This window comes from Fringilla coelebs (genome assembly GCF_963513975.1).
Source record: "Fringilla coelebs genome assembly, chromosome: 4".
NCBI classification, from domain to species: domain Eukaryota; kingdom Metazoa; phylum Chordata; class Aves; order Passeriformes; family Fringillidae; genus Fringilla; species Fringilla coelebs.
The window spans coordinates 29,580,393-29,700,535 of record NC_140032.1 but is presented as its reverse complement, the minus strand read 5'-3'; the positions used below and the strand labels follow the sequence as shown (position 1 = coordinate 29,700,535).

General features: G+C 36.9%; 2 protein-coding genes across 5 annotated transcripts; one reads left to right on the top strand and one right to left on the bottom strand.

Moving 5' to 3' along the window:
* Positions 1 to 3,638: 3,638 nt before the first annotated feature.
* MICU3 (mitochondrial calcium uptake family member 3) lies at positions 3,639 to 54,202 on the bottom strand (the record flags this gene model as incomplete). Of its 4 annotated transcripts, none has more annotated exons than XM_084204860.1 (15): positions 3,639 to 5,794; positions 11,049 to 11,123; positions 13,774 to 13,931; positions 14,909 to 15,017; positions 19,005 to 19,176; positions 19,502 to 19,602; positions 24,705 to 24,800; positions 27,142 to 27,180; positions 28,515 to 28,586; positions 32,175 to 32,257; positions 33,560 to 33,607; positions 37,016 to 37,094; positions 37,893 to 37,924; positions 41,516 to 41,669; positions 53,912 to 54,202. In XM_084204860.1, the coding sequence occupies 14 exons, from the start codon at positions 54,200 to 54,202 to the stop codon at positions 11,055 to 11,057; spliced, it is 1,503 nt and encodes a 500-aa protein (XP_084060986.1). In that variant the 3' UTR covers positions 3,639 to 5,794; positions 11,049 to 11,054. The 4 variants fall into 4 exon arrangements, with proteins under 4 accessions (XP_084060986.1, XP_084060989.1, XP_084060987.1 ...); XM_084204863.1 differs by having other exon boundaries at positions 53,908 to 54,043; XM_084204861.1 differs by lacking the exon at positions 24,705 to 24,800.
* A 5,531-nt stretch (positions 54,203 to 59,733) lies between these two features.
* On the top strand, positions 59,734 to 63,102 carry FGF20 (fibroblast growth factor 20; the record flags this gene model as incomplete). The annotated part of the gene is made up of 3 exons (XM_084205228.1): positions 59,734 to 60,028; positions 62,230 to 62,333; positions 62,857 to 63,102. The coding sequence occupies 3 exons, from the start codon at positions 59,734 to 59,736 to the stop codon at positions 63,100 to 63,102; spliced, it is 645 nt and encodes a 214-aa protein (XP_084061354.1).
* Between the last annotated feature and the right edge of the window lie 57,041 nt (positions 63,103 to 120,143).

The following is a 120,143-nucleotide window of genomic DNA, read 5'->3' as shown; positions in this document are numbered from 1 at the left end:
TTTCAGATGGCCCTGCCCAGATCCTAGACCTTCTTACCTGCTGCATGGTCCCACATCACCAGCTGTGCAGCTTGGTGCTCACTGCATTCTGAAACGAGCATCCTCCCTCTCCACCTACCCTTGCCAAGTACTCTGGCTGACCAGGGCTGTCCCTGTTGTCATCTCTGTGAGTGTTGTCTGGGTACATTGGCACATCTCTGTGTTTGGCTTCCTCCCTTTGTCATTCCAGCTGGGTTCAGGTACAGAATGAAGAGTGAAAACTCTGCCTCTTTCTGAGGAAGGCATCTTGACACGCTTAGCATGCAGTCCTAATTAAAAACTACTCCTTTGCAATTCAACTGCTCCTCTCTGTAAGCAATCTGATATGATGGAATACTTCCTCCCCCACCAGGTCCCATGTATTCAGTGGAGGGGGAGGAAGAGTAGGACAGGAAAACACATATTTACTCCTACACAAGTGCAATACACAGAGCAGCAGCTAGAAGCAGGAATACACACAGACTGACAGGCACACAGCATTCACTGAGTGAACCAGCAGCCCTGCAGGGATGCTCCTGGCCCTCCTGACAGGGACTGTGCTGCTTGCATCTCTCCAGAATGTTTGGGTGTGGGACCACACTTACCACACACAGGAAAAGAAATCTCTGCAACATTTCTAGCAAAAGATATCACCAGGAAAATGTATCTTGTATCTCAGCTGGAGTCAAGGACCATCTGTGTATCGTTGGTAGCTCCTGGCTACATGAAAACAAGCAGTTAAGCAGCGTCCCCAGTCTTAGACTAGCTGTCAAATGTATTTTAATTGAAGGGCTGGCCCAGATGTGTTCAACTTCTTGCTGGCCCTCTCAGCCTGGCTTGGTACTTAATTATTTGCAACTGTTTTCATACCCAAACCTCTGTTGTTGTATGATTTTTTTTTCTTTTTTTTTTGTGGCAATTTTCCTTGTTCTCCACAAGAGAGGCACGTTTAGCTCCTTTCCAATTCCGTCTTTAGATTTCTTGATTTCTACCTCTGTATTGATACAATACTGTATTTGTCAGAGTCTGCCTTCAGAGAAGTTTTTTCAAGTCCTATATTATCCACCCACTCTTCTGTCACTTTCAGTGGTAATTTTTTCATTGCATGGTTTTATTTTTTTTCCCTGATGCATTCATCTGGGAATTTTCATTCCCTTGCTGCTTTTCCTTTTGTCACTTAAGGTGGGAAACACGGGAAAAAGCTAAACCAGCTCCAATCAGTGCTAGTTCTCGTGCAATGGAGATCTGTACAGTGCCCTAAAGCAGGTCTCTGCTTAGGCAAAAGTCAAAACTCCTGCAGTAGAAAACCCTTCAAGAAATATGTGAGAAACCTTATCCTACACTGTGTGCACACTTCCAGTGCTTTCTGCCCTATGCAGCAGAAGTTATGTGATTTAATGCTTGACACCAAAAGCAGACATCTAAATTTAAAATTACCACTCTGATAACATCCTTTTTCATTTTTTTCCCCCCTTCTTCCCGACAGGGTGGTTTAAAACTTACTTTTACAGCTTATGGCCTGAAGTGCCTTGACAGATTTGAGCCACTCCGTGCCTTGGTCATACATCTAGGTTTGTTGCCCAGGGATGAAATACCTGCCTATGTTGGTGCTTTTTGTTGCTGGGGATCCTCAGAGTATGTCTGCACAAAATGCAGCAACAGCCACATCTTCTTTCTTTCCACTTCCCATGGAAATGTTTTTCCTGTCAGACTGCAAGGCAGTTGTGGTAGTTTGTCCACTGTCTTCATGAAATGATACAAAAAAGGCTGCGAGGGTCACAGCACAGAGAAAGTAAATGCTTCAGCAGCCTCTTACAGAATCTGCCTGGAACAGCAGGCACTTCTGGTTTCCAGTCTTCTCTCCTTGTGGTGGGTTTTGTCACACAGTTTCCAAGTGCAAGGACATTTTTTTGTAAAGCCGAGGTAACTAGCTTCAGACTCAGTATTTTATTGCAGAGAATAGAATACCTGAAAGTTTATTTGTACAGGGTCATAGTCTTTTGAATCAAGGTTATAGCTTCTGAATCAGAGTTAGAATTAAAAAAACCCAGAAGTAATCAATTGCTTTTTCTATGAATATTTGTATGTACAAAATTATGTATTTTAATAAAAAAATTTCAAGTGGGTACTAATATTTTCATAGAATGCTACTAGCTAATTGTAATGTTCATCTGTGGGAGGAATTTGTAAGTCAAACTAGTGGTGAAAATTAACATTACCCATTCAAGATTAAAGCACACCCTCGTATTAAATTGTAAGTGTAAGAAAATAAATGCAATATATCTAAGGGCACTATCTGCTGACAGCTTCAGGGTGCCAAATGCTTTCATGGATTCTCAGATACAGGGAAGAATACTGTGCATTCAGACCTCACACATATTAAAAATATTCATATAAGTTTTGGCTTGTTTTTAAGGGGAATTCAAACGTGGTATTGCTACAAATTAGTTCCAGATCCATTTTTGAATAGTGATTTTTTGGTCTGATTCTTTTCCTTCTGCAAGAATGAGTCTCAAGTTCTTTTCCTAGACACTGTCTTGACTATATCCTCAGTGGGACAAGAGGGCAAGACATATCATTAGGTAATTACCATCATATCACACAACGGTGCATCAAACTGAAAAATTTCTTTATCATTTTTCCCCACTTTACTTCAATGCATTTGTATCCTGATATTTAGGTGGAAGAGATCAAATAACTACAGAAACCAGGCAGTGTGACTAACAAAATGCTGAGTTATTGTTCAATACTTTGGTTTTTTTCCCTTCAGGCTGATAATGTTCTATGTCATACAAAGTGAGAATCCACAGTGGAAGGAGTCTGTATCCACTTACTGCTAAAATGTGCAAGGAGGGAGACTGCCACTGGGATCTTAAAGACCAGCAGATTATCAGGGAGCAGCCTACACTGTAGGATATTCTGCCAGGGGAGCTAGGGGTTCACCACAGCTCAGGCAAAAGCTGGTTAGTAGCACAAGGCTACCCAAAGCTGAGGTTGCTAGTTCTCATTTATCCGAGCTGGTCTGGGCACTGTGGCCAGTTCCTAAGCATCCTCTGAATATTAACTTGCATTATTACAGTTTTCTCAACTTACAGAGGAGAACCAGAGCTGCTTTTAAACAAAGCCTTAATTTACACAACTTTTCACACAATTCAGTTGCAGCATGCACATCTTCTGTGCTGCCAGGAATTTTGCAGATTTTTAATAAGGTTTTCTTGAGCCCAGTGACTGTTGCTTATCCGAGGGGTGCCTCTACAGCAGATGGCATATGCCATTACTGTGCCTTGCTTTCACCTGTCCTTGCATTTTCAGGTCTTCTAGGCAGAATTCTGTGGCTGAAAAGCGAAGCTATCTAAAGAGATGACTAAAAGAAGAAAACAAGTCTTTTTTTTTGTCATGGCAAGATTCTCTAATTCAAAGTGCTTACACATTCATCATGTTACCAAAAAAACCCCAGATTATTATGACAAAAGAATTTGAATTATATACACTGCAAAGAAAATTAGTTTCAAGTGCATTTATTTTGAAATAAACAAGAATATTATATGTATATATTCATATTTATATTAAATAATTTTATTAAACATGAAGAAAAAATAGTCTTAAAAACTAATCTGACACTTTCACATTCTATTTAATATTAAGTAACTATAGATAAGAAATATATAGAAAAATGCAAAAATTGCTTCAAGCCAGCCATAAAAGCAAAGTGCACTATTGCCTGGGGCAGTGGAGCAGCAAAATGATGATGGTACAGCTGCTTCCTCCAAGGGGAGGTCACTGTGAGTGGCAGTCATGAATGAAAAGGAAGGATGAGAACACATTCAGTGACTCCCAATGTTTTCTTCTTTCTTCTTTGTCCTTTGCCACTGAAGTAGCAAACTGGGTTTTGCATATGCTGACAAGAAGCAGTGCGACACTTCTGCGTACCGAGACAATACATTGAATACAGCTGATTCCCTAAATGATCACACAGGGACTGCAGCTTACCTCTGCTCTGCTGTGTCAATTCAAGAACCTTTTTCTCAATTTGTTTGATTTATTTCTTGCTGTCAATAGCTTAAGGACACCAAGGTGGAAATTTTGAATTTATTTATCATTAAATATTAACTGAAGTATCATCCTTTGATAGTTTCCTGAACTGGCCTGGGTTTTGCGTTTTATTTTTTTTTTTTTTCAGATAAAAGCTACACTTACCACATTTTTTTTTCAACAATTCTCAGTGTGGAATTTCTTAAAAAAAGATTCCTTCTCATTTTGTTTTGGTTTTTCTACCAGAAATATATGTTACTATAAATTAAGCATTTCAAAACTGAAGTGCACTGTTACACAGACACCATACATCTATTCACATGACATTTAAGATGGTAACTGAGCAACATGTGCACTGAATAAAATTGTAAAAAGTTTTATTTCATGATTTGGAGTAGTAAGATATCTAAAAGCATTATTTTAGTTCTGGTTTGATTGTCTGATTCCCAAATATTTCTGCTTCTGATGACAATTTATTGACATTACTTCAAGTGTGTGCGTATTCAGCTGAAATTATTTCATGGCATGGTCTTTTCCGAAACTGACACAGATTTATTCAATATCCAGTAAATCTTTTCAAGAAGGGTGTAAAAAATATTTGTTTTTGTTTGTGTGGATTTAATTCCTACTACCTAACAATAATGTTAATAGGGAGTAAGGAAATATGCTGCTGCTGAATAGCAAACAAGTAATATTCAAATAATATTACTTAGCGTTGTTCTGTACTGTGCATGCATTCATGTTTTGTTTTGTTTTTTGTTTGACACAAACACAAGCTATTTATCTAGTTTTCAGATATGGCATTCCAGAGTAGCAACTTAGACAACTATAATTTCTATTCAGTGCCACTTCATATAAAAGTGCACTATTCACAAGAAACACATGAATTTGTACTCTACCAGAAACATATCAGTGTATGGCAATAAAATTTATAACAAATATTACAAAGTGTGTGCTACATGAATTTGAACGTTTTGACTTGTCTTTGACACACTGCTTGCAAGACATCTTAAAATCTGTACTATTTTTTAAAGGATAAATTCATAAACATAATTATAAGACTTGGAGAATCTGAACATTGTAGTTCATACAGTACTTTTCCTAGGTAAATACCTATCATTCACATTATAACCGTAACAGCTTTACTCCTTGTAAAATAACAGCCTCTAAGACTTTAATTTGTCCATTCAACTCATGTGTAATTGTTATGCTACTTAAGGTAGTCTCATTTTCAGTTTAGCACAAACTTTTAATAGTGCTTATCTGAAAGTGAATTCACAGTCTAAGCTGATGCAGGCAGTTTCTCTTCACTGCCAAACATCTTCCTGCCCAGGTGTAAGACTTATTTTTGTTTCCTTTTAAATCACAAATTTATCTCAAAATAATAAAAAATAATATTCATACAAAAGAAGGCTTCTCCCACCCACATGGCATAGTTAGTTCATCAATTAAATAAAATACATACTGAAAAGTAGTTTTAAGAGTTGATGATCACTACACTAAGTGGAAAAGAAGTTCTGTGTTTTCTACTGCAGCTGGAAGATTCACCATTCACCTGGGTTAGTTTGTTCTTCATTAAGAATTCATGGGAATAAGTAATTTTAGCCAGTGCAGATAATCCTGCTTTCTTCCTTTATCTCAGCATATCTCGTCTCCGAAATTGCTTCCATAGATCTCTGAGATGCTCACTGGTTACAGTCATCACACAAGAGTAATATTCCTTCCAACCATACTTCGGAGTCTCCTGTGACAAGTGAAAAACATACAATTGGAAAAAAGATACCATTCACAAAATTAATTAATTCTACCTTAAATTTTATTCAGACTAATAGATACTAGATAGATGTTTTAATATTAAAATAGTGAGAGATCAAATTTACATCTGTAAAATGAGAATTATAAATCTGTACATAGGTTAAGTATTCAATAGGCATCCTCACCTCACAGCACACAATTAGCATTCAACAAATAGCCTATTTGTATTAAAAGATGCAAGAAAATATTTCCTCTTTATTCAGGTATGCCCAGATCCCTCTCTAGTTTCGTTCCTTGCTTCTTTGTATTGACACTGTACTAAAAAATTCACCTATGACACCAAACAAAAAGCACAGAAAATTATTGATGTTCATTAAACTGAGGCACTAAAAGCCAAATACCAGATGGGCAGATGACATGAAAACTTCTAGATATTAGATTAACTTAATCCTAAATTTTAGTTCTGCAACATGAACAGTTATCCATTGAATGGAGAGGAAAACTGGCCAAGGGCTGGTCTGGGAGATTCACTGCTCTGTGCTCTATGCTCTCTCTATCACTGGATCTCATTATTTCTTCCACTGTTCCTAACTCCACAAGTCTATTTTCACACTAAGTGTAAAACAGAGATAGAGAGATACTAAGAATTAGAGCAACTGGAGAAACAAACCACTTTCCTCCTAGTTTATATGCTGAGCATATGCCACGTGGTGTGTGGGGTCAGTTGGGGTCACTTGTCCTGGCTGTGTCCCCTCCCAGCTCCTTGTGCACACCCAGCCTCCTTGCAGGTGGGGTGGGGTGAGGAGCTGAGAAGTCCTTGACTCTGTGTAACCACTGCTCATAGCAACCAGGACATCAGCGTGTCATCAAGAGTATTCTCATCCTGTATTTAAAACACAGCACTGTAGCAGATGCTAGGAAGAAAATTAACTCTTAGCTAAAACCAGGGCACATGGTGAGACTGTCCAATACCTTGTTTTGGTTGAACTGAGTGAAGATGTTAAAGAAATTGCCACACTGCAGTGCATTAAAATCCATTGGACACTGAAGCTTACATCTGTTTATTCTTATTCCTCATCTTGATTAGTTAAAAAGCACAGAAGTTTATAAATAAATTGTAGATATTCAGCACACAATTTAATCCACAGTAGTATATGCTGATGTTAAATGAAATATTGGAAACCATACTTACATGAATGCATCATTTAGCTGATGTTTATAGTCAATCTCATGAAAAAATGCATAACTTGCAAATTGCAGTGCATTATTTAACAAAAACATATTCATTTTATTAACCTGTACTTTAAGATATGCATTTATTTTTTATTTTATGAAACAAGTTCATGAAAGTCATTAAAAGAAATGCTGAAATACACTGACTGTTCATCTACTTATTTCTAATGTATGCACTGTTGTTGTATCTACTCTCAGTGTACCAAATCCCCAGAAGGAACAGCTTGTCCACATATTCTGCAATGCTTTCGTGTTTCACTGGAACATTCTGGAACATTCTCCTCCCACTGTATCCAGGTACATTTTTAAGCTTCTTGGCAGGTTTAGGATCAAAAGCCCAAGTTCTGCAATTTCCAATTACTTTTGTAAGATAACCCAGGAAGGTGTGCCTAATCACACACTTCTCAGCTCTCTGCTTTACAGAAGAGCTAAGCAAAAGTCTCTACAAAAAGTAAGCAACAGCCTCTTTCATTTTTTTAAAGCTGTCTTTTACACTAGATGTATTCAATTGCTGTGTGCTAGGAAAGTATAGAAATAAAAAACTTTAAAGATTAGCTACATGAAAAATTTAATTTCACTTGACAGGATGAAGTGTTTACAGAAGAAAGCAATTTATAGTTGAAATGGCTAGAAACGAGGTTCTGAATCCATGCTTCAGTTTTTAATATCTTTTTCAAAATAAATATCCTTCCTCACTCAGTCTCAAGGTATATTTTCAGCTATTAACCATTCCCTCCTAAAAGCTTGTAATCAGAAATCTTGAAAACCCACAATATTCAGAACATCTAGAAATCAACTATTTCAATTAAAAAGATCTTAAGATTCTCAGAAAATTACTAGTACATAGAAATTAACTTCTAGATTTACATTTGTGATGTAATAATTACTTTCATTACTTCAGTAGTCAATAAAATCACAGTTCTGGCCTAAGTATCCATTACAGTTACTGAGCATATGAATAGTTAAGCAAGCATTACTTTAGAAGAACTTGAATCCCTTCATAAGTTGGTCCCTAGCATCCCTTTTTGAAAATTAACTTAGAAAGGGCTTTGTCAGGATTTTCCTAGATAATCCTTGCACAAGGCATTCAAAGCAGAGCTCTCCTCTGTGCTCTGTCAGGCAGTTCTCTACAAAGGTGTTTGTTCAGCTCTCCCTGCAGTGTATGCAAAGGAGTAGTACCTGCAAAGCTGAGTCAGGCTGTGTGCCCTGCAGGGACCACACACAGCTTGTACAGATGCTCCCCAAGGAGAAATCTGCATTATTTATTATAAGGGTACAACATTCTTTGCACTGTGGAGTAACGGCATTAGTGCATTTTAGACATATGTGATGTACAGCACAATGTGCTGTTTATTGCTTGTCAGAGTGCAGATTCACAGTGGGGTACAATCTATGGTAAGCCTGCCAAGTATCTTAATCTCCTTCACCAGAGTTCTACATTTACCATAGAAAAGCACAGTGTTTCAAAGCACAATGAACTGTACATTTATATTTGGAAAAAAAGTAAAATTAATAGTAGCATGCACCTAACTGTGCATACTACTGCACCTGTGGGATGTAGTTGCAGCTGATTTTTGTATTTTATGTACATTTATGTGCTTCTTTGGACATCAGACTGAAATTTAATTACCTATTGAAATGGTTCAATTTCAAATCTCCAATTATTCAATTTTTATCATCTTTTCAAGTTATAAACTAAATGGAAAATAATGATTTTTAGAATTCTGCAAAATCCACTTTCACTCCACAATGTATGGCAAAGACAGAACTCTCTGTTCCTCTCCACAGTACTTTTGCCAAATCACTTCACAAGCCTCGGCTAAAGGTTACATTTCCATTAGTAAAAGTTTACAACAAATCTGAAGAAATATTGTGAGTTCTGCAATGTTTTGCACAAAAAGGAACTCAACAGCCAATAGCTGGCTACATCACTGTAATGCCTGGGCTTGATCTCAGAGGTCTTTTCTGACCTTAACAATTCTGTGATTCTGACTCGTGATAAGAGACAAGAAGCAGTTGCTCAAGTGAAGAGCAGCAGCAAGCTTAAGTGTCAGAAGGGAAGAGAGAATTGTATATATCCAAGGCTTACACTGTATTCTTCAGTGCACAGGCAACAGGTGTTTGATACAGACCTACTACTCAAGCTAGCTTGGATACAATACGAATTTTTGTTACATCCAGGAGCTCCAGGTGGGAAGAAGAGCAGGGTAAATAACTAGAGGCTTCTGCATTAACTCAGTGAGGTTGACTGTAGCCAAGTCCATCCTCTGAAAACTAACCTGGTTTCTTCTGTCACCAAATGGGTAGTGTAGATGTACTATAATTCAATTTTTTTTTGAAAATGACTTTATACAGAATGAGCAACATATCTCCCTTTATAAATCTCCATGGTACATTTTTTTCTAGTTTACATCATCTCAGCATATGAAGTAATTAATTTAGTGCCTGAATTTAGATCAGACAAGGTGTTGATGTATGTGTACTTGATGCTTTTACAAGCCTGTCCTGTCAACAAAATAATTTTATTAGATTTGTTGATTAGATAGTGGATTCCTTTGTGTCACTGCATTTTCTTCCACTTGGTCACAAACCCTTCACTGAAATTATCATGAAGCATCATGACTGTGTAGCATTTTGCCAATTTCCTGTAAGAGCTGTTCCACATCTTGAAAAGTTTACAGTTTAAATAATACTTTACATGAAACTACAACATGGGTTTTGACAAAAAGACAAAGTACTCCTAATAACTGTTTTTAAAAACACATGAGAAAAGAAGAAAGAAATCTTTGAAAGTCAAAAGTTTCAAGTATATAAAGTTACGTAAGATTAAACTAAAGCCATGGCTTCCTCTCATGTGACTAGTGACTTGGATTACTGAAATATGAAATTTAAAAAAGTTTAAACTACTTTATTAGTCATTTACATTTCCCATTAGTAATGTGGAGAAACCAGATGCCCTGTTAAGATCAAATTTCCTCTTCTGTCCCTCACATAGTAGTACAACGCTTCAGTATTAGGGTACAGTATTGAACAAAAAGCCTCAGCTTAATATTGTGCCTCAGAATTAAAGCCAGCAGGGGAATGACAGTCAAACCCTCCTGTCTCAGGAGGATGAGTTGTGCTGGACTCCTCACAGGGTCACTCAGAGCAGACCACTGGCCATGGGGCCTTGCTTGTCATGATTTACATCTCTTTGCTCCTCCCCTTTGTAAAAAAAAAACAAAACATCTGGGAGCCAACAGCCTTCAGAGCAACTCCTGCAAAGTCTTTACATGGAAACAGAAAAACCTTTTAAATTGCAAAGGAACAAACTCTTCCTTAACTCTTCCTTTATGGAAGAAGAGAAATGTCTACTAGTGCAGTGTCTATGTCCCCTGTGTGACAAGCAGTTTCACAACACGGCTACAGCATATGCACACCCCAGGTTTGACCCTGAAATCTGAAGTATACAATTGAACTGTACAAATGGACTTTCATGTAGTGGATGTGTGAAAAGGGCCATGGTGATTATGTGTGGACACAATGCTAATTTTTCAAAATTGCTGGTACAGCATTAATTGAGGCAAAAAGACATGATTGCTTTCAAGAATGTAGCAGTATAAATCACAGTAGAATCAAGTCACTAAGAGTCAGAAAAATCTGCCTCTACAATCTTCCTTGGTAAATACTTATTAGCCATAGGTACCTGAGAAATTACTTAAAAAGAAATAATGGGACAGACAGAAAACAGCAACAGAAACTAAGAAAAAAATACTTTTCCTAATTTCAAACACATACAAAACCACAGCTGGCTCACAGAACAGTGACAGTGTGAGTCAGTCATTACCAACTCCAGGATAAAATTCTATTGCTTCAGTCAAAAACACAACATGATGCCTTGAGCTACTACATTGCTTGCAGCCATATAACCTATTCCTGAGTTTTGGAACAGGAAACAAAGCAGTGACAGTTCAACATTCAGCCATTCCTGCAGGCATGCCAGCACACTCAGACTGGTGGCTAACACATACCGTCATTTATCTGCTATAGAGCTCCTTCCTCACGCAGGATTTGAAAGTAGTATACCTCTGTATAGGTTTGTAGCCCTGTGGAGCAGAAGATGGAGAAGTGTGCAGATGCAGACAACACGTGAAGGCAGCCAGGGGTAAGCATAGGACAACGGTATCATGAAAATACAAAAAAATGGCTTTAATTGACAAATAGCTAGGAGATACAGTATGTGTTATGCAAAATGTTTATCATTTAGTCATTGATTTCCAAGTCTTCTGGTTTAAAAATGGAATTTTTAAAGGAAAGAGAATCTTCCTATATATTTTTAAATTTGAAAAAGAAAGGGAAATAATTATTTTAACTAAACAGTAAGCAAAAAAAAAAGCTTTTCGTGTTTGAACATTTTTAATAAGTTTATGGCAATACTCTGACTGACCACTTGATGGCAGCTTAACATATGAGTTTGCATCCAACTACAAAAAAACAAAGTTTCAGGTTGTGCTACAAAATTGCAGAAAAAGAGAAGTTTCATTTGGTAAAGTCTTCAAGACATTTACTTTTCCAAAATCGTAGCTAAAGGTTGTTCTAAAATGAACATTTATTGTGTCCCTATAAAAGGTAGTACCTGACCCTCCTGAAGTTTTTAAGCTTTTAAATAGGACAAACCTGCTACATACTGACTGATGTTTCAGAACTGCATTTTCATTGAATTTGTGTGACTCTTTGCTCTTAAATAGGTTCACTTTAGTCTGACTATATAATCATAAAATGCCCTTTCCTAAAATACAGTAAAAAATCCTGTAATGGCCTTAAGATTCAGGGCAAACATAGTTAGTGAAACAACTTTTAAAAAGGTAGAATTGCTAAGTACAAGATGTTAATTGTAAAATTGTACTTTAAATCACAGGCCTAACTGAAACTGTTATTTTGGGATATGGATTCAAAACACATTTATTGATAAAGAAAATGTTAGTAATTTGTTAGTTTTTAGCACAAGACAACATTTGAGCCCTCCACATTGTAGGAGCAAGAGGGCAAAGTTTTACTTGTTTTGGACACATTAAATACTCTGCAACTTTTAACATACAAACAATAGGAAGCCATTAATGACACTTTCCACCAATTTTTTCTGGGAAAAAGGTTCTTAGGCATTTTCTACCTTTTATTCTAAACCAAAACTGAAATGGGTGGGGGGTGTTTATTAAGGCAAAATCTTAGCAGAATTTTTTTTTATGAAGGCAAATTTTTGCAGAATTTTTATTATTATCTACTCTTGGAAAAAATTGGTTTGTGTGACACTTTATGAAAACTTACTGGAAATTGTAATTCTTCAGTTTACAACTGTAATGGCCTTGGAATATTACCAATTAGTGAAGGGATTGCATTTAACTGAATTACAGGACCAAATCACAATTGTCTCCCAATCCAGCAGATGGCTAATATTAAACTTAAATTAGAATTATAATTTATGAAAGACTGTGTTATTCTTCTGAATATTGGCTATTCTTTGTAGTTCTTTTACAGTCAACTGGAATATTTTATAGTGGTTCAGGGAAAAGCAAGATACATACATAAGACTGAATAGTGCTTATGTTGATATAGATTCTTAAAATTATATGTGATTTCTGTCATGCATTTTGTGAAATAGGAACATGTAATAAATACAAGAATTACTTAGTAAGCAGACTGTTTGCTGGTTAAATTAACATACATCGCACATTTACAATTAGTAAACAATTAAAACATATAGCTGAACAACTTGAAACAACTGTGAAACAATCATCATTACCACACCATAATAAAAGGAATTGAGGACCAACAAGGAAATAAGTTTGTTACAAATACACGGGTTGTTATCCACATTTTATGTTTGATCATAATATTACAGAAATAACAAGTAAACTATTAGACTCAACACCACAAAAAGTTCTAAAATTAAATTTAGAAAGCTAACTAAAATTAACTAAAATTACAGAAATAACATATTGAAATGTGACCTTAGGAATCATAATACAATTTAAGATTTATGTGTAAGCAATAAAGTAATAAGGTTGTTAGTTAGAACACCACTTTACATTTAGTTTAAAATGTTAACACCTGTCATAAGAAGAAAAAAAAATGACTGCAAGTAATTCCCTGCCCTCTAGCTTATTATAATTGAATATTAGATTCAGGGTTTCATTATTAAAATCAGCTCTGCACTAGAACACAGCATTGTTCAGCGCCACTCACTAATTTTTATTTGAAAATTAAAGCTACCTTTTAAAGCTACAGTCATTATGAGCACTTGGTATTTTATATAATGTTTTAGAAGAGTTGACCTTTAACTAAACTTCTTGAGCTCGAGAGAGACAAATTCTCTTTTCTCTGCATGCAGTACAGACATAATTGCTGCCATTGTTAAAATTCTCAATGCTAATCTATTAATCCCACAATACAGAAGAAATGACAGTATACAGGGGATTTCACATCTCCTGTTGGTTTGCACATTATGAAGCTACACCATCTTCTCTAAATATTGCTTTCTAACAAATAAACACCAAAGAAGAATTTAAGAAGGATTTTATCTTACAGATTGCTTCAGTATTTCTATAAATGTATAAATGTATGTCTTAAAATATATGTCATAAATGTATGTCTTTAAACATATGCACCGCTGGTTTGAAATCTACAGTTGCTACAGATTCTAAAGGAGTGGTAAGTAGCAAAGTCCACTGAGATAACTATAAAAATTAGAATCCTTACCCTAAACCCTCGATTGAGTCTGTCCTTCATAATGCCAATAAATTCTTTATAACTCAACTGGTCATCTCTGTCGACATCAAAAATCTTGAACACTGTGTTCACCAAATGTGGTGAGAGCTTCACACCTGTGGCTACATACACAGCACGCTTGAATTCATCTGCATAAGGAGAACACCAGGAAAAAAATTAAAAAGGTGAATTTAAGGGTACTTTGTGAACAGCATATTATGAAATATAACTAAATTTTTAACTCAAGTTTTCACATTTAAATACTCAAAAATATGAAAAAGTGGAAATGAGGACTGAATTTCACAGTACTAAACCAAGTTCTTAACTGATATAAAATGACACTGCTTAATTGGTGCCAATTATTTTACAAAAAAGATAACAGTACATATACTGTACTATGGGCAATAACAAAGTTAGAAAATCATATTATAATTAAACCTATGCTACACATATGGCATTTACTTATTTGACACAAAACAGAACCCAAGAAATAGAGCACAGAGAAAATGATACGATCCCTTGGTAAGGCCACATGAGGTAGGACCACACTGGTGTTATGGGGTCAGACTCATGAAGAGGCTACTTGAGGAGAGCACACAAGTCTGACCACTTTGCATATTGCTCACCTTGTGTTCCCCAGGCACCACAACTGTTTTATTAGGGATTTTAGTAGGTACATACATGCCTGGTTCTTTTAAGTACCCACTTACTGATTTGTTAAAAATCTGTCTGACCTCTCTTTGGACCTTCTGACACTGTTTTCTTCTACAGCCTTCGTAGAAGGCCAAATTTCAGATGCTCACTGCGTAAAGAAATGCTTATGTTTACTTTAATCTGATCTCTCACTTTAATCTGATCTCTCACTGGTGTCATCAAGTGCCTCTTAACTCTTGTATTGCAGGATTTGATGGACAGTTATTCTGCATTCAGCTTGTCCACCACTTATATGACTTTACAGGATATCTCTTATGATATGACCAAGCCTTTTTCTCTCAAAGCTGGAGTGCTTGAATTTTTAGCCTTTTACTGGAAACATTAAAACTACAAACTAGGAAATTAAAAAAAAAAAAATTGTCAATGTTCTATATGGGTATCAATGGATTTTTATAAAAACAGAGATACTTACCTTGACCTATGGAACGACTTGCAAAATTATACATTTGCATTGCAATTGTAAAGTCTTCTAGATTGTTCAAGAATTGAAAAAATGATCTAAATTCTTCAAATGTGATACCCTAGAAACCAGGAGAACAATATGCACTGTAAGAATTATCAGTAGTAATAACAACTGAATAAACAAACCTTGCAATTATATATGTCAACTTCATTTAACAACAGATACCACACCCATTTAAAAAAATGTATTTTTAGTAAAAGTCAATGAAGTAGAGAACTGGAGTTTCTTGAGGAATGCAGTATGTCTTTTCTCTCTGTGACTGCAGCAAGGCAGCAATTCTCACCAGAGCAGTCTAAATACTGTTCCATTGCTGAGAGAAATTTTTAAGAATTCCAGGATTATTACAATATGATAGTCAATACTGAGAAAAAAATTCTAGCTTTGGATGAACATTGGAGTATGTTTACTACTGAAAACCACTATTATATATATGTAAGTGTATGTGCTCATATAGATACATTGAGTGGATTAATAAATATATGTTATGATCTACCTTAAGCCAGTACTTGAGAGTGAAATTTTCATATATCCAGATTTAGACACCCAAGTCTCTTCATCTGAGGGTTTGCAAGTACTGCAGGACTCGTCCAGCTTTTAAAAAATCAATTGCATTTTGACCAGACTTTAGACTATCTTCTGTAAAATTTCACTGAAAGTGTTCTTGTCAAAAGAGTTTTATCTTCATTCCTTGTAATATTTGTTCTGCTCTTTTCTCATCTTATTTAGAGATCCAACCAACTGATAAACTATCTCTAAATTAATTCTGAAAGAGACCTGAAAATGAGACTTTGAACTAAGCCAGGACCATTGCCTATATCAAATTCCCACTGGTCTCAGCCATCTTGAACATGGAATGGCATTCTGTGTCAGACCTTGATCTCCTTGGACTCCTTTAACTATAATTCCTGGCTAGTTTTCCATTTGCTTTTATTATTTTATCCTATTTCAGTACTTGTCTCTGAAAATATACTTGAAGGCAATAGTAAGACCTGTGAGCCTTTATGTTCAAACTAAAACATTGATCTATATCTCTGCTCAAACATATCCATAGTCTTTATAGTAGGTGGAACACAGGAAACATGCAAATGTAGGTTTGTGCCAGAAGATGGCAGAGGTTGGATGCTAACCCACAGTAAACAGCAAGGACTGTAGAAAATGTGGAGAGCAGCATAATATTGTTATAATAGAAGAATTTCATAGGCCTCCACACACTTGAGAAGTAAACCCCTGCTTAAGTGATCGTACCTAACCACTAGCTAAGATTTATAAACTCTTTGGAGAGCTTGGCCCACCTCCATCACGAGTTGCTTTTTTCAACAAGCAGATCCTTCACAATTAGAGGAAACCCTCATATACACAAGTAGAACTACCACCTTATTTAAATTTTTATATTAAAAACTGAATTTAGTATTATCAATACTTTTTGTTTCATTACATTTGACACTATTAGTTTATGTGTCCAAGTTCTAGTTCTTGCATTATGTTTAGCCTGAAAGCTCTATGGGACTGGAATAACTCTGCCATGCATTTGAAATTCTCAGATCATTTCTCAGTCAGGAGCCTCAAGTACTATGGCAAAACAGCAATCGTAGAGAACATCCACTCAAGTCTTCAGTTGACATTTTTAGGTTCACAGATCCTTAATGTGCACCAATTTGTCTGTAAAAATTCTGAGTGCAAAAAATAAGTGTAAGAGGTCAGGCTACTGCAAAAATCTTGTTTGTGTGCATGACTTTTGCTTTTCCTAATAAACTCCTCTTTCTCATCCCTCAGTTTTCTGGCTTTTACCCTTTCAATTCTCCCCCTGATCCTGCTGGTGGGGGAGTGAGCAAATAACTGCATGGGGCTTGGTCAATGGCTGAGATTAAACCATGACAAAAAAAGGATGTTAACTTTTTCATTTAGATGGACAGATTTTATTTTACTACAGCAAAGAAAACTCAGATTAATGTACCAATGCTGCTAAAAATGCACAGACTTTCTTCAGGAGCTGATATCCGTAGTAATTCATGATGCCAGCTTACATGAATCACTGCTTGGCATCTAGTTAGTAAAAGGAGGAAGACATCCTGTGAGCAGGCAGCATGCCAGCTGAACATTTTAACATGATTAAAATATGACAAAAGATCATCAGGCTGCTTTAGGGGCTTCTTCGTACAGTGCCATGAAAGGTTAACACTGCCAACTGTGAGAGTATGGGCATATTACTTTACACACTCGACTAACTTTGCTTCTGAATGGAACCCTCTGGTTAGTATTAGTATTGCAGCATATCACTGTCATGAAATAAAGAGCAAATTCTATAATTTTCAAATTATAGTGTTATGACAAGAGCAAAAAAAAATGTGACAACATTTGAACAACATATGAACCCCACCTCCATGGCAGTAAGAGTCAAAGTCCTATTCTTAAAAGCCTGAGGCCAGCATAAGAGACAGCACATTTACCAAGCCAAGGATACAAAGTTATGAAAAACAGGGATGGCTTGTTTCCCTTAATGGAGGTATAGCATTATGACATACCTCAAATACCCAAATATATGGCACCCGTCCAGTGCCAGATCACAGCACAAAAACAAACTTGTAACTGAGTGAAAAAGCTTTCTACATGGAGGTTTTCCTTAACTGTTGGTCTCACCAGAGACCAAGAAGAGGAAAGTACAGGAGAATACTTGCTATGACATTGAAAGACTGCTACCTTGTGTTCAAAAGAAAGTGCCTGTATATTTACTTAACTTCACCTTTGACATTCAAAGTATTTCTCTATAACTACAACTGTCATTATTTTTCAGTTTACCGAGTGATACTTACATTATTGTTTTTATACAAGACCCAAAGTGAGTGTTTTTTTGTTTTTTTTTCCCTTAGATTTCCATCTGGAACCATGCAGTTATAGCAGTTCTGTTGCACTGTCTTGGCTCTGAATATTGAAAGCACAGACCTTTTACAGCAGTTTGATCTGAGCACCTCAGTGCCTAGACCAGGAACTTGGAAAGGGTGACTGAGCAGGAACTCTGATCCCAATCTTACCACGTCACCTGACACCTAAACTGGTCAAAAGAGACTGCCCTGCTTTCCCAGCTATATTTAACACTCAGTGGCCCTAACTGCTGTACAAGCACAGGAAGAATCAGATAATCCAGATATCTGAACTGAAAACTGTTGATTTTTGGAGTGTGCTTCTATCAGGTCAGTTGACTGATCTTACTTATTGTGATGACTGAAATTAAAATGTCATTCCTCAAATAAAAACAGAACCTAAAGAAACTGTTCAAACTGATTTATTACTTTTCTTTGCAAGCTCTGCTGTCAATGCTATTAAAAGATATAGCTATTGAAAGAGTTAGATTTCTAGGACAGATTAATCTGATCTTCTTCTGTAAACACAAACAGAAGTATATCCAAAACATCTCTTGTTTGGAGGGCTACTTTTAACATTATCCTATAGATTATCACCGATGCATAGTTGCTACTACATTTCTCTCAAGATACGTTTTGACAATGTATTTGTTGTTAAACAAATTAAGGACTATCTACCTCCTGACCTTTACTTTTATATTATCATTTCTGTCTCTTCAGTCATTAAAAAACCCACACACCCAACAATAATTACAAGCAATTCATTAATAAGACTATAAAACAGTAAGATAAAATGTGATGTTATTTCTGAGGAGATGCTACTCCAGTGGCAGTGGAAGGAAGGAAGGAGAGAAAGAAGAAGAGAAGGAGAGAAAGTGAGGGTTTTTTGATAATTCATTGCTAGAAAATTTTTATTTTTAATGTCTTATGGTTTTTGCAATTTAACCTGTTCTATCTATCTGTTATGTTCTAGCTAAACTTCAACAATACTACTAGCTATATCCTATGGAATATAATTCTATGCTATTTACTCTTCTACATTTTATTCAGCAAGTAATCTGAAAAACCAGGCATGCAGTTTATGATCAAAATAAAATCCTGGTGCTAAGTAATTCAGTCCAACAAAGCTATGTTTTCATGTTATTGATGCTGGGACTGCGTGCTGTGGCCCACTGCTAAGCAATTACCTTTTCTTCAGGAATACTGCCACGCATGTTTTCCAGGTAACTTGATGTATTTTCCACATTTGTATACCTCAAGAGAATATGAGCAAAATCTTCCTCACTGATGGTGTTCATCCCATTAGAGTAGGAAAGGAATTCTATCTCTAGAACCTCAGTTTGCAGGTTATCCATAAATCTAAAGCACAAACAAAACATGAAGAAATTGTCATACTTTATATTTCTACTGTTTGTGTCCTTAAATAAGGACAGGGCTGGGGTATAACCTTTCCACCCCAAACGAACTAAAATTTGCAGCAGCATTGGAGGAGGAGTTTTTATTATTGGGCCACTTATTGTTATATTTTGCTCTTTGTGTATATAACACACACAAAAGGAACACAATCCATACAAACATACCTACACAAGCTATGGGTATAGTAATATAGTACATATTAATTAGAACAACTATACAAATATTTTTGCAAGATTTTTTGCAAGGATTTAATGAAGTTGAGACTCACCTATAAAAATCTTCAAAGTTCAGTTCTGCTTTTCCTTTCTTGCCAAAAAAGTGTACAAGCAGTGTAGTATCTGACAGTGAACTTGTAATATCATCAGCACGCTTAAATATTAGAATAAAAAAAAAATTAAAGGCCATGATTGGATCAGATAAAGAAGTATAATCTGAGAATACCTATCATCATAAGAGACTTATCTTTTAAAAGAGTTTGTATTTCACAGTCTTCATAAAGTCTTTAAGAAGATTTTAATATTGCAATCCATTACATTAATTTTGCCATGCAATTTTCACACTAAATAGCAGTAGCTGTTAATTGCGTTTAGTAGAAAGCAGTTAAACTAACACAACAATGTAATGGTAGCTGCAATGAAGGGGGAGAAGGTATGAGAAATAAAATCAGAAACTTGTGAGGAAAAAAAAATCTCATCAGTTAAAGTAAACCATAAAATGTAACTCCCTTTGTACACAATCTTTCTTCCCTTCTACTATAAAACTACAAAGAAATTAGAGTAGTTCATATACTCTTATTCCATATTTCAAAAGTAAGTATGTAGTTGTGTTCCACAATCACATCAGTTAGGTGCACTTTACATGATCCTTTTCACTAAGTTGCAGATAGCTACGTCTTGAATGTTATTGCCCAAACACATTTAAAGCACCATAATTGGAAAATATTTTGAAATAACGAAGCAATATTTGGATTACTTCTCTTAAGACTGTTCCTCATGTATCGGATTGTGGTCTCTGTGCAGGACTGGAATCTCTGAATATGCAGTAATACTTTTTCCTTAATAAATAACTAAGGTTTTGAAAGCCAGAATTAGAAGTGAAAGCCAACTAATTTTCACCATTTGTAATAGGAAAAGTTGTAAAGAGGAATCCAAACAGAAGTAACTGTCATCTGTGTATAGTGATTGCACAATATTCCACTTTTTTTACTACTTCACTACTTCACTACTTTCACTACTTCATTATACCTATTGTATCTATGCATTGATTTTACTTCTTTAAAAAAGAAGCTCTTGATACACTGAAGAGCTGAAGAATAATTCAGTAATATAAGGCTCTTAAATAAGCCACAGTGGCCCAACATGATACTGTCCTCCTGGCACTAACATGCTTCTGCCAACATTAGACATTTAAAAAGTAATGTATTTAGTCTCCTTACTGCACCTGCTTATGGATTACCTCCTGTCCAAGCTCTCATTTTTCTTACAAAGACAAGAATTTCTGAAAAGCACAGAGTAGGAGAGCAGTCTCTGCCCTTCCTAGGCAAGCTACCACCCATTAGGACTGAGCCACCCACATTAGGACTCTAGTGTTACAGTACAAAACAAGGCAGGGTACAGAAACCTAGCAAATATTTGGGAGCTGTAACAGTAACAATTTATCACTGTAACAATACATTATAAACCTGCGGGATGTAACATAGGTACAGAAAACTGTTTATACAGCTCTATAAAAATCTATATGTATAAAACTGCAAGCCACACTCAGGAGTCCTTAAAGTCTGACTCTATTTCTTCACTGAAGGGGCTATAAATTTGTAACAGACAAAGAAACTCTAAGTGAAGAAACCAGGAAAAAATTTTGAACAATATGCAATAGTTCAACATCATGATAAACCATGTACCATGAAAAAGCACTTCACATCTACATTCTCTAAAATGCACTATATTATTTTCAAATTTACATACTGATTTGTAAAAAACATAAGGTGCAATATTCATTAAGAGTATTTATGTATCAACAACAAGGGAAAACACAAGGCAGTAACAACACAAATCCCTTTCAACATCCAATCTAAAGAAATGAGAGAGACTTTTCTGTTCTTTAGTATAATCAGTTTAGGATTCTCAAGATTGCATTTCATGTACTCTAGCTTCCTCTTTATTCTCATATCCTTCTCCAGGGAGAAATAAGATGACATAGTGTATATAGAGGTAGAGATATTTCATGCCCTTCAATTAAGACAGCTCTGCTCTTCAAGTGAGCAAACTAATTCAGAAAAGTAATCACTATTTGTCTTTTAATATTGTTACCCTCCACTACAGGACACAATATACTGAAATGCAGATACCCTGATTTCTTATGTCTTTTAAGCAATTAAATCCCTGAGCACATTCAAACAATTTCCCTCAAGTACACTGAAAAGATATCAAATGTTAAATTGCAGCCTTTCATCTTGCAAAAACATTTCAAAACCTTAGACTTAGGTTGCATTCACCCATATCTAAAGAACCATTTAAAAAACCCTACAATCTCTAAGTCTTTTCACAATTCCCACTTGGTTGGCCTCACTAAATGAAAAAACCCCAAACAAAAACCTCACTGCAGAAACTCAACCCAATATGCTTCTCTGAAAACCAGCAGGCAACTGAAAACGATTCCTGTGCTCCTTCTGCACTGATAGCATTAAATAAATTCTCTTTTATATGGTAAAGAATAAAACCAGAAGCTTTAATAATTTAAATCCATTATTTATTTTTCATGATAAAATTAATTTTATTTATTTTAGATCACTGAAAATTAAATTGCCTCACCTGTTTCCATGTATACAAATACGAGCCTCAATTTTGATCAAATATATTTTGCAGTCATTTAAATGAGAATAAGATCCTTCTCATTTCTCTTTACCTTTACAATAACTGGAATACAAATGCAGGTAAAGAGACAAACCGAAGACAAGTGTTTCAATCACTTGATTGACTTGCTGCATAATGGCAATATTTTTTTATTTCCATTTTCTAGCCTGAAGTGCATAAAGTCTATTTATTTTGTATTCTGCAAAATTAGTTTCAAGTTCTTGATTAAGAAGGGTTGGTTAAAAGTAGGTAATGCTTATAGGCATTGATTCCACTTTTACCAACATATTCCAGTCATAAAGTATGTATATTACGATTTGATTAATAAGAGCTTTCTTACTGAAAACTCTTGATTTTTCCAACACTGATAACTAACCTAATGGTTTCCAATTTCACTTAGTAATTTAAGAATAAACCCCAAAACTGAATTTTGTGATAACTGCAATATTCCAACAGGATGGTGGAATTGCTAAATCACTAAGTACAGAAACAGCATTATACACTGTCCTAGAAAAAACTAGTTGTGATAAATAACTTTACTCTCCAAAGAGACCTTTTGATTCCCATAGCAACAAACCTTATTTACACTCCTTTTTGACTTACATATAGCCTTCTCAAAAGCCTTTGAAACAACACAGACCCCAGTGTCACCTTGCTTCATGCCACTTTCTCACTACAAATAGCTATATTATTCAGATGCAAGAGTACCTGGGAGAGATAAGAATATGGATGAAAGCCAGCTGGCCCAAACCGAGCAAGATAAAGATAATTACAGTGAGAAGTGGGAAATTGTCAGTGAAGAAAATGTAGAACATGATTTTTCTTCATAAAATGATTTACAAGTGAGCAGACAGGCTTTTTATACACTTTACAGAGAATTTCTATCACTACTAAGTATAGCTGCTATTAAGCTTCAATAACAGTATAGTTACGGATATTAGTCTGAGGCATCAGATATGAAAAAACCCCTCTCTCTTCAAATTAAACGTGTGTAGAGATTACCAAACTTAAGTCCATCTTTACTTGGGACTGAGTTCATGCCAGCTAACTGTACATTAAGATGACATTTCATTCAGAAAACTCAATGACCCAAGCTTCTTGAATTATCAGTGAATTTAGAAACCTTCTCTCCCCTCTAGGTTTCCTTATCTGACTAGACAAGAGCACTGACATTCTGGATTTTAAAATTTGGTGTAATAAATTAGGATTAATGACTGGATTAACAATTCAGAAGCTCATGAGCATAGAAGCAAGGGAAGATAGGCTGGGTCTACTGCTTTACTGAAGATTACTAAGTATATGTTATTACTATGGATATTGCTATAAATATTGTTGTAAAACTCAATTCTGTAACACTACATTTTGTTTTGTTGAAGGTCAAATGAACACAAGCTGAGAGAAATACAGAAAAGGTTTATTTGATACCTAGGAAATGTAGGCTCTTCCTTAAAAGAAAAATCAAATACCTTATTTTGTTTGGCCCATAATTAAAATTCAAATAAATTTAAACAGAGTGCTATGACTGCATTTATAAACACAACCATGAGTATGAAGATTGACACTAAAGAAGAAAAAGCCCTATGAAAATTAATGAACAGCAGACTGATATAAAGGGACTATGAGTAAATTAAGCCTGGAAATTAGAAATAAGTCCATTGAAGTCCTCAAGTTATTCAATTGCTTCTGCAGAGGAACAGCAGGGACAAAACACTAATTACTTTCAATGTGAAGCACACATTGCATCCAAACCAAGGAAAAAGACTGTTTTACTTTACTCTAGAGGTCACTTTCAGTTTCTTGTTCTTTTCTCATTATGATCCTGCTTAGGAAACATGGAACTCTGAGACCAGAGTCAGTGGGGAGTTGTTGTAGGTTCTCAATGCCACTACCAGCAGAGCCATTACTCTCACTGTGTGGGCACAGAAAAGCATAACTTATCTAGTCTTCTGACTTTCTGAAATGATAAATACAAAGAAATATCTTACTCACTTATCTAGAAGCAGATAATGAAACAAGAATTAATAGAATTTAAAGCATTATGAAGATTAATTTGACGGCTCAGAGGTACTTCTAGGCCTCCATAATGATTGTGTAATATTACAAAAGATGGACCAATGCTTTGGTTACCTTAAAACACTCCTGGTTTTCTTCAACAATTAAAACAATTTTTGCATTATACTTCTTGTGAAGATTGGTTCTAATAATATACATAAAAAGCACATTAAGGACATAAAGATTAAAAGCTTAAAGGGCTACAACTCTCAGTAAAGTTGTCATTTTACTGGACCACACCTAAATGACAAAGGTTTCCTGAATTACTTCTCTAACTGCAAACTGCCATAACTATTAGTGTTAGAAAATGCTTCTGAAGGACTGAAGAAGACTTCATCTTCCAACTCTTTCAAAAGGTAACTTTGCTTCTTCTTGGAAATGGCAACCTTCAATTATCACATTGCAGAGAACCAAATGCATTTGATCTGAGAACTCTGAGATTTAAAACAAAAAAGTAATTAAAAGGAAAAGAAGAAACAGGGTGCATAATGTAAGAAAGCAATGAGAACAGAAAAAATAAAACAGCAGTCTGTTTATGGAGCAAAGACCAGAGAGGTTGTTTTATACCTCCGCAAGGTCTGAAAAGAGTGCTTGGCTTGTGCTACGTCTCAAAGTATCCCAATAGCTTCTGGGGACAAGGTCCTCTCCTTCTGTTTTAAGAACCTGCAGTTTCAAGAAGCACAATTGTTTGAAAAACAAAAAACAATGGAACAACCATTTACAAACTTTAAAGTATTTTCTAACTGATCTTCAAAAGCAAGGCTTGGTTCTCTTGCTTCTAAACAGTGACATTTTTACCAGTTACATGATACTTTGTAAATGAAAGGAACGCTGGTCTATTACAGCTATTTCCCTAATGCTCTTGGCTGCGCCAGAAGTATCACCAGACTCCATCTTCCCAAACACAATAAATTCAAGAAAGCAGAAGTGAAAACATTTACTAAAAGTGCATATCAAAATGGCCACTTAAACTCAGCATTTTGCCATTGGTTTTTTCTATCAATTCTGTTTTTCCAGAAAATATTAATTCATATATTTATAAAATCATTTTTCATTGGTAAAATAAAAACATCACCATATAACTAGTTATATAAAATAATTTCATCTAATATATATGATGACATCATTGCACCAACAAAAAAAGGCAAAAAACAAGCCTAGTAAGTTCATCTTCAACTGTTAACATACTTATCAGGAAAACACTATACACATCTGATGATCAAACTTACTTTGTCACCTTGTCATGAGAATGAACACCACATTCTTTTATGCATACAATTCTAGAATTATCTATTTTAAGTATTCACTGAATTTGTTCTCTTACTGGAGTTACTTTAGTCAATTGAATTAGTACTTCTGGCTGTGCACATTTCATTTCCATTACATGCATCACATCACAGTTATCATGTTCTGGTTGGCATTTGGCCAGTGAAAGCACTCATGCAGTACATGCCAAAGCAGTCTCAGACACAAATGCAGTATGCACCAGAACATGACTTCAAAGAATTAACCTATGCAAATGAAAATACTGAAATATTTAACTCATTTAAAACATCACCATATGCTTTTTATGGCCTATGGACCTCAACACATTTTTAAAAAATTGAACTGATTTGTTAGATGAAGCGAGGAGAAGGGCCTCATTGCAGGAGGCAGCACATTGGACTATCCCAGACATTTTAGGGTTGCATCTCCTTGGAACCTGGGTATCTTCAGCTCCTGAGGACATCAAGGGAAACAAAAGACTGCTACACCTCTTGTTTCAGCAGGAGAAATAGACCCCAAAATTTCTATTTTTGGAGATGAGGGATTTACTGAATTGCTATACACCTGGGTCTCCTTTCCATGGAGATCTCCATTCAGATAGTAGGAAGGCAAAAAATATGGCACACACCTGGGCAAGTGCTTGGACACGGCTGCAGTCCAGAATGAGATGTTCTTACTGCAGCTGAAAACTACGTAAGTAGAATATCTAACTAGTTTGGTTTCAGTTTGAAACAGGAGGAAGCATGGGAATACGGCAATCACTGTCCAGCAAGCTTTGCTACAGTAAAGCCTGATCTGAAATCTATTGAATGATAAGGCCTTGCATATTCTACTTCATTTTTCTTGCATCATTGCAGTATGCACATCATGTCAACTGCACATTTTAATTCATCCTGCATAATTCTTCAATTGTAGGTGCCAACTTCACAAGAAATAAATCTGTGAATAATTATATAACGAAACAAATTTTAAAATTGGAATTTCACTAGTCATCTAATTCTCCTGAATCCTATCCCCACACTTGGAATATCACAATAATGCCACAACAAGATGAATTCTGCTCTTTAAACACAAAATCCATCTGTTTTTTAAAAACTGTTTTACTTCTGCATGATCCAGAAATTAATTAGGCCATGATGAAGACACTGAAAACCTCAGAAGATCTCTTTCTGCTTCTCTTTTTCAGCCCTCAAAAACTATTGTAAAGGAGTTTACTGTCACCTAAGTAATACAGGGAATATTTTCTGTAAAATCCTTTCCTAGTTCAGCACTGGAAGTTCTAATGTATTTGTTCGGTAGGTGAAGCATAAAAATAGGAAAGCTCTCTTCAGGTTTCTTTTTGGGGGGTAACAAAGAGGTGAAGGATTCAATTGACTAATTATACACACTATACACAAGGAAAGAAAGAAATGGATGAAATGACTCATGCAGGATGACTTAATTTCACACATTAATTAAAAATATGTCTACAGTTTATTGAAATGTATTTTGTACTTTCCCTTAAAAATACTGTTTCCTCCATTTCATATAAATATAGAGCAACCTCTCCTCCTGATATGCTGGCATGTTCAGCATGCACGCAACAATCTTCTATGTAAGTCAAGATTCCTCACATTTTTACTGATTAGCAGAAATAATTTACTTGATGAAAAAGATAAATACAATAGATTTTCTTATAGCACATTATTTCACCTCACTGGTGAAGACTGCATCAATTGAAAATAATTAGAGTACATACACTGTTAGTAGGAGTATGATATCCATAAAGTTGAAGACGCTGACATACAGCAAAAATGGGCCAAGCCAAGTATCACATGTCAGAATGAAGACAAAAGAAGAGGGAAAAAAGACAACAGAATAGGTTAAGACAAGCAAATCTTTACTTTATATATATTATTATTTTTGTTTATTTGTTTTCAAAATGAAGAAAAAAAAATGGTTTATTTTCAGTCTTACTCATCCAATTTTCAAAAGAGAAGTACAGGTTTTTAGAGATTACTCTCAGGAGTTATGCGCCATTCTGCCATCTTTACGTTCTCCAAAAGCTCTTCCTTCAGGTATAAGTTTCCTTTGTTCAAAATAAACAGTCTCTGAGAGATTCAACAACAGACCTACAGTTTTGAAAAGCTGAGCAGGATAGGTCTCTCTGGGTGGGAAGAAAAAAATCCTTTTCTTCTCAGGGAAGGTTTAAAAAGTAGTAATTTTTGAAAATCATACTTCCTGTGGTTTCAGGGACAAAGAAGCGAGACTGAGCGTTGATGTTGGCAAAAGTATAATGGACACTGAGAAGCTCTATGAAGCTGATATGTCAAAATGTTTCTTATAACAAAGAATTTTTTCCAAAAATATGCAAACTGCAAATGAACATAGGTTTTTTTTTTTTTTCTGCTCTCTGTTTGGCAGAGATTTGTCCCTGAGATTTACTTTTCCAACAGTAAAAGAAGTACCTGGTATTGCTGCCATCCAACAGACAAACCACCACAGACTCATTTATTTATGACTTACCTTTTATTTATTTGCATTAAATGCAAATTTGACATTATGTGAGGACCAAATATCCCACAAAAATCTATTCAGATTAATATATTTGCATTGGTCATAAGAATTATTTAGTAAGAATATAAATTTGAATATAAAACCTAAATTCAGTTGTAACATTTCATAATCTGTTTTAAAACTGCTGTGTGGTTAACAAGCACCAGGATCAGAAGGTCTACATGAACAGCTTTAGTTAGTTCTAAAGCAAGTGTGTAACTTGGTCTTCCCACTGAGCTCTCTCCCTGTTAAGAGACAGTAACACTGGCTCATTCCTATTCACTTTTCCCTAGATTTCTAAACTCCAAATGGAATCAATTCTACTGTCATAACATCTACTACAGTATTTAAACACTATTTTTTCCTTCATATAAACCACTTACTCTTTTTTTCCAGTAACTGCAGTTTAGGCTAAATACTGCTTTTTTCTACATGTGAAGTTATGCCTATTCTTCTAACAATATGAATTTAGTGTTTAAAAACAGTGATCAACGAAAAATATACACACATAATTTTGTACTACATAAAAAAAACCCCAAACAAACTATCAGATGCAACTTTTCTGATTTTACTTACCAGCATTGCACGTTTTTCTTCATCTCCTCTTTTTTCTCTCTTCTCATTTTTTTTCCTGAAGATCTCTTGGAGCTAAAAACCAAACCATTTTGTTCACATTTAGTGTTCAGCCTGTATTCATATACATAACAACATCATAAGGAACATTACAAACACTATTAAAATGCAGTTCTTTACTGTGATATCAGAGTTTCAATGATGCTTTATTGTTCATACTCATGCCTTCATGTTCCTTCTGTGACTTAAACCATCACACAGAAAGGGAAAAAGGAAATATTTTTTTCCACAAAGTAAGGGTAACAATTCTACTTGGGAGCACAATACCAAGAATGTCCTATTTAGCCAATCTAGCCAATATAAAAAGGGGAAGTTCCACCCTTTCCACTACCTCCAGGCACATCCTTTCGTGTCAGGTTCTAATTAGTGTCTCTGTGGTTATGTAGTCAGCTGGATCAATCTTTTTTTCACATTAGTTTCCAACCTGATCAGTTCTTACTCCTGCTGGCACAAGGGAGGGGTAGAAACACCTGGTGGGGGTGAAACATTCCCCTTCAGCAGCAACAAACTACTACTCAAGAGTAATTTATCAAGTACCCTTTCTTTTCAAGTCTGTTCAAAGAATACCTTCAGGTCCTGTAAAATACCCCTTTCACAACTATCTCAACATGAAGAGCTTTAAACATTACTTCTGAGAAAACCTCAAATACAAGATTTCAAACATACAGATTCTTAAGCATATTTATTTTTGTAAAATCTTCAGAGTAAGAACTGGATTGTACTTATCTTTCTCTGCAAGAATCTGTTTTATTTAGGTATTTTTATTTATAGTAATATCAATTAATGTTCCCAAACCATTAGAAAAAGGTCTCACAGTGTTTAGCAATAGAAGAAAGTATTAACTATGACACCATCTAGGTCTCTACTGGACCTTTAGCTTTTATAAAAACTGCATGTGAAAATATCATACTGTCTGATGTAGCATTTGTTATCCTCTAAGTGGGCTGGAAAAGGAATAAACCCTGATCTGAGAAACTTGCCCAACCTAGAATATAGGTATTTTCAGAACCAAACACCTTGGCATACAGACACAATTGTGGCAGTCCTTTCAAAGGAGCAATTTTACCTACCAGAAGTCTGGTAAAACCTGATAATGTAATGGCATGTACAGAGAGCTCCACAGGGATTGGAATGTGAAACATAATGTGTGTGTGATAAATTTTGCAAGAAATTTTTCCAAACTAAATTTCAGAATATCTTTTTTTTAGAGAAGACAGATGACTAAGACAAAGGAATCAGTAAGACTTACTGCAGGGGTATGACAACACTGAAATGAAAGAATTCAATGTTTAGTGATTAAGTAGCAAACACTACATTTCTAAACAAAACTAATTTATAAATAGCATTTTATGAATTTCCAAAATTGACTACTGAGTTCTGGAATTTTCTATCAGGCAAATACAGACCAGAACATTTTGTGTATCACAATACCTATTTTTGAATATGGCACATATTTACAGACCTTGGTAAAGTTTTTCAAAATTTTTTTGCAAACCTACAGGCACAAGTTACTGTAACTTAGGCCAACAAGGAAAGAGTCTTGATAGGATAGGGTACCACAAAGTTTGCAACCCAGAACAATGCCAAGAAAAAAGTTAAATGAACAGAGAGAAACAGAAAGAAAATCCTTTGTGAAAAGTGAAGTGACAAGCCATCAAGCAGGAGAGAAGAGTGGCAGTAATTGAAAAACCAAAAAAGATCAGTAAAAAGCAAGGCATCCTTGGATGTATTTCCCCTGCCACTGAGGCAAAAGAAGAAGGATTCTGTTGCATGCATTATTAAAGCCCTTGCTAAACTTCTGGAAATGGATCTTTTGTTCAGAAAGAGTGCTATAGGATACCAGTGACTGAAAAAAAGTGAATGCAAAAAGGGTCTAGGAGTACTTTCATAGGAACATTGTTTGAAACAGGATAATGAGATTGACTGCTGAAGGCAGCAAAATCAAGATCTCCAGTAACAAGGCAACATAATCCTTCTGTTCCCTGACCTCACCCCTATGACATAAGCAAAGAGGAAAGCACAAACACCATGAAATTAGTTTACAAAAACAATACAGCTGTTATCAGAAAAAGAAGGCCTTTTTCAACTCTTCACTGTTTCGTCAAGAATCACATAACACGTGATCCCTAAACAAAGCTCTTCAAAGTCTCTTTATTTGTAAAACTGAATAGCATTTATTGCCATTTTTGCAATAGCTGCCTGTAATTGATGGAAAAATATTTTGCAAATGTTGGGGTAGCTCAAATGACAACTTTTGAACACTCTCCTTTCAGGCACACAGGACATGATACATCCTATTCAAGCAAGTTGAGTAAAGATGCCAAATGTATGTAGTGGGGCCAGTTCTATCATAGCTGCAGTATCACTGAATCAAATTCTATTTTCATATATACTTTCATTACACAAAAATCTACCTACCTAGCTATTTTAGTCTTTTTCACTTCAGATCTCACATTCTGACTTAAGGGTTCTAATTTTTGAAAGATCACTGACACCTACTGAAGCAGAATTGCTCTCAAGTTCGATCTATACAAATTTGTTAAATACAATAATCCCCTTCAATAGGTAGGGGATAGTATACCTAATGTTTCAAAATTCTACTTTCTTTCTTTCTTTCTTTTATCCACCAAATCTGCTAACAGAAATACAGAGAAACTTTAGTCATGGATCATGACAGAGAACAAATACCTAGCAGGATGTGAAGAGGACTATAAAGGCATAGTTAGAAAGAAAGATGTAATATCCATAGTTAAATATTGCCCTTGTTTACCACTTTACATGCTTATTTTATCTCATTTTTAGCAACAGTTTCTGAAAGACAAAGCCTCTTGCTTCAATTTCCTCCTTTTTCTTTCAGAACAAACTCTGCTTAAATAATTAATAAGATGGATTTACAGAACTGCTTTTTTAAAGCCTTAAAGCTCTAATTTGAAAAATAGTGTCATTCAAATTAGTAATGTAACAAAACCCTGGATGCAACCAAACTACTGCCAAGTTCTAGGTATCATGCCATCTGTTCCAAAGCATTCAGGTCAAAGTCAGTTTCCCCTGTAGGAATATTCCCTGTAAAAAGAAATCACTGAACCCAAGCTTAACAAACTGCTTCAGCATATGGATTTATGGGCTAAATTAGATATATGTACAGTATGTTTTATTTCATTACAGATCTTGTCCACAACAGATGATAGTGTCGCATTAGGTCAGTCAGTATGTTTGGGTCACTTGCGGTTATCAGCAGAATGAATGGCAAAGTGAGGTGATCTCCCAGCAAAAGATTCTTTTACAAGTCCTTTCATCATTAGAGCAATTAAATAACTCTGCTAACCATTAAAACATTTCTATTACTTTAATAGCCTGTAAATACAGCAGCAATTTAAAAATCCAGAATACAAACTAGAATTAAGCTTCAAAAATAATTATTTACAAGACTCCTGTGCACTCTAAGAAGGAGCTTCTATTTTCAGTCTACATTATAATAACTCTTTATACTAATCATGCAAATAAACAACTACATTCAGTGAAGAATAGTAGATAATATCCTCATGACTACTGACATCATCACATTAGTTTCAAGATTTCATCAAAAACTGCAAATATACATACCACTAAGAATTCCTTTTTGTCCACCATTTCATTGCCATCAGTATCGAACATGTTGAAAGCAATTCGAAAACCTGCATGTGGCTCTGCCAAAAAAATGCCAAACATTCAATTATTTATTTCCTTGGAAAGAAAGTAAGTATAATACTGTATGAAATCTGGTGTCCCCTTATGAAAGCCAGAACCTCAACTAATTTAAATAAGGAGGTTTGTGCACATACTAAATGCAAATCATAACATCTGTAAAACCCATGTTATTCAAACAGAAGACACGCTCACAAAAGTAGAAATAGAACATGAAATATTCAAGAATAATAAAAAAGAGTGTTAGTTCATGGATAGACTCCATTTTATATTACAAACATAAATATGTACAAAATAAATTTTCTGTGAAAACACAGTGTTCTAACAGACACTTTAAAAGATTTTGAAAAAAAGGTACAGGACACAACTTCTGGTCAAAGTAAATGTTATGCTGAAAGACACTCAACATTTTCTTGTTTACATGCTTAGAGCCATTGAAATTTGAGATCAGGTTAGAACTTATTTCTGAAACATGGCAACTTTGAAGGTAACTGCAAGTAAAACCTTTAGGCAACATTTTGGGGATACCCACTGATTTGCAACATGAATCAATTATGGCCAAAAGTTAATTCGGATAACAAAGAAATGATGGAAGAATCATTGATGCCATAGTGGGAGATACTAAGGGTTCAGGGTCAAGCTCCAGCTCTGATTCATATTAGGAATCCAGTTCATGTCCAAAATAACCCCACTAATGAATCCAATAGAAATTATTTAATTACATGTAAGTGAAAGACAAGTAAAATTCTTTGCTTCTTCCAAGAAAACATCTGTTAAAATATTAAAAAAAAAAAAACTGTATCAGGTTTAGTTTAGGTTATTTTACTTCAATTTTATGGGAGATAAAATAATAAGTTTTCAATTTTGTTACTGTTTCTGACATCAATACTTTATATTTTACCACTGACTCTTTGATTTTGCCCATTATGCATTAATTGATGACACAATGATGTGTATCGTTCTGTTCTCCCTGTATTTATTCAGTATCCCTTAGGAACTTCAGCAAATTTAGCTACAAATTTTGTAGGAATTTCAAAAAAGAAAATAAATTTAAGCTCTTAACAGGGATTTAGATAGAGTGTATGGCAGAGGTTCATCAACAGCCACTAAAAGGCATTCTGGATAATAATTCATTTAAATAAAGCATAACACAAGATTCCAGAAGGGCCAAAGAGGTTCAGAGGGACATAGTGATGTATGGTGTTATTTTTCTATATGCAGGGATGGGGAGTGTAATTTAACACACAACAACACATTCAGAGCTTTGAAATTGTAAGGAATTTTTTCTCTCCAAAAATACTTACTTGTTAAAATACATAAGAGAAATAAATATTCTGTGTAAGATATCACACCTGAAGACAAAAAAAAAAAAAAAAAAAAAAAGAGGCCATGTTAGTTTCATCTTGTCTTCACATCCTAAACCTGAAAACATAAAATCTATACATAAGGAGAATTTTTGTACATGTGCATATGCATATTCATACTTGTATGCATGTAACTAGTTTTGGTCAGTAAGTTATTGGTCTACAATATTCATCTATGGCTTGGGGTTTTTTGTTTGGGTTTGTATCTTAGGGGAAGAGTACATTAAACATGGCAAGTAAATTGACATTCAGTGGAGCATGGCTCATTAAAAAGAATCTGGGATAGACTCTAAAAAGCTAATATAAATGATTTATTCAGTTTTCTTTCCAAAAACCCCACCAGTAATTCATGATAGTACTCTTTAACAGTATGAAAACATTTACTTTGAGAAAATTCTCAACATGCTTCCTCCTGATCACACCATTTGAATACTGTTCTTGACTTTATTAAGTGCGTACATCTGCTGTATTAACTGAAAACTTGATCTCATAGTTTTTTCTTTTTGCAGGATTACAAAAGGGAACTGCACTGTGGAATGGCACTCCCTTTTCTCTTCAGAAGTGATTAAGGCAAAATTTAAATTAGAGCTGAAGTCAATACCCAAATAGTATGTCTTGTACCATAAGCTGTACTTGTGCCTTTCTAGCTCTGGAGTAAGGGGTACAGAGATAACCTTGCAGAATGTCCAGAGCAGCAATGAAGAGAAGCATCTCATAGTTCAACAAGAAAACAACAGCTTGCAGCTCTCCCAAAAGCCCTTAGCTCCAATGACCTTTGAGGCTGAACTAGGGAAACTTGTTCCTGATTTCTAGCAAACTGGTTTTGTCTGTCCTCCAAAATCAGAAGTGTTAAGTCAGTCCACAATCTTAGATTATTTCAAAAGAGTGAAAAAAGAAGTATTTAGATGCCTGAGAGTAAAGATATCTATCAGCTAGGATTTTCAAAAGTTGCTGGCTGTCTCCTTGATTTCAGTCCAAGTCAGGTGCAAAAGTTTTTCCAAAAACAGCCACATCTTTGGATTTTAAAAGATATTTAAAATCTGACTTAACTGAAAATGTGACAAACTAGGTAAGCAATCGTCTGAATATTTTTGGACTGAAATACCTGTACAATTAAAACTAAAAACAATGTATCATTCATCTGGATTTTACTTCCATTATACTTACATCCCATCTTTTGATCCAAGAGCAAATTTAAGTCTTCAGAACCAGTATTTTATTACTGCTAGTAGATCTAGTTAGGAAAACAACTATGATTTTTTTAATACCACCTACTCTTTTCCTCAATTTACACATTATTGAAGATTAGCAATGATTAAATACAGGCATTTAAGTAACACATGCTCTCTGCTTTATCTTCTTGATTTTATACAGCAGCTTGCAAAAATTAAGTTTTCAAAGGCCTGTTTGAATCTGTTTGGACAAGCACTTATCAAGAAATCAGATACCTCAAAGGTTCTCATTCACTGATGGAAAAGATTCTTTAATAGCCAGTCAATAAATGTAAATATATTTTTTTTTGATTTTTGATGGCACCTTCTTTGCTGTAAAACAGGAAGAAAGTGCAATTGTCAAGTAGTTCATCACAGGTATGAAGAAAGCAATAGAAACAGCCCTGAAAGCCTTCCCTCCTTTTGTTTGTACTGGCATATTGTAGCTGCAGACAGATAGTTCTGGTTGATTGCTCTGAGTGTTATGGGAGAGAGGCTATGAAATGATGATTGAAGGGAAAGAAAAACTTACACTAGGATCAGAAAGAAGGATGGCACTCAAGGGAAAAACATAATAAAAACTTAAGGTCAGTGGGCATAAATCAGAGTGCCTCAGCTGAATTACATAAATCCATGGCAAAATAAGTGGACATGGGCTTTTGCTAATTGCTTTGTATGTGCATGTTTTAAAAAAAAAATGTTAAGAAACAAAAAAGTAAAGCCTACATTATAACTAGGGAGAGACCTGAATTCTATTTCCATTTCTTTAACCAATTTACACTATCAGTCATAAGACCCAACATATTTTCTTATATTTTTTATAAAACTGGGCAATAGAACTCACTTTTTCATAAAACATGCTGAAAAGATATCCAAATACTAAAGTCTAATACTAATTTTATCATCTTATTTCGACAGTTGGAGTCCTATCAATTCCATCAACTTCAGAAGAGCTCCACTGGCAGAAAACTGGAATAAGATACTGTTGAATCAAGACTACTCATGTTGCAGACATTTTATTACAGACTTAATAAGCAACATCTAGATACATTTTTAACTGATAATGTACTGACAGATTCTGAGGTTGAATTTTTATGCAATTAATATTTCAAAAGTCAGCTGTATACTGCAATTAATATATTTATGCAATTAATATTTCAAAACTCAACTACATAGAAAGCAGCCTAGAGCAAAGAAGTACACTGAAATACAATGCAAAGATGTGCCAGTTTCTGCCTCTCTGTAGTGCTGGCTGTAGACTCAGGAAAAAAGAGTGCCTTCATGCACTAGAGAGCCTCCTTTGAGAGTATGTCCACACTACTTACTCCTTGAATAAATTTGAGCTGCATATGAATTATATTAACCAATTACATGCATAAATTTGATTGGAATTCTGTTGCTGTGTGCTTATTTTAAACACCCATAAAGTGTCCTTCTTTTATAACAAGTACTTGGGTCTGCTTTTGAAAATATTTCAAATGCACCACCACACCTTTGCCACACTGAATGTAAGCAAAGAAATATGTGGATTATTTATTATAAATAGCTTTTAAATGTCTGTAAAGCCATCATATTTTTACTTCCCTGTGTTTTATGTTGTGAAGTGATAGAGCTTATTAAGAAAGAAAAAAATACAACCGAGGAGACCGAGAGTGACTCTTGGCTCTTCACTTGCCAATAGTGTGAGTTTCAAAAGCTATCAAAGCCCTCATCTGCAGAGTTTAAAGGAATATGTAACATTTCTGAAACTGTCTCTTTGTGTTGTGTACAAAAAGCTTTACCAGTGATATAAGATAGCACTACTGTCTTCAGAAATAATCACATTATTGAACCTATTGAAAAGAAGCAAAGAGATACTGTTTCTTTACTGGAATATTCTGTCTATAGTCCACAGATCATTCATGGCAACAAACTGAACCTGAAATATTTAAACATCAGCTTAACAAACTCTGAGTCCCCAGCTTAACAAACTCTGAGTCCCCAGTCACTTAAAGAGGGTAGTTGAAAGACAGCATCATTAAAACACTGTAGAGATTACATGGAACTTTTCCATTTTCTAAAATGTAGAAAGCAACAGCAAGCACTTTTTTTATTTTTGAAAATGTGACTCAGATTTAAGTATATCATCACAAAAAAGTTAATAGAATGATAATTTGGTTCACAAAAATAAATTCTCCTCAATCACCTTTCTCATTAAGATTACGGAAAAGTTTGGATGATCCTTTCCAAACCGGTGGTGTCTCCATAAGGATCTGATTCAGTTCCTAAAAAATAAGGTTTAAAAAATTTAAAAGCATATATTTCAGTATTTAATGAAGTGCCTAATAGATTATGATTAAATTCTAGGATATCAATATAAAAGACAAGGAACTGCATGCAAATCTACCAGTTAATTGAACTTCAGTTACCACAATGATTTTGGAAGTACTCAAGCGCTCCATAAATTTTTGCACACATAATTATTGCAAGAATCATCTGCATGAATACTAAATGTTTGCTAGCTGGAGAGAGACATGCAATGTATTTGTGGCTGAAATAACTCACCAGTGCTCATACTGACTGAAGCCAAGGATAAGTCTCCCTGGATTTCAGTAAGGTTTTCATACAAAATCCAAGCAGCTATTCTTTTAAACATTCAACCTGAACTAAAGCGAACTTCACCCATGAATATAAATGTACTTTACTTAAAATACAGGGAAACAGAGAGGGGCCTTTTGCACTTATACAAATGAAAAAAAAAAAAAAAAAAGAGGCACTTGAACACCACAAAAGGGAGAAAGTGGCATAAATATTTCAGGCAGTTTTGGATACACCTATTACACCTAGACACTAAGAAATGCAGTCAGATATAGACAGGGGGAGAAACGGACAGATGCTTGAGAAAGTCAGTAAATTCAACAACACAGGCACCGCAGCTAAAATATCTTAAATTCTGGATTCAGCTGAGTCTGAAGTGACAAAAATGAAGAAATTAAACTTTCCTGTGCCTCTACATTTACATCAAAAACAAAATCAACTACCAAAATGTATGGTTATAAGACCACATAGGAATTATTGCTCACCTGCTTTGAAAGGGATCGCCATTTTTTAGCATCTGCAAAAAAAGGAGTTGTTATGAATGTACAGGAATTTAATTATGCCAATGTGGTGTCATAAAAATTGGGCTACATCTATACTATGTTTTCTATACAAAGAATTATTTGCCTTACTTCATGAGTGCAATTGTCTTTATGTTATTAAAAAAGCCTTTAACTTAATACATACCTAAAGTCCTAACTTTAAAGAACCAATTCAGATATAGTTTTTAATCCAACTCTGCTTCAAAGACCTTCAACCTCCAAAATACATCCTTAAAACATTTAACAGGAAACAGAAGGCATTCATGCTAACCCCTGGTAACAATATTCTGAAATGACTATTTAGTAGCAGTAATATTAAAATTCAAATTGTAAGGAGACCTGGATTATGACCATTGCTTCATGGACCACTCATACTTTTCAAAGCAAATACAGAAAAAAGCTCTTGAAACTACACCAAGTGCTAAGACACCCTTCATCCCTTCCTACTGACTCAGATTCCTTTTCCAGCCTCTGTCAGGCTCAATTCTTTGGTAGCTGTAATCGAACAAGAGCTGTCCATAACCATCCAAGAATTCAAAACTCGAGGTTCATCACCACCTTCTCAGGACAAATATTTGTACAGATTCAATATTATGATAAGGCATTGTGAAAATTAGAATTCACAAAGGTCCAGAAAGTAGCATTTTATGTGGTCAAATCCATAACAAATTTTTGGTGGGAAAGGCTTCTTTTTGTGGAGCAAAAGACACTTTGTTATTAGAAATCCTTTTCTCATAATGAACTTCATGCTCCATTAAATAATTAAAACAATACACAAACTACCCACTATGGTCTTTCATCAATTCATGGTTAGAAATTGACTGAAATTTTAATTTTACATCTTGGTAAAGGTTTACACCAAGGCAGTTGACAAATCCCACTCTAACTATGGTGAAGTTATATCATGCAACATCGTAACATGAGCTAACAGATTTTCATAAGCTTTTCAATTTAATTTTTTAAATAAAATCACCTAAAACAATCTCATTTGCCATATAAATTGGGGTATGTTTATGCCTACCATAAAAAATCTGGAGAATAAATATACCTAATAATCAATCAGATAGTTTCCCAATCTCACATGTTACATACATATTTTCTTCCTAGGCAAGTCAGTGAAGATTTATGTGTCTATATATGTATGTATTTCTTACAGCTCAGTATTAAGCTAAATTTACTACAGTTAGCACAAAGGGGAAAAATATATTTCTTCTTCTCTTAATTTGCTTTCTCAATATATAAATATATATTCAGATTATAAAAATGTATCAATAATGACTCTTAAAAATAATGTATGCTCTCAAATGAAAGCCTGCACCATAAAGGCAGAAACAAATTAATTACACCCTTTATTTTATATATTTTTTTGTAATAAATGCCTGGAGTAAAAAGTTACATTTTATAAAGGAAAACATACTCTTACCGTATTAGTTAGTGTTTAATCAAAAAAGGAAGTGAACACCCTCTTGACTTTTGTAGGGTTTACATGATTTCCAAAGTAAATCAATCACAATAGACGCATTCACTCCATCACAAATATCATTCAGGCCTAATTTTATTAGCTTTTCTATAAAGCAGACATAAAGAGCTTCTATTATTATACTTCAAAGGGCATTTTTGCTTTTTGACAAAACTCAAGACTTTTGTAGTCTTCATCCATAAAAACCCCAGTATAGATTCTTTTTTTATTATGCAAAATATAGATAGTCTAGTATGTCAGCCAGAATGGACCCAACTATAAACAACTTGCAAGTAATTTATAAAACTACCCTAAAAATAAAAAATAAAATGTTTAGAATGCATTATTAGAAAAAAATCCTTCCTTAAACGTACTACTTTCAACAGAGCAAGACAGAAAATTGACTTGCCCAAGAAGACAAATGGTACTTTGGCAATGCTGCAGTACAAAGTTAAAATTACCATAGTTAGAGATGAGAAGTTGGATGTGGCAATCTGTGGGTCATCTATTTCAGCTATTACATCCTATTTATCAGCCTTCTGTCTCAATTTCCCAGACAACATGACCTTCACTAGAATGAAATGATCCACTTCAACTTAATTGTAATCCTTTAAAATAGTTATGTCAGCCATGTAAGTCTCTGATACCATGAAACCTAAAAGACATCCAGGTTAGTTTTGCTTTTGGTCTCAGAGGTGAACTGGATGAACAGAAAGGATTTTGATAGAAACAAGGTTTGCTACACTGAATTCAGAAGGGTGCCTGACTGTTCAACTCCAGATCTGTTCTCCTTTTCCATGAGATAACCAGAATGTCCTTATGAGCTTAATGATTTTTGGGTTGGTTTTGTTTTTAAAGTCTAAATACTTCCATTGAGAGGAGGAAGCAGAAAATTGATCAGCATGGAAAAATCTTAATAGCAAACCATACATATAGTGTGGTCTAGCCAATCAAAGTGTCATAGAACAGAGTCAAACCAAAATGTTTTAATGATGTCCAGTATATACAGCACAAATGTTTCATGACCATACACAGTGAAACCCAACTCCACACTAACAAAAAAGGGAAGAATTGAGGTTCTGAGCAGGGGAAATAGATAAAAAGTGCTGATGTGTATTTGTATTAACTTGTGTGATAAGCAATCTGCTTCCTCTCTTTTAACTGCAAAGCAAAAAAAAAAAAAAATTGCTTTCTGGTAAGAGTTTCAAAGTTTTTCAGGTTTTCACCATCTAAGCTCTATCTTCTGTCTTCGTTGTTACAATGAGATTATATCTTTATTCAAAAGTTACAGAAGTTTTGATCACTGATGTGCCATGAATTCTTTCCTCTTGTTTCATTACTGTTAACAGAACAAAAGGGAAAAATCCAACATCTGCACAGAATTTTAAGAAAACTTAAGGTGGGTGATTATACATGTCACACCTGAGCAAAGATATTCCCATTCTCCAGAAGTTCTGTACTGCTACCAATGCACTGCAAGCCTGAGGGCCAGGAAATCAAACTAGAGCAGAAAGGGATCACCTTACTATTTAGTCTCTCTTTGATAATTAAAGCAAAGATTTTACAATAAATGACCTAAAGTTGATAGTTAATTTTTCATTAATTAACACATAGTACTAACACTGGCAATGTTTGAGTCTAGAAAGTTGATTCCCTGGGGGACTAAAACTCTGACTCAAAGCACATTATTTAGAAAGCCATGATATTGTTATGTTGTAGCTTATCTTTAGTCTTTTAGAGAATGTGTATGGTTGCCTGCTTACAGAGAAACTACACAAAACAGGAAGCAAGAGTTGTACAGCAATACAGGCCCGCTCAGAAAGAAACTGCGTCAATGCAAATGGCACAAATTAACTCGCCATCTTTCATGACCATTGATCTGTTTGCAACCTTTAAGACAAGAATGTTTAACTAGCATACAGATGTTTACAATCTAGTAACAATCAGAATACTGTTTGTATGCATTTGGACACAATTAAAATTCTGAAGATGCAGTACCTTTTTCCTACAATCAGAAACAGAAGCAGGAATCAAAAGCAAATGGGAAAATAACATGCACCACAGACATTTTCCCTAGCAGTTTTAGCATTATAAAGCTCCTGCTTACGTTTGGGTTCATCACTGGTAACAGCCTGGATAAAGTCACGTGGAGTCATGTACAGCTGTCCTTCAAATTCCAGACTGGCAAAGCTACGAAACCGTTGCTCCCGCGGAGTTGCATAAAGGTGTAAATCTTCGAGGTCTGGTCTGTTGTCTGTAACCTTCAAAGACAGAAGGACACAGTTTCAATCTACGAAAAAGGTTCTGATTTACAATTGCCACATTCACCATAACTGTAACTGTAAAAGTGATAATTCATAAAGTCAAACATATCCAAGTATTTTTCTATGGTAAGAGCTGAAACTACAATTGGGATTTCACTGCTATCATTTCCAGTCTTCTACAATTTTAGCAATCTTTGTGTATTGAAATTGGTGGTACTACCCAACCTCAGAAGAAAAAAATTAAAGAGAATTTCAGCTCCTGAATCATAGAAGAAAGGGAACTTTAACTCAAGGAAATCATTGTAACTTCAGCAGGCAGACTTCAAACAACTCTGCCAAAACTATTTCAGTTTTCTGATAGTTCCAGAAGGGAACAGAGTAATACTTTTTCTATATTGATTCTTAATAGAGAGGGCAGCTGTTGAGAGTAATAGGCCTCCATAATATACTCCAGTGTAAAGCTACCATATCTGTGGGAACTGAAGAAGAGAAGAGCATAATTATAATTCCAGAGTTACAAAAGTTACAGAAGTATAATATAGCATTAGGTTCAATATCACAAGAGTCTATGTCAGGAGTTTCCCATTTAGCTGATTTAAATGTAAACTTGGTAGTACAAAACTGTAAATGCTCTAAATTCTCAAATCTTTCGGTGGCACTGCCAAACCTTTAACAGAAAATTTGCTACTGCTATCTGAAAACTCTTTTTAGACCATAATGAGGCAAGCTCCTCTGTGGAATCATTATCTTGAAGAAAATGTAAGTATCAACATTTTTTCAGAGATGAAGAAACTAAACCCAAACTGATTCCTATAATGAAAAGCAATCATATAGGTAACTTCTCCCATTATGTTGAAATAGGAATGCTGTGTCTTATCAATGAAATCTCCCAACTTCCTCATTATTCCTGTCATTTAGTACAGTATTCCTAAAATTCTCCTAATATTCCTAAAATTGTGTGTAAGGAACACACAATTTAACTAATATTATGTTTTAACAACTAAGAAAACAGACAAATGCACTTTATTTTTCAGAGAGGCATCTAAATCCAAAGATGTCTAGAGTGGCTGTCCACTAAGAGATAACTGTCCTCAAACAGAAACACAAATTGGTTTTCCAAAACCCTTTTAAGAAAAGATTACAGATTTCAGCAATTAGAAGCAAAGACCCATTTATACTGAGTAGTCAAAGATCTAAGCTCACTTTTCTTCAGCTTTTCAAACAATATCCTTATAAAAACAAAACATTGGTGAGACTACTGCACCTCAGTTGTAATTAGGAGATTAAATTAGATTTGTAGAAGAGAAACATCAAAAATTAATGCATCTAGAATAGGTCAAACACTTTCTATTTGGAAAAATAAAAAGATGTTTTATAGGGGAGTCTTACTACTTAATACCTTATCTAGGACAAGAGCCTTCCATAAGGACAAGAGACTATTGACTGTGTATTTCTCTTTCTGGACTGTCTCTAGTTCTTTTGAAATCATTGCTCCATGTGTGCATGTGTGAAAATGTTTTGTTGCAACAGATGAACCTGTCATAGAAAGTAAGATTAAGAGAGAGGTCGATACAATAATTTAATTTTCAGTAGACTGCTCTACAAATATACTGCACTCCTGCCTGAGAAGCAACTCTAAACCCAGGCTTCATGTTTTTTATAATTTTCAAATGATTACCAAATTAAATATGGGGAGAAAAAAACAGTTTAATAGCCAGATCTACAAAGTCAGTTTAAAATGACAGAAAGAAGCAGAATTCTTTTCTAACGTACCCACATGCAAGACAAAATATTTCTGTCCTATCTCACTGTTTGAATATTTTGTTCTTTTTGATGCTTCAGCAGTCCAGTGGCATTTGAGCTATGCAGTCATGTGGGAAATACACAAGTCAGTTGTTTTGATAGAACTTGTAGTGACACAACTGATTATCCCTGTATCTGAAGTTTAATAATCTATCTTTTTTTGGGAAATGTATGTTATTTTATCACTATTAGAAACATGAATACAGGCAGGTTGTAAACATGAGTAATAAAGCAATATTTCTGCAAGGTCAATTTTCAGAAAAGAAAAAGCTTCCAGGCTATATTACACACACTGTATGTATAATAAATTGTAATCAGTCATAATCATACACAATTACAGAAATCCCTAGAGAATGTAACTCTCAAATATCATTTTCATTTTGATCACTGTCAGTATTTAGAGAGCATGTTGAGATTCTTTGCTCTCAAGAAATTCTCACTGTCTCAGGTACTACTGCTTAATATTTCGCTTGAGACGCTCAGAAAAATATTTGCTAAATTCTCAGACGCATATTTCAATATTATCTTAAGGACTCTATGCTACTACAAGTATAAAATAACGTGCTGCAAACATGGAATTTTAAAGACATGCTTAAAATTTATGCATGTCAGTACTCAGGTCTGCAAAGCCTTAATTTCTGCCTCATTTTTTTGTCAGTTTCCCTCTGACTATATAACAATGCCAATATTTCATGCTCTGGCTCAAAATCATGGTAACCTGATATGAATGCTGCCTGCCCCCACAAAGAGGAGTACCTCCCTAAAGGCCCAATACCTGCATGACCTTGCTCTGGTGCTTTATGTTCACTTTTCCAAGCACCAAACTGGATAAGGGAACTGCTCTGACTGAGAACTTTTCTACTGGTGGTGTTATTTTTATGCCAGATAGATGCCAGAGTCTACCCCATGAATACAGTTATTTGTTTCAAAACCTAGGCCACAGGAGCTTACAGATAATGAAAAAAGAAAACACCACCTGTTCCAGCAGCAAGCTCCATCTACTTCAAGTGAGGGAAAATGGTGGGCTTAAGCATTATTTTATTCCAAGGAGTAAAAAGACCACTTTATTTTGAACTTAGTGGTTTTATCTGAAAGAATCAAAACAACTTATTTCAGCTATTGATCCAGCATGAATTTTAATAAACATAAACAAGGCTTAATACGTATTGGATCACTGGTCCGTACACTAAATGCCCAAATAAAAGCAAAGTTTGGCTACAGAAGACTCCAGGCACATAATCAGCAAACTGACAAATAAAATTTTCTTTGGAAATAATATTCTTTTTTATCCAAATTTGTTTTCAGAGCTTTATTGCTTCTATTATGCTTAATAATTTCTGTATCATACAGAACATTTTTTTCTTGTATAAAAGCTGTAATTACTGGGAAGTAACAAATATTCTCATTAAAAACCAGGACATTCTAAAGTATTACCTCAATCAGCACTTCTTCAGGCATTCATTTAAGAAATTGACCTCAACACATAACAATGAAGCATTTTCTTATTTCCCCAACATTTGCAAATGATAATGCAGTGAGCCAAGTGTGAAAATCTTAGTGACACCAACAATTGCTCTTGATTGATTTATTTCATTATTTCACATTTATGCCCATTTTGGACAATCTTACTGTAGCAATGGACACAATGGGCACACCTCCAGTGAGGACAGGCTGAGAGAGTTGGAATTGTTCAGACTGAAAGAAGTCAGGGAGCCTTTAGAGCATCCTACCAGACCTACAGAGGGTCTGCAAGAGAGCTGGAGAGGGACTCTACATGGGCAGGTAGAGATGGGACAAGGGAGAACAGCTTTATACTGAGAGAGGGTCGAATAAGATTAGATCCTAGGAAGATATTCTGCACTGAGAAGAAAAGAATGGTGGTCAGACTCTGGCACAGGTTGCCCAGGGAAGCTGGGGATGCCCTGGAAGTGTTCCAGGCCAGGCTGGACAGGGCTCTGAGCAACCAGGTCTAATGGAAACTGTCCCTGTCCAAGGAAGGGGGGTTGGGAACTAGATGATCTTTAAGGTCCTTTCCAATCCATTCTATAATTCTGTGAACAAGACACAGAAAGTTGGTGTTGAATACCTCAGGGAAGGTACTGCTGGTGAAGGAATGAACAACATTTAAGTTTCTGATTTCTATTTAAAGTTTCAAAAGCTTATCCAGACTAAATCTCTCTGTGATTAGTAAGTATTTTCAAAAACTTGAATGAAAGCACATATCTCTGACAAATGAAGGTCGATTTTTTTATGCTCCAAGTTTGCTAATCCTCTTGGCAATCATGCCTACTAATTACTATGATCTTGTATCATGTTATAATTCTCTGTCTTTTAAAAAACAGACCTGCCCATTTCCATCACACAGAAAGTCACAAATCTCCTAACAGCAGTTTTACCTTAATTATAGGCATAGCTGCTTACGTGCATATGTACACTGACCTGCTAAAACCAAGAATCTACCTGGTACACAAATTTTCCATCCTTTTAACTTCACAGCTCGACAAGTAAACAAAAAGAGGCAAGATTGAAACTTATAAGAACTCATGAACGATACATCATCTTTTCCCTATTCTCAAAAAATTTTAAGTGTTAACAGCTGTGAAGAAACAAATGATTGTTATCATCCTTCTGTCCTTCCTTCCTCAAACTCTGGTGTGTTGTTGCTCCACATTTTACCCCATCATCCTGTGCCATACTCTTGCAGAAGGACTGCAGAGAGAATACAGCATCTGTTCTGGGTATTTAAATCAGCTGAAGAGAAAAAATTATTTTGTCCTATATTCCTGCTGATCCCTAACAGAGAATTGTGTATACACAACCCTAATTCCCCCATGGAGGATATTTCAGTGCCCTTTCTAAAATGGATTTAAGAGGTTCAACAATTATATACAAACCACACTTGGACAAAGGAAACAGAGGGAAACATTTTTTATTGAAACAAGGTAAGTAAAAATTAAATGGAAGTCCAAGTAGTTATTTGGAAGGATACTTCTCTGAAGGGAGAGTATCATTCTTCAATTGGGTATGCTGTCATTTTCAATCTTACATATATTACGAGTATTTTTCAATATTACAAATAGCCTAAAATATCTGGGAAAGGTCTCAAAAGTTTCAAATTTATTATGAAAACAAAAATATGATGATAATGCTTTCTCACTACCATGTTTTAATGATATAATACTAAATTAATTAATATAATTACTAAAAACTATTTTCTGCAAGTACTGTATTTAAAGAGGGCCACCTAAAGCTCTACTTGTAATAATACCACCACATGTGTCACAAAGCAGCAGTCCTTTAGATGAGGGTTTTTGACATATTTAAGTCAATCAAATTTGAAAGCATTCCTTACAGAACCTCTTCAGAGTGACACTTTGCAGTATTTTCTCCCTCGATTCACAGCAAAAACTTGAAGAAAATCTAGACTTTTTAGCAAGCAAATTCATTGTTCAAAACCCATTCCCATTTTGGGTTCATCTTTCATGTGCTGTGTCTATCAATAGGGAAAAGTCAAAATGCCCTGAAAATCTGGTGTTCTCACCAAAGGTCTCCATGTACTCCCTGAAGTTCCTTGAAGCACAGCTAATCTATTTCTGGTCCCATGTGCCATGTTCATTTACTGGCTGTGTTACCTCGGAAACATTTCCTTTTAGAAACTGGTATAACATGAATTAACTGGTATGGCCTTCCAGTGAAACCCAGGCAATAACTTTACACTGTCAGAACACAATGCAAGGCCTAGCACAGGGAACACTGTGACACTGAAATAGCTAAAACTTTGCAGTAGTTATGACAGTGAATTACCTGAAAATATAAAAAAATGGCAATAATAGGGCCTAAATTCACTGGGAGTAAAGTGCAGAAGATAAAGCAGTATCTGATTACTCTTTTTTATTAAAAAACACAAAAGAAATGTTCTTTGTCAAGTGTGAGTCTTGTGTAACATTAGGTCAGTAATAAGTAAGTTTTATTCTGTGACAAAATATCTAGTTTTCTCATAGAGGTAAGCTTAAATGCCAGATACAGGCTTTTTGGAAATTAAAAATTTTGTAAATTAAAAATTTGATGCCTAGAAGCTCTGCAGAAGCAATCTATAAGAATCCATTGCTGAAACCCAGAGTAATCCTCCAATTACCAGATTCTGAGAATATCCACAAAAAATGAAAAATGTTTTACAGAACAAATAGTTAAAAATATACTGTACGCGCATGTGAGACAAAAAACTCCAACAGTATCACATAAAATCTCACAACTTTATTCCAAGTCAAATCAGTGTTCTCTTGCTTTTTCCAACTGAGATAAAGGAGAGTCTATTTTAGCTAAAGAAGCCAACGTTTACTACTAAAGATACATTTTGCTTGCAGTCAAAAATATGTTTGCTACAGTAGTTTAATTTATTTCAAGTGAGTAGCTTTCTTTGAATTTTTTGTTTGCAAAGTAATCTGTCTTCCATCAATGAGAATCTGCGCAAATTATTAAAATAAAAAGGTTTTCAAAGCAACGCTGTTCCTAACTTCCTTCGTTTATATTTGACTTCAGGCTTATTTAATATGCTCCCATGTAGATAAAAGTAGCACAATTCTGTTTTCATGCTGGGTGGCCAAAAGGTTAACTGTCAGGTTCCCGGTGTGGGAAAATCCCAAAGCAGACAAAATTGTTTTGATGCTTACTGAAGTTGTATTTCTAGCAGACTACTTAGATGTAGTACAGCCAACAATTCTGTTAGTTGATCCTGCTTCACTCAGATAAGGACTTTATTATATTAAAGTATTTACAAGCATAGGAAGCTGGAATGCATTTAAAATGCTGTAAAAAGGGCCACGTTCAGATAGAACTCTGGCACAGGAAATCCTTGGGGTAACAATGTAACTGATATATCAGTTCTTCTTGCATTCGTTTCACAGGGGACCCACTTCACCTAGAGCAGTACTTCAAGAAGCCTTAGTCAGTATGTACATCCAGCCCCATATGTTCATATGTTTCACTGCATCCAAGACCAAAACACACTAGTAGCTGGATCTGTCCATGCCAAACATGCAGCATCCTTTTTTAACATCATGAGGAACACATAAATAAAGTAAAAGGTAAACCCTTCCTTGTCCTTCAGCATGGCTCTCACCACAGCTGGCAAGCAGTATCCTTCTCAGGATTATGCTGTTCAGGAACTTCAGATGGGATCAGCCAAAGACCAAACCATCTTCATATATTTGGCAACCGCCCTATGGCATGAAATGCACAATACTTTTGAAATAGCATTTGCTGCAAGAGGCATTTGGAAAAGTGATGCTTACGCATCTTTTGGAACAGCATCCTCTCTGAGCAGGCAGGAGGGTCTTCTCACTAGGGGAGCTTCCCTTACTTTTTGGAGGTAAAGGCTTGTTTTTCATTTCACAGAGATGGAAGTACATGAGGTAATGCACTTAGAAATGTGCTGCTATGAAAACACTCGACCCTTTGATTATTTTCAGCAAGTGGGAGTTTGACAGTACTGCTGAGATACTAGGGGAAAACCCTTTGGAAACACCCAAGGTATATAGCTTTCCTCTCCTGGAAATTAATGTGCCTTCAAGAAATATGAAGTATGCAGTCTCTGTCTGTCTCTCCCTGCCCTTCTTTAGATTCCTAAATCATCTCTGAAGGAAGTGATTCACAGACCATATCCCCAAAAAATAAGTAGAGGCCTGGAGTTCACTACCTTTACATGATGACAACACGATTACATAGAAGGCTCTTAGGGGGACAAAGATGCATCACTGGTATTTCCAAGACCATTTTAGTAAGCTTTGATAATGACACTGAACTTCTGGAAGTAAGGAACTAGAAGACAAATATTAATTCCTCCACTGTCACTCTGTCAACACAACAGTTCTTTCAAACAGGTTCTTGCTCTGTATAACCATCTCCTAAACTTTAAAGGACCTGTCTGCTAGCAGAGCTCTCCCAGTCTTCACCAAAACCTTCAGACACAAAACTAGGAGCTCTGAGTGAAGAATTTTACTTTGGTTCTGAAATGTTCTGTGGCAACACCCCTGGAATTAAAACTGACAGTTTATTAGAGGGTCCAAGACTTCACTCCAAGTAATATATAATGCCCTCGGGTCCAGACTTATTCTCAGAAAGCACCTGGGAAAAGGTAATCATGTAGGGAGCTTGGCTTTGTGCTGCTTCTTCAACAAATCTTACTTTCCACCAGAACACCTCAAATGTTATGCTTGGTCAAGCAAACATACTTTTGCAGTGATCCTATGATCTTTGTCTGATCAAATAGTCTGCCACACCACAGAGCCCATGCTGGTGACACATTTCAAAGCTTACCTGACTTTTGGAAAACAGCATTTTCTCACTTATCTTTACATAAACTCACAAATCTTTTGCTCATCAGGTTTCATACTTCTAGAATTTTTTAGAACACAGAGACAGATAGGCAGGTCATTTTGACACTTTTGACATTGTTTTGCTACAAGTCTCAAATACATTTTTTTTCCAGTTAGTCTCAAATGATGTACCTAATTTTTGAACTGGTTAAAAAGGTTCCACATCAACATCTGTGTAATCATCACTATTAGTCCTGGAATCTAAGACCCCTTTTAAAATTTCCTGGGTCATAAATCCTAGAAGACAGTAGTAGGACAAAGCAACCAACTATCAAGATATTTATTATACCTTTATATGCTTAAATATTCTGTCACTACTGCCAAGCACTATTTCAACTCAGTGACAGAATCTGAAGAAAAGTCAGCTGTAGGGATAGTAACTGGGACTAGCACAACTCTCAAAATACTTTCACAGGCCATATGAACATTATATGGAAGCAGGTGGCCTGGCAGAAAAGACAGCTGTTCTTTGAGAGTCAATATGTAAATTAAGCTAACCCCTATTTTTTAGTGTTTGGGAGTATCAGGAAACTATTCTGCTGTCCACTGGCGCTGCCTGGATGAAATAAAAAGGCCACTTATTACACTTTTACAAAAATTCCTCTGAGGAAGTAAAAAAGATATATGGGAGTTCAATAGCAGGCATACTGATTTTGGCTGGGATAGTTAACTTCCTTTACAGCAGTCGGTAGGGTGCTATGTTCTGGATTTGTGACCAAAAGTGTGGATAACGGAGATGCTTCAGCTGTTGCTGAGCAGGGCTGGCACAGTGTCATGGCTTATCCTGCTTCTCACATTGTCCCACCACTGAGTCATCTGGAGGTGCACAAGAAGCTGGGAGGGGGACATAGATGGGACAGCTGACCCCAACTTACCAAAGGGAGATTTCATACCATACAATAATTGTGCTTGCTAATAAAAGCTTTAGGGAAGACAGAGGAAATGGACACACACATTCAGTGCATTTGTCTTCCCAGGTCTCCATTACCTGTAATGGAGCCTTGTTTGCCTGGGGACGGCTGAACACCTGCCTGCCCACAAGAGCAGTGAATCAATTCCTTGTTTTGCTTTATTTGCATGGCTTATTTTCCTTTGCTTGTGTGGCCTTTACTCTGCTTGTTAACCTGTCTCTATCTCAACCCACAAGTTTTCTCACTTTTACACTTCCAAGTCTCTTTCCCATTCCACTGCTAGAAGATGAGGGAGTGGCTGTGCGGTACCATGTGGTGCCTGCTGGCCAAGGTTAACCACAGCGCTACAGGTGAGACAGCTGTAACTACCCTGGGTATCTGAGTACCTTACACTGTGATACTGACTTCAGTTTATAACTGTGTTAACCTTTAAAAATGAAATTATAGATCTTCAATTAATGTTTCAGAACTGATTTTTTAAAAAAAAATTAACAGAAAATCTATGGCAGGACATAGATTTCCTCACCAGAACATTTACAAAAATTTTAAGACTCTCTGTCAAGAGAGTTTATACAAATCCATATATTACAGCTGTCTTAAAGAATTTCAGGTTTGGCAAGGGCTGGTCCCTTTACTATCAGCACTGGGGTCTCTTTTAGTGGTTATTCTGTCTCCCCGGGGTGATGCAAGAAACATTTTGACCAGCTGCTGTAGATCTCTATACCAACACGTTGACACCACTTCCTGCTTCCAGTCATCTAAGTAAACAGCATTTGGGAAAAGCATGCTGCTAGAGGAATGATAAAGGAAGAAACATGCAAATGGAAATATTAGTATGAAGTAGAAGAGTGTGGCTTGGATGGAGGGAGGAAAAAGAAAAGCCGATGCATGATTTGCTTTGGTAGAATGAGAGGCAGCCTGAGATTGGAAATGAAATGGGGAACTGGGGAAATTTTAGAAATTAGAAAACCCCAGAAAGCAGTGCCAGACTTTATGCATCAGGAATAAAGAAAGAACCAAAAGCAGCTGGAGAGGATTCCAAGATACTTGAGCCTCATCATTCTTTCCTGGTCAGTACCTGATAAAGCTAGAAAAATATCCTAGCAAAACATGCATCACAGTTCCATGAAACTCATCTATGCAGAAGCTGCAGGTTATCATTCTCCAACGATTACCCTAAACACACTCAACAGTAGATCCAAGAGCTCCAACCTTAATCCTAGGAAGACTGACACCTTTATGACTTTTCATGACAGAATTTTCTACTTTCAAAGTTATCAGACTTTTTAAACTCTTACACACCAATAAAGTTGAAAGCTCAGCACTCAAAATCAGGAATAAAAACGTTACTGCCCTTCAGACAACATTAATTCAGCCTTCTAACAGAGGATGCTACAATATAATACTATTGCAGAATACCATGAAGACCTCTCAATGAAATTTGAACACAATATTCGCATCCGTTTTTCCATCTCTGGAGATGTTTTAGAAGTCTGTATTGAAAGAGTTGGTGCTCATCATAGGTCTAGAGGGAAATTATAAATGGATAACAGATAGGGCTCATGTTCAAACTACTCATGGTCTTTCCCTGTCTAGATTAACTTTCAAACTATGGTCTTTCCCCACAAGCCATTCTGTGGAACAAGAGTGAATTAATAAAAAAGCACAGGAACCCACAACCAAAAATTTCACAGCTATTTGATCCTCATTTTTAGGGGGCTTCAATTGAAAGGATATTTTTTCAGGAATCCTGAGTACATAGGCATGCAATTGGAAATCAATTCGACCAATCATTCAAAAATAAAAACCTGCAACATAAAACTAATATTCTCAGATGTCAGTGTGGATTTAGTCCACAGAATCTGAGTGGACATATTTCAAGTTAGTCTTTCAGATTTTCTGCTATGCAAACAGAATACCAAGTTAATTAAGAGCCCTTTGCCATACAGGAGCAAAGTGCTTCAAGACAGTTACTGCCCATACCTATGCATACCTATTTAAAAAAAAAATAGGTATACATAGGTATAATATTTTCTAATTATTTTTTAGTTTTACTTTAATTAAAATATAAACTTAGATCTTAATTTTCAACCTCAGTGCTTTTATAGTGATGTGTATGAAAATTCATAACCATACATACAAGTAAATTCACTGACTTTCAAAGGTACAGCAGCAATACTATCTTTTAAAGAAAGCTGACTATTAAGACTGGCTAAGTAAAACAATGCAAAGTTCTTTAAAATCAAAACACTATGAAAAACTGAAACAGTTTGTCTTCAGTCCTCTGTGCCACAGTAATACACTCCAGACACAACATCATGAATAATCAAAAATATTAGATTCAATTTCCCTTCATCAAGGATGCCCCCAACAGAATCTGCCTTTGAACTAACAATGCAGGGCAAAAGGGTGAACAACACTCATACCTAGGCAGATCCTGTTCTCACAGACAGTATATAATAAACTCAGCATAGAGAAAGCAGGCCATTTGCACCACTGACTTCCAGACTTGGCAGATGCCACTCTGACAAACTGCCTAATCACAGCTCTTGACATTTTAAATGAAAAAAACCCCAACCCTATGATTACCATATATTACATAGGCTGCGGTGCAGGAGTTCATCCTTATCACAGGAAACTTCACTTTCCAGGTGAACGTCACCTCTTTCTTGTTACCCCTGGTTACTCAACCGGTGTTTTCGCTGAATTAATCGAACTGAACCGTTATTTGTCACAATGCTGCCACTTCTTAGGAAGTTCAGTGTAAACCTTTCACTCTACAGGAAATTTTGTATTAGAAAGGTAACTGTCCTAAGTACAAATCGAAACTCAGGGTTTGCGCTGCCAGGAGCTGTTCCATTTGCAAACCAGCGTTTTCTACTAAAGAAAGACTCGACTAGGACAGCACCGGAGGCGAAACGCAGGGTTCCCGCTGCGAGGCGCAGCCAAGGCGCGCCAGTGCCCGCGGCCGCGCTCCGCGGACAGCCCGTCTCTCCCGATGGCTGACAGCTCCTGCTGGGGCCCTGCCTCGCCTCCCGGCCCGGGGCTGGCCCCACGCAGGGTCACCTCTGCGCCACAGCCCGGGGAGCGCCCTCCCGGAGAGCGGCCCCGGCAGAGCCGGCTCCCCGCCAAGGGGCGCGCACACACCTACCGTCACCGTCTCCTTGGCAGCGGCCGCCACGGGGATGCGGAGCAGCGCCCGGGCCCCGCCCGGCTCGGCGGCTGCCGGCTCCCGGGAGGGCTCCCGCCGCCGCTCGGACAGCCGGTACCCCGCGAACCCGGCGAAAGCCGCCCCCGCCGCCGCCCAGCCCAGCTCCCGCCGCCACCGCCGCGGCCCGGCCGCCCCGGCCCCGCCGCCGCCCCACAGCCGCCGGGCCGGCGGAGCGCCGGGCGCGGGCCCCAGGCGGCGGCGCCAGCGCAGCAGGGAGCGCAGGGCGGCCATAGCCCCGCTCCGCCCCAGCGCCCGGCGCACCGAGCCCCCGGTGCCGGCAGAAGCCTCGCGAGAAGCGGGGAAGGGGGTGGGGAACCGAGCGGGCCCTGCAGTCCCCGCCCCGCGCCGCCGCCGGGCTGCCCGCCGGCGCTGCTCCGCGCTCCCGGGACCGGCGGCGGCAGGCAGCGGGACGGGCTGTGCAGAGGCGGGGCGCGGCCAAGTCAGCGGAGATACGAGGTGGCCAGAGCCGACACGGGGATCCGGAACGGAGCTGGACCCGCGCGGTGTGAGCCGAAGTGCCGGGGCGGGGTGATGCGGGGGAACTGCCGTGAGCGCGGCAGAACCGTGCGTGCGCCTCGCTGCCTTCTGCGCGCACAGTGCGGGCCGCCTGTGCTCAGCATCGTGCCCCCGAGACTCACCGCGTTACTCCGCTGCCTTGCTCCCGGGACGCGATGCGTCCTTGCCATGTCACCAGCCTCTCCTCTGATAAATATTCTCGGCGACAGGTGGCTTCCTTAGTATAACCAAGAACTCGTTGAAGACCAGTTGTGAAAGTTGAGCATGGTCTTTTGTCCCTGCTTGGTATTGATGGGCAATAAATCTTGTCAGGTATTTCATGTTAGGGCATTCTTCCGTGGTACAACCTGCATCACAACCTTCATTAACCTGAAACTTTATGAACTGCACACAAACATTTCAAGACAGCACACCTTATGATTTTTTTTTTTTTTTTGCAATGGTACAGTCTGAGTCTTCTTCTTTACATAAGTGTATTTTGACCAAGTTTCAGCCACTCATCCTTTCTTCCCCTCCCCCCCCCCCCCCCCCCCCAAATCTCGAGTGACTTTTTATATTATTATGAAAAAGATTTTGAAAAATACACAAAGGATATCTTGATACCTTTTAAGACACTCATGCGTTTTCAGTTACATTCAGCGGTTATGATATGTGTCAAGGAGTAAGTGTGGCCATCTTTGTCAACTGACAGTGTGTCAGATCATGCTTCTGCAAGCATGGCCAAGGTTGAGTTTTCTCAGAGCAATGGCTGGAAAGACAAGTATCTGGGCTGAATGATGGATTTACTCCATTTCTTTCAAAATTTTAAAATACTGTAAGACAATTCATTCATCAAGTAATTCCCTTGCCTTCATTATTCCCAACACTCAAAAACTATTTTTGGGGTTTTTTTAATAATCTACTGCTTTATTTTATAAATACTTTATATGTATGACTCCCAGGCAAAATCCTTGTCTGCAAGTCTGAGTCACATCTCTGTGCTAATGACTAAAGGCCAGTATGGAGACCAGCATTTAGGAGTCAAGTCAATTATAATTTCTGATGCTTAGCATGACTGGAACACAAGTACTTTTCTTGCAAGTACATGACTAAGCATCCAGTCTGGAAAATTTTGTAGAATGTGGCTCTTGGATCTTATCAGTTCTAGCTGCCTCATTAGGAGACATCATTCACCAATACAATTACCTTTTTCAAATAGTCTACCTTTTTGGTTTGACTGGAAGAGAAACCACTTTTGGTCAGTTTGATGTCCCAAAGTAAACCTGTCAAGAGCTCATCAGTCACCTAAACTGTAGTCATGAACCATGAGTTATCTCCCTGTTCACACTGTTTCCCTGAAATTAATTAGCCCCATTTTGCTGACTTTTCAATAACACCTTTAGGCTAAAATTTCTTTCACTTCAAAAATTCAATTCATATCTGCAACTGCTGACACCCAGGTAATTTTAGGTAGAACTCCCTTGGTGAAGTGTTTGCTTAAGAACAAGAGGAAAATTTATTTGTGCATCAAGTCTAAAAACATACACTGTCTGAACATCTTGTATGCAGAGATTCAGAAAGCATGTCATTTAAATAAATTAAGGTTGTTTTAATCCAATGATTCACTTACAGGACTAATAAAAAAGCTGCCAAATGAGGCATTTGAATTTTGATATATGGAAACAGTCTATTCTCACTGGATGTAGCCATGTAAATGTGTGCTCATTGCAATAGCTTCTATGTTCCATTCTGCATATACAGGGGTTATTCATGTGTGTCCACAAAAACATGGACAGTAAGATCATGAATCTTAAAAAGGTCTATGAATTTTTGTCTTCAATTAAAGAAATAAAACAAAGCATGAAGGTGTAATAACTTCCTTCTCACAGGAAAAAAAAATCCTTGTTGCTTTTTCCTCATCTGCATTTTTTAAATAGTTAAATATCAATATAATAAATGCGTACATACCTGCTACTGTATCTGTTCAGAAGAGAAAGATTTCAATGTTTTTAAAATCTGCATGTATTGCATTTTAAAGGTCATCAGATTATGGTCTAATTTGTACATGGAGTCTTGGAAGAGTTCTGTTCTTCATAGTGAATTCTGCACAAAAATACATCTTTTTCACTCTGACTTGCAGTGCTTAGAAAGGCACTCATTGTAACTTGTGCATGTTCTGCTCACCTTCCTGAAAGCAGAGAGCCATATTTTTGTGTCCACATCTGGGAAGAATTTGAAACTATCCATGATACATAGATATCTTCAGCTGGACATATCCCTTTGGTGCTACTCCATGGTTTTTGTTCCACCAAATGTTTGCTTTCTCATCTATTCATGAACCCTCCCTTTCCAACATTTTATTATATCATTAAAAATTTATGGCTGGCGCAGAACTGTTGTGAGGGGGTTCTAAAATTAATAAAGGTACAATAAATTGTAGGACCTAAAGTTTTATAGCTAACAGGAGTTTTATAGATATGCAGATCTATCTGTCTCTCCATATATGTACTATCTATGAAAAATTTCAGTCATTACATTCTCCACTTCTTTGGTAGCCACTAGGTTTTGCTTATGACAACATGCTATTCTTAGGCAATATACAGTAATTGTATTGTCTGTAGAAGTCCTAACTCCTTGCTATGGAAATAAAAACTTGACCACATATGTATTTGTTCAATGACACTGAGAGTGCCGTCTCTAGGAAGTATATGTAGAGTCGATTAGATTGCACTGTATACTTTAAGTTGAATTATGTACTCTTGTAAAAAAACTCTTCAAAATTATTTAACTTCCCATGGTATAGTTTCAGAAGGTGCAAAAAAAAAAATCTTTAGCGTTATCTTTTCCTGTCACATGGCTAGTGCAAACACACACACAAAAAATCTTATCTTTTTGTTTCTTTTCTGGTACTTTATAAAACAGCATAACCGGTTTAGTTCCCAGACATTAAAGAGTCCACTCAGAAAAGATCAGTGTTATGTATTCCGCTCTACTTTAAGTGTTTCCATTATATAACAGGAAAGATTTAGCCATAAGGGTCTTTCAGTGTGTGATTGCTGAAGACTTTTTTTTGTTCAAAATAACCCCAACCCTTCTCTACTGGAGACAGTGAACGTTATCTGAATCGAAGACCCCTCTACTGTTTGTAGGAGTCAAGGGTACTGCTTGGACCCAGGAACAGTATCTGTATGGGAGCATCTTTAGGCTTAGAACAAGATAGCTCCTCCATTTAACTGTACCATCCTGGTGCATGTCCTGCAACTCAACAGCTGTGATGAACAGTTTGATCTTGACCTGCCAGTCATGTCAATAAAAATACTTGATGTTTGTTTCAAACGTTTTTGGTGTATTTGAGTAATCAGTGAACAGGCTATTTGAGAAATAGGTGCCATATAGATTATTCAACTTTGATCTATTTCTTTGATTTAGCACTACAATTAAGTAGATTTGCTTCAAAGAGAAAGCTCATTGGTTGATGTTTTACACTGATGTGATAATGTTTACACAGATGTGCTTTGAAATCTTGATTATGGTGGATTTTTGGGTCCCACCACATGACAGGCTCCTGTTATCTGAAAGGTAAAATAATATAACATCTATCTGTAACTGCCTTCAGAACAGGTCTGCCTGTGCTCTCCTCTGAGGTGATTTATCTGATCATTGTATTTAGCATTAATTTTTTCAGTTTTAAATCCCTTCACAGTAAATCACTTGCTTTAAAGCAGCCTTTTTATAATTCAGGTGCACACAGGGGCAGTACTTAGGACTGCAATGATGAAAAGGTGTCACATTACCTGCTTTAAAGCACCTGCCAATTAATTAGCCCTATACTCTCCATAGCAAATAAAGGTAAGCAGTCAAATCCATTTGATCTCTCAGATTTAGACTGTGACTGAAAAGACCATGAAGCAAGACGGGAGAACTAATCTCTCATGATTCTCTGCAACTTTTTTGTTTAAATGAAACCTTAAACCACCAAGTGATTCTCTTGAACTTTTGAAAGAATTAACTATGAAAGATCTTTACATTTTATACTCTAATACCATGTTTTAACATTGGCAAAGAACTGCATATCTTAGATGCTGAGATAGGTCATGTCATTTAAGCCTTAAAATTCATTAGACTTTACAGAAAAGGCAGGAAAGATGGCAAAAGTCAAACTCTTAGATTTAATGCAGCATTGCTTTACCATTGCTGAATATGTTTTCCACCAAAATATATTTTCCTGTGTGAACCATTCTACTCTGGGGATGAAAAAAGTGCATATGCTCCTCTGGAACAGGAAAACAAAGTCCTAAACCGACTTAAAATATTATAGAACTACAACGGGGATCTTTCAGTAGATAATATTGCTAATTTATGATGCTCACAGACCTTGGCTATGGGCCCAATGAAAAACCCCAAAGAAGATGGATTAGATGAGCCACAATCTTTCTTTCTTCTTCTCTGCAAAAGTTTTGAAAATATTTATCCCAAACTATGGGGCTGCCCGTTTATGTTTTTAACACCTCCTGTCAATACCCAAATACGATAGATCAGTTTAGTGTCACATTAATGATAAATGCGAGGGAGAATTTGCAGAGGGGAAAGCACCTCCCTGACTATGCCAATTTCTTTAGAAATTCCCCTCCTTGTAGTTTAAGCGATAAAAGGGAAGCGTAATGCATGTACATTTTATTAGCGTTTTAGAAACAGGGAGTAAAACTGTCAGATCTTCGGGTTTTTTCTTTCATGTGTGTCTGGGCAGGTCTAACCCTCAGGTAACGCCCTTTCTCCTTCTTCCCTCCTGCCTCTCCTTGCACCTGTCCACGTAATGCTCCGGCAGCTCCCGCCCGTCCCCCGCTGCCCGCTCCGCTCCGCGCAGGGGCCGCGCCCGCGCCCCCGCCCCCGCCGCGCGTGTGCGCGCCCGGCAGCGCGCGGGGGGCGCGCCCGGAGCCCCCTCCCCGCCGTCGCCGCAGATCAGAGGAAGGTGCGAGCGGAGGGGGAGCCGGTTTACAATTTCAAACGCGGCCTCCCCGCAGCGGCTTCATTAGCATATGTCAGGGGACCGCCGTATATATATACACACGCGCGAGGCTGATGAGCAGCACCCCGCCGCCTGGCTCGCACCGCCTCGGATCAGCACGGCTCGGCTCCGTTCCGCTCCGCTCGGCCCTGCCGGCTCCCCATGCTTGGGGCTCCGCCGCGCACCCCCACATGCCCGCCGGGAGAGGCCGGCAGCCGCTCTCCGCCGCCGCCGCGCCCTAGCCCGCTCGCCCCGCGCCCGCATGGCTCCGCTGGCCGAGGTGGGCGGCTTCCTGGGCGGCCTGGACGGCCTGGGGCAGCCGGTGGGCGCCCACTTCTTGCTGCCGCCCGCCGGGGAGCGCCCGGCGCTGCTCGGGGACCGCCGCGCCCCGGCCGAGCGGGGGGACCGCCGCGCCCCAGCCGCGGCAGCGGCGGCGGACCTGGCGCACTTGCAGGGCATCCTGCGGCGGCGGCAGCTGTACTGCCGCACCGGCTTCCACCTGCAGATCCTGCCCGACGGCAGCGTGCGCGGCACCCGCCAGGACCACAGCCTCTTCGGTAGGCGGCTGCGGCGCGGCCCCGAGTGTCCGTGTGCGAGTGTGTGTGCGTGCGTGTGTGAGCGCCTCTGTGTGTACCTGGGCGGGAGCAGTCCTGCTCTTGGGAGGGAGATGTGATGCTGCTGATGCCGAGGCAGGTGGATGAGTCCTCAGAACAGAAAGGCTTCACCCTCCGGCGTTTGGCCGTGGGGTCTGCACCAGGGCAGCGTAGTGAGGGAGGGCTGTGCATCCCAGGTGAGGCAGGAGGCAGGCATTGCTCAGCCTGTGCTGAGGGTCTATAAGCACAGGCGTATGCCGGTAGGTTTAGTGGGAATGGTCGGGAGTCAGACTGATTCTTTTTGTATTCACTATTGGTATTGGAGCTTCTTGGGCCTCTGCAAAACAGTACAGGTCACAGACTTGGGCATGCTGATCCGTAGGCTTTGCTTCACAGAAGGACATAAAACTGAAAGCAGAAGAGCCTAAAATGCCTCTTTGATTAAGTGCTTAAAATGCTTCCCAGCCAGCTTTCTCTGACAATAAACCCAAAGGAGGTAAAGACAACCTGTGATATGAGAGTAAATCCTAAATAGTAGTTGTAGAGGCTGGACATCTGAACAAACCTGCTGTTGTCAACTACATGTGAGTTTTGGTGTGTATTGGTTTAGCAGTCGTAAAAAGGTGATTAAAGAGCTTCCTATCATCCTCCCCATAGTCAAAACAATCTGCTGGAATGGCTCTTAATTGCTTTTATAACACATGGATGTTTTAAGAAGTAGAAGAGCAGTAGTGAAACAGACAGTTCTTCTCAGAAGGAAGATTTCCTACAGCGTGTAAACATGAAATAAATGTTTGCTTTAAAGGGAAAATCAAGTTAGCTATAGATCTAACATTTACTGAGCTTTTTAGAATTGTACCACCTTTATTCTACCACTACTCTTGGCAGGTTTGTCTGATGTGGTTTCTTTGTGGGTTGTATCACCTGCTTATTATGCTTTCGGAAAAGAGCGGCTTTGAAAATGATATCAGAAAGACAAAATGCCTCCAAACCTTTTATGGGACTCTGTGCTTTATGAACTGGAAAACAAGGATGATTTATGTGTGATACAGTTTTTAATGCTTACTCTTTGTAAAGAATTTATTTTCTTTGCTGTTTGTTAATAAAACTAAGAAACCTGCTGAAGCTCAATTAAAATTGAAAACATTTTAAATTATTGGTTAGTCCAGATGGCCCATCTGTCTGAGACTGAAAATTGTCCTGAAATCATAAATAGTAAACAGACAAAAAGTGATAATCAGCTGCACTATTTAAAACTACTTACCTTAGATTCAGGGGGTTTTTAAACATTTTGTGGTTTTGCTGCTGAACAGCAATATCTTAGATAGGATTCTGGCACTTCTTTTTGAGGCTTTGTTTATTTTGTTAACAACTTCCAAAAAGCCAGTTCACACATTCCTTTTCTTTCATGTTTTGGATGTGCAGTAATCTGTGCATATCAATTGGTTAAGTATGTTGCAAGTACCTTTGCCAAATTCAGGCTTCAAATAGTACCTCATGTCTCAAATACTTTATTAATACATATTACATTTTTGGGCAAATGTAATATAAATAATGTTATAATCCAAACAGTAGCAAAAAAAGCAGCATATTTTATGTACTTTAAAAGCCTGTACTAAAGACAGCAAGTTGTGTCAAGAGGTGTGGGCCCATATGCTAGATAAGATGTCTGGCAAATACTTTTCTTTTTCTGTGGGTAGATTCTGTTATATAAAATTCCCATCTCTACTTTGATTTCCATTCAAATGACCTAATAATGGATGTGTTTTTTTAAGATAACTCTGTAGAAGTAGTAAAGTATATTTTCAGGTAATTCAAACCGATCTTCCAATATTTGAGTAGGCAGTTTAGCAAATAGTGTACAATCATTAAAGACTCCAACAGCATGGTAGTAATGGCTTTAGTCTCAGTGCTGAATAAAATCCTTTCATATTCAACATTTTGAAAAAGTTTCTTAAATGGTGAAGGGCTCATGTTCCTAGATGAGGCTTCTCAGACTGCTTTCCTGGGAACGTTGTGTACATTTTCACCTCGTATTTGAAATTTCAGAGAAACTAGGCCACATTTACTATAAAAGTGTGTTTTCTACTTGTTTTCAACTGAGTTTTTGGATGCTATGTGTTTTAGGATTGCAAAATTAATTAAAGCAATTTTTTTTTTTCCAGGTATCCTTGAGTTCATCAGTGTGGCAGTGGGACTGGTCAGTATTAGAGGCGTGGACAGTGGCCTTTACCTTGGAATGAATGAGAAGGGAGAACTCTATGGCTCTGTAAGTACCACTTTCATATTGTCATCTAATATTCTTATATTATATTCATACATAAAATATTCTGTTTCTCCACTTCCTTTGGTTGTGGTCATTTCAGTTTAAAATGTGAGAAGTGATGCATACCACAAAGAAATACGTAAATTTGCCCTGCTCTGCTACATTGCTTTTGAGTCCCTCTAGCAGATCTCATTTGGAGAACAGCAGCCAGCCCAAGACAGAACTCTACATAATACAGTTCATTCCAAGATGAATTTAAAGTAAATCATAAATTAGTAATGTTTTCTTACAGTAAATGTTAACTAATTCATTTTTTAAATCTAAAATTGTAGGTGTATAAGTCCAAGTTTCCAAACTCATTGTCAGATCTACATGCTCTTCTTGGGTTTGGTTTGTTGACATTTAAGTGAGCAGTAATGCTACACAAAGCCTAAAGCATTTTGTTTATTTTTATAATATCTTTTTTCATGTCTTCAAATATCTAGTGGCAGCTTAACTTATTTTTCTTTTCTTTTTCTTTCTGTAGGAGAAGCTAACTTCTGAGTGCATATTCAGGGAACAATTTGAGGAAAACTGGTACAACACTTACTCATCCAACGTCTACAAACATGGGGATTCAGGGCGGAGGTACTTTGTAGCACTTAATAAAGATGGTACTCCCAGAGATGGGGCAAGGTCCAAAAGACATCAGAAATTCACACATTTCTTGCCCCGGCCTGTGGATCCTGAAAGAGTTCCAGAACTGTACAAAGATGTGTTAGGATACAGCTGAGGAAAGAGGCAGCTTTGGCAAATATGCAAACTGGAGCTGTTGCCCATGCTTTCGTGGCAATGCCAGCATGAGGAACCTGCAGCGGTCTGGGATGCTGGATGTGAAGAACCCACTTGGTGAAAGGCAGGCCTCTGTTTTCTAACCACTGGATTTAGGAGACAAAGCCTCGAAGATGAATGTGGACCAGCCTCCTCAAGACTTGCTGAATTGTTTGGTAGCCAGTCTCCAGGGGGAAGAGGGACTTCTTAAAGCATAACCAACTCCTGGCAGTTCTGTCTGGATTACCTGTCTGTGGCCTGTAGATTAGCAAGGAACCATCTACGTCATATGGATGAGACAATGCTGGAAGAAATGGCAAGAAATGGACTATAAAATAGTGATAAATCCTGGGAACTGTGTGTGAAGTTTTACAGACTCCACTTTAGTGATGGACGCTAGATGTCAATACACAGTAGTCAAAACTGGAACTTTTCTTCAGGATGGACCTATTTATACATCTCCAGATAGCATATATTTATTTTATATATTTATTTATTGAAGAGTTTATTTTTTACTGGGATATGAAGAAAATACAAGTTCCTAACCCCAATGAGAAATCATTTACAGTGCCAATATTTACTCAGAGTAGTGTCATGATCCAGAAATGACATTATGTTGCAATGCATTCATTCGTGTTTCATTGTTTATCAGTTACAGATACGTTTATATTTTATGTGCGTACCATTACCTTGTAACTGTCCTTATTTGGAAAAGAATGTTTAATTTTTTTTTTACTTATGAGAGTGCCTTACAGATTGTATTAAATTCAAATGCACATTTAAAAAGGGAATTAAAAGTTACTTCACTTTATTTGGTTTACTGTTATTTTTAAACTGCGACTCTCTTAGCGCACTATGTACAACATTTCGTACCTGCAGCAATTGTGAAGTGTTTTATTGTAGTTCCCTTAAAGAAAAACTAACATGAACTCTTGAAATCTTGGTTCAAATCACAGCATGCTTGATGGTTTTTGGCCAAAGGATTCCTAATATCTTTACTAAAACACAAGTAGCTACTCTCTGTAAGATTTTCATGTAGTATTCTCATGATTTATTGTTTCTATCAATATGGTTAAGGGGAAACAAGTTCAGAGTGCAAAGTTTCAGATACTGCTGTATGAAAATCTTCTGAGTGAGAGTTGTTTCTCTACTGAGTACAGGCAAGCTAAGAGGGCAACTTTCTTACCTTAATTCCTCATCTAGGCAATATTTTCAGCATAAGTTGTTCTGTGAAAGCTGTCAGAGCAAAGATGAGCTGTGTCTCTGTTACAGTTATAAAACAGGCAGATCATACTAATTTGATTCAGAACTGTCAGTTATGAAGCACAAGCTCATCTGAATATTAACTGATGGGGAAGTCTGCTCTGCAAGAATACAAAGGGTAATGACAGATTTATGATTTAGACCTAAACCTGCTGAAGCTTGCTGTCACATGATTGCCACCTGCATGGACAAGGCTGGCCCAGGAAAACTGTGGGGAAGGCAGTTCAGGAGAGGGCACCAGAGGTGATCTCATGTTTCAGATGCCAATGCTCCCAATGGGCTTCTGCTCAAGATTACTCATTTGCATTCAGTTTTAGGCAATTGTATATGGTTCAAGTACTTCACATGCATAATTTATATAAAATCAAGGTATCAATGGAAAGCATTTTTCAGTATGTAGCACACTTGCTAGAACCTTCACTGTGCCAGAGCTGCTTCTGCTCTATAGTGATAAGTGGATGAGCATAGGTTGCTGATGGATTGTTGACAAAATCATTTTACTTTCATTTCTTCATAGAAATGAAATGCAGATGCACAGAAGCATGTTTCAGCACTTTGTGCCTAGCAATGTGTAGCTTACTGAGATAAAAGGTTTCATTTAAATTTCCTGAAAATGGGAAGTAGAAGATCTACAGTACACTGAAGACATTGTAGTAAAATAACATTGTAATCCACTCCAGTTTACCATAAAATAATGATTTTGTGGGTGACATTGAGTCCCATTAGTAATAGATCAATAACTGAAGACAAAAGTATATGCTTTAAATAGAAAAATTCTTCCTCTGCATCTTAAAAAGTAGTTTATTTTCCATATAAATAAAGTAATTTATATACTTTAATATTTTTCCATAAAAAAAAGTAATTTATAGTCCATATAAATTTTGTCAAAAAGAAGTAGCTGCTGCTTAGGATAGAATTCCCATGCATTTCTGGCAAACACACTCAGTGTTTAAACCATAGCAGGAAGAATTCTGTCTCTTTGGATTACCAGCTTGCTGTTCATCTTCAAAAGTACATTGAAGAGGTCAAGGGCTGTAATCAACCTTGTTATTATCATTGTGCTTTTTTATTCACAGATATGATACAGCCTGTAACAGTAACTGAGGATACCTCTAAATGGTAAATAATTATCTGAAACTTCTGGATCCAAACACGTATCCAATACCCAAGTGAAGAAGAAGAAGGAGAATAGTGATATGTGCTTGCCCCATTTCCATTTTAGATATATGCAAATAAACCTTGAACAAAATATAGCGGAGCAGGTACAGTGGTGATGAATGACTGTACAAAACCTCCAGAGCACTGAAAAGCTGTCACAGCCTCTTTTTTAGTTCTGATGTATTGCCATTGAAGAAATACATTGAGGTTCCTTGTTTTCCTGTCCATTGTGATCTTCAGATGCAGTTAATTTTTTTCTAGTTTGGTGGATGGTGGATACAAAAGTTACACCTCAAAAGAGCAATTTTTATATGTTATTAAACTAATGGCTTTAATTGTCAGAGGTTGGGGTTTTTTTTGTGTGTGATTTTCACTCCCACTTCAAAAAGCCCAAGAGCATAGAGGGAGGGGTTTGTTCTGTTTCACCAGTAGAATAAATTATCTAGTTTAAGTCTCATTATATTTTAATAACTATATAAATCTGAAAGATGTAGGCTGCTCTGATAATATGAAGGGAGTAATCTGAAGGAGGTGACAATGTTCAAGGTTCAGAGGAAACCTCTGAAGGCAGAGAAAATGCCACATCTTGAAATAAATTCCTGTGTAATTGACTGCTCTATTTTTGCCTTTCTTCATTTATTTTTTTCCCAGGTAAGAAGAATCATTCAAGACAGTTAATTCAGTTTGTGCAGCAGTTGCAGTTCCGCTTTCTGCTTCCCATGGATTCTCCAAAAAGTGTAAAATTTGTCCCTTTGATCTCAGAGCTGGCTTGAAATGGAGTGCTCCATGCCATTTTGTATTTTGGTTTTTGCTGCTCTGTTCTCCAAGTTGTGTCAGAAATAACGCACTGGCCATACAAAAGATTTTCTGAAAGCCAGGAGGAACCTTGACTTCTGAGCACATTTTAAGTGAAATTTTTACTTCTATTAATTTTTGTGCACTTAATCAGAATGCAGAAAATAGAATTCCTAACAGTCTTCTGTGGAAGTTTACAGCCATAATAGTTACCAGATACAGGAGAAGGCAAATTCCTCTGGAAATGGGTTTTTTTTTTAAATAGACAAGCTGATATAATCAGAAAAAGGGGACAGCTAGTCTATAAGGTACATAGTCCTTTCATTGGTCTGAGCCATTTCTGTTTGCATGGAGCAGTTTGATCCTGTCCATATCTTCAAGTTGCTATCACAAGCTTATTGATGTTATCTGTCATACTCAGGTGTGACAGCCAGCTTCACTATCTGAAAATTGCAATCCCTGGTATGGCCATGCACTCTGGTAGCACTTCAGGGTTGGGCAGAATTTACTTTCTGACATGTGAGAGTCATTTAACAAGTACGCTTTCATCATAGCTTTCATTTCCAGCTACCTTCATTTCTTGATGTGCTTTGTTTACTCTTTTCTCATAGGCATCTAATCTAGCTTCAGTAACCTTGTGAAGTTTACCTAAACATAGGCCTTGACCAGCAGCTATAAGAGCAGTGGGTGTAATTTAGTTATTTTCTGCTGCTTATGTAATCTTAATAGTGCCACTGTGCTATGACTCTAGTTACACCACTGCAAATTATGTTTACCATACTACTTTTTCTATGCAGCAAAGAACTAAACAGTGGTAATATTATACACCATAAATTCATCTTTACTATTGCCTTTATGTACTGGACCAAGCCTGTGTCAGATATTGAGAACTTGGTGGTAGGATGCTTAAGTTTTGCTCCTATTGCTCCATACTGCATGGATGGTAAGGATACTGCATGCCATTGGTAAGGAGAACTTTTGGAGATCTTTACTGCATTTTCTCCTTTCACTTTAAATGTGAGAAAAACTATTGACTTCACCACTGTTGCAATCTCTGCAGTTATGTGGTAGTTTCTTTAACAGCACATCCATTTGAAGACTCAAACATTATATCAAAATAACAACAGCTGCGTGAGATAAGACACTACCACCTTGGGAGAGAGTACTTCACTGGAAGGAGAGTAAGACAGACATACATTCTAGGGGTTCTCCTTTATCAATTCTTCTCTAGGCTATTTCCTTTTATGAGGGAAGAAAAGAGAAACAAACATTTCACAATACTGAAAAATATGGTGGTGGAATTCTTCACTTTCTGGATGATTGCATGAATGTACACTTAAGCAGACATTTCTCTTAAAACAATTTCCTTTGCAGTTGTGTGTTCAGCAGCTGTAGTGGAATTGTCGCTTTTACTGTACCTATTGCCAGTGCTTGTCTCAGTACATGGCAATAAATATATTGCTAGAGAGGGAAAGAGAACATTCTGAAGTTGTTATATGCCATTAAATGGTAATCTGGGAAGTTTGGTTTATGGCATTCATTTTGACTCAGTTTTTGATACAAAGCCTTGCATAAGTTTGGACAATCCATCATGATTTTTTTAACATTCAGAGATTCAAGGGCAGAAAACCAGAAAGTTGTAAAAGTTCCTCAGGTGGGGCAAACTTAACCATGACATCTTATCAATAAGTTGTGCACAAATAGGATGAAAAAAAATATCCAAACAGGGAAGAGGTCAAACAGTTACTTCTATTGCCGGTTGGAGAGAGATTAAGTTTCAAACAGAAATTGGTTGGCAGCTTGCCAAAATAGCTGTTTAATCTGCAACGTGATCAGTCACTAGAATCATTCTGGAAGTGCAGGAAAAAGAGAAAACACTGAATTAAAACACTGGTGACAGTAGCTCTCTGTATTTTGAATGTATCCAAAAATGCTGTTCTTATTAGAGCAAGTCTCTTGTAAAGGCGATTTATGGGGAAAGGAGTAAAAGTATTAGAAAGGAAGTTTTTTGACAGTGAGCTTAGTACAACTTTTCCTGTGGTAAGGTCCTGGTTTATATATTTTGTCTGATTACAGCAAAATTGAACTTAAAATATTGCAAACCATGTGTTACTTTCATGGGTATCTTCAAGTCAGGAATGGTATCTGATTTACAAATAGAACCCATTTAAATCACATAAGTCACTTTTGACTCCCAAATGTAAATTTTTTAATATCTCTGTCTATAGTCTATATAGATACATAATATATCTCATATAATATATCACTAGCATATATATGTGAACTTTTCAAATTAGTTTCAAGTGTTTCTGTTGTTCCTGACAATAACAGTCTCAGTGGCTGGTAGAGTGGGTGAAATGTTTGTTTCTTTATTGTTCCTGTGAGATCATCCATCCACCTCCAATTCAAGTGACTATAATAAAGTGCAATAGACATGAGCATGGGTCTCAAGTAGGTTTGCCTTAGGGTGATTTCATCTGTAGGTGGCTGAGATATCAGAAGGTGGTGATAGGCATCTATGCTTACACTGAGGAGTTTTTAGCTGTTGACACCTGTTGTGCTGAAGCCTCTGGAATGAAACATTAACTAATATTAGCTGCAAGTCCTCAATGTCCTGCTCATGTTGGTTTTATGTTTTCTAGTTTGCTGAAGCCAGAAAATATAATTTCCTTTTCTGGTAGAGATATGGATGGAAACTTGTTATAAATATGGAGGTGAAATGATAGACGGAGAATATTCTGAAGACTTTTTTGCAAACTCTAGATGATCTTCACAATTATTAAGTTTTCCTTACTTCTCTGATCAAGTGGGTTATCAAGTCTTGAACTCCAGAAAAACCCTCTCTTTCTTTTTAGCTGGACAAAGACTGTGTTTTCATCTCTTAGATTTAGTACTACTTTGGCCATCTACTCTTTCTGAAAACTAATATAATCCAATGACAGTATGAAAACTCATAGCTGCCTTTTCCTCTTTGTTCTGCCTTTTCCTTTATCTATTTAAACTTGCACCTACCTATTTAAGTCTTTATATTTTAATTTCACACCTATCAGGTGACAAGATGTCTAACTAAACAAATGCTGAAGTCTTATAAGACATATAACTGTGTAATTTGTCAAGAATTTTAACCTGTGCCAGAATGGGCCAGATAAAATTATCTATACCTTTGGTAGCTTTCAACACAAAGATGAGTGCATGATTGTAACCTAATGTGTTCCAGCTTTTATTTAGAGCAGATTTTGATTTTTAAAATGTCAGCTGGTAGCTTTTCCTGTTTAGGAAACTCCTTGTCATGGTTGTACAAAGCTATGCTCTCTTTCTGGCCCTCCAGTCATACTTTCACAGCCATAATTCTTACCTGCTGTGATTTAGTGTAGTGATCTGGATATCTGGGTTTTTTCTTATTTTAGTCTAATTTTTCTTATTGATCTCTTTACAGTTAATCCAAAGGAATCCCTACTCTTACTAGAATGGTATACCTCTTTGTACAAACAAGCAGTAGATTTTTGCTGTGAGAAATTTGCTTTGTCTAAACTTTCCTCAATGATCTAGAATCCAGTACTTAGCAGTCACCAAATGATCAGCAAATGCTCTTAATTCTATGCTGTTATCTTTATGTATAAATTAGAAACTGTGAACACTGAGCTCTGTGTGGCACAGTACCTAGCCACTTGCAATTTTTCTTTTAGGTCATGGTGCCATGTGTACCTTTTTCAAAATCATAAAGCTTCCTGAGGTGTGTGTTGTGCTTGTGAATGCTGAATGCTGTAAGGTGCAGAATGAAGTTGTCTCATATGCTATGAAGTTCTCATCTGATAGACATTTCTCATGGCTGTATTCAAGTACCATTGCAAGCACCACATTATGTTTGATTTATTATGAAAAATTGTGCTCAAGATAGTCACATTTGCATAGTGGTTGTGGTTTTGTGGCTTATAACCTCAGTTAACTTCTCCAGTTGAGTGTAATGAGGAGGTAAATTCTTTTATATAGGAATGTGTCTGCTAATCTTAACTATGTAAAGTGTTCTCCATTCTGTGATGGTGCTGGGGAAACAGCTACAATCAGGAATATGTAGTTGCAAATGTAGTTTTTCTTCATGGCATATACACCTTGAAAAGCTCAAGTTATTTAATTCTAGGTCATTAACAGTGTTTGCCTTAATCTGTTCTATTTGCTCTCACCTTTAGGTCACTCTTTAGGATGCATTTTCTATCCCTGAGCATCTCTGAGAAAGATCTCTTGCAGCTGAGCAAGGCTTTTTCAAAGACTGTCTCAAGTGAGCAAAAATAGAGTGCATCTCATATCCAGGTATTTTATATATATTTTTAATATTTTTACTTTCTACCTTGGGCTATTAGTGCATTCAGGATCAAACCCCAGACCTTTCTTGGCTCTGCAGGGCAGTAGCCCTTGCTACCTTTGCATAGTTAGGCAGCCCCTTGACAGTGTTTCAAACTAAAAGTTGACAGATGATGAATGACACACAGCACTCTCATATGTTTTCATATTTAAAAAAAGGTACTATTGTTTCAAAACAGCAAAATGCTTTTATCTCATGCAAAAACTTCAAAAACTCCATGAAAGTTTTGGTTGCTTAAAAAGTTGGTGAGTGTGCCCATATGTTTTTGTTTGATTCTTTTATGAAGCTGGCCAGTGATGATGAAATTAGCATGTTTTGATCTATATACAAGTTGTTCATAAAAAACTTGAAAGGAGTAGTTAGGAAAATCCAAGTGCTGAAACATTTAAGATATACTTTCTGGTCTCACTTTTGTGTGATTGTCAGCCAGGGACTATCACCATTAAGGTTGCTTGCCAATTGCCTGCCACAGATGCAATATTTATTGCTGCAGTGGGGATTTCCTATCAGAGATCTGAAGACAGACTTTTATACATTGTTTCTCCTAGGTAACTTATTCAAATCAGCAAAAGAAATCTGATAGTAAGATAAAAATAACCAAGAAAAATGTATTTTTGGTTACTGGGCTCATTTGAACTTCATTTTTTTTGTTCAGGTTTTCCTTCACATGGCTGGAAAAAGGTGAAGGAAATTGGCTGATGTTCTGCTTTTCTATACAAAATTCATAACTTTTTAATGATGTTAAAATGAAGGTACTTTACTACTGACTTATGAGGAATAAGATTTGTTTTTTTCATGTTATTAGAAAGTAGATATATACAGTTTTGCAGGAAATTAATCTCTTTTAAGTCTGTTAGAAATATATGGGAATACTCATCTAATCAAATCATAGCTGGCTAACATCTCTGCTTCTCTTTTCCTAAGACAGAAATACACAGTGTTTTAAAGCACTAAGAATGACAGGGTGGGTTAACATGCTGTGAACTATTCCCAGTCCCATGGCCCTCCTATTCACAGAAACTATGCTCTTCAAGCAGTTGCACCCCTCCAAAGCTTGAGCAGTTAGTCATTAATTTTTATTCTGTATACCTCACCTCCTGTTTCCCTTTGTAGGCACATTCACCTCCATGAGCAAATCAGGTCTTCCTGATTTCGCATTTTTACATTTTTTTTAGAAACTACAGCCTTAATTCCTTGTTCAAGCAGCATCTCCTGTTTCATTGGAGAGACCTGGGCTCTTCTGATGAAGGTTATGCTCCTGTTGCTTGTATTGTTTAGTGTTTACTGTCAGAGGCATCTCCCTACGTCAAGGGAAGGCATCCCCTTGCCTCCCAAGGCATGCCAAATCTCTCACCCAGGGGGGCACCTTCACCTGCAGCTCTGACGCTGCTCCTGGGCAGGGAGGTGCAGCTGAGGCAGGTGCAGGAGCAGGACAGGGACACAAAGAGTGCCTGGGCAGGACAGGGACACAAAGAGTGCCTGAGCAGGACAGGGACACAGAGAGTGCCTGAGCATGAGCCCCGTGCTGAGGAGCGAGGACAGCAGAGCCGTGCGTGCAGGGAGCGAGGCAGAGGCAGAGGCAGCCGGAGGTGAAACTGCTGTCCTCCTGTTTAGCCCTTGGTTATAGAGCTGGGAAGCAGGATCAGAAACTGTCTGGTTAGAGAGAACTGACACAGATCTCATTGGCTGCCGATGCTTAAAAGGCAGATGATTTTTCCCTTTGAAGAGCATTCAGTAGAATGTTCACTTTCCATACACTCTGAGCTACAGCACCTGAGGCCTCTTTGTGGTACAGGTTTCCATAGTGCTGTTTTTATTTGCCAGCTAAATAGTGAAAAAGGTGATTGGCAAACATAATAGTGTTTTTCTCTCACCCTACAAACTATATGGGGAACAAGTTTATTTGATAGGGAATGCTGATCAAACTATAACTTTATAGTAATGGTGTTCTTTTGTCAGCAGTGTCTGATTATACAAAAACCTAAAGACTTTGGACTATATATGTACTTCTGGTCAGGCACATTCACTCATAGATAAAACAAACAATAAGAATTATTAATATCTATACTATTTCATGTCTACAATTTACATTTTAAAATTTCCTAAATACCTTTGATGGCTCTGTAGCATATTAAAGTTTTTCTAATATTAAACCCAAAAGTTTCAATAAATTACTATTTTATTTTGAAGCATGACTATATTAGTCAACACAAATGTGAGAATACTCTGTTTCAACTCTGAGTTATTATGTCATTGTGCCCAATGAGAAGAGAAATTTTGCCAGAAGGTATTTCATTAGAAAGGCATGAAAGGACACACTGCAGAGCCATTAGCAAGAGTTTCAGCTTCACCAGGAACTTTAGCCACCTCTGATGCATCATTGCAAACTCACAAAACATGATCTGCAATGTCTTTTTCTTTTCATCATCGTCATCATCATCCTGGCTTTCAGCTTTTAAAGTCCTCAGTTTAAAAGTTATATTTCTGCTATCCAGGTTAAAGATATCATGGTAGAAAAAGTAGAGTTCCTAGCCATGTAGATCAGAAATAACAGGAAAAGATCAAAAAAAAAAAAAAAAGAAATTAATATACTATAATTACTAAGATTGCTATTTTCTTCCTTTACCTGCGTGCTTTCTTTCTATTTTAGTGCACTTACATCCTCTCATCCCATTATGTTTAGTCTTAGTGCTCTCAAAGGGCCAATAATAGTGCCAATTTGCTGCTTTCTAATTTCCTGGAATTGAGTATCTTGCCAATGAAGTGAAGCAGAAAATTAAATTAAGAGAATCCTATATTTTAATGAAGTTTGAAAAGAAAAACAGTGGGCAAAAAATTGTGCCATTTTAAATGCAGAAAAGACCAAGAAGGCACAAAAGAGATATTTTGTGTCTCACAGAAGAGACACGAGCTTGTGGCTCAATCTGTGATATACTGGTGCGCAACACTATTAATTAAAAAGAAAGAAAAAAAAAGGGAAACACGCTAATTTCACACAGGTGGGAAAAACCAATCAGCTCAGATAGGGTGCAAAAATAACGAGTAGCCTGAGGTAGGGCTTTGTAGCACATCTGCTGTAATTCTGTACTGCTCAGAACTCCACCTTTCACAGAAATGCTTTCCCAGCCTTCAGGGTAAATGCCAGTAAAGGACATGGCATTTTGATAGCATGCCTTTCCAGAGGAATAGATGGAATTCTAAAGAACCAGAGATTCTTAAAATGCTTGTCTCATCAGCCATTATTTGAAAAATAGAAATCCCTTAAGGAATATTGTGAGACAAAAGCAGTCCACTTTAGCAGACTGCCTTTGTGTTCTGGGCATGGAAGGACAGCACAACATTAAGGAGGGTGCTGTCTCTTATCAGGCACCTGCAGTATTAGCCCTGTGACCTTGAAAAGTACAATCCAAAGGAACAGAACATCAGTAACCATGTTGGCATCATGTGTGCTGCAAAGAGAGAGAGAGAGAGAGAGAAGTAAACCACATTTTTAAACTGGAAATTATTTTTTCCCAGTTAAAGTGCTGCTACTATCAGAACAACTGATGATAAAGAAATACTGAAGAAGAACCAGTGTAGTTCTTTACTATAATTTTCCTCCAGCAAGACTGAAAGCCTATTGACAGAAATTATAAAGGTATAGATCTGCATGGATGGAATGACTGAAATCCTGAACAGACTTTGTAGGTGGAAATTGAGTTTGTATGTTTTGCTGGTAGAATTTATTCCCAGACAAAACAAAACAAACAACCCCACAGATAAAACCCAAAACAAACAAACAAACAAACAAACCCAACCAAAAAAAACCCCAAAACAACCAAAAAAAGAGAAAAAAAAAGGAAGAAAAAGGGCAGCATTTGGGGCATTTGAGAACAATCTGTATTCTGAAGAGAAGGCTACCTATAGCATGAATAATGTTTTGTTGGTAGTTTTCCTTATGAACAGTGGTATCAGGTTGAATGAGAGGGTTTGTCCATCAATCTCAATACCCTACACAGTGTCCAATGCCAAATGTGAAGGACAGAAAATGAGACCAGGACAAGCATATAATGATATTTTTCCAGTACAATTCTTTCATCCTCCAACTTCTTGCTTTACTTCACTACCAGTCATAGCAAATATTTTGTTGTTATCTTAGATTTCGTGTCCCTTAACACAAAATCTAAGATAACAACAAGATTTTTTTTTCTATTTTGAAATACCTACTTCCTCCTTGAGAGATTTATCAAGGGAGGAAAGAAGTATAAAAAAGTTAGGAAAGAAAAGAAAATCACAGATATGCTTTCAGTTCTATAAAAATAAGATTTTCTCAAAAGTAAGATAGCAAGTCTTTGTTCTATGGATTCAGATTTTAGTGTAGCAAAGGGTCAGCATAGATATCCATGATACAAGAAAAATAATTTACCATTCTTGGCATTGTAAAAGCTCTTTACAGGAATTTATTACAGCAGTTTCAAACTTTTGTTTGGAGCTGATTTGATTCTTAGCTGTTCTAAGGATCACATAAAGATTGTTTAAAATCATAATTCCTCTGATTACACCAATTTCTGAAATATAGGTTTCTTGAATAGATCCTAGGAGTTAAAGATGATGGTAAATAATATCTTATTTATTAAAGGTATAACTTTCTGGCAAGTAGAATATCCTGATTCTGTTAGCAGCCCTTAGCATTTAATTTTAAGATACACTTCCAGATGTAAGACTTGAATATTCCAACTTCTATATACACAGGTATAGTTTATAATGTGAAGTAAGATCAACTGCTTCTCTTGGTGAATATAAAAAAATATGCATAAAAGAATAAAACACTTGTTTTTGAATGTAACACTGCCATCTAATGAAATAACTGTAAATTACATGAAAGTATTTCATGGTTTTGTCACCTGTTTTTGGGGATATAATACAGGATGTAACTTGATTATTAATAACATTTTAATAATAAGAAAACAGAACCCTTATCAGTTAGTTATTTATTAATAAAACCCAATAATGGTTATTCATATTAATAATTAATAGTATTAATAAATATATTTTAAAATTAGAACAAACTGACTATATTTCCAGCATCTGGAAAAAACCCTTATCATACAGATGATATTTAAATAAAACTTTGAACTAAATAAAGACAATGAATCAGGTTTTCTCTGAAGATCAGAAATAAAAACCCCAAATGAATGGGGTTAATTAACCCCAAACTTCCTTTCACGTGTCATAATAGATTTATTTTCTGGGTGATATTCTAAACACAGTATTTACAGTGACAGAAGTTGTTTTTGCCAGCTAGTTCACACAAGGTCTTAAATGAATTTTGGGGATGAAGATGCAGGGAGTAGAGACTCCTGGGCTCTGTTTGCAGATGTGCAGTGTAGTCCTTGGGTGCTCCTGAGCAGTGACTGAGGGAAAATCCTACCCTGCATCTATCTGCATAAAATTACTCAAGCCCAGCAGCACTGCTAGGTGAATGCTGAAGCAGGATGAGGGGATCCCTCTGAGGGTTCATAGTGCTTCATTTTCTGGGGCTGTTGGAGGCCAGCTGGGATCCAGCCCTGTTTGGTCATTCTGGGGGTCTTGGAAAGCTTCTAAGCAGCTCTGGGTGAAGGGCTGAGCATCTCAGCATGGAAAGACTGCTCATGAGTCTGCTCTGCACTGTGCTGTGGACTTAGGGCAAGGGGGCTTTCAGCCTGACTGTAATTTCTGTAATTATCAACTCAGTTAAAAAGAATCCTTTTCTTGCTCCAACCCCAGCGATGGCAATGCTAATCGGAAGCAACCTGGTTAGGTGCCATGTTTGTTTAAAAAAACCCTGGAGACATCAAAACACTTCATTATAGACAAATAAACAACGTTTCTAAGTGTCTGTTAGTTCACTATGGTGTGTTTTACTGCAGAGTGCAACCACCACTATTTATTTTACAGTCTCAGTTGATATTTTGCTAACATGGCCAGGTTATAATATGATCATATAGCGTGAAATTTATTCTAACATAACTATGTCATAATAGTAAAGGCACTTGATATTTCAACAGTGTTTGTGAGGTCATCCTGCAGCTGAAATTTGACAAAGGGACAAAGGCAGATACACTAGCAAGTAGTCTCACCAATCACCAAGTCTGTGATCTGGCTTTTCAGTGGATGAGAGCACCTTGTTGATTTTATGGAACATGAGGATCCTCGCACGAGGAAGATCAAAAGGCTGCATTACGTTTCAGTACATAAGTTTATGGGACAGATGGAATCCACTCAGAGAGACCCATGACACTCAGGGCCAGATTATCAAAAGTTTCAGACACTAAAACCTATTAGTGTGCTCAAACCTTTATTCCAACAGTGTCAGCACTTTTAAGCTCTATTTAAAGCATCAGTCTACTCTTTAACTACTGCCAAAGTTCAAATGGAGGTTAAAAGGGTGGGCTAAAGGAGGTGGCAAGTCAAAAGAAATTTTGGGTTGCCTTTTTTTGTTTCCACACACATATTGTCAAACTTTTGGATATAATTTTGTATATCAAGGGAGAAATGAATATCCTTGTGAAGCATACCAAAATATCTTTGGTGAGGTAATAAATATTAAAATGCTGTGTGTCCCTGCCTCTGTGATGTTGAAGCATGAAAAACACTTTTGCTATATCAATGTTGAAAACATTTCGGGAGTTTCTACCAAATAAATATGAAATCCACTCAGGAAGAAAGGAGGGGTGAACTCTCCATCTTAAAAGCGGTCTGTCAGATTCCTTAAACTCCATATTTGCCCATGTTTTGCTTGATAATGGGTTCTAGTGCTCTGGGAATCTCATCTTTTTGAGGGTGACTCTAGTTAGGATTCCTGCTTTGTGTCTTGAAGTGTCAGAGTCCATGCTCTGGAGTTGCCTTTCAGTGGGTTTTAACTCAGGACACTTTGTTCCTCAATGCCCAATATTGTTCCCTGTGCCCAGTATTGTGCAGACTGTGATTTTATGGGGAAAAGACACGAAGCTGAAGTTGGCTGTTTTACCCTATCTAGCACAAGAATACACAAACTCAGATCATGTAATAACAGCTGCATGGGTGGGTGTTCAGCCTCCGATTCCTTATCACTTTTGAACACTTCTGAAGTCCTGTTTAGAGACTGTTGTCCTCTGCTCTTCATTCAGATGACTTCTTTCATGGAACAGGTAGCCTTTCTCAAATTGCTATTGAGAAACCCTCTGTATGAGGACTTTCTGTGAATTGCTTCCTGACCCATATGAAATGATGAAAATTCATCCTCAGGGTACTAATTTCTTAATTTATTCCCTTCTGGGGTTCTGACTTGAAAATGATGTTACTTTATATGATAGCCAGCTCTTCATCTAATTGAAGTGTCATTTGAATCAAGAAGAGTTGAGAGCTCGTGTGGAGTAGTTCTGCAGATGTTTTTTTTTTTCCATGGAGGCAAAGATGAAAAAAAATACAAATAAGCTTCACATTCAAACCCAGTAGAGTCCCTGGTATTACATGGGATCACCTATTTTTAAACATGAAGAATTTCTACCAATGCTTCCAACAATATCACAGGTCCTGCTGCTGCTTCTTTGATGTGATCATTCTTTAGTATAATTTAGGTGTGGACAAAATGCATAGTTTGCACAGCTATAGCTGTATGTACTTGAGTTCACCCTTTCCACCTCAACCCTTCTTACTGCTGTAAGAAGTAGAACTATCTCCCATATGCAATATCCCATGTTATTCCAGATAGGTTTTGAATTCATTTGGAACTTTCCAAGGAGTAATGGAAGACACTAGAAAATGTTTTTTAGAAGGAATAGTGAAGGAAGCAGAAAGTGACATCAACTTAAAATGACATATTAGCTGCACTTGCTGCACAAGTTTTCAGTTAGGCAAACTGCTTTTATTCACAATGGCGATTACCCTGTGTGGATTATCTTAAAGGTGATGAGGACCTAATAATATGAACCTCATCTTTAATGTTAATTGCAACAGAAGAAAAACTGTCAAATGTTCTTATTTTTGAAGGACTGGGGAATATTAAAATGTAAGAATTTCTGCAATATGAGCCCTTGTTCATTCATGTGTGACATTAAGCATAAGCCCTCTACACATCAGCATGTGCACTCAGTGCTTACAGACTGCCAAAGCAGACCCAGTAGATACCTGGACTCAGCTTTGGCTGGATGGTCTTTAATAATATCATTGCAGCCTCTGAAAGGCAGGGAGAATGATTAGACCACTCATGGCTTTTTGCAGCATATGCCTGGTCAGATATAACCATGTGATAATACAAACATACTGGACACAGAAAACACTTCCACACAGCCTGCATGATTTTTTTTTCCCCATAAGTCTGTAGCCATAAATAATCCTTTCCAGGGCTACTAAAAAACCTGTCAGGCTAGATAGCCCTTCACTACAAATAATTTTGACAAGAAGGTAGAATGTAGTTTCTGTTTTAAAACTGTGTTTTAAATCTCTTTGGTTGCATCATTCTATTACAATCCTCTCCTATTGTACGCAAGGCATTTGAGAATGAAGATGAAAGGGTTAAAAACTATCAAGCAGGTGTGTTGGTTAGCAAAGGCTTTAGCTTACTTCTTGGCCCTCACACAGTGCAGGTGTTAAACGTCAGCATTTTCAACCTGTTTGATATCTAGGCTTTTGTGTTTGTCATCTGGGGACTTTTACATGAAATCTGTAGGAAAACCCCCCATTGCTTTGTTGTTTTGGCTGAATAGGATAAAACAGAATTTATTTCTCACTGCTCTTAAGTTTAAAAAGACTAGCACGACTATGTCTGTCAATCTAAGAAGTGGAGGCTTTTTTAACTTGATAGTTTATGTTATTGTATATCATCCCCCATACAACAGCAACCACTAAGAGGTGAGAAACAGCAAGCTGACAATTAATGAAATCTGCAATTACTGATAAGTAAGCAGAAAAATGTGTCAAAAAATTGCATTCATTTAATTCCTGCTTTGTATATCTTAGCTTATAAATCTGATTGATGTGCTGGCAAAATGAAAAACATTTTGTCTTTATGATAAAAATTCATTTCAAATTGAATTCTGTGTGTGATGTTAAAGAATAAATAATGAACGATATAAGAAGCTCATGTAACTTTAAAATTCATTACATATGCAAAAGACTTTTTATATGTCTTCATATGCAGATTTAAGTGCCTTCAATATCAATAGAATCTGCACAGTAATTTCTTTTCCCATCCAAACAACTTTTAAGACATACAAAACCTACCACTGCTCTAACTTCTGTAAAGTGATGAACAAAGTATAATAAGGCCTTCTGAATAATTATAAAACTTAATCAGCAGCTGGTTTAGTCCCTTCATCTTAAGAGTGTGAAACTGATTTTGAATAGTTGATTTCTCATGCAGTTGTTGTTCATGACTGACTGTTTTGCATGGAGACCATTCAGAATAGAAACCTAGTGTAACTTTAAGACATGTTTACCTTCCCTTGGGGATTTCCCTGAAATTGCTTGAACTAGTCTGATAATTAAAAGTGTTAGAAAGAAAGTACAACACTTCCACTTGTTCCCAAACTGAGTTCTACAAAAACTTTCCCATTTGTACCATAGTCAATGGCTTGGTGTGGAAGTGTTTTTCAGGACAGCATCCTTGTATTCCTGGATGATACAGCAATATGAAAAGTGGGGAACTGGTTCACTTTTTCTCAGACACTAGGACTAAAGATGTCACTCTGCCTTCTGAGTAACTTCCAGATAGCTGATTAATTTTGACCTCAGATATACATCAAAACCTTTCAAAATGTTAAGCAGTAATTACACCTATCTATATATAATGTATATATATATATATATATAAATAAAATTGTACTACATAAACACATATATATTTTAGCAGCAAGAAGAAAAGAGTGATAGAGCAATTTATTCTATTTGTAAACATCCAGATACATTCCCCTTCTTCAATCCCAAATAATGCTTGTAGTTAAGAACAAAGTTTTGGGAACTAGTTCTTAGAACTGGCTTTGCCTTTTTTTTTACTCATCAAATGCTGTTTCAAATGTATGCAAAGAGAATGCCCTGATTCATTTAACAATAATAGCCAAGAAATTAATGGTGTCAGTGTGTTTCTACACTGTTAGTGCAAAACACAGGAAAATATTCTTATGTGAGGTCACATTCTATAATTTCCTCTCTGTATCACTGAACCAAGTTGAAAACTCTGTCATATATCTTACTGGCAATCTATAAAGCAATGCATTTGCTCCTTGAAAATCAATTATGTAGTCTTGACAAATCATCACACCAGAAGTTACTTTGTATGTGGAAGATTTTATCAGCTATGTCATAAGCTCAAAGCACTTAGAGGGGTTAAACTTGACTTTCTGTCATTTTATTGGGATGTTTACTGCATTATCTCATCATGCCAATACTTGGCTTGGACAAGGAGAGAGGAAATTTTATTTATGATTCAGTTCCCTTAAATCTTTTTAGCAGTTACTGTGTTTCCATAACACACTTCACAGCTTCAGTGAAGATGCATTTTATCTCATCGGTCTTTAAACCAGAGAAACTCTCTTGATACATCAGTGCCTGCCTAGAACCCATCCAGATGTCAGTGCTACTTCATTATTCATTTTGGTAATGATAACCAGCTGCCAGTTTAATGTCTGATATAGGAGTCCATTTGGGAATCATCTCTCTCCTCAGATAATCAGGCAAGTTGAGCAATTGTTCTGTATTAGCAAACTCGTTTATTGCCCTGTGAAACCTAAACTGAAAGTTGCAAATGTTGTGTTTTGAATCACTTTCATGTCTGAACATGACTGACACAGAATGACTTCATTAACTTTCAGTAAAGTGCACTAGAAAAAAAATTTAAGACTGAGTTCAGGTGCCAAGAGGGGTGTACTCTTTATTGTTACAATAGACCCAGTTTTTGTGTTGACATACATAAATATTTCTGTTTTATTAGACTAGTTAATCTGGTAAAAAAACTTCTAAAAATATGTTGATTATTTTTGATCTTGAACATTTAGGAATACTTTCTGAATTGCTAAAGTTGAGAAACAGCTTAGAAGAAAGAGACAGTGGATTCAAAGACTGGAGAAAATTCAGTATTTGAAAATAATAGGAAATTCAGGATTGAAAAATAGCAGAAAGTAAAACTTGTGTAGTTTTAAAGTGGTTGGATAATTACTAATTCAATCTTAGCTTATCCAAATAGGAAGAAAAATATTAAGGTACAAAAATAATAATTTTTAAACATTATTTCTTCAAAAGGAAATATCAAAGAATGAGGAACTTTTCACTTAGGAAGGCTTTAAGAAATATTTAAATGTATGGTTGTCATACCTTAATCCTCAGAATCTATCTTCTTCCTTCCCACTTCTCCCAGCATTATCCTAAAATCAGTCATAAACTCTAAAACAACTTTATTCAAAAGTCATGTATATTCATGCTACAAGTGCTGAAGAAAAAATATTAAAGAGAAGCAGATTAATGCTTTTAGTTACTGTGCTAAAAGAGAAGGTGGCTGCTGCAGTTTATTCTCAGGATGCCTGTGAAATGTCTATGTTTTAAAAAAGCAGGGGATATAATACTGTTTGTACAAGTACACAAGATGATGCATAAACCAGCTGTGAATAACTACAAATGAGACCTTCTCACCTTCTACCCTTCCCTCCTGCTCTTTGAAGATACATACTGTGCATCCCCACATCTTCAATACGTTTTGTGATCTGGTGGATTGTAATCTAGCTTCAGGTTTTTGATATGCAGTCAGAGGTGGTTTGTCTGGTTTTAATGAGTGTTGTATTGAACATAAGCTAATAAAGAGACACTTTATGGCCAAATGTTTTTCCACATTAGAGATTGCTTAGAAGAAAGATAATGAAATTGAACCAAAAGCAGTTTCTGTTTAACAGATCTAATAGTGAGAACATGCAGTAATAAAAAATTTGCCTTTTTGAATGTGTATTAGATGGGAACTGGTTTTCTTGCTTTGCAAAAGATGGTCAGCATTCTTCTTTTGGCAGCTGCCATGGTGCTATGAAAGTCACTGGGTTTGCATAGCCAGGCTTTGGTTGTGGGGGTGCTAGAGGGGTGGCTTCTGTGAGAAGCTGGTGGCAGCTTCCTCCATGCCCAGCAGAGCCAATCCCTGGGTGCTGGTCAAGGCTGGGCCAGTTAGAAAGAGTGGCAATGCCTCTGTGATAACATATTTAAGAAGAATAAAAACCAGTATTGCACGATGTGATTGCAGCCAGAGAAGAGCTGGGTGAGAATAAGTGAGAGGAGCAGCTCTGCAGACACCGAGGTCAGTGGAGAAGGAGGGGCAGGAGGTGCTCCTGGTGCCAGAGCTGAGATTCCCCTGCAGCCCCTGGAGCAGACCATGGTGAGGCAGCTGCTCCCTGCAGCCCAGGGAGGTCCATGGGGAGGCTCCACACCGGGCAGATGAATGCCTGAGAGGAGGCTGTGACCCCATGGGAGACCTGGGGAGAGAGGACCCCACACTGGATCAGCCTGTCCATGAACACTGCACTCCATGGAAAGGTGACCCACGCTGCAGCAGTTTTGGGAGAACTGCTGCCCGTGGGATGGACTCACATTGGAGAAGTTCATGGATGGACCCCATGCTGAGCAGAGGAAGGACTCCTCTCCCTTAACACCAGGAGGAACAATGTGTGAGGAACTGACCACAACCCTCATTCCTTGTCTCTCTGCACTGCTAGGGGAGGAGGTGGAGCTGGGGAGGAGGAAGGGGTAGGGGTAAGGTGTTTTGAAGGTTCTAATTCTCATTATCCATCTCTGATTTTGTTAGTATTAAATTAAATAACTCTAATTCTAGGCCTTTTTGACCATGGTGGTATTTGGTGAGTGACTTTTCCTGCTCATGAAACCTTCATTATATTTTTTCTCCCCTGTGCAGCTGAGGAAGTGATGGGCGCCTGGCATCCAGCCAGCATCAACCCACTACAGGTGAGGTATTATTTATGGCTACCAATCATACAAGAGGTGTTAATTTATTCAAAGAAAGAAAGAAATTAAGAGGTAGAGGAAAGCTACATAGTAACTAAAGGTTTAATGAAGAGAAAACAGCGAACAGGGTTTGTTTTAAAATTCCCCCAAAGGAGTTATTTTGATCCAGCTTGCTAAAGAAGAATGTACCTGGTTTTCCCTGAGCCAAGGATGAGAATGAATTTTGTGCCTTCCTGAGAAGGTACTGGCTTTGTGTTCATTGAAATCAAATCTGTAACCTAATAGATCAACTGCTTAAGCCAAGTTTTACTTGGTTCAGGTGTAGAAATATTATTCCCTTTTCTCAATTTGGCCACAGCATAGGCTTTATATATTTGACATTGCTGCAACGTAACAAATATCCGACTTGACTTATAGTTAGAAGCACACAGGCACATGATACCTGGTCCAGAATAACATCTCTTAGGAGAAATACACCCATTCACACTTTCTAAGGAATCGGTCTGAGATAAGGGACTTAAATGCTTCAAGTTTCTGTGTCACAGGATAGGAACATTTCTGGTTCAGTTGATGGTATCCTAAACCTGGGCTCACATTTGCACTGCACTCCAACATTACTCAGCTGTTGAGGTGTCTGAATCAATAGATGCTTCAGCAAAAAAAGGAGGATAACTGTCTTAGGCAGAAATTCTTCACTGTGTGAGTGGTGAGGCACTGGACCAGGCGGCCCAGAAAAGTTGTGAATCCCTGGAAGTGCTCAAGACAACGTTGGATGGAGCTCTGAACATCCTTGTCCAGTGGAAAGTGTCTCTGTCCATGGCAGTGGGTTGGAAATAGATGATCTTCAAGGTCCTTCCAACACAGGCCATTCTATAATTTCGTGATTTTTTTGAGATGAAGAGTCTGTAAGTGCTAGTGCATCACTCATGTTATTGACACAAGAAAGCTAGTTCTCATTAAGGAATAGATATTCTGGTTTTTTCTTATTTTCAACATGAATGAAGCTTAACTTTATATTCAGAGGGAATCCAAGTTTGATGACTTTTGAAGAATGTAGGGAAATAAGATTTTGCAGAGCAAAATCTGACATAATTCAAATAAATGTGCTTGGATTTTCAGTATATGATTTATATTGTGTTTGTCTTGGTCTAAGAGCTACTTCAATGCCAGTAATCAAGGGGCAAGATGGATTGGAAAAGTTTTCTGCAGATTTTCCTGTGTGTATTCTGATATTCATTATAAAGATGACAGTGGCAGAGTGTTTGAAAGTCAAGAAAATTCTCAGAAAGTTTATCTGGATTCCATTGGCCTGAAAAGATCAAAGAGTAAATGGTAAGAAAACACAGAGGGTAAAGAGGATTTGATAGAATTTCAGCTATCTAAGAATGCTAGTGAGCAGCAGGTTTCTCTGTGGCTTATGGTCTGACGTGTTTTGCAATTCCTTCACCAAACATCATGGAGAAGGGAGCACATGCAACATGTAATTTCAATATGAAATTGAAGCAGTAGCAGGCAGCTTCAGCTATACATGACTGTTCAGAACCATTTTTGGTTTTTTTGTTGAATAATATTATTTTGTCTTTTAAAATGCATAACTAAACAGTTCTTGCTTACAGTGCTAATATTAATTTCAACACTTAGAAAAAAATCCCTTTGCTAGCCTTATAAAAAATTTGTAAATGCTTCTTTATTCTAACATGGCATTTGAAATTGTAGATATAAAATTTTAAAAGTCAGGAAAGAAGGACAGACAGGAATGAACATTTCTTTCTCAACCTTATTATTTAATCCCCTTGTGCATATGTGTTATGATATAATCTTTAATTACACAGTTGCACACAGCTTTTCTCCCAGGAGACCTCTGTCTTACAGAGTGAGTAATAGTTATCCAACATTTCTTTTTATCTTGTTCACTATGTGGTTTAGCCTCAGGCCTTATTTATGCTACATCATCCAAAATCTTGACTGCAGAATTATTAATTTCTTTTCCTGGGAATTTCTTTGGTTCTCTTATCACATCAGCTAATTGCTTCGTGGCTGCTCCTAAACCTATCTTTATTTTCCCTTTGAAAATGTATTATCAGTGTCCCATTTTTGCAGCTATGGAACTGAAGCACAAAGAGATTAAAGCCAAATTTACCGTGTCCATTTTTCTGTGCCAAAAATGAGAAATGAAGAATGATTCTTCTAAGAATATCTGAGTTTTTGAGAGCAATATGTACATAATTAAAGCGTTCACTAACTTTGTTTGCAACCTATTACAAATGCTAGATGACTCATTGGGATTTTTCATTGGGTATCTAACTGCATCATCCAGAACCTGAGTGGATTCAACTAAATTAGTACTCTTCATTTTCCTGAAATCTCTCCTCCTTTAATCCATACTTTCTGATGAAAGAAATGAGGTTTTCCTCATGTTCCTTCTCTGTATGTGTCTTTCCCAGCATCCTGGCTTTTTGGCATCTTTCTGAACTCCAGATATTTGTGTTTTTTCTAGAGCCTCATTTATGGCTCCCATATTTCCCTAACTCTGCAGCTCCTTCCTCACTTTTCTGCTGACTTGCAAGCTGCATCTTCACACTTGCACTCTTCTGCTTTCAAGATAGGCAGCATCCTCTTCTCTTGCATTGTGTGGGAGCCAGCTGAAAGGCACTTGAGGATGGGAGAAGTGGACATTTTGACATTTTGCTTTCAGCCCCAGAGTCCAGTGTCACAGATTTTAGATTGGAGCAATCATAAAGAGGTCCTGTTGCAGCCTTGCATCTCTTGGCACCAGTCTGCTCAGGGCAGGAGGATTCGTGGAAAGCTTGAGTGCCCAGGTGTAAACAGCAGGCTTTGAAAAGCTCATAATTCAACCACAATAAAGAGAATTTTTCAGAGACAGAAAATAGTGCATGTCACATCATGGACACTGCCAAGACAAATTCTGGATTTCTACTCTTGATGATAAAAGCATGGAGATTTTCAATGGAATATTTTTTTACTAGTCAAAATATCGTACTCAGAAAAGTCTGTGCTGTTGCAGCTGAAAGCTTCCCCAAACAGTTCATCTTAAGAAAGACAAATGAAAGTCTGACAAGAGATATAAAATAGCTTCAAATCCAAACCTAAGAGTGAACAATGACAGCTTTAAGAGACTAGTAGACTATAAAAATAACCTTTTTCCCATTACAGATGCTCAGTCTATAGCAGCGAGTACATTTAAATGACTTATGGAACTTCAGAGTCATAGAATTCAAGAAACTTTTTTAGAATAAAGTAAAAAAATGTTTCTAGGGCTATATTTCACTGACATAATGTCCTGGATCCATAATGCTGCTATGTCAAACAAACAGTAGTCTCATTATTATTATTATCATTACCATGACCTTTTTTCCTCATCCCATTGCTCTGATCATTACATATTTTTCTCTTCTGTCAGGATTTCATGTTCAAGATCCAATTTAACATAAGAAAAGCATCTCCATCTCTTTTCTGTTGCTATTGACTCTGGTGTTGCTGTGTTTTTGTTTCCTTCCCCTTCTGAGTCTTTCTAGAACCTGAAAAGATATCTAGGTTTTGGCCACTTTTGACCCCTCAGTATACAGTAGTGTTCTTATATGCTTGCCATGTGGTTATTAGAAATTGCTAAATGATAGTTTGCAAGTGATGCTTTCTGTTCATGTATTTATTCACATTGATTTACAGGTGCTAATGCATTGTGTTTTGGAGGGATTGGTGCACATTTACAAGGCATAAGTCTTTCTGGTTTAAATGTGCAGAAGGAGTTCACATTCAAAATAAATAAAAATTAACATTTTTGTTGAAAATGTTGAAAAGTTGAAAATAAACTTCTATAAAGAAATAAACTACCTGAAAATACAGCAAAAATTAGAAATATTTATAAAGAAATTGAGAAGAAGATGATAACAAATCCATTGTTTTGAGATAGCTGATTAGCTTTTTTTTTATATATTACATGTTAGTGATAAGACCAAATTGGATGCAAAAGATAAACAATGCTCATTAGTGGCATGGTTTAAACCATTTTGGTGTCATCAGTTGATTTTTTACATAGGTAGGGAAGCATGCCAAGATGAGGGTGCAAGTAACACTTCCAAACAAGTAGAGGCACAAAGGAATTTGAGATAATATCCCTAATGAAACCCAGAGCTGCAGCACTGTGAGAAAATTAAAGCTTGGGCCAAGAATCAAAGAGAAACTCAAAATGCTTCAGAAGGCTTTTTATAGTCTAGGATCAAGGAGGTTTCAGCTTTTAGTGTGGAAAGGGCTAATAATGATCTGCTAATCTTTGTGCAGCATTTATATTGTTTTCCTTGTAATTTCTAACAGTCTATCAAAGCCTCCAAGTGAGGGTTTGCATGTTGGGAATCAGATGTGGCTGTAGGTCCAGTGCAGGTAGCACCACATTGGCTTGTGTGATGTGCAGGAGGATGTGGAATGCTTTTAGGACTGTCTAAAGGTTAAAGACTTTAAATGCTGCTACTCACTTCAGTCACATTCTGGGAACAGAGAGGAGACAGAGAGCAGAACAGAAGCACCTGGAGTGTATTTGCTCTAAAGTAAGACTCCAGCAAGCAGCTAAACAGACACCAGATCTATAGAATTTGCATTTCACTTTGTCCTAAACTTTTAAATAAACTTCCAAAACAGCCAAGATGACAGAATTGAGACAACTTTGAAATGTTTTTTAATTTGTACTTATCAGAATAATAAAAGTTTGTGTTCTTACACCTTTTAAGCTTTTTGGTGTATTTCAGGCCAATAGACGTTCTTTATATCCTTAAATATACAAATTCTTCTAAAGTAGGTAAATTTTGACCCAAATGAAACTGAAATTTTTCTTTCTTTCTGTGCTACAGGCATCTGCCTCTAGTTTTAAGTTTTAGTAGTAACTCTCAAACTTTTAATTTTCTGAAGAATCTCTGCTGACAGATTATAAACACTCAAATATCTGAAGGAAAATATAGAGAAAAAATCTATGAGAAGTGGGAAACAGACACTTATTTGGGTATCTCATGAATCAGTGGGATACATAGGACACAATACACTAAGTTTTCATTGTGAGTTTTTTAGCCCACACTGAGTAAGCATCCATATTTTTATAATGTAAATTCTGAAAGTAGAGGCCTAATGTATTTAACTTGGTGTTGTTTCTAACTAGTGGTTTTCATGGTTGATCACTTCAAATTATTCTTGGCAGTCATTTTGTAGGAAATTTTGTTGTAGCTGAAAATCCTGCCTTTTTATTTTTGTGGCACTTCAGTGAGATTTATATATCCACAGAAAGTGATAACTTAAAAAAATCCTCAGATATGTTTGATAGCCTTCATTGCTATGTAAATGATTGCAAACTTAATATAGGTATGCATTTGTGAGTAAATACCATTGAGTTTACTGGAAGACCCTAATATTTCAAACAATTTTGAATCTGGGTTAGAAGTGTAAAAGGTCTATGAATTTTCATTAAAGCAGGTAGAAGATGGAGAGGCTATAATAATTCACCTCCTACAGACAAAGAAAATACAATCTATAATGTTCCTAGTCATTAAGAAAGTCACATTGGAAGGGGAAATGAGGGACAGAGTTGAGGAGAGAGGCAGAAGATTAGGAAGAGAATGAAAAATAAGAGAGGCTCTGAACATCTTGTTTTCTTGGGAATTAACTTATTAGAAACCAAAAAAAATCCAGTATTTTGACAAAGGACTGGATTCTCCACAATTTAAAAAGGCATGAAAATACTCTTTTCAGACCATGAAGTGGGATATGCTCTCTCCATGTGGCTTGTCTGCTTTCTCATAATGGTTGAGCTCACATTTATTATAATTCATTTTAAATGTCTATCAATCATGAAACACAAATTCACGGGAAACATTGAGACAGATATACGAATTTCTAATGCTTTTCACACTTGTCAAGTCATTCCATCTTAACCTGGCTTGTCAATTATTTACTTTCAGATTTTACAGCCATATTTAGAGGCAGATTGTAGAACTCATCAAGTGAAATGTGGCCTGCTTAGGTCTATTGGAGATTACTGCTGACTTCAAAGCAGGAATTTGCCCATATTGTTCCCATTCACATTCTGGAATGTCATGTTTACTGGATGAAATACCATGTGCACTGGCTTTGATTTTCTATTCAAATCACAAATGGTAGGACATGTTTTGCTAGCAAAAGAATTGTTATCTAAGTAAGGCCAATTAATCTGCTATGGCTGATGAATTGCTAGAAGAGAGGTTAAACACAAAACTTTAGTATTAGAAAAAAATTATGCCACATGAACAATGGTATTTTTTTAATCAAAGCAATAATTTGTTTTACTAGGCAAGCTACTTTCTAATTTTTTTCTGTAGAATTCAGAGGTAAGAAGACACCTGAATAATTTCATGTTTTGTGATATTTCACTTGGCATGGGGAAAGTCCTCTTTAATGAAGTAATCTAATGCTACCTATGAATTTTATGAATAGTGATGGGATTTGCAGTGGGATACAGGGGCTTGCTAGTGCCTTAATAATCTGGGACCAATTTCTTTTTGGCTTGATAGAGCAATGGGGCAGTGGTGGAAAACCACCTCCTACAAAACAGAACCTAAGCTTAGGTCTACACTCATACTCCAGCTGAAAACAGGACCAGAAGCACAGATACCAAAGGAATAACATTTCCAGGAAAACTCCCTGGAGACAGAAGGAAACCATGCTGTCACTGCTGACTTGAGAACAAATGTACATAAAATGATACTCGCTAAAGACAATTTGAAATTTCCTGTAGCTTCCCATTTCCTAGGTTCTGTGGAAATTTGAGGAAGAAAAGACAGGTTTCATTGTCCTAAAGGATTTGATTGTCCTAAAATGTGTTTTCTATTAAATTCTTTCCAAAATGGCTTATTACGCATATTGTGTAATAAACAATTGTTTGGGGCACTAAAAATAAAATTGATGCCACATAGTGGGAACTATGGGGAATTTCATTGCATAAATAATGAGTCAAGGTAAGGGCAAGAAAGACATGAGTCACAGTCACTTTAGTGATGGCCTACTCCACTTGAAGCAATAAAAAAGCACCCTAAATATCTTTGGTGCTAGAAAAGGAGAGAAAGTGAACCCCACACTTGATTTATAACTAAAAGTTATACCTGCTGTACTCATGTATTAATAAACACCTTCTGTATTGGGATAATTAATTATTATGGAGAAACTGAAAGAAAAAAGCTTCTGTTAATAAAAGCAAGAATACACGCTCAGTTTGCCACAGAAAAAACAAGCCATCCATCTGGCATTGGGCTAGTTCTTTATTTCTGTGGTAAGGACCAGGTCAACTAATTGTCCTTTTTGTCACTCAGCATGTTTTTGGTGTGAAAGGCATTATCTTAGAAATAAAGGAATTATTGTCAAAAGTACATGTTAGGTAACAGTCTGGCTCTCAGGAATACTTAGTAGAAGCAGGAATCCAATGGAATGAGCAGTCTTTGTCAGATTTTGAAAGTGTTTGCTACACCAGTAGGAAATGCCACTGTGCTTAAGAGTAAATGAAGTATTTTGAAGGAGGAGTATGCAGGACCTTGAAGCAAAGAAGCATAAGCAGCTTGGGCTTGGTGTTGAAACTCATCAGAGTCCAAGGGTACTCTAAAATGCAGCTGTTGTGGCACAGGCACAGAACTGGTGCAAGAAAGTGGCAGACTTAGAGCCCTTGCCTCACCTTCCCTCCTGTGCAGCACCCTTATTCCTGCCTCCTGGCACCTCCTCCAAGTACCCTAAAGAGAGCACACACAGCCAAGTGCCTGAGGTTTTGGTTTTATCAGTTATAATACCAGAATAATTCCATGAGGATCAGAGATAATCTCTGGTAGTGTTCTCACTGTGAATAGGTAGACACTCAGAGCTGGTAAATAATAGGGTGTAAGACCTTATCTGCTGGTGATTAAATGTAAAAATGCCTTAAACTTGATATGCCACACAGCATAAAGAAATTTTATAAAAGATTGTAAAATGCATTATTTCATGTAGTTACTCAATGTTTAGGGGAAAAGAGAAAACAACAGGAAAAATTGCACTCTACTCTGAGTTGGATAAGCACTAATAGTTTTCCCAATGTTTTTACTTATACCTGTGCAATAAATTCCAATTTGTATTTGACACCTTCTTCCCATCCCTCCACACAGCAACCTTATCGACAGAGTTCATCTAAAAGCAAGAAATTCTAATCTGAAATTAATAATTTTTGTTTGATTCTGTGTGTGCCCTCTTTAATGTCTCATTCTTTAAATATATTCATTAGTAAAGTAATGGAAATTGTATGTAAGCTCCTTCTATAGTGGCAGAGTCATCATTCTGAAAAAGAAATTGTGTCAGATACATAAATGTACTTAGGAATATAACTGCCTTTGGAAACAGTAAGGGTGAATGATGTAATAACTTTTTGGCACCTTTACCTCCTAAAGTATATGTATATGTTATTTTACATTAATAACATTGTTGATCTTGGTTGACTGTCAGTTTGTTTTGATTAAAAAGACACTGCAGGAAATGGGAATGTTCTTGACACAGTAAGGAATCTTCTGCCTTTTGTAAGAAGACATTTACATGATCTTTAATATATAGTAACAATCAATGCTGCAAACAGCAGTGCAAATGACAGGATAGAGGATTTCCTGAGCCTGTCAATTAGTAGGGGTCTGTGGGCAAGTATGGCAAACATTGCAGTTGTTTTCCCTCCTAGTTTTGACAATTGAAAAAATCAATTTTAAAGTTTGAGAACTTGAATGGTTACATTATTTTTTGCAGGGTTTTTTTTTTTTTTTTTTTTTTTTTTCCTGAGGGAATGATAATCAACCTTGTTTGTAGTGTTATAATGAAAAATTCTGAGAAAATAAGCATGTAAAACAGCCAGGAAAGCGTCAGAAATGTTTCCTACCTAAAACTTTTCCACTGAAACAGAAGAATCAGTGAGCCCCGTAAATGAAATAACTTCTTGCCCTCTAGAGAAAGGGTGATTCCTAGAGGTCAAGACAGGGGTTACTGCTGGGTCAGCTGAGATGGCCATTACTGCAGCTATCTGCACAGTGTTCAGGCTTTAAGTAAACCAGAGACGTTATAATGTAGAACTGCTGCTTCTTGGTTGGCTTTCCTAAGGTCATTAAGAAAGCTTATTGAGCCTGAAACCATTAAGGAAAAATATTAAACCCCATCTCTAAACAGAAGTTGTATCAGGTTAAGTAAAAATGGTTTTGGTGTTCTAGTTAGAGTATGACAAATCTGTTCAGACACTATTACCATTCAGAGCCATCATTTAACTACTTTCTTGACCTAGTCACTGTTATTATTTATTTCTATCATATTCCATTTGATATTTTTATCATCATAGTATATTCAAGCCAGTGCTGCTTTTCAGGTATGAAATTAATTCATTGAAAGCACAAATATTTGTGTTATGAGAATAAATGGCCACTAAAATCAAAGTAAGATTGGTTGACTAGAACTTCTATATATGTTGTGAAATCTGGTGTGAATGCTCCTAAAGTAACAAAACACTTTACTTCTTTTGTATAAAAAAAGAAAATATATTAATTCAATTAATATTTTTTACACACCCTCCTTCAGTAATACTATTTGCATATTGTGCTATAAAGGGAATTGAAAACTGGAGAAAATAATGGATTTTTTTGTTTTGTTTTCAGGCTCAATTCCGAGAAACAGGCAATGAAAAGATTTATTATATGTGACAGCTACAGTTGGGAAGTGTCTTCTTCTAGAAAAAAATCTCTTGTAAATTTTGAGAACTCAGTGTACTATTTTTTATGTGAAAGGTATTCACACCTTAACTTCAGATGAGATACACCACACTACCTCCTGAATTTCATGAATGAAACCACAGTTATGCTCCTAAACAGGAGCTGCAGAATACTCTGAACTGTGCCTGACCTGGACATTTGGAGAAACAGCTCCAGGAGTAATGAAAGCAAGCCCCAGCATGTAAATAGTATTCAGCTTGGAAGAAGAATGTGGATCTGTGTGCTTGCTCTGAAATTTAGTTTGCCTCAGTGCTTGATACATTCCCAACCCAGACAGGTCTTTCCTTCAGTTATCATGTGCTTTGGCTTTTTATTTTGATGAGTTATCAGAACTCTATTTTATATAGAGCTTCAGTTCCTTTGAGCCGATTGCTTGTTTATTATATGGCACAGAAACTGCTACCAAGAAAATATGAAATAACAACCCCCAAGAATCAGTAACACTATCAGGACCCTGGAAACACCCCTTTGGTTCCCTGCTATTTTTTGGTTAAGCTGCAGAACTGCCTGCATCTTGTTAGGGAACTTGCTGTTCTTTGATGGGGAATGTCTTTCTAACTCTTAACTTGCCCTCTCTTTTCTTGATCAGATAAAATTTTCTAAAATCCACCCCTTTTCTTTTCACAGATGTCTCTACTTTCTGCTCTCAAGAGTTCTGGACAGCACGGGGCCATTTTTCACTTTAAAAGAATAGAAACTTTGGCTGATTTGTTTTCTTTGTCAACCATTCACAGAACAGACACAAAAAGAAAGGAGGTAAAATGTCTACAGAGTTAATGTAAAAATAACAGCAAAAAGTCCTAATTTGAGACTGTGTGTATAAAAGAGGAAAGGTGTCTTAGTTGATTTCTGTTATTTCCACCTTAATCTCAGAAGTCACAGGAAATTATTCAGAAAATACACAGTTTTATGTTTAGGGAAATTTCAGTCACTTGCTCATTTAAAGTTATGTCTCTCTCTTTCCTCTTCTCTTCTCATTCTTGTTGATTACATCCTTGATATTGAAGAAATTTTCCTCACTCAGAAGAACTAACATTTCTGCTGAAGTACATTTTAAAACTGAATGTCCCTGATTTAATGCTACTTGCTGACCTTCAACACCTATTGAATGAAATGATGTAGCAGAGATCTCTTTAATGTAAGTATTCCCAAACTAAGCAACAGGCATGGAAAAATGTGATGAGATCATATCACAGTTCAAAATTTGAAAAAAAATCATGATGATTAACAGAGTAATAAATCCATGTTAAATGAAAAGTGTAAAAATTGACTTCACTAGGCAGCTGAATGACACACCGGTGCAACACCGACTCCCCCAAGGTTTGGCTGCAGAGGCAATCCCCACACTGAGGACCTGGAAGCGATATGTGTGTATCCATGGCCTGGGCTATCCTGCTTCTCTTCTGAGGATTTCATCCTGTGATGTGCAGAAAGCTTCCTCTGGCACTTAGCTATCCAGTGAAGAAACACATCAACCTCTGTGCTTTGCCAGCGCCCTGTCTCCAGCACCCACAGCCCTGGCTCCTGGGGGATGGATCCCACCTGTGGCCCCGCATCCCCATGGGGTGGGTCTGGCTGGGGTGGGTCTGGCTGGTCCCTGGAGATGACAATGCCATGGCTGGGGTACTGCAGCTGCCCTGCTCCTGCCCAGCCAGCCAGGTGCCATGGTGGGCCCCAGCTCCCTGTCCTGGGGGCAGCAGCCGCTGGCACTGTGCCCTGGAGCTCCTCTGGAGCCATGGGAAGGGGAGCTGGGGGCAGGGATGGAGCTCGCTCCCCTTCCTCCTGGGTTCCTGGCACCGGTGTTGACCTCAAGCTCCCTGGCTGGGCTCCTCTACAGCTGGGCAAGTGCAGGGAGCTCCTTTCCTTAGCTTGCAGAACAGTTTCTAATCTGCAGCGATTAGAGAGATGATGGTCATTTAAGGGTGTGAAAACGGTATGTGAATACCGGTAGAATAATAGAGTAGCGTGAATCGCTTTACTAACAAGGAAAATGAATGTAAACCTTTTCACTTGGTTCATGGAGTACAAATGACATTCCTTTTGAAACGAGTAACAGTTCTTACCTGGCTTTTGTTGCATAAGCCCCAGTCATTTCCTGGTGAAATGGAAGAGCTGCCCAGGAAATGGAATCATACCAATTAACCTTCACTTTCTTTTTCTGCAAAAGCTCCCGTGGATTGTAGCAAGAGAAATAGAGAGGCAGGTTTTAAAAAATTGTATGTACAAATTAGTAAGCCAAAGGAAATGAGAGGGAAGTTAAATAGCACACATACAAACCAGTGTTTTGAGCAGATCTAGGCAGAGAACATTAGTAAAAATTACCATAAGATTTAGGAACAGGGATAATACAGAATAAATTTGTTTGAAAGAGATTTAGATTTCATCAATGATTGTAGACAATTAACTTTGAAGCTTGCGGTATGTTTATGTTCATGAATGTTTCTCTGGGATAGGAAAACAAAGTTGTGGTGTAAAATCCACAGAAATACCATTAGCTGCTAAAAGAAAAGCTAGCTTTTCTTTTTACTGCAGCAGAAATGTTTCAATTTTTAGCACTTTTGACCATAGGCCAATAGCTTTTGCCAATGTATTAAAGCTTAGGCTCACAAGGTCAACAGCATTCCCTTCCTCCACCTTTTCTGCAGCATCTAAATCAGAAGTCAGAATCAGTTATTTGGACTCTGCTCAGTGATGAACACTGCATGCCTTCATTGTAAATTCTGTTTCATAAACCTCAGCCTGCAAACTATAACTGATAAGCATGATTAGAGCACATCCTGTGCAGCAGGCAATAATCAGTACAAACACAGCACCATATGGACTACTGTGAAGAAAATGAACTTCATCCTAGCCAGAACCAGCACACTCCTCAGCCAAGTCTCGTGGAAAATTCAACTACAGAATGGCTCAATTTTCTACATAAATATTATCTTGCCTAATTAAAGAGCTGCTAAAGAGCCACTAAATTCTTCTCATAGGCATGTTCTTTTGAAAGAGAGGAAAAATATTTGGATTGTTCATTTATCTCTGGAGAATTATTTCAAATCCATGGCTGCTTGTGTATTTGTGGAGTGGAAATGGAGAATGAAAGGTAGAATTTGAAGCAACAGGTAATTTTGGCTTAGTTAGATCCTCATGTATCTTGACAGATCACAAATTATGTGTCAGACAGCAATTTTATTTTATATTTGAGTTTAGCAACAGAACCATTGTTTCGAATGAAGGCAAATCTCTGAGGTGCTGGAAAAGGTTTGTTTGCTACTGTAAATCTGAAGTATTCTCTAATTTGTCATCCAGAAACTTCTCCAGGTGTATTTTAATACATATTCATGAACATGGTGTGGAGATTTTCTCTGCACAAGTTATTCTATAAGTATCCACACCTTTATATTCTTGTTAAGCAGCTGTTAGTGGCCAGTTTTAGAGGAAAGCAAATTGGATAGTTCCTCTGGTTTGATTACTGTGGCCATATCTTTTAAAAGCATAAATGTGGAAAAACATCAACACATGAATTGGAGATAACACTACTATCTCTTTTCTGTTCTGTAGGAATCTGTTATTTTTTATTGTAGTTCAATGAATTGTGAAAACTCAGAGAAGGATAATGGAAAAGCGAGAAAATGTAACAGCACATTGACACAACAAAATGAAAGCAGATAAGCAGAAATATACTGCTGAAACCTGGCTAAAAGTATTTATCTATCTGATAGTAGTGTGTGTAAAAAGTACCTCCAGAAAACAGAGAGAATGAGAAAATCTCCTACGACTTGAGGGAAAGAAATAGTTTCCAATGGCAATAATACAGTAGAAATACAGTAGATTGCAAACTGCAATCCTAGAATTAGTACATAAACTCTTTAATGCTGTCTTGCACTTCCAAAATTATTGCACAAAAGAGTAAGAGATCCTAACCGGAAAAGTCTCCAAATCAGCATAGTTGCCTTCTCTATTAGTCTGTCTAAGCAGCTTAGAAAAATAAAGCTAGACTTCTTTCTTTGTGTTATTGCTACAATGATAAAAGTGATGCTATTTGCTGGAGTGTTTGTGAGTGAAGGCAATTTTTATATTTTTGCAAGAAGGATTAATATTTTCTTTATGGCAAGTGTTATATTACATAGGAGATGTAAGCTAGAGGTTTTTCTACTTTTAACTTTAATTCTGCAAGTGTTACTGGTGAAGTTGCTGTAAAGCCAAACAGAGCCCAAATATGCTTGAGGATTTAAGAAAACTTCCACCTGACAGGGCCTCACAGGGATCAAAGAAGGATGGTTAACCATTTAGACAGTACAGGAGCTTAAACTAAAGCCCTGGTATTACAAAACTGTTGAGATGCACAAAATTTACCTGCCACCATTTGAAATGGAGGCGAATTGCAAGTTGATAGGGTTACGAAAAAACTTATTAACCTCAAAACTCTTTCACTGACAACTCTAAGTCTTCAGTAGATTTACATATATTTCTCTTCAAAGGAAGGGGGTGTGAAACATTAGAGCTAAGCCAAATGATTAGCATTGCAGTTGTATTTCCTTTCTTGTAAGCCGCTTCTGATAGAAAAGTGATTCGTCATAAAAGTTGAAGAAGCAAATAAGGGGAATGTTTAGTCCAGAAGATTGTATGCAAATTAAAAGCCCAGTTTGATAGCAAAATGAATGAAAGAAACCAAGTGGTCAGCATATGTTGTTTCTTCTCTGTACTGAGCACATGAATGTAGCTTTTCTTGCAAAGACTTTCTCCTACAGATCAAGGTACAGAGACTGATGCACACCCTTCTGGATATTTTTGAGCCTTTTAGCCTAGAAGAAGAAAGTGTGTCACCTGAAGGTTGCAAAATGCAGAATGATGTTCATATGGCTGTGCAAGAGATGAAAGAAATATGCTTTTGCTCATGGGTCTAATCAGAAATATTTTCAAATCACATATTTAGAGATAAAGCTAGAAAATGTGGCCAGGGTACAATTAGCCAGAAGCCAACTTTTCTTTCTTTTTTACTTTTTCTTGGGCTGAAATGTGACTTTTTTCTCCTGTAAAATAAATTAATACTATTTCCTTATTATAACTGAAAGCTTTTCAGGATGTAAGAATAATCTAATTGAAGTGTCATTTCTGCATTCCAATATCCCTGTTTTCCCTGGCTTTAATTTTGTAGACAAAATCACAAATATTGATGGCTAAAATTGTCACTGTCTTTCCAGGGGAGTTGTAAATAGGATAATATTCCTATGAGAGCACATATTCTAAATTAGCGTGTATGGTTTTTAATACATTTTAAAAAAGTGTTTAAAAATATTTTTTCTCAGTAGAAAGAAACAGTAGTTGAAAAAAAAAGGTTATAGTTTGATTTTAAAAATACTCATACTTTTAGTGGAAATTAATATTCTGAAGTACTTAGTCTTGACCTTTAAATATTTGATTACCATCTTGTCCAAATGCTGTTCAATGCCATGTTAGGCTATAAGGATGGATCATGAGAGACTGTTACTAGGGTATGTGCTTTTAAAGCACAGAAGTTGTAATTTAAAAATTAGGGTGAATAGAAGTAACAGTAACACCATTAAAATTTTGTCTGTCTAAATCCTATGTTGAAAAGGCTGATGATATAAACACACTTTCAGAGTACTTAAAATCTCCATCCCATCAAATTGAGTTTCAGTGGGAAGGGTGAGGCAATAACCACAGGCCATAATGGAAATATGTTAAGGTGGTAAATGTAATGGAGCAAATTTTATGGCTGACTTGCTTCCTGATTCATGGCATGTTGTCTGTTGTAAAGAGAATCCATTCAACCTGTTTGCATTTCTTGTCATTTATTTGCTTTTTAAATGAAATACAAATCTGTGCCATGCAGATGCAGAGATTTTCACAGAAGTAACCGTATCAGCATATTTGACTAGTGCAGAAAAAAGCTAAAAACCTGAATGTTTGCAGAGACATCACAGTCCTTTAATTGCCATAATGGATGAATAAATGCCAGAATTGGGATGACTTGCAGCAGACAGTGGGAAAAAAATTTATGTGGGAAATGAATAACCTTAAAAAATATGTGGCTAAAATGAGAAAATGAGTGTAGTACATGCTCCAGTTCTGGTCCTTTTGCCAAAGAGTGCTCTTGAAGAGTAATAATTGTCCTTGGAAGACTGTGCTTCATAAATATTTATGTGGCAAGTATGGGCAGATGCTTGCAAAAGAACTAATTCAACTGTAGATTTGGTCTAAGTTATCTATTTCTCATCTCATTCATGTTGTATTGATTTTCTATTGAAAGCTGATCTTTTTGTCTATGTGGACAAAGTCTCTTCTGGATAATTCAAGACTTTGAAGAATAAGTGCCAAACTATTTTGCTGCTGTTCGTGCAAACAGTATTTTCTCTGATTACAAACTAAATTGAAAGCAATGTCCCAGTCCTCCCTCAAAATATTAAAGAAATAACTGATAAGTAATATCCAGTGCAGAAAAATAATGTCAACAAATCAAGAGATAAAAAATAAGCTGATAATTTGTTTGGAAATGTGTTTTACAAAGTGTTGTACATCTTTTGGAAAATTCAAATGTTGAAAGATGAGATGCAAAACAGTAATGAAAAATAGAGAGATACCCATCAGCAGTCTCTGTAAAAATAAACTGTGGTAATTTCCTGAGCTTTATAGCAGCTAATTTCTGGGTATATTTAGCACTTATTAAATTTCTTGGAATAATTAATGGTTAGATGAACCAAGCTTTCTTTCAAACATTGACAGGCCACACTTATTCAAAGATGCTACAAGCACCCTAGGAAATTACAAGAGTAAGACTTCTAGCCATCACCAGTTTATGTACAAACAATTTTAAAAGCATTTTTTCATATTACCTTACAATTTTTTCTGATATTTATTATCTAAACAAAAAAAGATAAATATTTTATTTGCATTTCCTTGCAAACTGAGAATGTAAGTTCGTTGTACTGGTAACTTTTCACTAAAATCACTCTGAAGTGTCTTCAAATGTCAATTGATTATCTGCTATTCTTCCAAACTGGTGTCTTTTTTCTTATTGCTGGCTGCATGTTGACCCCTCACTCTCTACAGCAGTTTCAGTTGGGCACATCTTTGATGTTTGCTGTCTGTATCAATATGAACCAATTCATTGGAGTCATGTTCATAGAGTGAATTAGTTAACTTGCTGACAGAAAGCCAATTTTTTCAGTGGTTTGTTCCAGCTGTTGATTTATCAATTTATGACAATTATCAGTTGATTTCTCTCAAATCAGTCAGTGTTGCTGAGGCACCCTGAAGGCACACGGTCACTGATGCAAAGGAATGAGCTGGAGCACACTAGTGGAGACAGAAATGAGGAGCAGAAAGCCCCTTTTGGTGGCCAGGAGATTGGATTTCACCTAGTTTGAATCTGCCTTCTCTGACGGCCAAAACTGCAAGAAAGATTGGTTCTCTCACACCTCACATCACAGACTTGTTGCTCCTCATCAGCAGAAGACAAATTCATTTCTCTACATTTCATTCACTGGCTGTGGAGTGAAAATAGCATGTGCCAGAGGTGACAGTCTAGTCTGATTTTTGCCCTGCAGTTATGTAACAGTCAAATGCCAAGAGGAAAGGCTCCATTATGGGCTGTTTTATCCATTCAGATGGTGAATTACAAAACAGACGCTATCAGACAGGATTGCTAAATTGGATTGGAAGTTTTCTCCTAAATTCTATTAGCAGATGATTCTCTTTTTTGCACAGCTGAAGGAGAATTTTTCTTCCACCTACCATTCCCATGTATGGTTGAGTCTGATCTTGCTAGCTCTGTGTTTCCAATATGTCAATGAACTTTACAGAATTCATTATCTGACATATATAATGTGGCAATTAATAAGGAGGGTTAGTTAGTGTTAGCATTAAATGAGTCAAAAGATAAATCCACTAATTGCTGTAGAAAACCTTCTGAGCACCTGTAGGTCAGACATCAAAAGTAAGCAAATCCAGCAGTAAGCAGTTTGCAAGCTGAGAGAAAACAACAGCAGCCAGGGAGGAAAAATATGTAGCAGTTTGCATGGGTGACCTGTTTTTTTGGAAAACAACAGGAAGAGGATGGGAAATAAATACCCTGCAAGCAAAACCATTGTACTTCTATCTGCATGATCACTGCAGGATAACACAGGAAGGTTCTTCACTGAGACTGTTATTGAAATGTTCCACAGAGGACTCTGTAGCAGAGCTTGAGTAACTGCAGCTATTTAAGGACTTTAATTAATGTAACAGATGCAGAAGCCATTTGTCGCTTCACAGAACTGTGAAAGTTTTATAAATTGTATCTATATTTGCTGGTAAATAAAGCTAATTATCATAAGTTCAGAAAGCATCTTTCAAAAGTGCTTTCATGAAAACCACATTTTATAGCATCTCTAGCTTGGCAGGATAAACATGATCAAATACTAAATGTTGTTAGCAGGGAGTGCTAGCCTTAACTACCTAAGGACCTGTTTCCTACCTTCTGTTTCTCATGTGGATGAGGTCAAGTTGGGAACACTGCTGTTCTGAGCTGACAGCATTGCACACCATGCATTGAACCATCCCCTGCTACAAAACAGGCAAAGCAGTGATGAGCAGGAACTTATGCTTAGCCTGCAGCTAAGAAATCCATGCAATAACCTTTAAGAACACCTCACCACATTCTTCTGACACAGAGGATAATATTATGTTCAGAATATATTGCATGAAATGTGATTTATTTAATTTTATTTAGTATTTAGGAACCCAGTTGATAGTTTGTATTCAACCACAACTTATATCTCAAGTGCTTTTGCATGCTGTGCCCTTCAATTCAGAGCATACACACCTGCATGGGTGGAGCTCAGGAGGGTGTAAATTAGATAAAGAGCTTAATACTGTATGCATCACTTATATGCTTTGTGTTCTTTTTGATTTCTTTCTGCAGTGTGGGAGGTGTCCCTAGACTTCTGAGAGTTGTGTTTCAGGTTGATGCAGTAATCCCATGGCAGTGCTTGTCTAAAGAGTCCTGTGGTCAGGTAAGACTTTGAGATGGGTGTACATATTTGCTTTATAGTGAATTCCTGATTTTTAAAGCCTCTAAGTGTTTTCACAAGGGTCAGTTTGAATTAAAATGACAAGAATAACTGAGTCTTTCAGTAGAAAGGGACACCCAGACAGACTAGAAATAAAGGTGGTTTATCCTTAACTCTCTTCCTGATAACTGTATTTTTGATAGGTAATGGGTTTTTGCTTCAGAAGTTGTGTGGCATTTACAGTTTCATCAAATGATGTGCAACACTTTTGCTGCAAATGCACTTGGTCTAGTAAGGTCTATTTTTTGCCTGCTTTTCTCACACTATGTCTGGAGTAATAGGCAGCAAAGCAGAAATAGTTCCAGAAAGAAAAGCAATTGTTTCTAAGCACCCCCAACCCATGTTGTGTGTGTTTTGGATGTTTTATTTCAGGCTAGGCTTAGTCTGGTCCCCATGTCTCGATGCTAATTTGTGGTTGGAGCACTCTGACCCAAGTTTATGTTGGCATTATCAAGGTGCCCGTATCCTAGTGGACCTAAAGGGATCCATTTTATGTGGTTTGGGACCACTCTGGTACAAATAAAAGCATGTTAACTGAGGAAAATGAAGAGGTTCACATTGAAAGGGAATTCTTGATGAAAGCCAATATGCAAATATGCCAATGCCAACTTGCTGTCTGTGAGTTACAGATTCTCATCTCCTTGAGCTTTCATTTATTATACCTGTGGTTTTCTTTCCCTTGACAATGAAGACAGTTGTTCTTCAGAGTAGAGAAATGTTTGTCTCTTTCTAGAGGGTTCTTCCTGCCTTGTAGAGAAATTAATAACAGAATGTGTTTCACAGGGAATTTCTTCCACAGCCCATATGAATTAGAGGTGATGAGCCAGCCCCATCCTGTAAGGAGATCAAAAGAGTCTATGAAATAGGCAGAAGCAATTATGAAAGCCTTTCCTGCAGCAGTTAGAGGGGATCAAGACAAGGGAAATGGGCAGTGTTGGGATTTCTCATTAGGTGCTAGAATAAAGAAAAAACAGATGAATAGTGTTTTGGAAATGTATGGAAATGACCTGGATATTTTTGTGGAAATGCAGAAAGCAAAATAACAACATTCAATCTACTGTTATGTTTGTAAAGGAACTAGGTATGTCTTACACACTTAATGCAATTTAAAAATATTTTGAAATCTATATTGTTTATTTCAAGACCTTAAATATAAAGTTGCAATTTTTCTTCACCTGAGCAGGAAAAGTTTCATTCAGTGAAAAATCTTCCACAAGGGAAAGGAAAAAACCCCACCTCAAGCCAGTCTGGAGAGAAGCTTGTTGTATTGCCTTATACATTTTATTCTGGGCACCTGAGCAGGGAACAATGCAGCACTTTTCAGCAGAACAAAAGATTCCTTCATTGCCCAAATGCTGGGAAAGATGACAGCTGCAAAATCGGAGCCTCAGAGGACAGGCAGCTCGCGTGAGTCCTAATAGGAAACGGACTATTCATGCAGACTTTAATGTCTAACCCTATCTACTTCAAACTGAAGTAAGATTAGCCTCCTTTAAAAACATGTACATGTTTAATGGTAATCCTAGATGATTTTGGTTGTGAGAAATCTGATACAAGCACAGAGAAAACAATGTGTCATACATTGGTGTATATGAGAACTTTTAAAGTTCTAATATACTAAAATATATATTATAACTCCCTTTATATGTGAATTTCTGCTTTTTCAACTCAGACTATCTCAAGTAAATTCTATGAAACAAAGGATGTTAACAACATGTCTGTACAGCTTAATTCTGCAGTTGTAGACCTTGTATAATTAAAAAATAACACTCAGGATAAATTTTACTTATTTACTCTAATTTTAAATAGAAGCCAGTAATTTTTTTTAAATCAGGAATATGTAATTAAGCTGTAGCTCTATTTCAGGCCTCCTCCCAGTTGTAGTGAAACAAGGGGACATAAAGGGATTGTGAATGCCCGTTAGACACTAAATTGCAAATACTGGGAGTGTTCCAAGGGGAGGGTCTGACATTTGCACTTGCCATGGACCAAGCTTTTAGCCAGGTTTGCTGTTGTTTGACTCTCCCCATGTCCATGAGACATGCAAACCTAGTAGCACTAATGGTTGTGAGAAAAATAGCAAGGGCTATTCCTGCTCAGTTTTATAATTTTTTTTTCCCCCAGTAGTTTACTTTTTGTAATTTGAAGCTGACGTTTGAACGTGTAGGAAAGTTTTCAGGAAAATGCATAACAACAGATTGTGCCAGATTGTTTTGAATTTACACAATTTCAGGTAAGGTAATGATTTGATGTTAGATTTACAGAAATTTAACCACGAATGGGTTGTGTTTCTTCATAAAAAGCTCTTTTCTTTACTGGTAATCTCTTTACTAAAGAGATTTAGAAATTGAGTCCACGAATTTCCATTCCTCTTTTTCATGTTTTGTAAGGTGTATATGCAGAGATAGGTGACTACAGTGTTCACAAGCCAACCACCTTGTCTTCTGCCTGTTGGTGTGGGCACATTTTTATATACACTATGTCACTTTAGACTGCAATTGCTGCAAAGGGGTTGTATTCCTGTGTATAAAACAGGTGGAAAAGGGGTTGTATTCATGTGTATAAAACAGGTGGAAAATGCAAGCTATCAGTTTTGGAGCTGAGCTTCCTGTATGTGAGCAGTGTCCCAACACCTTATGAAAGGGGATTAAACCACAGATAAAAGAGGGAATTGACAGAGGAGAAGAAATATTTCAACAGTCCCAATGATAGGCAAAAGTAAATCTGTGCAATATGAATGAATTGCAGGAGTGTTTTTCAAATGCAAAACATCTAAACACACTCAGTTTTCACTTCTCCTAACTGTCCTATAATTTCTGATGGAACAAAGATGTAGACTGATCTAGAAAGGGTAATAATGGGTGAACAGATGGAGCAATATGATGCTAGAAAACATCAGCCTGAAGGTTTTTTTGTGGGGAGTAGGAGTGGTAATGGAATAAAACAAATGTGTGCTGGAGGCAAACAGAGCAGGGCAAGCAAGAATGAAAAAGTGTGATGCTGAAATAAAGGAGGAAAGGCCAAGCGCTTCAGTTCAAAATGCAGGTATTACTCTGTCATGTACTCTCAGTTTAGCTGTTCCTGTTCATGCTGTTACTCTATTATACAGACTGAGTCTCAATGGTCTGATATGATTTTTGTTTTTACTGTATGCTGTTTCCTCAGTTATGAATGGCAGAGGAGTTTTATCTGCAGACACTTCAGCTGTAAAGGGGCAAGGTGTTGACAGGCAGCTCTTTGTGTGCGGCCCCTTTGCTCTGGCGTTCAGTCGGCTATTTTATCTGACAAGGCATGATGCAAGAGTTGTCTGCTTTCTAGGTTGTGAAGGTGTTGGGAGCACTATACCCTAAAAGACATTGCTATCAAAGTCAGTATTCTGTTAGTAGAAGTTAGGATTTTGTACAAATGGCCAGATGGCTTTGCACGGTCACTGAATTACAGATTTTACAATGTACTTGAAAGTTCTGTCGGTGGTTGATATAAAAATAGGGGAAGCAGTGAAAGCTGACAGACTTTCTTCACAAATTCTAATGTAGTTTTTACCAAAAGTCCATCAGTTATTTCTCTTTCAAGCTTCTTAACAAATAAATTCTTTACAGTAGCCCTTTCAAAAAAGGGATGAACAGTCTACTAAGAAAACATGACTGTGGGAACCTTTCTAAGAGGAAGAATGAACATTCTTCTTTCAGTCATAGATTCTTCTGGATTTTAATAAAGTGTGCCTATTTTATTGAAGAAATGTAAGGAACACTGGTCCTGCATGATGTTTGATTTCCCACTTAAGTATGTGATCATCATCACATAGAGCTTTTCTCTTGAGGCTCACACAATCAGGAATGCAAGGATTACACAGAGTGTATCATGTACGTTGTACTACTTCCTGACAGTCTAAAATATCACAGAGCACAATAGTAGTGCCTCTCTTAGAGTGACTGCTGACTTTCTTTTGTCAGACCCATGAAGACAAATCACATAAGCTTCTTAAAGTTGGAATAATAATCTTTGGTGATTAAAACAGCTGATGAAAGCTTTAGAAGTTGGCTTGTTGCCACATGCTGATTTCCTGTCATGCCAGGTAATGTTGTTTGACCAGTTACTAGCAAAGTTTCCTTCTCAGGACCTTGCTTTTTTGATTTTTTTAAAAATAAAAAGCCTCAAAGCTCCAAATATAATGAACCTATTAGCTATATTCAATCCCTTCTTTGCTGTTAATACTTTCCTGCAATGGTAAATTTAATTTTAAATTGAACAAAATCCCAAATTGTTTCAATGTTCTTAACGGCAAAGTAATTGCCTCAAAGATTTAGAGCCAGAGCTTTACAGTAAACCTGCATTTTTGTAGTATTCTTCATTGTCTGTGATGAAGCAGTACACAGTTAGCAGTATCATTCTTTTTTTTACAGCATTGTTATACCTTGTAAGAAGAATATACCTCAAAGAATAGAAATTTTTATTGATTTCAGTTTTGTATGGTTAATGTTGGTGAGTAATGAAAGGCATGCATGTTCTCTGTATTTGGATTCAGTATCATAATTAAGATCATGGATTTAACTATAAATATATATTATAAAAAATCTGGAGACTTTATATCCATTTCAGGAAAAATAGAGGAAAACAGAAGTTTCAAAATGAAACATGGAATAAAACATCTTTGGAGTAGCCCTTACATTACTTAGTTTCATACCTATTTTACCTTATAAGTCTCATTCCTTCAAGGTCTTTCAAGTATTAAAATAGTTTTATTTGACAAAAAAAGTCAAGTTAAGGCTTTGAAAGCCTCAGGGTGGGGCAAAAATATTCACCCATGGACAATCCAGAATGCAGTCTGCACCCTCCCTCCACTCACAGATGGAGACAAGGCTGCCAAAGCTCAATGGGAATTAACAGCAAAAGTATTTGCATGATTTGCTTGATAACTGCACTGAGTTATTCGAAGCAAATTCTTATTCAGTAAATATCAGGTTTCAAAACCAGGATATCCATTACAACAAGGGTGGTTTCCAAGCCTGTGTTTTAAGCACATAGAGTCAGTTTAACAGGAATTTACAGCTGGAGCTCTCTAAGTTCAGGATAGAGCTTGAAGGAGAAATGCTTGTCGAATTAGAGCTACTAACTGAGCAAATCCTTGAATGCTTAAATTTACATTTGGAGCTTTGGCCATAAATGCAGTTTTACTTTCAAGGGCATGAAAATGTAACAGCATAGCTGACATTTAGCTACAAATGCTAATGACAATGACAATACTAATTTCAGTCTGAAAAGGTTTAATAGGGCCCTGGTTAGCTGAATTGACTGTTTTGAGTTGCCACTGTTTGAATGATTTACCATATGCTTCACTGTCACTAATTGTAAGTGTGCCAGTCAGACCCATCTGTTTTATGACCCATGCTGTAAAATATATAATTTACCAATTGTAAATCTGTTTTATAAATATAATCTTCCAAATAATTGAGAAAAAGACTATAGGTGGCAATTCAGCTTTATCATGCTACCAACTTCAGCATTTTGGCTTAAAGAGTCTGGCAGACTAGACAAACAAAAGTGGTTATGACATGACCAGAAAAAAGAGAATGCATAGAGAATTTGCAAGAAAACCCTGAACTTTTCCCTTTGGTCCCAACAAATTATCTGCTTAATTTTTGTTGTCTGCCCTAGCAGTTATGATCACTCATTTTGGCCACGTTTAGCACTTGATGAATACTTGACAGTATGTTGCATGGAAAGTATGAAAGAGCTGAGCCTTAACTGATAAAATGCAAATCTGATTTATATAGTACAACTTCCATAAGAAATGCTAAGTCCTACTTAAGAAAGAATGAAGATCTACCTGTGCTTTCTAAATTCCTCTACAGCAAGCCATCAGTAAACATATTGATAATATGAAAAATTAAAAGGTCAGGAATATTAGGTCAGGAATATAGCATTTCTCAGTCGGTTTTAGCTAAATATTTTGTTACTAGATGTATCACAATAAGCAACACTGAATGTTAGGAATAACCTGGTATGACAAAAAATAAATCTAGGTAGTGAAATCCAGTTATCAAAAGCAAGCAGTTAAGAACTTAATGCTGGAGGGCATGAGGACTTGTGCACAACAATGAAGCAAGGAAAAAGAAGCAAAGAGGTTTGGTTTATTGCCAGAAAAGTTTGAATAGAAAGGGAAAGAAACTACAAGGTTTTCAGTGATTAGTCTCTGCTGAAAGAAATGTGGATGTTAAAACCAGAAGAAATATAAATTAGCTAAAGATGACTCTTAACAGCTATTTTCAGTGATCATATGGCATTAAAAATGGATAAAAAATATCTGGTTTTAATATTATAGAGCTGTCTATTGTAAAAACCTTTAAGAATAGGTAATCTCTAAGGGAAATATTTATTTCACGCAAAATGTCTCTGGACTAAGAGCAGTTACAGTTGTCTAGAATAGATCCACAATTCATAAGATCACTTATAGCATTCTACATTAATTTTTATATTCCAGATATGATCTCTTCAAAAATGCATTTGAACTTAAAATATGCTGGTTTTAAAAGTACAGATTTAAGACCATCCAATATGGAGAAATCTTTTGGAGCTGGCTTTGCTCTGTTTTTGTATAAGCTGAATGATAAGCTTGTGCCTCTATTTATCCTGCTATCTAGGTACATTAAATAAGTGGCTTGCTAGGAATTGGTGAACCTATTGTGCTGCCAAATCAAAATTCAGCTAGAATGCATGGCATAAGTTAACTGCTTTGTTTCATTGATGAAAAGGAGCTGCTATGACAATGTTTAGCTTCCCTTTTAGTTTTCTCATGAAAGTCCTAGGTCTACGCCCTAAGCTGCATGTAGATATTTTTTTCTTCTCTTTCTGCCTTTGTGCCTGGGTTATATTCTCCGTGTAACTTGCTTCTGAGTCTAGCCACTGTCACAGAAGAGATGTGGCAAAGACAGGAGGAACCACTTGCTCCTGGTGGTTTCTGCCTCTGACAGATGTGTTTGGATTTGAAGGAAGACAGAGAACCATTGGAGGAGGTGAAGGAAAGAGCAAATTCTGTGTTTATGCCCTTTTAAGTGGCTTCTTTTCTGTCCATCCTGAGCAGTAAAAAATATCCCTCATTTGAGAATTACTAGCCATTCTTTTCTGCTCTTTGAAATACCCCTTTGGGTAATTTGGGTCACCTGTCCTGGCTATGCTACTTCATGGTTTCTTGGGCACCTCCTCAGAGCATGCGACACCTAAAAGTCCTTCACTTGTATAAACACAACTTGGCAAACAACTGAAACATCAATGTGTTATCAATATTTTTTTCATCCTAAACCCAAAACACGGCTCTTTCCCAGATTCTAGAAAGAAAATTAGCTCAATCCTGGCCAAAACCAGGACATGATGAAGCAATGTTCTTGAGTTAAAAAAACAGACTTGGCCAAATCTTCATCTGAATGTCTGGCCACCTGTCTTTCTGAAATCTACAGGTATTTGTTTCCCACAACATGTTATCAATAAGTCTCCATCCTTTCATTTCCTTCCTTTTCTTTTTTCTCTGTCCTGTATGGCTTCTCATAAGGAAAAAATCTACTTACCTGGTTTTTAGGGGTAACTTATTTTTGAAAACTGGACCCCAGTTGCTGAGACTCCTACATCTCTAGAAAGGGCTTTTGTGTGATTATTTTTCCATGCAATATTTGCAAGTCCGTTTTGCCCCAGTGTATTTGATCCAACACATATCTACTCCCTTTCTCTCCTGATTGGACTTTGACATAAATAGGAGTTGCAATGTCTGGTAAATTAAGACATCCACAATTCTCTAGAAGATATGACACAATTTGCTGTAGGAACTATGAAAAATTATAACCTAAAGGCTTTTTTTTGCACGTAAGTCACTAAATTGTGTTATCTAGCCATGGTTCTTCATGAGTAGAGTGGAGAAAAGAGCATCTAATATTGTCAGCTGAACAATGATCTCAGTCCAAATTCCAAACATATGTTACATTATTTTTCTTATTAAATTTTCCAAATCCCACTTGTTCAGAATTGCCTACTTTTGAACTGAGATCCCAGGATCAAAAAATTAGGAAATTTGGGTTCTAATTTCCATTGTGTATCACTCAGAAAATGAGAATTGTGAGGAGCTCTGTGGAGAAGCACTTGGGGTGCTGGTGAATAAAAAACAGGACATGAGCTGATTGTGTGCATGCACAGCCTAGGGAGCCAGTCTTACCCTGGGCTGCATCAAAAGCATGGCCAGCAGGCTGTGAGGAAATTCTTCCTCTCTGCTCTGGAGTCCTGTTTGTGCAGGTCCAGAGGAGGGCCAGGAAGGTGATCCAACAGCAGGAGCTCCTCTGGAGAAGAGAAGACTTTGGGGAAACCTGATTATGGCCTTTTAGTACTTAAAGAAATAATTAAGTAGTTTTAAGTACTTATAAAAAAATGATTTAGTGCTTATAAGAAACGATTTTAGCAAGGCCTGTTGCAATAGGACAAAGGGTGAAGCTTTTAAACTAAAATAGGGATGATAAGACTAGATATAAGGAAGAAGACCTGCATAATGAGAGTAGTGAAGACATGGAATAGGTTGTCTAGAGAATCTTGGAAAGATTCAAGGTCAGCTTGGATGAGGTTTGGAACAACCTGATCTACTTGAAGATGTCCCCAGTCATTGCAGGGGGGTTGTACCTTCCAATGTACCCTCTGGCCCACACCATCCTGTGGCTGATTTAACATGTGTATGCTTCAGATATTACAGGTAAGCTAAAACTAATTTGGTAAAGCTCTCTGACATATGGAGAGCTTTACATTTATAGCTTATGAAGCCATAAATGCAAATGCTTTAAAAATTAATAATAGAACAGCCTGCTTTAATATTTTGCAGTGACAAACCCTGTTAGAAGCAACAGAGTATGAAGATATTATGATGCATCTAATACTAAGAGTAACATCAATAAAATAAAATTCAAGTTAGATATCACAGAGAATCTGGCACAGGCAGTACATGACCTCTCCTGCCTTTATATCTCCTATTCTGCTTCTTTACATGAAAAATTTCCTTCATTTCCCGAGGCAGTGTAGTCCTCTAATCTGGTATTTTACCCATTTGCTGGCCCTACATTTGTATAGCAACTGTACATTCCTTGGAGCAGGGCTTTCTTCTATATTTTTTTTTTAATTCATGTAGCCTTGTTGTGCATTATTACTAGTATACAGGTGTCTAAGAACTCACAGAGGTGATGATATTTCAAAAGGAATAAGAACACTATGCACATAGATTCTTCCCACATGAAGTTACTGTTGTTTTGTCAATAGAATGCAAGTATTAAATAGTCGACAGAGACTTTCAAAAAGACTAAAAAGCCACACCTTTTCTGAAGTAAGATTAACGTGCTGCAAGAATAAAAGAACTGATCACAATCTCTGAAAGCCTACCATGTCAGGTGTTGGCATCACAGTGAATTCAAGGAGTTTGGATTGCGTTCTTTCTCAGAGTTTGAATCTGGCTCTTAGATGCCAACTGTGCAAGAGGCCTCTGTGTGTAGTTATGATTTTTATCCTGTTTCCTTTTAAGTTTCTGTCTATCACTACTATCTTATATAATATCTGTTCTTGTGCTCTAGACGTTGTTTGCTAGCAAACTGAGGCTGAATATAATGCACCTGCCTTTTTAGTTTCAGAAGCCACATTAAAAATGGGAAGTAGGTGTCACGATAACTTACTAATGTTGCTATCTGAATAGTTGCTGCACTTTTTTTTTTTTTTGTTTTTTTGGAATTCTTATTATCCCATATCACTTGAATAAGAAAAGGAGGGGATGATTTTGCTGGTATTTTTGTTTTTTAAACAATACTTACCATCTCTGTCTTATTTTCATCTGTGAAATATTTTGGCCTTTTATGGTGATTAAGTATTAGTGCAAACAATGCTCTGATTGATAATCATTGATGTTTTAGGAAGGCAGACCTAAAACAGCACTGCCCAGCCTCTACCAGAACCCATGGACTATTATGGGCTTGGGCTTCAGCCCCTACCTGAGCAAAGGGCAGATCTGTGTCTTCTCTTCTCTTTTCCCTGCTCATCCTGAATGGTTTTTCTGATCTCAGACCTTGCCTGTGTTTGATGGTCACAACCCATGCCCTACTCAGGTCCTGGGACTGTGTCCTGACAGTGAGGGCACTGTCCTGCCTTCTTCAGGGGCCTTTTCTTGTGGAACAGCTCCATTCTTGCTCCATCTAGCCTGGCATACAATAATGTATCTAATAATTGTACCTTATTATTCTAGAAGGATGTGTAATTACTAAGTAAGAGTGTTGAAAAAACACTCCCCTATCCATCAAATGTTACTCATTTACTCTTATTTTATAGGTGATATTAAAAGCCCTAAACTGTGGTGGTTTAAACATGAGTCAACGTTTTATTTCATGATCCTAGACTTAGTGCATAATTTTTAAAATATGACCGCCTTCCCATGTTTTGTGAATGGGTCAAAGTAGAGATTGCTGAGCAAATTTTTACTGGGACTTATGGCAGTAAGGGGATTTGAGAATTTTTCATGCTGGCACAGCAAATTTGGCACATTACTTGCAATTGGGTTTGAAATTACAGCCTTTTCACTTAGAGAGGAAATCTTTTAGCATACAGAACCTGCTGAAGTAGTGGATATGAAATGAATCCTTCCTGTTGCACAATTCCTTCAGAAAGAAATAGTTAAATGTTTCTGCTGCACAGGCTCTGAGGCTCCTGAAAGAGGGCATCTCACAGTGTTTCTATCTGTATCCAGCATGGGGAATAGAGGCCAGCTGTCCAATCTTTCCATCATCACTGCCATCACTCACATTCTGAGATGAAACAAAACTAGAACAACGAAGAACAAGTATAAAAGGCTTGAACTGCATTTGAGACTTATGTCAAAAATGTTTCAGTCCTCAGGTAATTTGCTCAGTTCTGGCTCTTTTCGTATTTACTTCAAAGCTTCAGTGAAAATGAAAGGATAGAAAATGGCATTTAGGTTTGCAGATAGCTCTATCTGGCCTTGTTGAAGGGTGCCTTCCCCTTAAAAGTCCAGAGCTGTCTACACATCATGAGGAAATGCCTTGCATCAGGGCAAGTCAAGGATACAACAGATCTACTATGTCATGGGCTTATATCTGTTTTCCTATGCTCCACCTCACTGCAGATTAATGTAAATCAGTGAATTAAATTGGTTTGCCTGAAGGTAGCATGAGGTTTTATCAGAAAATATTTTAATTGATAAAATAAAAAGTCATGCACAAACTTAAAATCAGCAAAAAAGAAATCTTAAAACTTGCAGGATGCATTAAATAACGTTTCACGTTTTTTATGTTGTGTCAGTAGTGTTAGTTTGTACATGCAATTTTTTCTAACATAGTGCAGCCCTATATAAGCATGTAATTGGTTTTTAAGAGTGTTTGAATTGCAATATTCTGACATGAGATCACAAATGTGAAATGCAGAAAAAGACAACCCAAAATCTACATTTCCTACTGGTAATGTCAGGTAACTTGCATCAAGATTTTTACCTTGTTCAGTACAGAGTAGAAATCTGTTTCACTTCCTTGGTCTCATTTTTCATCTGTCTCTATTTCATAGTCAGCAAGAATGGGATACTTACCTGATTCAATGCTACTTTGTTGTATATAAACTGGCTTGTTTAGCTCTGTTGCATAGCTTTCTGGTACTGCCTGTAGCAGCTAAATGCTACCAAGTGTGTGGTGTGGATGATGCAAATGATTTCTCTGGTCTTCTAAGTGGGCAAAATGTGGGGGCATTTTCATTGAGATGACTAGAGAGATTTTCATGGCATAAGGAGCGTTTCCATGCAAGTTGCAGTATTTGTGATGAAGTTCATAGATGACAGAGTATCTGAAAAAAATATCATCTGCATGAGAAACATCGAGTTTTAAGTATGAGAAAGGCATATAATTGACTTTAAATATATATATGTGTGTTTGTGGAGAGAGGGGAAAGAGAAACACATTGTTATGTTGTCCTGATTGGTTGGCTTTAACTGATACAGCTGAGATTTTACAGCAGCCTGGGCAGTGGGCATTTTCCCAATATTTTTAAGGAAAGTAAAATGGCAAATATTATTTAATCTTTGTTACATGTCAAAGTTTGTCATGAATTGCTTGGGGAATGTCCAAAGTATCAAATGGTGGCCAAACATTGAGTTGTATATGAAAATGCATTTTATTTTTTAAATCCCATTTTGGTTTAAAAGTTTATGGCTGCCCACACTCTAGAAGTTAGGTTAAAAGGGGCATTGATAAAAGTTAGAGTATTATACTGAAGTATTGTATGGTATCAATTTTTCTCTTACAGAATGTAACTGTTCTTGCAAACTCTGACACAATAACATTTTATTTATAAACCACCTAAATGCCTGTTCTTATCAAGATAAATATTAAATAATGGAGTGATGTGAGCCATAGAGGCTGCTTGTCCCGGGAATCACTTGGTTAACATTTGTCCGACAACCTGCTTCCTTTGTATCCATCACTTTGAACTGAAGGCGAAATGAAACTGTCTCACTCTTGGACTGAGGTAGACAGTTTTTTCTTTTTTACCATCCCTAAGACAAATTAGGAATGTAGCAAAGCTTTCACTCAGAACAAAACGATGATTATAGCAGGTAACAGGACCTCACATTAATCAGGGTTTTCAAAGAAAAGGCCTCGACCTGTGCCCTTTGTCTAGCCTAGTGGTAGGTATGGCTTTTTCCCCCAGTTCCTTTCAGTGTCAGGGCATTCTCTTTCTGTGTAATACACTCTCTTGGAGAGTGTTTCTCTTTTCAGGCAGTCCTTCTGCATTGATCAAAACCCATCCAGAAAGCCACTGTAGAAATCTGAACTTATAATGACGTTCTTTTATATTTTCTTACAATGAACAATGGCCCTCTCAATACTAATGGCAACAGTACATAGATGGAGGCAACAGTGCAAAGAGTTGGGGGTAAATAGCCATTATTTGCAAGACTTGCTGTTTCATGTCCTGGAAAAAAAAAAAGAAATCCTGTCTTCTGCAGCCAAATTTTTACTACCTCTTGTTGAAAACATTCAAGGCCTTTGCAAACCAATGCTGAGATGAGGAAAGATAAGCATGGATTAACATTTTTCTTCTTTTTGGAAGAAAACATTAGTGACAATTAGATGGCAAAAGATCTTAGTTCTCCCTCCCTCCTGAATAAGAAGAAAGAGCAAACATTCTGCTGGATAATCTTTTCTTGGTTTGCTGGCCTTGACCTTTAAATCAATTATCCCCCAAATACCAGGCTGGAGAGTAAATGATGGGACCTGAATGTGGCTCCATTGAATGAAAGACTCCCTCTGCTGCCTGAAACGCACATCACTAGATGAAAGAGAATGCTTCAGTTTTTCAGGTTTTTCCCACTTAAAGTCTGTTGGTGATGTTTGGTTTTTTTAAGCACCATGTGCTCCTCAACTGCTTTAAATTTTGGTGACAATGAGTGGTTTCCACCTGCTTCAGAACCATCTGGAGAAGGTGAGACCAACACTGGTCCTGTCATGGTCTTCTCCCATACAGGGCATCCTGCAGCAGCATCCTACTGTTCTACTCCTAGATATGCCTAGCAGACTCCTTGCTCAGAATTTCTCATACAGACACTTTATTTTCAGAGGGAAAAAGAAGGAATAAGGTTTCATGTACCACTAATAAACCATACTATCACAGTATTTTTTGTGCTTTTATGTAGAAGTAACTTCTCAGATTTGGTATTTTGTCATGCTGTCTGATACATGAAAGCATCTTGAGAAATTGCCTTGCATAAAAATTCAGTTACTATTAAATATATTAATTATAAGTATATCAATTATATGAAGCAAGCAAATTTTGACTATTTTTATCTTGTACAATTTGCACCTTTGCATTCCGTTTTCCTACAAGCAAAAGAAATACAGACTTACTAGAAAGCTAAGATTCAGATGTGATTCTGGAAATATTTTGTAATAACCCTAATTATAACAACAGTATTATGGTGATAGCCAAAATAATTTGAAACAGTTCTTGTCTTCTCACTGACTCATTTCCAGACAAAACAGTTATGTACTAATCTGAATTTAACTCTTCCCCTTCCATCCTTCTTTCATCTCCACAGTGAGCTATGGACAATGACTTTGTGTTTATTTGGGGGTTAAACCATTAATGGACATGCTGTCCTCAATTTTCCTCAGACATACTCCTAGGTGGCCTCTTAGGAACCTTTTCTGCACACTCACCCTTCTCTGAGAAATCAAAATCCCTTCTCATCCCATTTTCTTCTCCTTCTCAGTTGCTTTTGTTGCTGTTGTTCTTTCTGCACATCTTGCTGTCCGTACCCCTGCTCTTTCTGCTTGCTTCCCATTTCTTTTGTGTCTGTGTTCAGGAGAATTAAAATGACTGCATTTACATGCAGCATGGGATCTTCTATATACTCATGGGTGTGAAAGTCATAAATGTTTGAGTCCACCAGAAATTTGATTGCCTTCAGCAGTTTGTTTTGGCTTCTATGTTTGGATTTTTACAAAATATTTTTTGGGTAAAAACCCCTCAAAATAAGAAGGTACTTCAAACTATGTTTGTGTAGCTGCCTATTCAGGTTTTATATGTCTGCAAAGCTCTGCACTTGTAAGGGAAAAGATCTGAAAGCAGGAAGAGGCCATGGGCCAAGGCAAAGGGAAGGGGACTTGAGCTGAGATGAATTTTCAGCCTTGCACAGATATATTTAGCATTTCCAATGGCAAGATGGATACTAGCTGAATTGCTAAATCAACTGTTTGATTGCTGCCTCATGGTTATATGGATTTAGCATAAGCACATTTAGCAAATTGATGATTTAACATTTAGCAGGCCACAAGGTAAATAATGTGACAAACACTGAAGTTAAGACAGCTGCAGAGCAAGCTCAAAGTGAGCAGTTATCCCTGGGTCAGCTTTGGACCTGAGTCACCAGGAACAATGAACACTCAGCCTGGATGGAGGGAGGAAGTACCAAAGGCCACAGATCATGGGGATCTGAAAGGATTAAAAGGCACCTCAAAGGCAAAGAGGTGAGAACAGCAGAAGGGGACCAACACTGGAGATATCATTGATAACTGAATTTGAGCGTCAGCTGCGATTGGGACACACATAATTTCCCTGGCTGTCCTGCCACACCAGGTGGGATGTCTCTGCAGTCTTGTGTTGTAAACATAAACTCCACAAGCCAAAGGAGGGATCTCACCTCTTTTGTTTTGCCTCAAATTAAATGATTCAATTTCAGGCAAATTAGTTCCCCAGAACAAAGTTATGCAGGATGTAGTTATGAAAACCAATATTCCCTTAAGCCTTGAAATCATCCAATTGAACAATAATCCATAGTATCATACTGTATGATGAATTTATGTGTACAGAGAAAGCTGACTTTCTAATATTCTAATCTTTCAACCCTTTTTTTTAATCTGCAAAATAACAAAGCGTAATGAGAATGCAAATGTGAATACTATGATCTTCTCCTCTACGTTTATTAAGTTTTTTTTTTTTTATGTCAGGGCAACATAGCATAATAATTGCTTTGATTTCCCTCTGATTTTTCCTGTATGTCTTTAATGCTGTATTTTAATTTTCATAGATATTTTCATTCCTCCTCTATGCCTTCAAAAAGTTAGGGCTTTTTTCAGAAAAATCTTTAACTGTGAATTAATGCAAGAATCATAGGGTAGCAAAGATAAAAATATCTTCCTCCACTTGTCCTGCTATTGAAAAACCTCATGGACTGCAGGAATTTTTTTCTGATCATGTTGTAGATTTCTCAACACACAGCTTTGCAAATTCTTACTTTCTGTGAGAGAAAAGATTAGAGGATGAAGTTCCTTCCACTAAAAAAAAAAAAGTGATGAAAATAGGATCATAACTGGGCTCATGCCATGAATCAGAATCCAAATGTAAATAATTTTTACATTACACATGTGCTTGATTTAAAGATTTTAAAATCAGTCTATCACATATTAACTTCTCTTTTCCCTGGAGCTGTATTTATCCACTTCCACATACCTGCCTGCAAGCACTGTTTGAGTTTCACGTGTGAAATATAAATCTGTGGAATCCATCAGATTATCCTTCAGAGTGGAGGATGTGTTGTGCTTTGCAGCTTACATCAACCCCTGTAACTGATCTGTGAAGAAGCAAGCTGAAAATATAACTTTATTCAGAAGCAGTTAATAAAGAATTATTAGTGGGTCCAATTGATGCTGTTGCCGGCCGGGTTTGATATCAAGGACAAGTTATTGGGGAATAAAGCAAGTAAATTCGTGCCTCCAATGACAGCACCTCTGACTAAACAGGTCCTTCTCTAGTTATGCAGACTGAAGAATTCCCCTGGTTTACATGCACTCCTTTGACATGTCTTTAGCATTCTGGGAAAGACACAGCTTGAATAGCTTTTTCCTGCAAAGTATGTGATAACCCTGGAAAATTTTGCTCACATTTATTTTATATTTTAAAATAGAAAGAATGGTCAGGGAGAAAATAGCAGATCCATAAGTCACCTTTTCAGGAGTAAGCCTGTTATTTACAGTGTTACTGGGTATTAAAGCTATAGATTTTAAGTTTAGATTGCTAAAACTTGGCTTTTTAAACTGCTTTTGCATGATTTGGAAGAATATGAGAATCCAATGGGGTGTCATGTGGCCATCATATCAACCATGGGAACATTGCCTTTATGCTTTTACTCAAAGGGCTCACATTTCTCATTCACAGGAAGAGAAAAAAATTCCCTCAGGTAGTTGCTTTTAATTAAAACGTCCTTATTTTCTATACAGACAAAAAATGACAAAAAATGTAGTTGTGTTTAAAAACTACCATTTCTAAAAAAGCCAAAGAATGCCTTATTGATTGAAGTAATGAGGTTATTTTCATCTCTTATCTTGTACTGTGATTGTACTAAGTGAAAGAACAAGATGAACAGTGTCAAAAATTTGCAGTTTCATTTATGGAAGTAAGTCTGGAAAACTTTTGTTCTGGTTATAGCTTTAAAACCCTAACTTTTGTTCTGGTTATAGCTTTAGAACTTTAACAGTTCTTCTAAGGTCTGGCTTTACCTTACACAGAGTTACATGATAACCTGATACTAAGGAGAATTATTCTGTAGGTATAGCTGCTTTCAAGAAAGTCTACATAGTGAAAACCTTGCTTGTAAAATTTACAAAATATTTTTTATAAGTAGCTTTTTTATAAGCTACTTATATTTTTTAAGCTACTTTATTTTTTATAAGCACATGGCTTTCCAAAATAAAGTGTAAATTTTTTTTTTACCCCAAAGCAATCAGTGGTTCAGCTTTGAATTTTCAATAATAATAAGAAGAGAGTTTAAAAAAAATCCAGCCACAGGTAAATATAATATGAAACTTAAGTACAAAAATAAGTAGTTTCATATTTGGTAATATATGCAATTTAAAATCTGGAGGTCTTATCTGGATTCCAGTTTGTTGTTTGCTACCATCTTATGAGATAATAGACTGACTGTAGCAAATGGACCAACCTGCATGGCAGACCATACTCTGGGTAGGAGATATCACCTTAGTACAGCATTATGAAATGAAAATTATGTCTAGTGGGTCTTTAAGAAGTTCTCTGACTGTAGTAATAATTAATATGAGGCCAGGAGAGCAGGTATAATGCT